Source organism: Agelaius phoeniceus, chromosome 10, assembly GCF_051311805.1.
Source record: "Agelaius phoeniceus isolate bAgePho1 chromosome 10, bAgePho1.hap1, whole genome shotgun sequence".
Classification (NCBI taxonomy): domain Eukaryota; kingdom Metazoa; phylum Chordata; class Aves; order Passeriformes; family Icteridae; genus Agelaius; species Agelaius phoeniceus.
In genome coordinates, this window is record NC_135274.1 from 10,395,937 (window position 1) to 10,534,256 (window position 138,320).

At 46.2% G+C, this 138,320-nt stretch overlaps 3 protein-coding genes and 2 long non-coding RNA genes across 7 annotated transcripts; 1 reads left to right on the top strand and 4 right to left on the bottom strand.

The window, feature by feature from the left end:
• Positions 1-8,503: 8,503 nt before the first annotated feature.
• On the bottom strand, positions 8,504-31,942 carry WDFY1 (WD repeat and FYVE domain containing 1). Its single transcript, XM_054639486.2, has 12 exons — positions 31,725-31,942; positions 25,712-25,779; positions 24,909-24,982; positions 23,660-23,714; positions 22,166-22,316; positions 19,438-19,550; positions 16,992-17,118; positions 15,361-15,466; positions 13,931-14,032; positions 13,131-13,261; positions 12,041-12,149; positions 8,504-11,346 (listed from the first exon to the last, which is right to left on the bottom strand). Exons 1-12 carry the CDS (start codon positions 31,859-31,861, stop codon positions 11,287-11,289), a joined length of 1,233 nt encoding a protein of 410 aa, XP_054495461.1. The 5' UTR covers positions 31,862-31,942; the 3' UTR covers positions 8,504-11,286.
• A 7,191-nt stretch (positions 31,943-39,133) lies between these two features.
• On the bottom strand, positions 39,134-62,785 carry SERPINE2 (serpin family E member 2). 2 transcript variants are annotated; one of them, XM_077183853.1, is made up of 10 exons: positions 62,660-62,785; positions 49,097-49,371; positions 47,793-47,912; positions 46,420-46,647; positions 45,152-45,349; positions 42,542-42,740; positions 42,301-42,401; positions 41,220-41,306; positions 40,565-40,648; positions 39,134-39,802 (listed from the first exon to the last, which is right to left on the bottom strand). In XM_077183853.1, the coding sequence occupies exons 2-10, from the start codon at positions 49,350-49,352 to the stop codon at positions 39,765-39,767; spliced, it is 1,311 nt and encodes a 436-aa protein (XP_077039968.1). In that variant the 5' UTR covers positions 49,353-49,371; positions 62,660-62,785; the 3' UTR covers positions 39,134-39,764. The 2 variants fall into 2 exon arrangements, with proteins under 2 accessions (XP_077039968.1, XP_054495226.1); XM_054639251.2 differs by lacking the exon at positions 47,793-47,912.
• On the top strand, positions 62,259-80,828 carry LOC143694876 (uncharacterized). Its single transcript, XR_013183611.1, has 2 exons — positions 62,259-62,495; positions 80,251-80,828. It is a non-coding gene; the product is annotated as an uncharacterized LOC143694876 (long non-coding RNA).
• LOC143694875 (uncharacterized) lies at positions 69,572-84,648 on the bottom strand. Its single transcript, XR_013183610.1, has 5 exons — positions 84,375-84,648; positions 80,447-80,535; positions 74,461-74,539; positions 71,098-71,246; positions 69,572-69,900 (listed from the first exon to the last, which is right to left on the bottom strand). It is a non-coding gene; the product is annotated as an uncharacterized LOC143694875 (long non-coding RNA).
• A 42,884-nt stretch (positions 84,649-127,532) lies between these two features.
• Positions 127,533-134,186, bottom strand: FAM124B (family with sequence similarity 124 member B). Of its 2 annotated transcripts, none has more exons than XM_077183856.1 (3): positions 134,082-134,186; positions 131,862-133,168; positions 127,533-130,484 (listed from the first exon to the last, which is right to left on the bottom strand). In XM_077183856.1, the coding sequence occupies exons 2-3, from the start codon at positions 132,579-132,581 to the stop codon at positions 129,651-129,653; spliced, it is 1,554 nt and encodes a 517-aa protein (XP_077039971.1). In that variant the 5' UTR covers positions 132,582-133,168; positions 134,082-134,186; the 3' UTR covers positions 127,533-129,650. The 2 variants fall into 2 exon arrangements, with proteins under 2 accessions (XP_077039971.1, XP_077039970.1); XM_077183855.1 differs by having other exon boundaries at positions 131,862-133,163; positions 134,082-134,168.
• Between the last annotated feature and the right edge of the window lie 4,134 nt (positions 134,187-138,320).

Genomic DNA, 138,320 nt, shown 5'->3' on the forward strand with positions numbered 1-138,320 from the left:
CCCGCATCAAGGAGGGTTCTGAGATCAGATTCCCTGAAATCAGCTCCCATATTTACTGACCTTCAAGGGCAAAATAGGAACTCCAGTTGTTTACATAAGCTTTACAAGAGGAAACTGGGTATGTAGGGCTGTCTCGGGGTGTAACCAGAAAAGTTACATCTCTACAGGGACTTAAGGTGTGGAGACTGCACTGCTATCTGTAAACTCATTACTGTGCATATTCTATTTGCAAATATAATGACAGGTACACCTTTCTAAATACAGGAGACTAACACATATTTAGCATTCTGGCTTAACCACTGAAGAGAAACAACACAGCTCTGCCTTTGAGGATAGAGACAAACAACAGCACTTGGCCTCCACTGAAGGAGTTGAGAGGCTTCTGATCAGCTGCACTGCCAGTAACTGGTATTACAGGTGCACACAATGGGCAAATTGTGCAAGACAGCAGCTCGGGGCATGCCCGCAGAACCTGCCTCAAGCCTGAATTATCAAGCAGTGAGATGGTTTCTCTATAAGAGGCATCACTGACCATCTCACTACTTGGGAGCAGGCAGTCCCCCCGTGGGGAACATCCAGCTATAGTTCTCTGGATGTTGGCCACCATTCTTTACAAAAGAGCATCCACAGCAACCTTTCTGATCTCAGCAAACCAACACCAAGGCAGCACTAGAGAGGCAAAAGGTCCCTTCCCGGATCCTCCTGCCCGTAGCCCTTTAACCCGGAGGGCTGCTGCCCCGTCCAAGCTCAAACTCGCCACTGCCAGCCCTGAGCCGGGTCCGACAGTGACACTGGTGACCGACAGAAGGTTCAGAACCAGATCCACACGCTCTCGCTGATTGTTACCTGATGGAAAGGTGCAGCCAAATCCCAACAAGCCCCATCAGACCCGGCAGTGGTGCAGAGGCACCCGGGCTGGAGGTAACGCTGCAGTGCAAGCCCTCCACTTACCTGACAACAGGGAATACACCTGGGGAAAAGCTCTTCCCAACGATCCCGCCACAGGAAAACCCACCGCCAACACTGACCCGCCTTACCCCCAGTCAGCTTAGAGACAGACACATCCACACGAAACCTCACTCGATCCTTCTGCAGGCACTGGAGCCGTCCTGCACCTCAGCTCCTCGAGTTACAGGAAGACTTTATAAATAAAGCCTCTCTGTAACAGCCTTGTCTGTCTGAGAAAGGCTCTCGGCGTGACCCGGGCTCATCCCGAGGGTCGGAAAACAAAGCGGAAAAGAAGAGAACTTTCATTTCCCCGAACAGGTGCAAACCTTGTTCGAGCCCGCCTGGGAATGGCTTTCAGCGTGCCGGTGCCGAGGGCAGCCCCGCTCCGCCCGGCCCCGCTCCGCGCCCTGACAACGCGACCGTCGAGGGGCTCGGCGGCTCCGGCAGGGCACGGGCGGCTGCTCCTGCCCGGCCCGGCCCCGCTCCGCTCGGCCCCGCTCACTCACCATGGTGCGGCGGCTGGCTGGGAGCCGGCCCAGCCCGGCCCGGCCCGGCCGCCTCCGTCCCGCCCGCCCCGCTCAGGTGAGGCCGGGCCGCATCGCCTTCCCACAATGCCCCGAAAGGGAACTGCCGGCGCTCCTCCCGCCGCTCCGGGCAGCGCCGCGGGGCACGGGCTGGGGCCGGGCAGGGCCCCACAGAGCCACAGCCCGGCTGTGAGGGGGCTGGCAGGCCGCGTGTGCCGGGCCCCGCGCACGGAGTGACCGCACCTGCTGCCCCTACGGGCACGAGCCGCTCGAAGGGCGCCTTTCCCACCTCGGCATTCCCGACACCAATAATACAGTTCATGTTTTCACTGGCTCCAGCTACTCCCCTGTCAAGCATTCATGCCCTAAAGACACGGGTAGATCTATAGGCATGATTGCTCTGCTGCCCATCTCCATCAAAATGGAACTCTGATAGTTTAAATACTTTCAGCGGCTGGGCTTGGCTCAGCGGTGCTTTGTGATGCAGCTGGGTGAGAGGGCAAGACATCAGCAAATCCCCGTAACCTGTGGCAGGGATTTGCTGATAAGCAGCTGGTGCCAAAAGAATGTGTAACATCCACAGACTCAGCACTTGAATCAAAAGATCTAAATCCAGGCCTAGGGCTTCTCAGATTTGTACAAGGAGTCTGATCCAGATGCAAACTACCACAGGGGCATAAAGTGAGAAGACTTAGCATGCTTAAATCCCATGTCTGTAATCTAAAGGAGAGGCATCCCCCAGAGCACAGCATGCTTCAGTTCAGGATAAGGATCCCAACTGCTCAGGCAGGGAAGAACTGTGCCCTGCTCCTGGGTGCAGTGGTGCATGTGAGCCATCAGTGAGAAAGGGAAAGAAATCCAAAGGGACTTGGGGACTTCAGGGATCCCTGTGGTGTCAGAGACAACCCCTCTGCAGCCTCTGGCTTCAGCGAAGGGAGACAGATCCCTGGCCAAAAGCAATTGTTGCATGTACAGATGAGAGGGCAGTAGGGCTGGAACCTGCTCCCAGTTGGAAATACAAATTTGCAAGAACAGAATGCAAATGCAGGTGTGTGCTCCTTAAGTTCATTTAACAGCGTGGAGGTAAATTCCACATTTCTCTAACTGTGCATGACCCTTCTCCCCTTAGCCCTGCCTCATTTTTGGGTTGGCCAGTACAGACATACTGCTGCTGCCTGCTGAGCTCTGGTTTCTGCATGTTCCAGCCCACCAGGCAGCACATGGCACACTGTGCCGTGATGCTGCTGGCTGCCCAGTGCTCTGCTTTCACTTCTGGAGTGCACCACACACAAGGTACAAGGCCCAGCTGCCCCACAGATCTCAGAGATACATCTGCTCACTTGTCCCTGCCCTTTCCAAGTTCACATCCAGGGCCCATAAAGCAGCACTATCTGCAGAGGGCAGGAACATCTCACCCTTCCTGCAGTGGGGTGCAGCACACAGCGTGTGCTGGCCTCACTGGTTTTACTGGGGCACCACCTTGCCTTCAGTGAGCCTGCCAAATACATACTTAGTACAATCAGAATCTGTTAAAGCAGACCAAAACCTTTTACCACATTCTCTGAAGGACTCACACAAAGTGCCACAGTACCCACACTGCCCTCCCAGGAGATAAAGGTCTGCCTTCCTCACAACCATGTTCATAACCCTGTCCCTTGCACCCCCAGCTCTACCTGCTGTGGCTTATGCAGAATAGAGGTCTGACTCTGTACTTAAAGCCCAAACACTGCCTTGGTGAACAGGGAGTGTTCACAGATAGCACTGCAGCTCTGGGAAAGCCAGAGAACACTCAGAACAGGATTTGCCTAACACACAAGAATGTGGACACCACAGTGCAGCTGTACTGCAGATGTGAGGCATCAATACTTGCATCTCCAAAAGGAATTTAAAATTAAGGGATGAACATACCCCTCACTGCCTACCTGTCTAATTTACTCAAGTGATGGACAATAATATTTTTTTTGCTTAACAACTGTTCCCCAATCATTTTACTTTTCTATGCAAAGATCTTACCTAATTAGGCCATAAACTCAAGAGAACCAGCCTGCTGCTTGTGTGTTTTTGCAAGTAATCAGAAAAAAAGTGGCAGCAGCAGCAAACACAGCATGCATAGAGTAAACATTAAGAGCAGTGGCCAAAGTCAGCCCATTATGGCCAATCTTGGAAGCTGGCAGAAAGAAGCCCTACAGAAACAAGCCTGCAGATATAGGATCATGCCTAAATTAGATGCTTTCCAGCTCAGAAAGCCAGGCTGCACTTAATAACTGCCTAACTAGCCATGGTAAGGACTTGGAATTCTCCCCTCTCTGCCTCTCTGCCACTAGCACTGTGTAGCTGCATAATTTCCTGATAAAGAAGATAACCATCAGTAGTTCCTAGCTGGGAAGTTTGAGCTGTTAGTGTCACTCAGCAGGGGGAGGCAGCTGGGGTGCACAGCTGTGCCAGGTGAACCAATGGGGTGGGTGAACTTATGTCAGTTAAATACCACAACATGAACTGCTTCCACTGCTTCCCTTAGGCTCAGTTAGTTAACTTGAACATGAATGTTTGCAAAGTAATGCATATTTATTTCTCTAACTCAAAACTGCTGCAAAAAGCAGATTTGAGACCCTTCTTTTTTGGCTTCCTTTTCTGCATGGAAGGAGTATAAACATTTTCTTTCTTAAGGGTTCTTTGAAACAGGCTTTTAAGAGAGGCAAGGAGCTTTTTACTGCTTTGGCATATTTTATCATCTTTGCTTATATTCCACTCTCTTAGCAGCCTGTCATATTCAGAAGTAGAAAACATTCACACCAAGAGTTACAGCAGATTCAGTGAGCCTTGAGTGCCTACACCTGATGAAAAAACTTCCCTAGCTCCTAAGTAGCAGTTTTGGTGGATTTGGGCATTATTTATGTTAAAAGAAGTCATTGCTAAAATGTCAGATGCCTAAATCTGCAACAGGCTTTTTCTTGGCTCCTCCTAATCTCTGCAAGCTTTGTGCACTTCAGAAGCTAATCCGGAACCATATAAGTAAAACTATATATTCAGCAGTGATTTACAATTCATTGGGAACTTATTTTCCTGTGCATTTCAAGAGGAACAAATCCTGTTAGCTTCAATTAAGAGACACAAACTACTGTCTAAAGAACAGTAGGGAATGAACAAAATCTAACATTCTCACTTCCTTCTAAACAAAACTGCACAAGCTTTCCTTCTGAAAAAAACCCAAACCACCCTTTTACTGCAGGAAGAAGCCTTTTCACTGACACTGAGTATCACAATAAATGAGACAGAAAATTGAACACTTATTCTGATTCTAGCCAGCAGATGCTTTGGTGTTGTTTTTCAGCACCTGAACTGAGCTCACAGACTCCTTTAGGTAAGCTGCCCTGTGCAAACCAAGGAGTTGAGGCTGATGAACACTCCACTTGGTGATTTTATAGGAGACCCGCTGTGCAGATTTTTAACCACTCGATACTAGTTCTGTGGGGGAAAGAAAAAAACTTTAAAAGCCCAATTTAAATTCAGCTGCAGGAGGTAGCTTTTAATTGCACTTTGGATCAATAGAGAAGCAACCTAACACTTGCACTTGGTTACTAGGCAGGGCTTGTACTTTTCCAGACTGCTTTTCCAATGTTCCTTTTTCCTTATTCACTCCCAAAGTCTGGATTCTCCACAATGTAAGTGCAGAACAAAGTATTCATATCACTAGAGCACATACCAAACCATGTACCTGTGCCATAGATGTTGGTATCTTATCAGCAGCAACATGTTCAGTAAGTAGTCCTAACATTTATAAAGTATTAGAAAAGTGTTAAAAATAGCAATCCAAATAATTATAGCCTGAAGTGACAGGTGTACACAAGCACTTAAAGGGTGTCAAGTAGCATTTTATTTCCCAGCTGTATAAAATTAAAAGCAGGCCAAAGGTAGACAGGCATTACCAAAGCTCCATCGAGAATTCTTTCAATCCAGAGAAAACTTGTTCCTGTAGCCCTCTTGTGTTCAGCTGGATTAACAGCTATTACAGCCAGAGCACCCTTCCTTACCTCCCCAAAATCACAGCTCTGCATGCCTTAACTACACTGCCAGTCAGTTCTTTGTCCTGTACACCTTCACTCCGTTTCTTTCATGGTTTTCCTCTTTCCATCCTGGTTTTAAAATCAAAACCCCTCCAGGCTCCCGTGCTCCTGAAACAGCAGAGTGCTCAGTTGGTGTATTCATACCATAAAACAGGGAACCACTGCTTTGGAGTAGGACTAAAGCACCTCTCATTGCCTGTGAGCATACTGATATTCCCAGCATTTCTTCTCCATAAAAGGACTGTAATGAGCACAATTTACAGCCTTGTTTGTCTCTTTTAGTTAATGCCTGTGAGTTCAAGTTTTAAATTGAGTATCCCACAAACACCATTTAGACACGTGCAATTCTCTACCCTTGCAGAAATCACCCTGACATTCTCCAAACTCTGACAGTTCTGTTTATTCCACATCTTCCCTGCCAATCACCAAGTCATGGCTGCACTGCAATGGGTGCCTAATGGGATGGAGTGTTGTAACTGAGGATAAGGAAGTGGGTTGTGTCCTGAACCACACTCACCTTCCATGTCTGCTGCCTCAGCCATCCTTCATTCAAGCACTGCAAGAGACATCAGGAGGCTCTGGTGAGCTGGGCAGGTGTGCTTCAAGAGCTGCTGTCACCTGTCTCAGGGAGCCAAACTCCAACATGGATGTGCTGCTGTGGAGGAAACCTGAAGAAGGAGCCATATACTAAGGAAGAAAGAGAAATGAATGAGAGCAGAGAAAAGACAAAGGACAGCACCAGAACTGACAGCACAAGCCAGCCATAGCTCAGCAGCAGTGCCATCAAGCAAGCAGGGCCCGCCCTTGATCAGCTGCACAGGTGCACTTGAGCTCCTGAAAACTCAAGAGTTTTGGCAGATATACACATGCAGATTTTGAGAGAAGCTGAAAACAGGCTTCAGAAAGAAGACTCAGTATAGATACTGCAAGGCATAGAATCTTTACTTGAAAGACAGCTAGAGTAGCAAAGCCAGGAGCAATTTAAACCCTAATGTGTATTTCTCTATAAACAAGGTAAAGAGGAGAAAAACATGTACCTCCACAACCCATAATATCTTTGTGATACAAACCAATTTAGGAATGAATGTGCCAAATTTTCTGCAGACAAACCAATCATCCCACCAAAATTAATATAATGCATCAGGAGTAAGTCAAAGAATATGCTTCTACTTCTTTGTGTGACCAGATTACACACTAAAACTTGTCAGAGACCCTGGGTATACAAATGTGAGTCAGACAGCAGGTAGCTACAGCAACTCAGAGCTGCTGATTTGTTGGGGGGAAAGAGGCATGCATAGGAGAAGAAAGCAAAACTTCTAATGACCCCATATATTTCACTTTATGATTTGATATTTAATTTTATGAAAAAAAAGTATAGATTACTAATATTATTTTGATACTTCCATTACCAGAGTAATAAAACAAGTAATGCTGTCTTTAAATCTGTTCAACAATTAGCTTTTGCATATTAAAAGTTGAGCAGACTACACAGCTGCCTAGAGCCCATGGCCTTCCATCTTCCAAAGGGACAAAAAGCTTTATAGGATCACTTGATAGAAGTCACTTAAGAGATCTTGATACTTGCCTTTTGTGAAGGACAGGCCACATTAAAACTCTCTGTAAGATGGTTAGTTGATGACAAAATCAGTTTATAAATGTTAGGCTGGGAAATTAATCATTTTCTGTAGCATTTGATCATGGCATTTCACAGTTAGTCAGGTTATTCATCACTGAGGACTTGGTCAACATAAAAAACCTTAGAGAGCTTTCCTTCTGAACTGTAGTAGTGAATCTGATCAACATTAAAATCTGTCCCTTTCCTGCATCTATTGTATTCTAAATCTCCTCAATGAGTAAAGTCACCATTACAGGTACTAAGATCTGGCACAGCTATCTGAAACTTAAATGAAGTTTTCAGTATCAGGAATTTGAGAAGTGATCAACTGTGCACTCTCAGTTAGAAAACCAATACATCTATTTTTGTGCTTTCACTACAAGTACACTATTTGCAGTTCTCCAGCATCTTCAACTTTAACTAGAGTTCATATGCCTTATTCAAAACATAAGATGGTCTACATAGACATCTAAACAGGCTTTTCTGACTGTAGATCAGCAACAGCATCATTTTTTCCAGTCAGTTTTCACTGGAATTTGCCTTGGGAAATGTGAGAAGTTTAAGCAGTTCAAAATGAGACGTATCATTTTGAAAAAAAAAACATATCATGTTAAAAAAAAACAAACCCTACAAAAATGATTATATACCACACATGCTCTTCAGCTCTCATTCAAAGGTGGCAAGTTTGTCCCACTCTTCCAGATTCCCTCTCTAGCTCCCAAATACCCCAAGGAAGCAGTGAGCCACACAACATACTGATCAACCAACATTCAGACATTCCAAGTGTTACACAGCCAGCCAGGGCTGAATTTGAGCCTGTGAAGGCTGTGAGGGATAAGGATGCTTTCCAGTTTATCTCCATCCTTTCCCTATGAGAAAGTATCCTGAAATAAGTGCAACCACCTTGTGTGGCTGCAGTTTGTGTCCTCTGTATACATATTTTAGGCTGTGCTCACCCCATCCAGCAAAATGAGCATTTCTTTGGCACCTCAGACAGTCCAAGGCATCTCAGGAAAGGATCCTGTGGTACCCTGCAGGTAAGAACCTTTGCAGAGCTCTGAAGGGCAGCCAGATGAAGCAGAGATGATGTCTGTATGAGCTGGCAAGCAGAACACAGGATAGGGTTACACATCCCCAACTGGGATCACACAGCAGTTGCTCATGTCTCAGCTCACTGGTCCATTGTGGGCCTTTGACCTGCTGCAGCTCATTCAGTTCCAACACAACACACCCAACAAGCTCTCCCAGAACCTACAATTTGTACATGGGGCACATAAAGAAAGCCACAGCACAAAATGCACATCATGCTTTCACAGGATGGAAAAAAAGATGGATCATCCAAATAGACTAAGTGAATATCAAGAAATATTTTATTGTACATGTAATCAAAATTTAAAAAACAGACAAGGAGGAGCAAAGGACAGATTTATCTAGATTCTCTTAACTATGTAGGGTACAGAAATACAACTAGGAAAGAATTAACACATATTAGTACCCTTTGCTCCCCTTCCCTGCCCCAATGGAAGAGGTTACACAAGCGAGATCTGTAATGCTTCAAATCAAGGCTTCTCAGTAACTGCACACTTGAGCTGACATAGCTAAGTATGTTCAGTTTGATGAGAGAATGAGTGCCTTCCAAATAGTTGTTTATAAACAAAACTACTCTCTCTTTAGTGGTTTGTGAGCATTACTCATTCAACACCAAGAGTATACTTAAAAGACTAATGATTTAGTGGCCATAACTGTCATTATATCTGAACTGACACAATCTTTAAGTATATCAATTATAGAAAATAGATTCCTTAGGCAGTAGAGAATATATTATCTAGTGGCAAAAACATAATGTAAAGAAAGAGAGGAAGTATTCACAGGGAAGGGAGTGTGTTAAGCAGGGGCACATTGAGTAATCAGAACTAAAAAAAGTTGAGTTCTGAAGTGCTAGCTGCAAAGGAGTCACACCTCAGCATTGTGGGTATGGGTTTCAGAATGTCTGGGTTGGAAAATATGGTACTCATTGCACATCTACATCAATCTCCCACCTTAACTCACACCCTAGATCCTCCTAACCTATTACAGTGGGATATTAAACAATTCTAGCACTGTAATTCATGTTCTGCCTTACATGCTGTGAGGAAGAAGGCATCTGTTCTCTTCCAGAACCAGACAGGACCAAGTCTGAAAGGGAATGCAGAGACTTCCCAGAGCTTATTCACCCCACAACACTTTCCTTCCTAGTTTAGAAGGGCGAAGGCCTTCAGAGCATAAAGCTGCAACTGTTCTTTCTCTCAACATCTTAGAAATAAGCCTTCCCAAAAAGCCTAAGCTATACAGCATGTAGGCAAAATTGAATCAAATGGGTGTGACAAGTGCTGAGTCCTGTATTGAAGGCAAGACAAGTTTTGGGATCCCCACAAAAGATGGTTTTGTTTATTCTCCAGTGGCCCAGTAAGGCCAGCAGATAAAAACTCCTCACGAAACTTCCAGAGAAGGCCCATGGAAAAGCAGACAAAGTAACAGTAACTATCATATTCTGGATTCTAATGCCCTGTGGAGACTATCAGATTTTTGGCTTAAAATGCAAGTGAATCACCATGTATTAAATGATCTTAATCTATTTCAGCCTACAGCATGGTCCAATGCAGATTATTAGTGTCAAGTTACACACCTAGGACTTGAATTCACTAACACTCATAGCACCACTTGATTGTTGCTGTAAGTAAAGACAGTCTAACCCTCAACTCTTCTGCCAGAAAGAGCATATTATCTTTGATAATTGTGTAACACCACCTATTCCAGGCCAGCTGACCTACCTTTTTTTGTCTCCACACATATTGCATTTGTTTTCAGATAAATCTTAACAGCTCCAAGCTTAAACTCTGTGACATATCACCTTAGCTTCCAAAGTTACAAAAGAAATTCTTCTTTACAGTATTCAAATGTAGGAGATTCACTCAACTGACAAACCAGTTTACTGACATTATCTCTCACTAGTTATTTCCTTTAGTGCCAACTGCACAGTCATAAAAGCCTCACAGCTCTTCTTCATATTTCTCAGCTTTGAAACAGGAAATGATCAATGTAGATATCTCAGGATTAACACTCCTAGGTGCAGGGAAAAAAGCAGCTGTTCTGTACCTCAGTAATTATTGCTCAGTTTTTATCTGTTTTAAGCAACATCAAGACAGTATTTGAATTTATGCTGTACTTTAGCAGAGACAGGCTCCCTAACATTAAAGAACATCAGCCTTTCCACAGGAAAAAACCTCTAAAATTTAGCTGGTCATTTTTTCTTAACTGTTCCTTGTAACAAGGCAGATTTGTTTAGGTTTCCATTCTAACAAGATTACAGTTGTCAGAGTACATGGCTCATACCTGTGGCCAGTCTTTAGAGTAGGTGGGCTGCACGTTTTCATAACTACAGAAGTTTATCAGCTATGCTAAAACACTACATAAAAAGCCCAGGATTGTTTGCAGACTCACCAGCTACCTACACAGAACAGCTGTTCCACAAAAGTGATTTCACTAACAATTGAACTTGAAGACAAACACTACAAGAAAGGCAATAAAAGATCTTGTGTGATCAAAGGTTCTCTTACTATCTCATCTGAAAGAAATTACCTTCCACTTGAAACTATCTCCTCCTTCCATAGGAATAACCAAGATATCTTTTGGAGGCAATTTAGACAGTGACTGCTCAAAAACATTTCAACAGAACTGCTTTTTGGACGAGAGAATAAGTTATTTTACTATTTGCACAAATTGAATTTACTACACTCATTTTACTCTGGTAATGTTTTAGCTACAAGGTATCTGTACAAGATATATCAGCAGAGATAGCACATTGTTAACACTACATATGTAAACTGAGAGACAACAGGTCCTTCCACCCAGGTGTCATATCGCAGATAAACCATTTATGTCAGTCCGAGAGGCTGCGGAACCGCGCTTCAGCACCACGGAGATTCCCGGGGAGCCCAACAGAAAAGCTGTGCTCTACAAGGGTGACTGTCCATCCTGGAACAGCAGCAAGAGGAGAATCAAGCAACCAGTGTTTGCAGTAATATTCTTGAGGAGGGTTCCATTCATTCGGTGCATATTGCTGTACATAAGGTGCATAAACCTGCCACCGAGGAGATCAGCGGGAAGAGAACCCAGTGGCAAGGCTGCAACCAACTACTGGTGTCATGTCCCAGATCTGGAGGAGAATTGTGGAGAATTACACAGCATTAGTGTCAGACTCACAGCTCCTTCTGCAAGAGGCATAGAAGCAAAGATATCCCTGGACACAAGGTAACAACTCCTTTTTAACCTATGCTTGAGGAAAAGCTCATCAAGGGTTACAGCAGCCTTACAAACCAAAAGCCAAATTTGGGGCTCAAGAGTCTTGAACTTCTGTGTAGGCCTGCTATAACAAGTGCTACACAGTTTGTCACAAACATGCCTAGAGCCAAACAAGAACAGGATGGCACAGGCTCAGTTCTGACATGCATGGTGAATGTAGAGCCCAGGCACAGCAAGATTCTGTATCAGTCTGAACTCTATGTCACTGTCTTATAACAAGGGCTTTTAGTGGCCATGCTCCAAGCCATGGAGTTCAGAGCAAAGGAACCTGCACATTTCCTCAGGTCTGTGTCTCTGGGGCTGCTGGCAGATTCTCCTGCTGCCCATGCCTGCTATGTTTGTTCAGAGACACAACAGCTGCACTCCATACAGTGGAGCTACAAGTCATTTCCTCATTCAGCTGCAGAAGAACAGGTTAACAAATACAATTCCTTCTTCACACAATAGATAACTTGTAGCAATACTTGTCAGGAAGAAAGGAAGAATATACAAAACTGAACTCTCTCTTAAATATCTGCTAGAAATGCAGGAAAGAGATGCAGCAATACCTTCACAATCCGGTCGCTCCCACAAGTCACCATTAGCCCTCTGGAGATGTCCATGGACATGTGTGAAATGTTGTGTTTGCCTTCATGAAAGGTTGCCAGGGAGGTACGGCTGCACAAGAGCAATTGAAATGAAAGCCAGCCATCAGATGAGGTTTCATGGCATCATCATAGCAGTGCAAAATAAACTTAAAAGAAAATTAGGTTGCTCAAGTACTAATAAATCTATTCCAAGAGCTGCAGTGACATATTAAAGGGGACAGAATTAAATTAGCAAGTCATGCTAAGGCACTGCTTGTGGTGTTGTACAGGTTTGACATTTTCTGCAGCATGACTGTTAGTAATACTAGAGCAGAAGTGGGACACAATTAATAAATACTCCTACACCCGGTTAACAAAGTCAAGTTCATTTTTCCCTTGCTGGCTACAGAAGTCAACTAGGGCACAGCATCCTACTTTTCAAAAAAAACCAACCCCAAGCAAACAAAAAGTCCCAATAATGAAAAATCCAATAACACAACAAAAAACCCCAAACACTCTCAAAAATTTCACATCTGATTACTCTGTTCATACCAAAAGAAAAGGGGTTCCTTCATTTCTAAGACAGGTTTAATAAGACAGCAAATGATGTTTAACCTGATTTGCTTGCATGGGGAAAATAATGTTGAGTTCTGAAGAACATTCCCAAAGTTTAAAAAAGTGTACATGAACTAATGCATATACGTCCTGGCAGCTGAAATGCATTGCCTGGCACCCACCTAGCAATGTTAAGTGCAATCAATAGCTTTTAACTAAACTGAAATGTTGAGACAAATATATCTCAAGTCTAGATCTGGGCTCCTGGAAAAGAAGAACTAAAAAAGGATATAAATGTTGTAATTCCATATCTGATCCAAACGCACTTGCAGAGGCAGATGGGGGATCTCTGCAGAGGCAGATGGGGGATCTCTGCCATCACAGTGCTTTCAGTCCCCAAGGCCTAACAGAGAGTCAGCTCAGTGTGTTCTGTAGCATTGTGTGTGGATGTGGAGCAAGGCCAAGGGTTTCTGCACACCAGCAGTGTTACTACAGTTTATTACTCCCTAATACTCACTCTTCATCCTTGATGGACTCAAAACAGGAATCACAGACACGGACCTGGAACTCAAATCCCATGATTGGGTAGCTCGACCGTTTGGTGCTGCACTTGCCACAAACTGCCTGCCCACATTTTCTGCAATGGTGCTTCATGGAGGAAGAAGAAAATCAACAAGTCACTATACAATGTCACTTGACCACCATACAAGTGTCCACTGCACAACAAAAACAACAAAGCTTCTGTTTTGCAACCTGCAGAAAGCAACCTGCTAGGAAACCCCTGCTTCTTCAACCAAAGACCAATGTCTCTGGAGTTCTGAACAGTCACTTGGATCATTTATGGATTTATCTCCATACTATGTGTCTATCCTCTTCTCTGGCAAGCTCCTTCTGGGAGAAGGGGAAAAAGAGGCTTGAACAAGCAACCCAGTTAAAAACATTCTGATGCACTAAGAACAGGGCCATTAGTACTTCACTGGAGTGGGCATCTACATTCTCAGTTATGGGGCACTGTTTGCCATTTTACACAACACTTGAGGATTAGCTGTCCATAGTTCCAAAGCATGGGAACATTCAGAGAAATCCAACAGAGCACGCCTAGCACAGCCTGCTTTGACCTGTGACACGTTTGTTGCAACACTTTCACAGAATTTGGAAATGTCCTAGCAGTGCTTAGAAGCCATAACTTCTCAATACACCTCACTTCAAAGGAGCAAAAATACAAGAGATGAAAAGATCTACCAGCCTTAGAGGTCTTCTGTTTACATTTTGTTCAAGTGCTGAAGTACAGCTAAGCACTGAAACCAGCCATCTCACCTGTCTCAACCCTATCGTTTTTGTGTCCCACATTTGTTTGATATTCCAGAAGAAAGGTTGCTCACACTTCTGACAGGAATCACTTTCTAGCCATTGAGGAGCCTAGAAAAGAGCAGGAAATGTAAGCAATCAGAATTGTTTTCCTCCACACAACAGTCAAGGAAGTTTAAGAACCCAAAGTAAAGTCTTACTTGGAAAGATGCCCTGGTTCAATTCTGGACATTACAACAATAAATTGCCTAGAGCATAGTACAAAGAAAGTTTAGCACAAAAACCTCAAACCCAAGAATACAGTTACTGGTTACCTACACACCTCCTACACTTTTTAAGCCTCCAGGAATATGCTATATTACTGCCTTAATAAGAAAACTCATTCAAACACCTACGTTACTAAACCCACTGCAGGCATTCAAAGACTGCTGCTCTGGTTGTGTGGATAGCTTTTAAGGACCAGTGTAGTCCAAACTGCAGAAGCTATGAGGCAGTAATCCCCTTTAAGAAAGGGGGTGTCCAGAAGTAAATTCTGTGACTAATTATCTTTTCTACTTTCATGGGATTGCAGTTTGAAATAATTAGGAATTCATCTGCATTTTCCATCCTGCCTCCATCTTTGTTAAGCATCCCTTTTCCCACCCACACACTTTTCCTGCCATAAATGGACTAGGCCAAATGAAAATAGAGCTTTTACACATTTCAGCTCTCTCAGATACTTTAACTGAACATCCCTGAAAGAGATAGAAAGAGAGGCACAATATTTTTACTACATGGACTTGAATTTGAACATGTATATTCTATACAACTTTATACATCTCATGAGGAAGTCTCCCTGAAACTGGAGGAGGAAAGCTGGAACAACAAAGCATTTTTTCTTTTCAGTTCATTTACACTGCTGACAGTAAGAAAACAAGAGCATTCTTACTTGCACCACCATGGATATGAACTGATGCAGAAAGAAAGTGTATGGCTGGGTCAATTGCTGTGTACTGAGATCTTTATAAAAAAAAAAGTTGCCTGGGGACTGAACCTCTACCTTCTGAACTGCATCTCAAAATCTACCTCTCACTTCTTTACCTGTTTTGACACAAGTTGAGAACTTATTTCAAGACTATTGAAGCACAGTCCTTTGGTTTCTTTACTGCAAGAGTTTGACTGCTTTAGATTGTTCCAGAAGCAAAGACCACAGCCATTCCAGTGAACCTGTTGCTCTCTTTGAGATAAAACTCTAAGCAGTCCAAAGCATCTCCTGCACTTTTCCATTTACTACAATGCAGCATGGACAGCCCTTAGAACAGAACAGGTTTCAATAATATCATTCAGCTTTAAAGTGTCAGACAATATGAGGAAAGCAGCCTGCAGAACTGACTAAGGAAAGTCACATTAGTCTCTGAAAAGGGGAAGGAAAATATCTTTGACATATGACATGAAGTTACCTCTTCTCGGCTGATATCCATGTTCCAAACAGCAATTCCCCCATCAGCTGAACAAGACACCAGCTGCCGTGTCAGCTGGAGGTAGCAGATAGCCTGCACCTTGTCACTGCCAACAAAGCACACACCAGTTACCCACAAGTCTTTAAACAAAGCTTGGTTTCTCAGCAAACCCTGATTCCTTCTCGTAAATCAAGCTACTGAGGAAGGCCAAAACTGATTTTCAGTTTGCTAAGTCCACTAAGTAGAGCTCTGAGGATGAGTGAACAAATGCTGTCACCTGAGCACTACCCTAGCATCAGGATGTTGAGGGAGTTCTTACAGGCCTGACCAGAACACCAGAGGTACAGTTCCATGTTAACATTTGCTGGCAGTAAGCCCTGATGGTGAACTGAGTGTCAACTGACTCAGAGTGCTTGTGCAAATACTCTTCTGTGTTGGCAAGGAGAGCCACTTGTCAAAACAGAAACAACTGAATAAATAAAGAGAAATATTTGTTTCAAGGTGCTACTAAGCAGCAGGTTCCACTTTTGCTAACAAATCACAGTAAGTCAGGCTGTAGGTGCAAAGCAAAGTATGCATTCACCAATAAGACTATTTAATCCTAAAGAAAGTCATGTCAAAACAAAAGTCTGCCCTAAGAATTTAAACAAAGAATCTGACTAGTATCAAACTGCTTTGCAACATCTAGATTGAATTAAAAAGTCATTCTGCTTCTCAGAAAGAACCTAACTGTTACAAGTCCTCACCAGGACACATGAGGCAGCAGTAAGAGCAGTATAAAGTCCTCCAGTTACTTTTTTGTAACCAAGGCTCTATTTTTAATTCTTTAGCCATAAGACTAAACCCTCAAGATTTAACAGGAGTTCTAGAGCTAAGGCTATCAGTCTTGGTCAAAGGTAGATGGAGATCTATGGAATTAGACAAGAGGAGAACACACTACAAATATCTTTAAATATAAACAAAATCTCTACTACCAGTGCATTTCTAAGTAGAATATATCTTCTGTGGTGAACTGCCTGTCAGACTGAATTAGAGCCCTACATTTAAAAATGGCAGATAGTGTTGGGTGTCTAAAAATTAAGAGTTGATTGTTACAGACAACTACCTCAACTTCAGAAGAGGGGAAACATGACACTTTCTGAAGTTGAGAGACAACCCCTGAAATTTAGCCAATCAGTTATGACCTATCAGTTATCACTGACAAAGACAGGGAGAACAGGAACATATTGAAGCTTATTTTATATGCATACATGAACATGATTATACATAAAGGTTCTACCCCTCCTCTCAAAGGTAACTCAGTTGCAGTATTTACAATACAGACACCTGCAATTTTTACTTAAAGGCCAAACCAGATGATTTAGGATTTTTACCCACCTTTTTCTATAAACTATTTCTGTGTTACTTCTAAACCACGGTAACATGAAGACATTAAACATGAAAAAGAAAAAAGCTTTATCAGTAAGGCCTTCCTAGTACTGATTATCCTTCTTCTCCTTCAAAGTACTCAGGGTTCTGCAAAGAGTAATTTTCTCCATTTTTCACAATGATTCAAATATCTTGCCATGCTATTTAGTCTTCCTGGGACTGTGTGTCCATTACAGGATGAAAAATAAGACTCCATTACATACTGGTGTCCCTGGAGCAGCAGCGTTCTCCCCTTCCTTCCACCAATATCCCACATGATAATGCTGTGGTCAGAGGCACCTGAGAAGAGCAGCCTTTGGACAGGATCCCACCACAGGGAAGTAATGCTCCCTAGGAGAGAACATTCTGCAGTTAGATGTAAGGGACTGGCTCCCCAACACAGTGATGCCCTCCTGGAGCATTCAAGTGAAACCTGAGGTCCTGCCTTACACCAGTAACATAATGGAAGCCTTAAGGCAAAGGAAACATCCAACAGCAAAGTGCAGTCCTGACAGAGTGGCAAGAAGTACTGGACAACTGAACAGATGTCCCTAAGAAGACAGATATAGCATAAGCCAGAAAGTCTGAGTTCTACCCTTTCTATTTAGGAAGGTGATTTTAAGAGTTGCCAGGCTGCCACATGAGCTTTGGAAGATAGAAGCACCAGCAGCTGCCAAGCAGAAATCACTATCCACAACACAGTGAGGTGCTTGGTCAGTGGCTGCAGCACAGCTTGCACTGTTCTCAGCTAAAGCTACTCCCTCACATAACCACACAACCTTAAAATAGCTGGACTAAAAAACAAAGTGAGAACTTCACTGCTGTTAGCAAATCTGCCACCACTCACTAAATTACAAAACTAGATTTCAGAAGGCCCAGTGCAACTGTGAATTAGGGATAGAAAGAAATGAGTCATCTGACAGTAGCAGCCTTATACTGAACCCATACCCATGGTAATGTTGCCAGTACACTACAGGAGTAATTTTGTTACTCATGCCACCTATAGTTGTGAAGTTGGGACATTTTATTTCCTTGCAGAAATCCTTCCATTGCTCAGTTGTCATCAAAAGCCTTGTTAGTCCAAAACCAAGATGATGAATGGTAATTAGAGCCCAGATCAGTTCTTTCCAATGCTCTGAAGCAAGAGATTTTTTTTTTTTTTTTTGCCTCCTTTAGGGCTATGCTGTTTTCAGACTGACCCATTTGGAAATAGCATGTGCACCAAAGAGGCATTAACTTTGGGTATTATCTCAGCATTACACAGAGCAGGCTGTTATGCATGGTGAATTCTGGAAGCTGAGAACAAACTCTGAAACCATTTAAATTGCAAAGCAACTGCTTGCTTATGAAGTCACATTTAGCAAGAGCTAGAAAGCAAACAAGACTTTTAAATCAGACTTTTAAAGTCTGTCAAACACAACTGCACTCAAAGGAGAATTAGATGCCATTTAAGTTTAGAGTTACTAGATCTCGAGAATATTACACAAATATGGTGGAGAAAAAAAAGTTACACATAATCTGATTTGCTTTAAAAAAAATAAATGAAGGAAAGAAGTTGAAATAAATAGTACAATACCTGTTTAAGAAAAATCTGTTTCTGCCCCTGAAATAATTTTTTATGGTAGCTCAATTCTTGTTTTAAGGATCACAGTCCCCATTTGGAAATATATGAGCCAAAGGTGGCTGCTGTGTGGACAGCACTGCTGAAGTTGGTGCTTGGAAGCCCATCACAACTCAAGAGACAGAACATAAGAAAGCACCACAAAGACATACTGCTTTAGAGTAACTGTAACATCTACCAAGAAGTTGCATTTGAACACAGACCAGTACAAAAGTATACAGAGGCAAAGGAGTCTCTAGGGCCAAGAGAATTATTTTGTTCTAAACTGAAACAATCTGAAGTTCTCCTTGAAAGCAGAAGAGACATTTATCACTTGAAAATCTCAACTTGCCTCCTGCATTCAAAACCAGCTGTATCACTTTACAGTCATCTGTAGATCAGGAGTCTACCCAGCTTTAACAAAGCCTACTCTATACTTCCAGCTGTTAGACAAGGCAGCCTTTTCCAGTGGGTCAGAGAATCATGACCCAGTAGTTCATCCCTACCCACGTGCAAACTGTCAGCTGATTTGAAAGTTGCAAATACCACATGGGAAAAGGCATTCTCTTGTTTATTTTTCTCAGCACATTATTAAGGTACACATTATTCTGTCATTCTTGCCTTACTCATTACAGCAGACAGTAGCTCTGTATTATGTTATGGACCACCTGATTCTTCATTTGATATAAGGACTTCAGCTGCTCTGTAGAGGAGGAGACATTTGCCTTAGACTAGGTAGTTTCTCTAATGCTGAGACTAAAGCTTTTAAAGGTGGCCATCTAGTGGATAACTTGTGTTTAACTGAATGCATATGTTTACTTTTGTTTTTCAGCTACAATAAAAATACCTGTAGGTATTTATAAGGCTAAGATTTGCCTTCAGCAAGAATGTTTGTTCTTTAACAGGAAGTCAAGTATAGCTTTCAACAGCTTATGATAACCACTGCCCTGGACTGGCTTTTCATCCAGTATCTACCCTAAGAGGCAGATATGCAACTGACCATCTCACCCCAAGTTACAAAGAGGTACTGTATCTGGGAGAGGTGGCTTTAAGACAAAGAGTTACTTTACCTTCATGCCCTTTAAGGGTTGTGATAACTGAACAGGTATTCTGCTCCAGCTTCAGAAGAGTGATCTGTCCAGAATAATCACCAACAAATGCATGCTGAGTTTCATGATCATATCTGAACACCAGTCAAGGAGAAGGTTCACATGTTCAAAGAGTATTTTACATGACTGAAACAATCAGCTACAGAGGTGAAAAAAATTGGAAAAGAACATTTTAATACACCAGATAAATATTTACATAATTACTTTTAAAGTGATTGGAGACTGTAATAAACCTTTTTGATTCCTTTCTTCTCATCACACTTCCCTACACATTCAAGTAAAACTGTACAGAAAATAAGACAAGAGTTTTAGAAAGCCACTGGAGAAAGCCATGAGATAATCCATGCCCTAGTTTAAGGCAAGCCAAGTAGCTTCAGGCCATTTCTAGCAGCTGTTTACAGAACACACTCATGGCTGTTTACAAGATGCCAAAACTCATCAGGCTACTTGCTGCAGTGCAGAGCTCTCTGCAACTATGAGGAACACCTCACTGGACACTGGGCTGCATTCAGTCTTACCTGGTATCTTCTCCAATAAACCCTTCATTTTCTAGCACGGTTGTAGTTGATATCTCCAGGAGAGGAAAACCAAGATACAAGGATGCTGACCCTCCACAACAAGTTCACCTTACAGTGGAAGTACACCCCCAGTGTTCCAGCTACTGCCAAGGTGAGGCTGTCTCATTTCTTGTCCTGTTCTCTGGACTTTCCAGTTTACCAATGCAGGTTCTTGAGTGTGGTATTGAAAACTGACCTAATTTCAGAAAGGATTCTGTCAGTTAACACTGAGATCAAAGCCACACTGATCCATTAACAAGGTGGCACATTGGGCAAAAGCGTTACACCTCATAAGAGTTCTGATACTTGGTTATTGCCACGATGCAACTATGAACTCCAGAAACCAAAGCATGGCAAGTCAATGGAACTAGATGATTTGCTGCTTTTACAAGACTTTTGTTATTCAGAATATAAGCAAGAGCTTTGAAAGACCCATGCAGCTGATAGCACATAATCCAAGAGCTGTGTATAAAGTTAGGTGTCCTCCTTGAACCACACAGAAACACAAGCTGCATCTAGAAAAGTAGCCCCTGGTATCCAACAGAGGCTAACTTCAGGACAGTCTACCAAAAAGCCCACCACCCTAAGTGAAAATGCAGAGGCTCTGCCATCTGATGACATTCCAAAGTCTCTTAAGCCTTCAGGATCATGAGATAAACAATTTGCTTTCAACAAATCCTCTAAGTCCCTGAACATGTGATCTTTTCTTCATCTTGAAGTTCAGGCTTGCCTTATCCCCACTAATCTAGTAGAGAATAGGCACTCTGCTGTGTTTTTCAGAAGCTTACACATAGGATCACTAACAAACAATGTTCTAAGGAACTTCCTGTTGGGAGGCCAAGCACCTGGTACACACACCAGCAAGCTGGTTCTTCCTAACACAAATCCAAAGGCAGATAAATTAAAATGGATTTTCAAATGTCAAGTTCTTCAGTGGAAATTTATTTTTATATTGATATAAAAGGTCATATTCTTTTCTCCATTTTAATAATAAACTGTGTCATTATTTGCCATAGCATTAGCTATAGAAGCCACTGAATTCAGTGAGACTCAGACTGTTCCCCAGACTGCTGTGAGCTGGTCTCCAATACACACACCAGCTTTAACCTATTCTGTGCTGCATTCAGCTGAGGTGAGCTGCACATGGAATGTTTTGTGGGACACAACTCCCCTGGACTCTAAAACAGAGCAGCAGTACAACAGTACAAACCTGGCAGTTTTTCACTCAGTAAGGCAGGGTCTGCACAGATGGGAGACCTCAGAAGGACAGACATGCAGCTGGCAACTGAGTTTTCCTCCCAGCTTCTTACCAGGACACAGGTTACAGCCACTCTAGAGAGGGCTTCATGTTTTCAAGTGATGATGTTGACCTGTTTCAGTTTTTTAATCTTGCTACTTCTAAAACATTACTGCCATTAAACCTCATACAGCAACCAATACCTTCAATTACTGTCTGGCCACATGTAAACTGCCACCATTAACAAGTGCTAAAAAACAGTTTTAGTTTAGTTTGCTTTCAAAAGCTTTGATATGTGAACTACCTTTGAAGCTATTGGGCTTGTAAGTCTTTTACATAGGGTAAAGAATGTCCTGAAGTACTTACGGCTGAATAGACAGAGTGCATAAGCTGCAAATGCTGCAGTTAAATATAGTTTACAGAAAGTAAATTGTACACAGACAAATTACTACTGGTGAATAAAGTTTCAATGTACCTGGTAGCTTAAAGATAGAAAAGATTAACTTGAGCAAAGACAGAAAAATTAAAGCAGTCCAAAGGGTTTCATGATGTTTTACGCTCTGGAAAGACTCAAAGACACACTGGCATCTGTTGAACAAAGGCACTTGCCCAGGAGGTCTGTGGGCCATGCTATAGATACTGCCACAAGATGCTACAGACAGACACCTCAAAATTATGAACTAGTACAGACTGGGATTTCTGCAGCTCAAGGTCTCTTCTGCTATCTAATAACCACTAACAGAAATAAAGGTAAATAATGAGAATAAGGGTTAGCAGACTTGCAAGAGATGCCATGGATATCTAGCTTTTATACATGGAAAGTTGGGAACAAATTGAGGTAAAGGAACAAAGTAGTCTTCCATTTTCAGGGTAGCAATCATTTTTTAAAGGATACTGTAGACATGAGGCCCAAGAGGTGAAATAATGTCTCCCCAGCATGCTCCCACTCCTGGTGCACATCCAGCTGATACACTTGTCATGACCTGTGCTGATAAGCCACTCTGATGCCAGACAGAAAGTAATAGCAGACACTCGATTCTGGTGAGCTGCAACAAGAAAGAGATTCTGGCTATTTTCCCCCAAAATCCAAGTGCTGTGTACTTCCATTCTCATTCAGACAGACAGAGGTTGAAGATGATATCCAGGCAATGCCCCAGGGAGATTTTTCATCATTATATTATACTTGCATCTTGGCTGAATGAAAAGGTTCCCATAGTTCTGTTTAGGATTTGCCTGCTGAATAGCTCAAATGAACCAAACCCATCACTCAGCTGATGTAAGCCTTTCCCCAGAGAGAGAGAAGCTGAGTTCAGCCCAGATACCCAAGGTTAAGGAACAAGCAAACCCTCAGCTTCCTCTAGCTAACTCAAGACTTCTGGGGAGTAATGCAACACATCTAAAACCTTGAATTGCTTTACTAAACCCATCTTTTCCTAAGCCCAGAGAGCTATGCTCACATTCATATTTCTAAGCACCTGAAAGGATATCTAGTCCATGGCATTCAAACTGTGACAGAAACCAAATCCCACCCAGCTTGGTTGAGAATGCTGCCACTAAGCAAGAAGTTACACATGCTTCAGAAAGAAGCTTCCCCTGCCCCACAAGATGCAAGTACTTCCCTTGACTGAACTGTCAAATCATCTCCCTTAGGATAAAGGGAGGTTTTGTTGCTTTTAGAACAAGGTCTTTTTCTCCCAAGCAAGACCATTGCTTCTGTTGGTGTCAGGGAGTCACAAGACAAACTGCACTTTGTTTTGCTACATAATCTGCAGTCTTTGACAGCTTCCTTCAGGCCTTTCACATTAATATGCCAATTTTAACCAACAATTGAGTTTTGTATTTCTATAAAGGATGTGTATAGACAAATGCTGAAATTAGTATCTCTATAAATATTAGAACAATCCAACAAACCCTGTCTCCCACATATTGGAAAAATTAGCTCTTTTTCATCCCTAAGGTTGCTCTCCTAAGGTGACAGAGAAGGTACAGACTCTTACCTTGAGCTAGGAGTAACCAAGCACATTGTTAAAAGAAGTAAGGAGAGAAACTGCAAATACCCAAATCACCTTTATAAAGCTCTTGCACCAACACTCATGTAGTACAACTTCTCCAGCTGAAGAGCAAAATCCAAGCTTACTAGTTCTGGCTCATAACACTGCAGGCTACTGATGCAGTGAACTTAATGATCATGACTACAGCTTGGACTCAGCTGTCTGACAGAACACTCTTCTTGTGGCAGTTATCCCCCAACTAAGTGACCAACTGTAAGGTCAGTCAGAATTAAAGCAATTCTGGATTTGATTAATCTGTGACTGTGTCCAGTCTCCCAAGCATTGTAGGTACTTTCCCTTTACACAAATGTTAGTGTAGATAGTGGTTAACTCTTTACCTGGATAGGTCTTCACAAAGTTCATCTTATTAAAGTCCTCAGAAATATGAAACTCCTAAAAGCAAAGGGAAATTGTTAGAAGATACCACAGTGGCATAAAGCAACACTGATACCCAAAAAGGAGCAGTAACCTCACAGACCAAAATTTGCATAGCAGCAGTATATCCCACAAAAAACAGGCAGCTTCTCAGGCTGGAGCAAAGCACACTGCAATACCAACTGTAAATTAAGGTTTTAAGTGAACTGAATTTTCAACAGGGAACATCCTTTCAGAACTGAGTTTACTGAAGGGAGGTTATAGAAAGAGATAAGATCTCATTTGTCCTCAGCAGAAGCAAACAAAACTATCTTGTAGTACTTAAGATTTGCATGCTTGTGACTTCACAATGGACAGGTTTAAGTGACAGTGTTCTTTATTTGATCCATTAGACTTAATGAAATTTTAGAAGTCTCAACTTGAAATTTCCAATAGTTATCACTAGAATTCTCTGGAGTTCTTTGTATGCTATTCATAGCAGTTATCTGTAGAATCACTCTTTATGACACTCATGCAGTACCCTGGCTCCTTATGGGGCAGTTATTATTTTGACCTTACTTTCATAAAGAAAGGAAACCATTAAAGCATCTGAGAGTCACAAGATTTCCCTCCTTTACCAAGGGGGGGAAGAATAAAACCCAGTTTCTGTTCTTCCAAGTGTATACTCTCCAAGACAGGGACAGCAACTACAGTAAGAGTATACAAAGAGAGAAGAAAGAATTCCCAGCAAGAAAGGAGATGAACCCAGCCTCTTATAATTTTAGAGTTAGTGTTGAAATTTCTACATCATAAGAAGATGTGCAGCAAGCAAATCCAGAGATGTGAGCATGGCAGGATACAGACAGATCCATACTCCTGGCCAGGGGCAAACCAACTGCAGTTCACAACCCCTGTCAGAGCACCACCATGGCACTCTGCCCAGCTTACTGTACTGCCCTCAAAACATTTCCTTGGCCAAGTGAAATTGTTTGGGCCCACTGCTGCACTAATGGCTCAAGGCCTTGAAGCTACCTGGCTCACAAGTAGCCAGAAGAACCTTTGCTTTGCAGTCCTCCCACACACATCTCAGCTGAGCTGCCAAGAAGCTCAGCCATTTAACAGTAGCTGCATTCCAAAATGAATGGAAAGAAAACAGACTATCAGCTGCCAGCAACACATGGACAATCTGAGCAATTCTAACCTACATTCAGAAGAAAAGTCACAACAACTTACCATGATAGCTCCATTATCCTGGCCAACAAAAATCCGTCTGCTGTCATGATGATAAGCCATGGCAGAACATGGGGCTGTCAAAAAAAGCAAGTACATCACAATATTTAAATAGAGGTATTAGGATATACATGACTTTAATAAAAGTCAATTCTTTCACTCGGGACAAAAGCTGTTTAAGCAGTTTGACAGAAACTAGTCTGCCTAGCTACCATCCCTTGGAATGACAGTTCAATTCCCACATGTGAAGCTGAGGACAGAAACACGACTACTGTAACTCAGATATACCAACAGGAACCATATGCAAACCTGATGTCCTGCCACAAGGTGCAACTCAGCAAGAGGAATTTTACACATGCTGAAAGCTGAGCTAACAGCAACAGCTGGTTACACCTAAGAACTTGAGCTCACTAAAATTATGTCAAATGCAGCCCTGAAAGAAAAAAATGCACACCTTGGGAAGCTGAGAGTATTCTTACATCTCAACTGTCAGCTAGTGGTTAGAAAAGCTCACTTAACTGGCAGACAAGTTATCTGCCATCATTCAGGCACCTCCAGCTGCACATCCACAATGATTTACCTGGTGAAGGATGTGGTTCTGACAGAACACTGCCACAGATCTCATCCACCATGCAGCTAGTTTTAAATCAAAGTCTGAGCTAGATTTGCTGCAAAGCTCCCAAAATCAAGATCATTGAAGGAACCCAGCTCTTGGGGAAATGAGAAGGAGGTATTCCTACACACAGCACAGCTCCAAACCCCATACTATGCCTGGCCACCACTTCCAACACCCATGTTGTACTTACATGCCATGGTGTGATAGATGCTGGGCCAGTACTGCCCACTGTCCCTCTTCAGCCATACTCGGATTGTCCTGTGCCATGGAAGAGCAGGGAGAAGCCAGCTGTAAGTGCATCATGCCCTACATCTGAACCTCTGCATTACTTATGGGTCAGCTCCACTGCCCTCAGCTTTTGTGCTACTCAAATATAATAGAGGAACAACATAACAGAAATAACAGCACTCAAATACTGCTCTAACATAACAAGAACACTGGCACTAAGAATAGGCACCCTTGGATTTGGAAAAGTTTTCTTTAAAACTATTTATACATGGAGTTTCAATAGCATGAAATGGAAATATTATTTCAGCTCACCTCAGAAATTGCTACAAATTGCATCCCTTTACCTCCTTCTTGGCTCTGGCTGATATAAGTCAAATTCAAACTACAGAAACTTTCTATCTTCAGCAGAGCAAACCACAGTTTGTTTATAGCAGATTGAGTGTCTGATACATTTTTAAAAAATTGCAAATAATTTCTTATGGAAGTCCAAACTTTTAAATTTTTACAGCATCTCTGTGTAACTCACCCTTCAGCAAGCCAGATAGTGAATATTAAGAACAGAAGCATCTTATCTTCTAGAACACCACATTAGTGACACCTCCATCCCCAAATATGAAGAATCCATAGAAGACAGTATATCTAACTCAGTATTATTTCCTCTAAGCCATGCCTCTAATCCCTCATGCAGGAATGCAAAGGACAAGCAACATTAGTGGTTGTTGGTTTGCACTGCTTCCCTGCCCTGGATATGATCAGGATTGATGAGCCAGTCAAACATTAACTGAAAAGCTGACAAGATGGCTTGGACAGCATGCCAAGATTCTTTATAGAATTGGATTTAGTCTGCAACCTTCCAGAATCATCTCCTAGAAGGAAAGGATAAGTGGTCTTGTGAACATTTAGCATTATACTACTCTGATGGCTGTCAAATCCTGGGAGGAGGGATGTAAGGGCATCAGCAAGGAAGTGGAAAGTTATTGTCAATCACAAGCATTCCTACAACAGACACATTGAAGGGACTCCACATCACAACGTCAAGAGCACACATGTAGACAGTGTTAAGGTTAAGTCCTCTTGAAATTTCATCTCCAAACCATTGTTTGCCTTTTTGTTACTGTTTAAATCCAACCTCCTCATTCTTAAATGTTCTGTAAATATATGTACTTGGAAACACTGTCAAGAGGCTTCACTGAGATGTGTTGTTCTATTTACTGTTAGCTAATAAAAGTTCTGGTACTCAGAATTCTCTGGAAAAGTACTAGGGGACTGATTAGTTAGACATCATGGAGGATCAACAGTAAAAAGTTTAACAAAAAGAGCACAGGAGGGGACCAGTGTCATGCACCACAATCACAAGAACTTTTGAAAAGTTTTACTGCTCAAAATACAACAGTAGCATTCTAATTTTGCAATCCATTTTAAGGATTTTCTTTAAAAGACCACTCAAAAATAAAGCAGACAATGCCCACCCTTAATGAACTACTTTTTGAAAACTTGAAAGCAATACAGGTGAGCATACACTCCCCAAAACAATTTTCAGCTTTTAAATCAAGTTACTTTTTGATCAGTTTAGGGGCATGTGTACATTGGTCTAGTAATTATTAGTCACTAAATATTTTGCATGAAGACTGTCTCTTAAAAGCTATCATTTCCTCTTTACAATAATCAACAGCCTACCTTATATCAGTGAGTCACCACTTCAGAAGAGCAGTTGCTATTTCTTGGTAGCACAGAATATGGGAAAAACAATGTTTTCAAATCATTCTAATGATGCCAACCTAATAGCACAGGTTAGCACCTATGCACCTTCATCAGCTTTTTAACTTGCTTTTTAAAGCAGCTCCATCATACTCAAACTGTTCTGAACATCTCAGATGGTGGCTTCCATCCTTACTAATTCAATTCTTCACTTCTAGGCAAAGCCATGTAATCATCTTTTATTTTTAAAAATTACATGATAAGTTATCATGGTGATCAAAACCATGCATTGGTGATTTTTCAAAAGCAGACTTAGCTTCCTCTCAGTATTGTGGTTAACTGTACTGAACTAGAATAAAGGAGGCAAAGATTTGTTTTTTCTAAGAAATTATTTAATGGGAGTATAACTTCTGTGTTGATCATCAATGGTACAGCCCCTCAGTGAAGTTGAGAGCCTAAGCAAATAGCTACAAGAGTTAGCAAAATTAACTTCTGAAAGCTTCTTATTTTGGTTTAAGTAAGATTTAGACTCTGCTCGCCTCATGCTTGCAAGATAAGCTGTCAGACAGCTTTATATCTAATTATATAAAGCTCTGACTGAGCAAAATTTGAAGAGATCATTTCACAGTAGTCAGCAAGTGACCTCGGCCAAAATGCCACTTCTCCCTGATTCTCCCTCCTACAGACCTGGTTTTGTGATGCATCTCCTTATGTTGGCACAAATTAATTTGTGAAATACCAATTCTTAAAGGACTAGAGAAGTCCTCCAGTAATGCTGCTCCCACAATCTCTTTCAACCACTCAATTGTTATGTCTTTGTTATGACAACTGCCTTAGAGTTTTCAGCACTTTCCTCAAAACTTGGTCTTTGTTTAATGAAGACTCCTGGGCTCAGTACCTGAGAAGAGCTGGCTACCACTCACTTCTCCTTAAGCTCCCTACTAAGGGCCTAGAAAGACACAGGGTTGTTTGGCAGCAGTCTCAGTAAGGATGTAAAAATGCTGAAACTCATAAAGAAGCACCCAGAGATAGATGCAGACTTTCAAAATTCTAGACTCATGTCTCTGAGAGTGGCAGGAGGAAGCAAAACATTTTTTAAAAATATTAGAAATTACCCCCAAACTTCCCTATCATTCAGTACTGAACCAGAAGCTGCTTTCAGCTGGCAGCATGCACATTTATAGAAGCACAATTCAAAGGGGTTTTGGCATAGGATTTTTTAATGTAATATAAAGAAAGACACTCAAAAGTCATCTTCAAATAATACTGACTGTGGCATGACCAATTTCTGAGAGTTTTTATTGTTGCAATCACCCTTTCATTCAGAGAGTGATTGAGAGCAGTGACAATGCTGTGCTCCAACAGTGTTTGTGCTCCTGCTGCACCAGCTGCCCTGCAAGCCAACAGCACAGGCACTAGGGAGGGAGAATGATGGAAGAGCAAGAGCCAAATCCAGCCCTGTTACAACACCAGCACTGCTGCAGGCTACTACACACCTACACCAGCCCTGTTCCCAGCACTGCATCTTCCTAACTCCTTCAAACCACCATCAACCACTGGCAGCTGTTTTCCTAGCACGAGCAGAACACTGCCTCTTTCTGGTAGCTTAAATCAAAAATCTTTTTATTGTTATCAACCTTGTTCCCAAAACACCATTAGGAATCTGGTTTAATCACAGTGCAATGGAAGCTCAAAGACACAGCTGATAGTTTTTATCAAATTTCTGTTAAAACTAAACCATGTTTTGACCCAATATTTAAGTTTCATAAGCAAAAAAACAGCTAAAGCCAATACTGTACTTAAAGCAGCTACTGATGGTCACCAAACAGCAGCATTGAAATGTGCCAGTGACTCCAGAGCTCCTGTGAGCCTGTAGTCAATACACGACTTTTGTCTTGCATTTAGGGTCTTGTACACAGCTGATCATCCCTCAGCATTCCAGCTGCAGCTGGGAAACACTCCTCCTGCCTTAGCTGTTTGTCTGCTGAGGGACACACTGCAACAATTCCCAGCATTGTCTTGCAGCCAGGGTCAGACAAGATGCCAACAGGGACACAGAGTTAATCATCCTTTTTAGATAAGTTCTGAGAAAGCTTCCCAGATGGCAAGTGTCCTGCTGAAAAATCCGATTGGGAAAATTAACTCCTTGTCTCCTGCAGGTATTCTTGTTTCTTTTTTCCTCTTTAAAACTTTCTAAAAAAATCATCAAATTTTGTTGGCATTCACAGATCTACTACGAAATATTTTGTATCCTCTGAAAAAATAAAACAATTACTTTTCATTCTAGGAAATATAATTTAAAATAGGAAGAACTACAATGAGTAGCTCTAATGAGAGAATAATCTACAACATTCCCAGGGAATGTTTGTGCACCAATGTTTTCCTCACTACCCAACTTGTAAACACATTCCTCTGACTGGTTATTATGAAATACTTGACAGCCTTAGCTGCATTAAGATGCAATAAAAAAATACTTTATCCCTGCTCTCAGTACACACAGCAGCTCTTGTGCTCCTTGTACTCTGCACTTTGCTGCCAGGAGCATAAGCAGTTAGGCAGCATTAACACCTACACCCCCCTTGTAGCAAGCAAACAGGGGAGCACTGTTTGACAACATGCTGAACTGTAGGTGAAAGCTCTGATGTACTGTAGGAGGTATCCCAGATTAGAGGAAATACAGGTTTCTGAAAGTTTAAAGATTTAATTTCTCACAGTAAGGTGGATTCAGCCAAGTCCACAGACTCACTTGGAAATTACACCCATCAAAGGGGGGTGGTGGCTTCTCTCTCCTTGCACAGGTCTGCATCTGACATCAAAACTTGCCCAGATAAAGATGCAGCTCCATCCTTGGCTCTTATCAGCAGTCTAAGCATGCAGACTGCTCAACCTTCGGCATTAGACCTTGAGTTTGAACGCTGGCACTGGCTGCCACAGGCAAGCCTCAACCATGAAACTCTGTGAATGCTGAACCCTGATATGGAGTCTTAAAAATCATTATTTCCTCTTGTCTCCTTCAGGAAGCTCATCAAAGCAAACTAAACACAAACACAAACATTCACACCTAAGTGACTGGAATGAAAGAAAGCTGCCTATTCCCATCCAAAAGCTGTTATCCAACATGTACTGCACAAAGCCATCTCCATAGGAAGGGATGACACAAACCAACTAGACACCTGATTTGTTTGCACTTTTTGACCTAAAAATAAATGCCAGAAAACCCAGTTCAGATAACACTGTTCCTCTGCTGATTTTCAGTACTCATACCCTCCTACTTCTCACAAGGTCATGCTTTACAAACAAAAAGTCATGCAAATATTAATGCAAATTTAGTTTTATAAGTTTTATGGTATAACAGTAAGATTATACCCACACCAAGCTACATCTCAAAGAATGCACTTTTGTACTTTTAAAAGTTCACCGTTGCTTCAAATGGAGCCACAGTTTCTTAAGGAGCATCTCCCATCCCTCTTTACATTTAAGCATCACTTTCCACATGGCAAAGGTGAAATTCCATCTCTCATTATACACTGCAGATCCCTCACCACTTTCCTGACCACAACCCTCTGTACTACCTACTTCCTCATTTCCACTTTCCTTTCATCTAAGTAACTGTTTACCGACATTACAGCTTCTGTGGCAGACGAGCCAGTGCCGAGAACCAGTGTTAGACTGTGAAGACACCTTCCCTTCCAAGCAGAAAGCGCCGTGCACAGCAGCTCATCACCTCCTCTCCCCTCGGATCTGCCAACTCACTCCCTGCGGGGCTTCAGCCAGAGGGAAGCAGGTTTAGGACCCGCACACCGAGCCACCGGAACAGGCTCGTTCCTCTGGAGCAGCTCGGGAAGCTCCAACTCTCCCGACGGGCAAGGGAAGCAGCGACACACTGCAAGCGGTTCAGGCAGTAGAGCGGAAGGCCGAGGGAAACACACTCCCTGACTCCTGGTTCTGCCCGTGAGCTCTGCAGGATCCACTCACACACAGGGGCAGAGGCTCCGCAGGGCCAGGACAGCGCGCACGGAGCACGGCAGCTTCTCCCCGCCGGTGGGAAAGTGTCAGCCCCGCGTCCCGCACCGGGCCGAGCCGATCCTCCCTCACAGCTGAGGGCATCTTCCTCCCTGGAACGCGGCTCTCCTTACGGCGGCAGGCACGGAGTCCCCGCGCCTCCCGGCAAAGGCACAGCGCACACCCGCATTCCCGTGAGCAGCTCCCGCTGCCCCGGCTCCCACCCCCAGCCCCGCGGCCCAGCCCTGCCCGGCGGGGAGCGGGCCCCGGGTCACCTGTCCTCGCCGGCCGTGATGACGCCGTCCTCCTTGGGGATGAGGAGCGCGGCGCTCACGGCGTCCTGGTGGCCCTCGACCTTGCTGAGCAGCACGGGCCGGCGGCTCTGCGGCCGCGAGTGGATCTCGGCGGCCATGGCCCGCACGGCTGCGCGCAGCGGCGCCGCCCCGCCGCGCCGAGCAGTCCCGAGTAGCGGCGCGGCCCACGCGCGCCGCTGCCGTCACGGGCGGGGCGGGCCGCCAGCCGTATTCACTGGAATAGAAGGGCTCGGGCCGTATTTCATGGAAGAGCGGAGAAATCAATGTGGCGGTGGGGGCTCCGGCCGCCCGCCCAGGGCGGAACGTGTGCCCTCCGCTGTCCCCGGGCTCAAACACGCCTTGCTGTGGCTCTCCCGTGGGCTCTGTCCAGGAAAAGTCGTCGCCGTGCCCCCGGCTGAAGGAGCCCAGTCGCTGCCCGTCCCCGCTGGCATGGGGCCACCGTAAGGCAGCAGAGGAAAGGCTGCTCCCCCTCGGGTAATTAACGGAGGATGTGGGCTCAGGCAGGACGTGTAGTCACAGGAAATACATTAGCTCCTTTCTGTCTGTTAAAGCAGCTGTAATCCTTCATCCTATAAGTTCTTAAGCAGCTGGGTTGTGCTGTTATTTTCTCTGTGTTCACTGCATGGGAATGTTGGCCACGTAGCTGGGTAACCAACAGCAGAATTCCTCCCATCGGTGCTTGGTTTTTGGTCTTATATCTAAATACTAGCTTTTGGATGTAGCCAACACACACTGGGTTTAACTGAAAATGCCCAGACAGAGATGGGCTCCAAGATGAGGTGCAGACAAACCTCCTGGAGCAGGGTGCTGGGGATTGTGTCGTTTGATAAGCTGCAGTCCGGGTGGGTGAATGAGGCTTGCCCAGCATCCTGAGGGAGGGCAGCAGACAGCAATTATCTTTTCCCTGACCTGTCCTAAGAGAGGAATTTTGTAGCTGAGAAAGACAGTGAGGGAGATTGGCTATACAGCAAAGGAAACAGACACAGGAAGAACGGGTCCAGCTTGAAGCTTTAAAGATACATGTGGTTAAATAGACTTTGTTTTGCCTTAGTTTTTTTTCCCTGCTTCATTATTTTTCCTCTGTATTTCCAGAGTGACTTGGTCACTGAGGACAAGGGTATTACTCCAGGTCTGGCCTAACAAATCATCCCAGTCAAGACAACAGGCAATGACCACTGAAGCAAAATACCTGGCATAGCTGGGTCTAAAATCCTTCAAACACAGTACTACAGGTCTTGATCACATTTGCTGTGCAAGATTTCCCTGTGCTTGTGAATAGCAATGCAGTGCTTGGCCCAGTGAACATATCTGTAGTCAGAATGATAATTTGTGATCCAAGCAGACACCAAAAGGCACCTTGTTGCCCAATGCTCTGGTTATTATTCAGTCTTGTACACACTTATTCCTCTGCCTTTTGGCCTGACCTGCTTAGCTGCTGCCAGTTGTCAGAGGTGAGTCTGGCTCTCCGCCCAAAGAGGGGAAGATGGTGTTCTCCACATACAGAGGCTTCACAGCAGGGATTCTGAACGAATGTGCAGCTCTAGGATGGCATATCCATAGAGAAATGTTTTCAAGAACTTCTATCCAAACACTTTTTTTGATGACTAGTGGTTATGAGCTGTTTTTAACCTTCCTTTCTTATCACATGAGACATTCCCTCTGGCCTCATCATCTGCTACTCATCATCCTGCTGACCTTGGCTAGGGACGCCTGCTGGTGTTTCGGCTTGGAGGTACATCCTCCTACCGGCTCCTCCGGCTCCTGGCTGGGGACCCCAGGAGCGGGGATTGTGCTGAGCCCCGGTGTTTTCCTGCTCCCACACCGCGGCTCCGCCTGAAGGACCGGCAACGGGTGAGGGACCGGGACCGCCTGAGGGACTGGCTGAAGGACCGGGACCGCCTGAGGGACTGGCTGAGGGACCGGGACCGCCTGAGGGACTGGCTGAAGGACCGGCTGAAGGACTGGCTGAAGGACTGGCTGAAGGACTGGCTGAAGGGCCGGGACGCGCCGTGCGCGCAGGGCCGCCAGGGGGCGCTGCGGCCTCGCCGGGCCCGCGCCTGAGGGACGGATCCGCTGGAACCCGGGATAGGGGGATACGGGGGTATGGGGTTATAGGGACAGCGGAATATAGGGATAGGGGGGCCGGGGATATGGGGGATAAAGGGACAGGAGGATGTGGGGGGAAGGGGTACAGGGGGTGTGGACAGGAAGATGTGGGGAAGGGGGAGAGGGGGACAAGTAGATACAGGGAGATGGGGACAGGGACAGCAGGATATGGACATATGGGAAGATGGGGACAGGGAGATGGGAAGAGGGTGATGAGGACAGTGGGATGTGGGGAGAGGGGGATATGAGGACAGGGGGACAGCAGTATGTGGGGACAAGGACAGGAAGATATGGGGCAGGGAGAGAGGGACAAGAAGATAAGGGGTGATAGGGACAGGGGTACAGGGACAGCACGATATGGTGACAGGGGATATGGGGAGAGGAGGATAGGGGGAGAAGGGAACATGGGGAAGTTGGATATGGAACAGGGGGATATGGGGACAGGAGGACATGAGGAACCTCCTGCTGAATCACTGCCTTGTGCAGAGGCAGCCAGACAGGAAAATCAGCCCCTCTGCTTGGCCCTGCTGCTTGCAGGACACTGTTAAGAACTAGCAACAGGGAAGAAAAAAAAACCCCAAACAAACAAACAAAAAACCCCAAAAAACAAAAAGAAACCAAAAGAAAAAACAACAACCACAACAAAACAAAACCAGAACAAAACTGTTCAAATGCCACCATTTTGCATCAGAATGGATTTAGAGGGGTTTGGAGGCTTTTCTTTGGGTGATGGTTTCGTTGTTGTTGTTTTGGCTTGGGGGCTTTTTTAAGCCCAAAGTGAAGCATTAAGGGTGGCACTGTTTCTCAGAGGGACTGACAGTGCCCCGTCCCCCCCAAAGCCCCATTGCCTCTGGGGACAGCCAGCTGGGTCCAGGGGCAAGAGGGACAAAGGTGACACAGGGCTGTGCTTCCCGTGGGCACACAGCTGCCAGCAGAGCCTTGAACAGGCCAACTGCAGTGTCCTCACCTCAACCCTTTCAGGAAGGGAGAAAAGCCCAGGTTGGTCAGGTACAGCAGAAAATACATCCCTGCCTTCCCCCTTCTCCACCACCTGTTCTGATCCCAAACCAGCCGGCACACATTAGTCTGGACATGGAACAAATGCTGCCTGTGATCCAAGGAGACAAACCCAGCCCTTCTGTCTAGGACAGGGTGGCTCACAGCCAGTGTAATTAACTGATGGCCACAGGCTCCAGGTGCTCAGTGCCCCAAAGAAAAACCATCTGATTCACTCCCTCTATTGCACAAACGCTCTTCAGGAGCTTATACACTTAATTACAGGGAATGTGGTGCATTAGGAGCCCAGATGCAATATTCAGGGGAGATGCCATGGACTTACCAAAAAGGCTTGGGGAAGATAATCCTCAGATCAGGGTTGGATTGTGCATTGGCAGCACATTGGAATGGAAATGGCACTGTGTTAATGCACAATGCATCCCAGACAGGGCCCAATATTTCTTCCAGTCTGTACAAATTATACTCACCATGGCCTTGAAAGCAAAAATTAGCATTGGGAACTTGAGCACGATCTGAAGAAAAGAGAGGACAGCACAGCACTGAGCTGCCATCCTGCTGTGAGCTGGCAATACAACCCATCACTACTGCAGCAGCAGCATAGCAAAGTGTCATCTGGTGAGTGAACAGTGCCCACCTGGCCACAGCAGCAAGCCCAGAAACAAGAGCAGGGAGAATGCACTCTGGCACCAGCACCACCCCCTCAGGGAGGAGGGCAACTGCAGCTTCCACCTTTAGGCTCCCCTACAGCCTTTGATAGGAACTGGTCTCCTCCTGGGTGTCCCATCCAATACAAGAACATCACAGCTTCCTGGCACCACATAATAATGGAAATTATTAATGTTAAACAAGTTTCAACCACTGCAGGTATTGCTATTATTACTACTAATAAATGCACACAGTTTAACCTGGTGGAGCTAAGCTCTTTGGGTTTTAGTTTCTTTGAAGTATGAGGGAGAGTTTTTAAAATGTTGCTTACAAAAGAGATATTTCAACTTCTTGCTCTTTTTCATCTTCATTGTGCCACGTTGCTGCTGGGAGGCAATGCAGCCATGCTTTTAAGGGAGAGGTTGCTGTCACAAGAAGGCTGCCAGCAGGGAATGTGCTGTGATGCCAAAGGGTGAACTGCAGTTGTCCCTTTACACGTGCTGAGGAACTGGGCCTTCCCTGCACTCTCCACTCTGTCCAGCAAACAGGATTTGAAATCAACAATGTTCATGAAATGTGGAAGTAGTAAAAGAAAACCAGCCTTTTTAGAGCTTTCTGAAGCTAGAAAAACAAAGTTAAGACATGGTTTGGCAGATTAATAGCCTGCTATTTTACCTGTTAATTACTTCATGACTAACTACTTTCTTCATTACGTACCTGGCTCAGAGAACGCATGGCAAGGTTTACCGAACTCTCTCTACTTATTCTCTAGGCTAAAGCAACTGTAATCACAAGCATTTTCCACAGTCATTTCCTGCCAGGGTTTCAGTCTCAGGCTGAAGAGCAATCAGTCTCTCAGGGCTTTCCACCTCAGAAAGGTTTACAAAGGATGTGTTATCTGTGCTTTTAAAGACTGAGAAACTGAGGTGTCTGTAGAGAGCAGCCAGGAACAGCAGACAATGAGACCATCTGGGCAGCAATTCTGCAACTCCTGCTTGAAGTTACCCATCCATGACTATGATAAGTTAAGCTTCTCACATTCATGTCTCTGTTCTTCCTTGAGGATGGTCCCTTCCGAGCCCTCCTACCCTGAAACATCAAAGGGCTCAGGGGCCCAAAACCATCTCAGCTTTGCCAGGATGACTAAGTTCAACTGTGAAGCAGTTGGGAGTAAAGGAGGAATAGGCTGAACCAAGCAGTGTGAGCATTCACCTTAGACCTGACAGTCCTAGAGACAAAGATGACTTTGAAAAAATTAACATGCCACCTCTACTGACTGCAATCAGATTCCTCAAAGCAGCTAACAGACTGCTTCACTAAGGGTTAATAGACTACACTAAACATTGCCTTAATGCAAAAATATCACACTGAACTCATTACTTTTCCAAGCAGGACTGGAAATTTGATATTAATCAGCTCCCAGGATGGAAGAGCAGTGTTTTTACAGCACTACTGAAGAGGAAGTTTTTAGCAGCTAACCTGACCCCCACCTTCCAAGGCTTTTAACTCATTTCCTTTCACCCCAAGCTCCTCTACCCAGTTTATAGGCAAATACCACCAGCATCTTTGTTCAAACCTGCATTTAAACTTTTCTTTTCCAGCATTGAAAAAAGGAAAAAAGTGCTGCCTAGGAGTGGCAGAGCTGAACTCCCCTTTTTCTGAGTGGTGACATAATTCACCCTTGTACAGCAGAAGATTGAAGCTCACCAGGAGTAGCTGTGGTGTGTAGCATTCCCCCTCAGTTTGCTCAGAGCTCAGCTTGGGCAGGTAGTCCTGGCTCCAGCAGGCTAAATAATCCTGTTCACCTTTGCCAAGCCACCCTCTTCACTGTCCACTTTTGGAGGGAAAAAAAATACCAGTTACCCACTGTTCATGCTCTAAAGCAGTCATCTTATTTTACAAGTTATTTCAGAACTAACAGAAGGGACTGAAAAATTGTTTACACAGAAACTGTGCTAAGGCAAACCTGAAAGCTTATGTCACTGCATTTTTTTCTTGCCCAAACCTAATCCCAAACCTGCTTGCTGCCCAAAGCAGACACTGCTGCTGTGTGTAAGTCCTGTGGGAGTTCAGTTTCAATGCCAACCCTGAAATATTTGAATTCTTAACACAGACATTAAATAGAAGTAACTGGAAAATTAATTCTCATATTGCAATTTTATTTTGATATTAAAACAGCACAGCAGCTGTTACTCTGAAATACAATCCTGCACCACTGCAGAGCCCAAAGATGACGTCTTGCACCCCAGTAGTCAAAAAAATACAATGTCTGTGTGAATTAAGTCCACCTCAGGTCCTGGCTCTGTAGTTTCTGTGAGGCAACGTTTCTCTATTCTTACAGGACAAACCATATTCAAAACAGATGCAACACAAACCAATGCAAATGTCACTGAAATTGTTTACAGCCCAGTAACTATTCTGTTGTTACTTGTGCTCCTTACCTCCATGAGATGCCAGGCACTGAAGGCAGGTGTGGTTGGGTTAGCCAGGAGAGGTCTCCTGCTCTGCAGGAATCTTTAGTTACATGATCTCCATACTAGTTATTTTCTGGTTGTTGCTTTTGAGTGCATCTTTTTTTCATTCCCCACTGCAGGGTTCACTTTCTCTTCAACAAGACAGGTAGACAGCAAGGCCATGCATGCTAAGTTTCTCCATTCACCTATTGCAGACCTAGCCCTCAGCATGCAGTAGGAGCATCCCTTCCCCAGCTTACATGGATTGGGTGGTAGGCAGCCAATACATCCCACAGATCACCTACAGATTTATTCTTGATGATTGCAGTGTTCAACTCAAGCAGGAAAAGAAAGGCTAGCAGATTGGCTCAGTACCTGGCAGCATGTTAAGAGCTCTCAGCCTGGGGTTTGGACTGGGTTAGGACTGACCATGCACAACACATTCAGGTATTCTCAGCTGGAAGCATTTTCTCTTCATCTTGTTTTCTTACCTGACCAAGAGGCTCAACACTCTTTGTAGACACATGCTACAGTCACCTAGCTCCACCAGGGCTGAATCTGCAGGCATTTCTCCCCTGAGACCAGCAGCCTCTTCTCCCTGAGTGTGCCCTTCAGAGCTGCCAAAGATGTCCCTCACCCACCCCAATCCCTCAGTTGCCACAGAAGCAGCACAACAAAGAACCATCTGTGACAAACCAAAGGGATTTACTGCTTATCTTTTGGAAAGAGTTTTGCACTCAGGAGAGTCCTGCAAGGGGCATGAAGAGATGCCATGTGCATATGAACTGCACCACAGGAGGGAAGGGCCCAAAGGTGCACTGAGACCTCCTCATGGGGCAGTTTTCAGCAGTAATTTGGGCATACCAAAATAGAATTCTCTTCAGATACCAAACCTATGGATAATTCATCCACAGCAGAACGACTTCAAAAAAGGTCATCAGAGGGAGGGCTAAAACAAACAAGCAAAAATCCAAACAAGCAAAAAATCCAAACAACCAAACAAACCCCATCACAAAAAACCAACACCCCCCTACGCACAACAAAAAGGTCTCACAAAAGATCTCCCTCCTTTCACTCTTCTTAAATCTCAAACAATTACACAGGGCTCTGGACCCCAATATCCTTCAGCACATCCACAATCCACAACACTGACTGTTCATAATGCAGTTTTATTTTTTTCCTTTGTACAAAAACAAATATAAAATTTAAATCCAATAGAAAGTGTATACTAGCAATGACAAGTTTACATTACAATGAGACAGGACAATGCGATGTGTATTGAACACCACATTAGTTTTAAAACTCTCAGTGATACATGCACTATATAAAAACTGCTAGAACTTTTATTCTATTTCTACCAAGAATATCCAGGTACCAAGATACTCAAGAACCAAAAGTAATCTTGATAGGTGGTATCTACAAAATTAGACCTTTTCCACACACAAGAAGAAACCAACATTAATAGAAACATTTATCATTCTTTGTTAAAATCCTCTCACAAAAAGCCATACATAAAATTCTTAGTAGATACAGAAAAAGCTCAGAAGCTGCTAGCATAGGTAACCATTCAGTAGTTTAGAGAATCTTTTAGACATTTTGAAGAGATACTGTAGTTTTCAATCTGTATTTTCCCCACAAAGCCAGAACTATGTTGACTCCTGTTTCAAAACCTAGTCAGTGGTTAAAACTAGTTCTTGAGTGAAGTCAAAGAGTAGTGTACAAAATATTTAACAGAACAGGGGTGTGCCTGTTTACTTCTTGAAGAAAGTCTTTTCCACATTCAAGGTTTGTTTATTTGTCCCATAAACAAGATTGTACCTGAGGGATGAAACAAAAACAGGGGTTACCGTCATCTGTAAATAGAGTTAAACTTTTCCATGAAAACTTTAAGTCCACAGAGCACAGCCAAGCCACCTCTCCAGTCTTGTCCAGCCTCCCTAAGGTCTGTGAGCCAGGGAAGTGCATGTTTGGATAGGTGGCCAGCTCCTATTTCTAGAGACACACAGCCCTGTTGATGCTCTGTGGAGCCTGGGGATGGGGCTGGCTGCCAGCAGCCTGCTCTTCTCCCAGTGCTGGCAGCAGCACCTTGTTCCCAACTAACTGACATATTGATCATACAGGTCACTGCAAGAAGGGCAGTTCTGCTCTGGGAGACTCAGCCCATGCTGCAAAGGAGCTGTGAGCATTATATTGGAACACTCACTTATGTCCAGGGCAGGCTGGGGCAGCACCCCAGATCCCCAGCCCTCTATTCTGCCTTGGCCTTCGCTGTCTGACTGTCCAGAAAGCTGGGTCCTGTTCAGCAGTTCACTACCAGTAAAGAGCTGTTTCCTCTGCACTCAGGGGAGTTATGACTATTAAAGACTCTTCTTTTATACCCACAAACCTGCCATGCTTGCTTCTGTTACCTTGACAGCCAAAATGGATTTTTTTCCCTGCTCCAAGTTGTATTCCCAATAAAATAATATAAAATTAAGGGCAAAAAAACCCCTGCAAGTGCATTTTTATAATAGTTATTGCCACTATTACATAGCTGATACTCAACTTCTAAGCCAAAAAGTACTTACAGATGCTGCTTACCTGTAGGATTGTGCCGGATGAAAAATACAAATGGTCTGTCTACTATGAACCAAGGAGGGGATGACCTGGCTATTAAAATTGCAGCTTGCAAAAAAAAAAAAAGTTTAGAGTGAGACAAATCAAACACCACAATGCATTACATACTCTATCAAAGTAAAATTTCCTTGTAGATAGATATATACATGCATGTGTGTATGTATATCTATATATATATATAAATATCTGCACCTTGAATAGGTGCAGACAAATGCCTAAAACCAACTAACTTGGACATTTAAAGCCACACAGGTCACATGATATTCTTACAGGGAGCATTTAAAAAGACAAGACCCACACAGAGCTGGAAGCCTTGGGCTGTCATGCAAAGGCAATATAGCTTACTCCTCTTTGTAACCTGGATAGCCAGAACGTGCTATCAGTGGCCTGATATAAAGTCTAAGCTATGGGAAGACACTTCTCTAGAAGTAAGCCTGTCAATATTTCTTACAGTGATCAACACTGGCAAGTTGAGATTTGACTGAGAAATCACATAAAACCCATTAACTGAGTCTGAGCATACTGCTGCAGTGATCTCCAAGTGGGCTATCTCTGCCTAGTGCCAAAGCCTTCTAATGGAGTTTGCCCAAGTCTGACAGTCATCAGTACAACTGCTTACTTGTTGCTGCAGAAGCTTTGGTTCCATCTTCACTAACTTCAATTTTTGTCTTTTGCAGAACGTTAGATACATGAAGACCTTCTGTTCCTGCAAGACCCAAGGAGAACAGCACCTTCAGTAAAACTCACCAGAGTCCTGCAGTACTGTGTAGCTAAGCAGCTCTGTCAGCATGGCCCAGAATACTAAAACCTGCTACAATCCTGCTGGAATCCCAAAGCTGCTGTGTAGAACAATACCTTCGAATGCAGTCATTAAGTGAGTAATTACAAAAATATGGAATAACCTATCTTACTCCTTGTTCCTCCTCATTTCCTAAGTTTCCTTATTGATGGTTTAAGTTAGAAGTGCTCACATGCATTTTTAGTTTTAATTTTAAAAATCCTGAAAAAATTTGCTATCTGAATTTAAGTTACACTCCCATGTGTCTCAACGTCAGGGGAAAAAAAAGCACTTAGCAACATACCTTGCTTTCAATGAAAGACAGGCATTTGTTTTCAAATTAAGCCACCACAAGGTAAGCTTTTCTGTTAAACAATTCTACAGAAGCTAATCAGGATTTTAATGAAAGTAGAGAGGAGAAATAAAATGACATTTTACAGCTATGAGTTCAAAAGTGTTTACACCCCATTTTCAGATACTAATATTTACAGCTCTGAGTTGGTTCAGTCCCCTAAAGTGTGAATGTTTTTCATGCATGCTTTCTTACAGCTCAAGTCACTAAACACATGCTTCAGGGAAGGTTACACGCTGTAGTTGCAGTATTTGCTACAGAATAAAGGTATTTTTTAAACCCTGCCAAAGATTTCAGACAATGCCTGAGACCCTTAGGCTGCAATATCAAATCTTAAGAACTGACCAGCATGATTTACTGCTGTAATGTAAGATGAGGGAGGAAAAAAGCCACTGCAATGTTGAACAGAAGCAAGCAGTCATGCCTGGCTGGCTACAACATAAAACCAGCTCCAATGTCATGGCAACACTTAGCCAAGAGAAAGCAGACAACTGCATTGGTAAAGCAGCACTTTATTCAGAGCTAGGAACTATGAAGGACCACCATGAATTAAAACAAAAAAACCCTTACTTGTTATTTTTGCAAAGTTTGCCTTTGACTGGTCAAACATATCTGTAATACCAAGTGCTTTCAGAGGTTCCTTTAAGTCTGTTTCTGCTTCTGCTGTAAATCTGGTTGGAACAAAAACAGAATGCATCATTATTATGCAGGAAAGTCACCTGAAGTATTCCTTCTCCTGTATCTGATTAAATACTTATAAATAACCCCCCAAACACTCCCTGAAGAAGCAGTGGATTGTATAAGTACTTACTTTGGTAAAATAACCTGCACTCTTTTTGCTACCATGGTTGTCATCCAGCTTCCTATTGTTTTAGTGCTGATGTGGGGGATGATAGCAGAGAGTGGCGTTGTGCTTTCGGTGGGCAGTGCAACCAACATGCTGATCATCTCCCCGTGGTATGGCAGCTCAATGATGTTGTACCACAGCTCATTTGGGGTACTTGTAGTGCCTAAAATAATAGATACAAACAAACCCAAACAAACTAGTGAGCCATGGCCATTATAGCCTTATAACCTTAACACAGCTACTGTTAGATGAGTCTGTCAGGAAAGCTTTGCCCACACTTCAAAACCAACTCTAAAGTCTCCAGGCTTCCTGGTGGGCAGCCCTTCAAAAGGCATAGGCTCTGTACAGCTGCTAGTGTGACATAAAACACAGACAGGCACCATGGAGCATGCACTCATTTAACATACACACTGTTTCCCAGACAAATCTCACCAGCCCAGAGCAGCAAGCCTGCTATGCTAGAAGTGGCCAGGTCAGTGAATTAACTGGATCTCTGCTCCAGATCTCAGCTGTACCACAACTAGCTGTGAACTGAGAATAAAAATAAAGCAAGGAATAGCAGTAGACTGACTTTCCAAACTGAAGAGATTTTGCAGACAAGCTCCTTCCTCCAAGAGTTATTTCAAGACCTCCTGGTTCCTGTCTGAATTAGTCTGTTGCATTTGTTTAATTTTCTTGCTTCATAAGGATCTGATTAGGAAGCAATCTGAAGTCTTGCAAGATAGTGGAAAGCAGCCACTTTGAGGCAGTGCAAGAGGCCAATTAGATGAGATGGAGGGAGATAGCAGCACATCTAAGTTACAGCAAGACTGCCTTTGAGCAGCCCTCTCCTCCTCCAAGCTCCCTTTGCTTACTGTGGGATTTCTGGCATGTGGCTGGGAAGCAAATGCTTTTTATAGTAGTTTCAAGTTAAAATTTGTCAGTTTAACTACAGACAGTATTTCAGGCAAGGTTTTAGGATAGCAACAAGATCTTATTGTCTTTCCCCTTTCTTCATCTAAATCTGTACTTGACAGTCCAAGCTGAAAATCTACAGCTTCATTACAAATTTAATCTTGTTGCCAGCACCATGAAAGCTGCTCTGAACTCATATTGCTACAAAACTGGCAGTATTGCACCTCTGTTTTCCAAGAATCATGTCAAAGTTGGCAGTTTCACTATTCCTTTTATTATGGCAGTGGTTCTGAGGGTGGATCCTACAGATATAACACTGGCTGCAGAAGTCAGCTCCAGGACAGTCACATAAGGCAAACTGTCCAACAGGTAAATGCTGCTTTCCTGATTTGCTGCTTCCATTACTGAGGCAAACTGAACAGGAGGGGAGCTCAGCTTCAGTCAGCAGATGGGACTGAAGATACTTAAGATATTTAAACTTTAGAGATTCCATTCCAAGCATGGATAAAATAGAAGCCCTCTGTTAGGAAATCTAGAGATAAAAAACCTCATTTGAGTCCTCAGGAAATGAGTAACTCAGCAGTATTTCTTTTGTTCCTTTTTAGCCTTAATAGTTTCTCTACCTTAAACACAGGCCAACATAATGGATATTATAACCAGCATCAGAAGTCAAAGCCTTCAAGATAATAGTCTTGCTAAACCCCACTTGAAGTTATAGAACTCATTTGAAACTCCAAAATTAGTATGTACTGCAGTATAAACTCACACTTTCAGCAGTTAAAGTATTACATTACATCTGCTCTAGTATACAGGTCTGGGACAGAGTCACAGCTGTTTAACATAAAGTCTACTAATACTAATTGAGCACTACTGACAGTACAAGCAGGCATTTAAAAGCACAGTGTGTCTTGCTTTTAGATTTATAGCAAGCTGTATTTTCAGGCCTATTTCTCAGAGTGTATTTAGCACACATGGAATTAAGTTCCAGGAAGCACTTCTTAGAAGGATGCAACACAAGTTTTTAATCAGAGCATCCATCTTACTTTGACCACTAAAATCCCCATAAGGCTGCAAACTGGAGCTCTGAAGTACATTGTCAGTCACATCAAGCTGCTGGTGTCAGCTCTGAGAGTCTCTGATGGAAGGCTGGCAGAACCTGCTGAACTTCTTTTCACTTGTGACTCAATCTGAAGAGCAGTTTCACACCTCAGGAGATACAGCCAACATTCTAACCCAGCTCCTCTGGCTCCCACAGGACTGGAGACTGTGCAAGTCTCATTTCTCTATCTGCAGTAAAATATAAACTGAAACTCCAATCTTTCTCTCATATACAGCTCACCACCAGGTAAGCCTCCTACCATTCTGCCTGTTGGCAGCTTTCCTTTATTCTCAGCTCTTATAAACACATACTTTTTCTTTCTTACAGCAAAATGCAAATTTCTCAATTTTGGGTACTTCAGACTTTCCCTTTTGAAGGCAAAGGATAAGGCAATACTTGACAGAGTATCCAACCTCAAGGCAACTGTTAAGTACCTTGCCCATGCCTCAGCAGCAGGAGACACTTCTGTAACAATCCATCTATATCAGCTACAGGAACAGCTCCATTAAATGTACAGCAAGCTCCTGGAAAGAGCCAATTCTACACCCTTTGCTGGTGGCAGTGGGAGTCACTGGGCTTACCACAGCGGAAGATGGACAGCTGGGACAGCATAGGAACTTGGTAGGTCTTCCCATCAGCTCCATAAAATGGGCGTTTCTTGGTATTTTCAGGTCGAAATCGTGATTTCCATAAGCCCTTGAAATACACAGCATTCACTAAAACCAGTCTGGTCAAACTGCCTTCAATATCATCTGGAGCTACAACCTGATCAATCATACCTAGAAGAAAGAAAGGAATTCTTGAGCATTTGCTGTTGTAATACTGGCCAACTGTTTCTGAAGAACCCAATACACATTACTTTAACCCCTTGACCTGTGAGTGTGCCAGCTCCTCATGGGACAATGTATTTAAAATTCATAAAGTCAGTGCTATTTTTTGTCAAAAAGTAAACTTTCAGGATAACCAGAAATAAACATATCCTTTTAACTGATAGCCTGATGTTTTAACAACTAAGAAGGCTCTACCTTTTCCAGCATGCAAGCAGATCTAAGACTGCATGGAATAGTTTCAGCTGAAACACCTCCCCATTCACACACTGCTTGCAACATTGCTATGCAAAACTGGTGATGTGGTCGGGAAAGAATTTGACAGCCTCATTTGACAAATACCGCATCCAACATCATTAACACACTCCTCACATCCAGGAGAGACTTGTTTTAGCTCCAGAAGGTACCAAACACATAATTCCCCCTAGACTGGGAACATGCTGCAAAATGTGATGTCTGGCTTCAGTGTCTATAAGCTTTACAATTGGTTCAAGAGGCTTGAAGCATGAGGAGCTCTGTCAAGGCAGGGTTAGTTAAGAACCCTCCACTAAATGTGAGTCCTGAGAACAGGGTCATATCTTAGGACAGTTTAGGGCAGTCAGAACAAAAGCTGAACTGCCCTACAGCTTCCCATAAGTCTGATTTACTGAGAAAAACATCTGAGCTGCCTGAAAGCATCATGTTTGAGAGAAAGCATGGACCCCAGACAACTGTGCTTGGATTTCTCACCAGGTACATGAATACAAAGAGTAAAAGCTGCTCTGATCCCATGGATGGATAGGATGGACACACACCCCAGACATCCCTCAAGGCCAGCACACAGGCACATCTGCTGGGGCAACAAGACTGCTGGTTCCTGAGCCACCAGCTCTAAAGCATCTCACTAATGTCTGCTAAAAGACAGCTTTGAGCTGCAGAACAGAGCTTCCTCCACCTCCCTTTATCTTTCTCCAATATTTCCATCTAAATTGGACGTCTCAGACACCACCCTGCCACGGACAAAGGCACTCCCCAGTACTCACCCCTTGTTTCATTTTTCACCCATTGGTTGATGGAATCACATGCTGCATTTGGGTCCTCGAAGTCCACACTCTTGACACTGCACTGAAACACCTCTTTGTTCCTTGTAACAAAAGGCACTTCCATTTTAAAGCCACTCTTTGCAAACACTGCATTAGCAATTGTTACAATGTCTTTATTCTTTTTTGAGACTATCAGCCTGTTTATCTTCTTTAAGGCTTTACCAACTCCTGGTTGGAAAAAACAGCAAGTTTAATTTAGAATAACATGATAAACCAACAGTTACTTTATATGCAACTATTAATGACATGAAAAGTCAGACATTAAGTGTTGGACTAGAAAAGGAAGACCAAAGCAAGCATTCTGAAGGGACTTCCAAAACACCCACTTCTGATGTCTCATCTGCATAATTCCCAGCAAAAACATTAACTCCACTATGATGCCTGCTGCACCTCTAACTGTCTGCTCAGAATGTTACAGACAGTGCTTGGGATTACACTGAGGTTCAAATATTAGTGTAGAGCTACAAATCATGCTCTTCCACAGAACAGTTTCAAAAATATTTCATATCATATAAGCCAGGTCAATTGTCAGTTCTGTGATGACAAAGAAAGTCAAAGGGTCAGCCTACTCTCTCAGAGTTCTGCAGGATTTGCATAACAAATGGTCTTGAGCCTCAGAATGTAAAACAAAAATTCAAGTATTTTCTTTACTTCCTTTCCATTTACTGGAGAATAAAGGAAGCTGTCAAGAGTTTATTATAAAACTTCCAAATTGAGTCTCAGTTTCCTTAAAGACTAAGTCCTGGCCTAAATCAGCTACAAGCAGGAGTTAAAGAGATTAACACATGAGCTTGCCTCTAAAAAAAGGAAAAGGGAAAGTAGTAGGTTCCAGTGCTTAGTCAAGATCCTCAGGACCTGAAAGCAGATTGTACAGAGTGCTTGCTAGCTCCTTCACTGTGTGTGAGGGAAAGCAGATGGCAGCACAGAAGAACTGCTATGCTCACCATACCCAGTTCTCCTGTGTTACACCCATCAATGAGTGCCTGTCTACACAGGGAAGCTACTGCCAGGCAGGCACCTTCATGTTCAACCACTGTATCAAACAGCATCCTTGGGTGGCTGTTACTGAAGGGTTCCCTCTGTTTCCCAATACAATTTAGGCAGAAACATTTCCTGACTACTTTCTTATGTAGACAGAGAAGAGATATGAAAGGAATAAATTAGTTCAGAATTATTCTCTTAGCTGCATGTAAGAAAAAACCTCAGATGGCTTTGCTGTTTCATGTATCATGAATGCTTTAACAGCACCACTGGTATGAACTTCTACATGTTCACTCTCCAATATTATGGGCAAATTCTTTTGGAGAACATACCATAACAGAGGTTCTCAAACTGTATTCTGTGGACCACTGGTGGCCCACGGAGCACTTGCTGGTGGTCCGGGGAGAGCTGGCTGGTCTCATGATGCTGGCTCTCCTCTTTGCTTCCAGCTGCTAAATTGCATTAAAAGACAGCTAAAGACAAATTAAATACTTTTCAACTAATACCTTTCCAAAGAAGCAGTTGCCAAAGGACTTTAAGGTAGTCATGAACAAGAGCAGGGGATACCTGTGCAAGGACAGAGGCAGCATCCCATACCAAGCCTCTAACCAGGCAGTGGCTACCTTCTAAGGTGTTTGAGAACCTCTGTGTCTCACAGTTAGGATTAGGAATACTGAAGGCCAAATAAAACCAGTTGATATAGTACTTCAACATTTTTGCAAGTACTTGGATTTTAAGCATTCAAATATTCCTAGAGCTGATTATCCCATGAAGGACTTTCAATCTACATCATTTAGATGTTAAGGTGTCAAATAATTTCGTTGTACTTCAAATCCAGGACCAAAACAGCAAAGCAAATGAAGACAGGACAACATGTTATATGGCAACATGTTATATGACAATACTGCTCAAGATTTAAATGTGCACTTACCTCCTGGAGGATTTTCTATTCTTGGAAGTAAGGCAGAATGCTGGCACTAAGATGTTAAGTCTTGCTGGCAAACACGCACAAAAATAGCATGCAAATTAAAGCAGTAAGAATCTTCAGCCTACTCCCTCTGGAAGGGGCAGACATTGGCAGAGGAATATGAACACAGATGCATGCAGTGTCAGGCACAGGCAAGCAGAAATGGCTGTTTCAAGAAGAGGGCACTACAAGAACTACACATACAGGGATTCTGACAGCAGAAACACATGAACAAAACTGAAGAGCAAAGTGAAAGTATCAATTGTATGGTTAGTTTGCACTGCTTTCAGTGAGGTGCCAAGAAATATCCTCTTGCCCTGGTATCTAAGGAGTGGCACATTAAAGGTTGTTCAGCCCTGAAATGGAGTACAGCCACCTTCCTGCTCAGAGCTAGCACTGGCCCACCATCCACCCTGTTCTGGAATACCAATTTGGCATGGACAAAGGCAGTTCTAGCCAGGGCCCTGAAGTCATTAACCAAGCTGCTTATAAGCCAGTTTGGGTATATGTACATACCCATGCTCAAATTGCCAATTAACTTCAAGCATTCTGTGCTTTTGTAAACAGAGTTAATTGGTGCATGATGCAATCTACCACACTTTGAAAGCCATCTCATACATCATGAAGAGTCTGACAAAACACACCCAAAACCACCTTAGGATCACTGACCATTTACACTGTATCTCATCATAGTTGTCAGCTGCTTCTTTGTCTTGCCATCAGCTCCCAGCTGCAACACCCCCAGGACAGATGCAATCCCGTGAGGAGAAACAACAACATTGTCCTGAGGCTTAGCTTTCACTATTTGATTGAAGACCTGGATTCCAACATCAGAGCTAAGCTCCTCCAGAGGATAAAAACTGAACTGGGAACATACAGACATTAAAGTCCCAAGAACAAAGAGGAGTGAAAAATGCCAGTTCATGATTCCTGGTTGGAGATACCTGCAAGAAAACAAGAGGGAGAAGTTAAGTCAGCTTTCACAAGTACAGCATTTTTAACATAAATTCTTATTCACCTAAAGAGGAGGCAAGTCTTGCACATGTGCCACACACCATTCACAAAGCTCTGGCAATGGCACTCACACAGCTCACTGTGTTTTACTTAGCACTGCCAGGATTTTAGGCCTAGGGGCTTCCAAACACAACGATAATCATGACATAGCTAGATACCAGTGCCTAAATAAAGGACAAAAGCCACCAAGTTAGGAGACTATCTCCCACAACACCCTAGTTGAGGTATTTTTTTGTCTCAGTTAAACGAGCCTTGACATTCTATTTAGATTGCCCTTTATGGTAACTGAGTGCTGAGAAGTGTGGTATGGTCCTCACCCACTAGTATGTGATGCACACTACCCCTCATAGATCATTTTCTGCAGTGAACAGAAGCATATATACATATGCAAACAGACCTTCTGCTGTGGGAATTTACACCTGCCTAGAACAATAAGAGTTAGCTGCATAATTGGCATTCTCAATAACAGGAACATAGAGGAACATTTTAAAATGCAAATGTTGAACTTGGATTTCAACCTGTACTTCTCCATTTAAGAAAGCAGAGCACCTAATGTATACAGAATGGAGTTAATATTCAAAACAGGTGTATCTTCATCTGCAGGTCTAACACCTGACAGAACTCAGTATTATTATCCATGAGCTCCAAAGAGCTGAAGCACAAGCAGCATCAACATTTTGTTCAGGACCTATCAGCAACTGATTATAGACAGCCAAACCCAAATGTCAAACACTGAGCACTGTAACTACTGTGCTGTATTTCCTCCTCATGAAACTGCATTCAACCCTTTTTGTTAGGGCAAAGAGATACTTAGAGAAACATGCAATAATCTCCTATTTCCTTAAATTATGTTCCCTGTTCACAACATTTTTAAGACATTTCATTTACACAGTTCACAGCCCTGACTTCCATTTCCAGACCAGCCAGGAGCCTGTTCCCTCACTGCCTTCAGAAGCAAGGCTGCAGAAGGTGTCCAAATGAATGAAGTGTTATTTGCATAACAACTGCAGAACCAGGTCTGTGGTGCTGCCCTGGAGCCCCCAGTGCAGCAAGCTGGCACCCTTGCTGTTCTGGGTGCAGCACCCCAGGGTGCTGGGGCCCAGCAGAGGCACAGCCTTGTCACTGCCAGCCTCCTCCCACACAGCCCAAGGAGCTGTGCCATCGCCAGCCTACCTACGCTGCGAGTTCAAACCATGCTGGAGCGCTTGACTACCAGAAAACCAGCTGGTGTTTGTACAGATTTGTTTAATCATCTTTTAATAGCATGTACTTTAACTGTGCTAAAACACTTGAAAGCGACAAATACAGCACTTCCACTTTCTTCTACGCCATTTGAGGGGACGAGGTTGGCTTTGTCGCAGTTTGTTGTTGCAGAATTAACCAAATGCTGAAAATGCAATAATGCAGGAGTTTAGACATCTTTCTCCCACAAACCCAACTTTAGTATACTTCTAACCAGAGGAACCTGCTGATTTAAGTTATGCAAGAAAAAATGAAAACACTGTCCTACGAAGCAGGGTAATAGCCCACCCAATAATTAAGTCTTCTCCATAAACCTACTAATCCCCCAAGCAGTTCTGAGGTCACTAAAGCACAATTCCTTCCAAAGGAGCTTCATATCAGCCACCTGCTGCAACTACTCAAGCCTAGTCCAAAATTTAGGCTGGACTGGGCTAGCTGCAGCTGAGACCAGCAGGAACAAACCCCAAGCACCATGGACTGGGTTTGCATCCCCCTGAGGCAGGTTACATGAGTCACTCCTACATTTGTCTTGCACCCCTCGTCACCAGCTACAGCAAGAAAATGTCATGGGGGAGAGCCAACAGCCTGACAGGGAAAGTAAACTTGCACTTTTAAAAATAAATTAAAATTGTTAAGGAACATTCTTCAGTGTTCTTTGATACTAACACAAACCACCTGAAACCTCTGGTTTAGTTCTTAAGGGTAAGAATTCCTTCTCTCACAGGCAGCAGCTCCACACTGATGGCACTGGTGCCTTGCAGGAGGAACTCCATGAAAAGCTTCATTTAGGGCTAGCTTTTAGGATTTTCTTTGGTGGTTTGGTGGCCATCTCTTCTCCCAAACCTGGAAACCCAAGGCGTAGTTTAAACAAATTCTTAATCCAGATATTAAGCAGACTTATAACTTGACCTAGTATCTTGGTAAAAAGAAACTTCAAGGCCCTGAAACTATTCCAAAGTCTTACTGGAGGCACTTTGAAGCAAGAAGCAGTGCATGTTGGAGCAATACAGCCTGTCCCACATAGTGATGGACAGGGACACTACCAGGTAATCACAGAGCACAGTTTGAGCAGCCATCTGAAAACCAGGCTTTTGACCAAGGCAGCTCCACCTGACCCTGACAGCAAACCACAGGAAACTGGCCTATTTTGAGGGCAATCTACCCTTGATACATTATATGGCAAGAAGCATACTGTGAGGGCAGAGACAGGAGTGACACTTTGAAATCAAACAAAACAATGTTTCATTGTCATTTAGGTACTTCATCTGCACAAACCTAACTGAAGTCAGGCACTTCTCTCTTTGACTTTCCCAGAATATATTGCAAGTCTCCAAGTTTTCTACTTCACTGATGACAGCCCCTGACAGACTCAGGGTGACAGCCTTGTATTTTCTCCATAACATGTGAAGCCTTGTCAAAACAACCCAACTCTGCTCCCAAGGCCACTGCTGCAGAATTTTGGGCTTTTTTCTGTTTCAACTGATTACCTCCTGCATCTGGCTTACCCAGAATTCTCCATATTTGCCTAACCTCTCCCTCCTGACACACCATTAAGATGGGTTGGTCTCTGTTTTGGAGCAAAATCTCTAGCAAATACCTATTCAATAAGTGAAATAAAGTCATGCAGTGCTCTGAGCATGGAAAAAGAGTAAAACCACTTTTGATCACAAGTTATGGAGCAGTCACTTCTTGGCCTGGCCCTGCTATGGCCACTGTGTAACTTAACCAGGTAACTGGGGAGACAATTGGATCTTTGAGAAGTGGCATCCCTGCAATTGAAGTTTCCATAATGGATTTCAGTAAAATTAACTTCTATGCAGTCCAGTATCAAGAAGTGCATTTGCATATCCTGAAAGAAACAGCTTAAGCACAGTGCTTGGAGAAGGAATCCAAAAGGATGTATGATGTGTAGGATGGAAAACAGCTGACCTGCTATACAGAATATCAACAAGCTTTCAACAAGCTTTCATAACACTGAAGCTAAAAAACTTAGTGATAGTTAAATCTGAATCTAATGCTTCAGAAAACTAAACAAAAATACAGGCTAGGCATTTCTTTGCCTGTGACCTTTATATTTTTTACAAAGTTAAACTGAGGAGGAGGAAAGTGTATAGGCGAATTCATTTACATAAATGTGGGCTTTTGAAAGATGCTGGATCAAAAAAAAGTCCCTCTGTAGGGTAGGCTGCCCACTTCTTAGATTGAGCACTTACAGGAAGGACAACATCCACAATTTCAACTTCTCAACATGCAATGGGAATGCTGTCACCAACCCAAAGAAATGTAGCTAGTGTTATCATACATTGCCATTTGTTATGCAAATCCAGTTCTTAACCCTAATGCTAGAGTTTCTGAGCAGGACAGATCAGTGTCACACATTCATCTATGAGAGATGCCATCTCCTCAGCAAGCACACCCAGAACTCAGCTGCCCCTGCCTCACAGAGCAGCACCACCCCAGGTCCTGTACATCACACTGAAGTACCAGTTATAACTCTAACTGCAGAGCCTGGCCTAAGCCACAAAGGAATTTTTAGACAACTATTCCAGTCAGGCACAGAGCTCTGGGCAAGGCAGAGGAGGAACACAGCAGCATGTCCTATGTACACTGATAGCTCTGTGTTGTTTCATGACAGATGATGGAAAGTCTTCAGGCTCCCAACCCTGGGATGAGCTCAGCTTCATGCTGGTGTTGCAAACACTGACTCTCAGATGTATTGGGCAGGATACTCAATTCTCACCAGGCTCAACTATTCAGATCACCATCATAGTACCTAGTTTAAATTTTTTGGATAAAATTATTATGGAAGCAATTACATCAACAAAGAGGAAGTGGTGCTTTCAGCCTACATTTATAGAATGCTTGTTACAAAAGCGAAATTATATTAATACAGGCTGTTTAATCTGTGCCTAGAAAAGCATTTGGTGGAGCAGGGAAAAGTAACATCTTCAGCCCCAGGCAAAAAATACTGCTAACAATGAAGATACTCCTACAGCAGAAAACTAGCTTAGGAAGGACTTCATTTTCAGTGAGCCTAAGCTGCTGCAATCTTCCCAAGACGGAGAACAGAAATTAGTTTGGTTCAAGATCAGAGGCAAAAACATGATCTGAAAAAATGCCCATATTTAATATCCAAGTTGGAGAAAAGGCCTATCCCAGAGAGACTGAAGAACACTTTGCAGTTGATTGAGGATGAAATAATCAACTGTACATAGATTTTCAGATATCTGTAATGACTGCACTATGAGACACCTCCAAGTGTTTATTCTGAAGCCTGACTTCAACAGCAATAATGTATAATCCAAAAGGCTCTTCTTGCAGTTGCAAGATTGATTCTGTAGTTTCTTTAAAGACATATCAAGCACAAGGAAGTTTAGACACCAGACTGCACTTCTGTGAATAGCTGTAACCAAAGAGCAGCAAGCACAGCTAAAGGGACTGAAACTAAAGAGCAGTCTCACAGCATTGCTGGTCTCACTGCATTAAGCCCAAAAGCCTCAGAGCCCCTGAGCCCACGTGGCATGCACTGGGCAGCCTCTGTGACCAGAGAAAGCCAGCCTGGAACAAACATTCAGGGACCTCTCCAAGTCTGAGATGTTGATGTTTCCATGCCACTGTCATCTGGGCTGCTAATTTAAAAGTCTTATTTCAATTGACATATGAGCTGAAAGAAAGCAGCTTCACTTCAGGCATTTAACCAATTCTCTCCAGCAGGACTGAATAAATACTCAACCAAACCTGTTAACAGTCATTAAAAGGAGCTGGCTGAACACACAGCAATTGTTTCTCCAAGCAAGGAGACCACTCTGGTTGCAGAGGGAAGGTCATGTGCTGGGTCTTGTTTTCCAGCTGATGGTAAAACACTCCAGCCTCTTGGTAGGCTTCCCTGCACCTCACAGGTGTTCCTGACTCCCCTTCTGCCTAAGCCTCCTACAAACCAAAGCCTTCAGCTTCAATATCCTCTCCTCATCCTGAACCTGAGTTCAGCTGCTGAAGTTCTGGCTTCTTCCACATGACAGATCTGGGAAATGCTTCATCTTCCTGAACGTTGGCGCTTCCTTTTCATCTAACAACTCCTTCCATTATTACTCAACACCTGGAAAGTTTAGTATATGCAGAGCATTTCCAAGACAGGATGATTGCTAGATTTTAAACAGCTCAGTACTCACATTGCTCTGAAGAGGAGTAAGTTACTGTCAACAAGACACAAACATAACTTGTACACAGAGATAAGCTGGAAGTGATGGGTTTTTTAAAAAAATAATTTTATATCTTAAGACATTGGTCTGACTTCAGGCACAACAGCCAGCATTGCACATGAATGCAAAAAGCATGGTACTGGTTCTGAAGATTTCCTCTCCCAACCTTAATCCTATCTCTTCTATTCCTATCCCTCTCAGGTTTTTAGAGCATTCTGGAAAGCCTGTTCAGCTGTGTCCAACCAGCCTCCCCTGCCAAGTGGGAATTTCCCTGCAGAGCACCAGCTTGTCAAACCAGCTGGTCCCAAACAGGAACCATCTCTTTGTCCAAGCACTGCTCCCCATGAGCAGGAGGCTGGAGTTCAGTGCTGCTTTATCAAGAGTCCTGACTGGCACCATTTTTTCTGGGAGTTCCTGTTAAACATGAAGTGCAGAGAGACCAGCTCCATTTCAAACTGTCTGTAGCCTCAAGACCAGGGTCTCCAGTTCACAAGCCAGACTAATCTTTCTCACCAGTATCTATCTATCTATCTTCTACAGCATTTGGTGGTGGTTCATGGTAGTTAATGACAAAGATCAATTTCACATCATGCAAAGCTGACCAGAGTTTTTTACTTCACCACTGAGTTGTGACTGTACAACAACTACAGAGGCACTATTCAAAGTTTCAAGAACTCTCATAGGCTTTTATGTATCATTTGCTTTTACTTCCATCCCTCATTTATACATGATTTAAAGAGCCAAATTTAGCTCTTCTTCATGAAGCAAATACAGTTGACAGGGCAGGGGGCTTATAGAGACTATTGTGGTACTGCACAATTCTACCACCATTCTCAAATTTTATGTGTTCTCTTGTTACTATAGGCTCAACTACAATTGCTAAAGTTTCTAGGTATTATTTATTCCTGTATTTAAAGTAGTTTCCACAGAATTTTCCCAGACCTAGTATCAAGTCTTACAGTATCAGAAAGATTAAAGAGAATTATGTTTTTAATTTACTGGTGTCCCTTTATTAAAGAAGTGGTTTGGTTGATCTTAAGTTCTTTATGCAATGAGGGTATTTTAACATAATGAAGAAACCAGCATGGGACAGTCAGCTCATCCAGACTAAGGCTGCAGAACCAGTTTCCCCAAAAGAGGGAGCACAGCAGTGCTCCACAGCACCGTGGGGAGGCTGGACCCTCTTCTCTGGGCTCACCCCAGTAGAGGAATAGGGTTTGACAATCAGAGCATCTGCCCTAACTCAAGCCCCCACTTTTAGTTTTTTAGTGCAAGAAAGGCCTCATGGAACCACAGTTCCCACATTTATTGTTCATTAGCAATGCTCACTGTGCAACCACAGGCTCATTAAGAGCCAAAGGCAAGCCTGCAGCACTGCAAGCTCCATTAATGAGGTACAGGGTATTAATTCCTTGGCAATGGGCTGTGTAAGTACAGATCTATGAAGTAAATAGTCCACAAGGACTAACAATGGCGGGTGTCTTATCAGGTACCTCACCACCACCTCCACCCTAAGTCCCACCTCTGCTTTAGGATTTTACCATCTTTTATTCCTTAAAAAAATATTAAAGGAAAACCCAGTACCCTTATGCATTTTCACTTGGTGCAGGTATCTTGGTGTCATCTGAAAGCAAGACTCTCACACCACTACACCCCTGCAGCACAAACAAATCTGGTTCTCCTTTTCTCAGGTGAATTTTCATCTGCTGGCCAGTGACACATGCCCTCCCTGCCTCTTGCACCTACCAGGCTGGGAGAGCAGAAACAGCCTTGTGGAGATGGCTCCATGGCCACTTGGGAACTGTGCTTGGGGAAGATTGAGTGCCAAGGCCTTTCAGGATACATCCTCCTTCAGAAGGGTTAAGGCACCAATATCTCTAACACTTAGGCTTCAAGAACTGTCAAGCAAAGGAAAAAAAAAAACAACTGTGTAAGAAATAAAGAAAACTAAAGGCATAGAATTGAGTCCTCAAGCCAATAGTTAATACTTCAGAGCTTTGAAAAGGCATGTGAGTCACTGCAGAGTAGAAGAGATGACTCTTGGCCTTCAGATTCAACAACTTTTAGGTTTAGGTTACTCTAAAAAAGAGGTACTTCTATTCCCTACTAAACAATGCTACAAAGCCCAATTCCCATCATTCCACACTCTGTGGTTCAGTCAGGGTTTACAGCATAACTGAAAATTAGGCTATGGAGCCATACTATTTTTCATTATTTACATTTTTATTATCCTGGGAAGCTAAGAGAGGTGGCAGGATCTATCAGCAATACAACATCTAACTAAAGCCAACTGGGTTTAGAGATGCCCAAATGGTATCAGAAGATGGGGAGACATTCTCTCAAGAGGACTTTAAGAAGCCTCACTTAAAATAATGCAAGTAATATTGAATTAATTGCATTATTTTAAGTTTTTACTTACCCCCCCTCCTTCAAGAGGAAAGGCTACAGCAGTACAGTGTTGGGAGTTACTCTAAAAGTACATACAGTCAATACAGTCATTTCACTATAAAAATGAATTGGAACTCCAGTATTCTCTGTTCATAACAATGACATTCATAAAAACTTGCACTTGCACAAGCTCATTGATAACCAAAATCTGATACTTTAAGCATTTGTACATGGGAATGCTACCAAATGACAAATTACTAGGAGAGATCAGGAATGCTGTTCTAACCATTTACTGCACTTGTGGTTGGAGATCTGCAGAGTAATGGGTGACTAGCCTTTTATTTATTTATTAATCACACTGCATAACATTAGCAATCAACCACTTCCTATTTGCAAGCTAATTTAGAAACCTTATCTGAAAAACTAGCTGACAACTATAACCCTTAAAGTGTAACGTAGCCAAGTTATTAACATTTAAGATGAAAAATGTATACTGGTTTTCTGTATCCAGGCCAGCATCACTGAAACAGACCTAAGCTCACAGGAGATACTAGTTTTTAGTGGCCTCTTCTCAGCCATTCCAGCCCTAGCTTGAAGGTTACTCAAAAAGGATAAGGAGATTCACATTTCTATTCACAGCACAGACATTTACTTATATCCATCTTTTCTCCCCAGAAAGCTCCAGAAGCAGAACTGGCCAACCACAAGAGCATCAGAAGTCCCAGGTGCTGTAAGGATGCAAGAAGGAAACTTTGTGCTGGGAACCTCATCCATATGCTCAGGTAGACACCTCCTCAGTCATCTGCAAGAAGACTTACATGAACCAGTTAGTAAGAGAATTACCAGCTATTTAAAGACCTGTATTTAAGAAAACACTCTTTTTGTTAAACTGTCCTCACTTCTGACTGATCCCACTGGCTTTACTACAGATTTCTGGGAAGGGAAGACTTAAATTTCCATAGTAAAAAAAGGGACAACTGAGTATGAACTAAGCACAAGAATTCTCCAAGAGCAGGTCATGACCTGTATATTAAACTGTCTGATTCAGTTCAGCCTAAGAGTTTGTGGGCTGAGTTGTGAGCTGTGCTGGCTGAGGCTCCACAGAGTCCATCACTATTTCTGTAAGGCAGATGACAAACCTCTGCAGAGGAAGTAGGCAATTAGCTGGGAAAGCAACCTCTCCAACCGAGCTGCCAGAGCAGCTGGAGGCCTCAGCTTGTTTCCCTGCTGAGAAAGACACATGAACTCCTCTTTCTGGGAGAGAAGGGTGTATAGCAAAATGAAGACATACAGACAATGCACCAACTTCTACATGGCATTTCTTAGATTGCTTAGGGGTGTAAAGTTATAGGATAACAGAATGGAAGAGGAAAAGCTAGTCATGTTCAGTTCTCCTCTTGGTTTTGTACCTGTAACCTGTCAGCCAATGGGAAACTGTCCCTCTCCTATTCAAACAGAAAACCTGAAACCTCATTCAGCTTTGGGCAAGCAGAAGCTTACAGTTCACAGCAAATGACAGAACCATCTCAGAAGCAGTGAGAAACATCACTAAATACCTCAACATGTCCCACTGCAAGAACAGAAGCTTAAAGAGCGAGCTGTTAAATAGTACAGAAAGCATTTAATATAAAAACAGGCTTGGTGAAAGCTAGAGAGCTGATGAACATAAATTCATATCCCCTGTACATCAGCCAAACTAAGGGAGGTAGAATGTACCAGCACCTCTCACTAGTGCTTCTGGAGACTCCAGGGGTGTTTACTCCTGTAGCTTACAGTCTCTTGGTAACTCCTGTTTCTCACAAACCAACCTACCTGCATGCCAAGGTACATGCTTTGAACAGGCTTCTTCAGCTCAGCACTCACTGGCCATCAGTCTTGAGCCCTTCCACAGTCCCACAACACTGAGGAGAATTTCAGGCTGCTGTTTCCAGAGCCCAGGATGCCAACAGCAGACTGCCTGAAGCCCACACTTTGCACCTCATGGCTGAGCATGGTCAGCAAAACTGACATTTTCTCCAAGGGGAGATAATTCCAGAAGATTAATATGCTTTCATACTTAAAATGCTTTGTGGCATAATAATTGGACCCCAGCATAAGGCACCTTCTGATTTCAGCATGAAAATAAGGGGAAAAAAACCACCTTTCTGGCCATTACAGGTAAACACCAGACCACAGAAAAGACACAGCAGCTGCCAAAATGCATGTTTTTCCACAGACACTGGTCAAGCAGAGGTGCTAATGGATTTAGAAAGCATTTCAGTTAGCATTTAAGTGTATTTCAAGGCCATGATAAACAGCTTAAGAACCTACAGCTTACACTAGCATTGCCACTAAAATTGCCCCATACTTTTCCAGTCCCTGATTACTGGCTCTCACTTCAGCAGAGACCTCAGCTCTGCTTACATTAGTCAAGTATGAACCAGAGTCTCTCCCTAAAGAGACAGGAACAAGCAGAACACAGGACAGCTTTTTTTCCCTACAGCATGCCAGCCTAAACCTTTGTGTAGCTCCAGCTGCAGAATGCTACCACCTCTTATTGCTCTCCTCCCACCACTTTAACCATCACAGAGGAGACACCTGAACACACACATGGTTGCACATATTCAGCTTTCCAGTTTTTACACAAAGAAGCTATATTAATAATAATAAAAACCTTATTATATTTTCATACTTCCCTAACTTACACTGAATCTTTACATTTACACTAAATCTTTAAAATCATATGTAGGTGATTGTCTACTCCACGCTACCACTACCAAGAAGAGGCAATTCCTTATATCACTACACTTATTCAGAAGATGTTTATGGCTAGTATAGATGCACAGAAAGACATGGTTCTTACAGGCCAGCACTTTGCTGTAAAACTTGCTTCATTAGCTATGTCACAGGTGACTGGGAAGATGCTCAGAGGCAGGTAAAGATGACTATCAGCAACACTTTACAGATTAGTGATGGCTATCCATCTTTTCCCTGTCTTCTCACATATAAAACCTTGGACCCCAGAGAATCGCAGAATTCAGTTAACAAACCAAGTCGACTGGAAATGTTTTGATGATTAGAATTAATTTCCCCATAATTAGTATTACAAAAGCATGCTTTTTCATGCATGCTTGTGATTAAGCAATTCAAGCAGCCCAGACAACCCTAACCCCAGCTTCCAAGAAAAACCTTCCACCGAGCCTCAGCTTTTTCAAGAATGAGCACAGTAGTTCCTATCAAGAATCAAAAGCCACAACCAGCTGCATGAGCCAGGTAGATGCTGCGCCCACCACCACAAATCTCTACCCAGAGCTCCCTCTGAGCTGATCCCTTGCTGTGGATACATGAAATGTACGTGCATCTCCACTGTAATTCCTCGCAGTAAGGTGAGGTGGTTATTTTTCAGTATTTATACAGACACATTCATTTCAATCTATTCTAAAAATACCTGGTGCAACTTGCTGGGCTCCCTGCTTGACATTTTTCTGCCTAGCAGATGCTGGTAAGAAACTCCAGGTTGGGAACACGTTTCTGGCTGTGTGATTTAGACACTCAGGCTAAAAGTCTCCACATGCCACTAAGACACGCTATTCTCCTGGTTGTCAATGACAACACCAAACAGAAGCTCCAACACTTCTGTATACACCTTGAGACAAAATCCACTGCGGGTTTCTGTTTTCTTTTTTGTTCTGACATGAGTTTCTATTGCCTCCCACATGAGATCCATAGAGCTATATATAGATATAAATGTATGTGTGACTATAGTGATGGCCATATCACCAATCAGAGCAAAGAGGAGTTCTTCCACCATCCTCATACCTGGGGAGGGCATAAAATAGCAGTGCCCAGAGAAGCTGCCTTCCAGCATCTCAAGAGCACTTGACACAATTTGCTTATAGGTTGCCTGACATACAACTTGCCTGTAATTGTAAAAATCTGTGGACTAGCATTCATCATTTAAAGTTTGCTCCTATGCCAAACAGCTGCTATTCTCATGAGTTTAATCACACCCCACAAAATGCTAGATCTCCAACCTAGTCTATCTTACATGCAGCTGAATTAATCTACTTAATAATTCTACCTTTTTATTTGCATTGGTCTTTCCCCTCACACTCCAAAGGCTCATCTGAGCACTCAGCAGGCATGCAGCTGCTTTTCACTTTCCTCAAGGATGTCTGCAGTTTCTCTGAAGCTACACAGCACCACAGCTGCTTACACCTACGTACATTTTGTGAATAGTCCCTACAAAATCAGGTTTCTAATGAATTCCTGTGGCAAGCTGGGGACAAGACATTACTAAATGCTCACACCAGAGAAAGTGAAGGAACAAGAGGTCATTTTTCAGTGCAGTGAAAAAAAAAGTCATTCTACCAGGTTTCTCTTTCAGGAAGTTGCCCAAGAATGCGATTACAACCACAAAAGCCAAACCACGTTCAGAATCATATGCAGGCATGAGAAAGCGGGAGAGAAATAAATCAAAGGCCTCTAACTCATAAACAGATATTCCCTAGTTTTATGGGAAATTTGACATTTTAACATCTATTTGTTACTACAATGATTTCTCCAAAGGTATTTTTCTGTTAAGATCCTCCAACATTGCACAGTACTGAGCCAAACTATCAAGCACCATTTTCAGCAAGAGACAAAGGACTCTGCATTTCCAAACGTTCCCAGAACGCGATACACGAAGCAGCTCCCACATCGCCCCAAGTGAGCCGAGGTCAGAGTTTTGGTGAACCAGCTCTCCGCTCCAGCACACAGCGGGATGCCATCAGCCCTATCCAAATCCTGTTACAGTATCACAATATCACTCGTTCCTCCCCAAAGGGCAATGGCCGTAAATGTTCCTCCCCCGTTACTCTGCCATTCGAAAAGCCAAGCAAATTTCAGTTAGTTACTAAATTATGATTTATTACTTTTATTTAGCACAACAGCAGCAAGCTCTCTCTCACGGCAGACAAGGGACACGAATGCAAGCGAGCAACTTGCAGTTCCCCAGCGCTCCCAGCGCAGCCGGTGCCCGGGAAGTGCCGCCTCTCCCGCACCCGGGAGCGCAGCGTCTCCCGCGCCGCGCCGGCGGGGCCGCTACCCGCGGGCTGCCAGCCTAAAACCCGCTTCTTTTGGGGCAAAAACCCTCCGTGCTCGCACAAAGCCAGCGCCTTATCTTGGAAGAAACTCGGCGCGCCAGAAGCCCCGCTCCCGGCACAGCGCCCACGCACCCGGTGCTGGGAAACTTCTGCCAGCAGGTAACAGGAGCGCACCGAGGAGCCGCCGGAGCGACCCCCGCGGCCTCCGCGCTGTCAGCAGCCAAACTTTGGGTCCCCCGTTCCTCCGCCCGGTGCCCGCCCTCCCGCCCGCTCCTCCGGCCCGGCCCGGCCGTGCCCGCACGGTGCTGGGCGGCCCCGCTCACCTCGCCCGCCGCTCTCCGCCGCTGCCCGGCCGCCGCTGCCCCTCGCCCCGCGCCGCTCGGCCGGAGCGCGGTGGCGCCGCCCGCCATTTATAGGGCCCGGGCCGCCCCGCCCGCCCGCCCGCCCCTCGCCCCGCGCCGCGGGCCCGCCCAGGGCAGCGCCGGAGCGGCGCGGGGGGCGAGCCCGGCACCGGCTCGGCCTGAGCTCCGTGTCACACGGCCCCGCTGGATCAGCCCCGCCGGCGACAAGGGGAAGCCGAGGCAGCGGTGGAGGTGCCCACGGGGCGAGGCTCGGCCCGGCAGGACGCCCCGGGGGTGGTGAGGGGACAGGGACCACCGAGGGCAGCTCCGTGCGGCCCCTTCCCGGCAGTGCCGTGCTGGGAGCTTGGAGGGTTTTGGCCAAGGGGCTCCTCCCCGTGTGCTCCCACGTCCTCACCAAGGGATGAGGAAATGGCTCAGCCTGGGACCTCCATCCCTTGTGTGGCCCTGGGGTTTAATCTGCACGAACGGAGGGAGGGATCGGAGGGAGGGAAGTTGTTGCTGCTTCAGTGTAACTGCACAGGCACAGAGCAATGCGGCAGGACAGAAGTGTAAACCTGGGAAAACACATGCTAACCGTAACACTCACTGACAGCCCTGGACTCCTTGACTGACAAAGTACAAGAAGGAATTTCCACTCTTTGTACAAAAGCAGTAGTGCTGACAACTTCAGGAAAACCGGCAGTGTGTTGTGCGGCAGTGGACAGCACTGCCTTGTTACACAGCACTGCCTTGTTAAGTCATCCTTTCTGATCCCGGTTTCCAAAAAATTTTCATGCATGGCACAGTTCAGCTTTGAAGAAACAGGATGAGTATGCAATAAACCACATTTCTTCCCTCGGGAGTTTGGACTTCTCTGGATAAAAAATGAAAACAACCCATCTCCTGGCACGGGCTGGAGCAGAAGTGGTGGCAGCTGCTGCTGGTCTTTACGGTGGAGATCTTTGTGTCCATCCAGGTGGCTCTCAGTGCAGGGCCCTGTGCCTGGGCAAAACAGAAATGATGGAAACACGGATGAGAGAGGTGGCACAGCAAGGCAGTGCTCAGAAGCAAGGAGCTCAGCCTCAGCCAGGGCACGGGGAATCAGGCCAAGATAAGGTGCTGGTGCTAGAAGGCTGGGCTGTCCAGGAATGGTTTCTCCACCAGCTGAGGTGGACATTTGTTAGGCTATTTACTAACCAGCTCAATTTTTAAATTTTAATTAAAATGTTCTTTTCCCAAAATGTTTCATACCATCATTTCTACTCAGATCCATTTCTGAATTGAGAATGGAGATTAATTAAAAACCAAAAAAAACACAAAAATACCCAACAGCCACCTTTTGCATATTTTTTCATATTAGCAGAGACAACCCTTGGGTATCCATTTTCTCTCAGGCATGAAGGCAGAAAGCTGGGTAGATCATGTCAGATGCCTTGCCCAACCACTCAGCATCATGAAAACCACATGGGAAAATACCACTGAATGATTTTAGGAGCATTTTGGTACAATCTGGCATATGGAAAGGTAGCTGAAGAGCTAGACCCTGACTAGCTAGCTGAACTCAGGACTTGGAGCAGGAATCCTGGTTCTAGTCTGACAGCCTGAGGACCTAATCCAACAGCTAAGCCCCCAAATGCCCTTCTCTTGGATCTGGGCTCATCCTCCTCACGTGCAGACTTTGTAGTCTGCCTTCAGTAGAAATGGGACAGGGAAAAGCGAGTCATGTTCCAAGTAAATGAAAATGACATGAAATTGTCCAAGTTTTGATTCCACCCAGGTTTGGACAGCACAGTTCCAGTCCAGTGAAGCTGGAGCTGAAGAGTAAAAGCCAGAAGCGCAGTTCCTCCCCTTGGTCGTTGCCACATTGCCCACAGCTCATTCCGTTCCTGGCTGTGGACAACCACCTCCCAGCAGGCAAGAAGGCACTGCTCCTTCTGCTTAGCAAGTGGTTTAGGTGATCAAATTCGTGCCCACTAAACAGTTAACAAGTCAGGCTTTTTGCAAAGAGTGAGGCACCACACCTACTAAGTACTTTGCATCAACAAAGACCTAATTTGTGGAAATCAGGCAAAAATAGCTGAAGTCAAGAGGAGTTTGAGGTGAAGCTGCCTGAGACTTGCCCACCCAACCAAACAGCTGCCAAAAGGGGAGCACTGCCATCCCCTCCTTTTCCCCCTACCCCACTCAGGGTCTCAGAGCCCCACCAGCTCTGCTGCCTGCCCAGTCCTTATGTGAGGTATCCCGTCCTGGTAGGGGAAAAAGCCAACAATGAGCCTTTTTTCTGAATTTATCCTCTGATTCCTTTAGCTGGGACACACTTGGTTGCTACTAGAATTAATTTCATAGATAAGTACCTATGCACAGAGATGAAAGATGCGTAGATGAAAGCAAAATTCACTGACAAGCTGTATGTACTGTGAGGCTATACTTAAAAGCAGAGAGGTTCTTCAGATGGTATCTCACCTTAGAAAGGGCAGATTTCAAACTGTACACCACATTGCTAATGAGGATACAGGAAATCTCATCCATTTTTTCCTCTTGATGCAAAACAACTCTTCCCACAAAAGGAAATGTTGATGTTTCCCGGTGTGATTTAGGCTGAAAGAGGAAACTGACAGGCAGAAAGTCACAGTGAAATAGAAAAACTGGCTCCAACACAAACAAGCCTAAGCTTGACAAAATAGGCTGTAGTTTTAACAAGCAGGTTAGGAGCAGACCAAGGCGGAGGCCCTTAAAGAAATTTACTGCCTTTTGAGGCCAAAAATTTGAAAGCAACATTTCTCAAGCAGTTCAGATAGGAAATCCTGCATAAAAGGGGGAAAAAAAGAAACTTCCCAGTTCTCATCCATGTTTTATAAAGCTAAAGAAAAAAAAATGGTAAAAGTGATAAGCCTAAAGAATTTATTGTTTCATGTATGGTTTTGACAGGTTGCCAAGAGAATGGTGCTGCTCTATGGAGAGTAGAAGAAATGACATTTTCTTTGCTTTAGATTGCTATAAAATTTTCAGTTTTTTACAAGCCCCCAGATGGTTTTTATAACCCCTTCAGGGGTTGCAACATATTGACTGAGAAATACCAATTTATATAGCAAACTCCACTCTCTTCTTGCTGGCAAAAATTACTGCTTTGTATCTGTGTATACACACAGTGGCTGAATATAAATAAAAACCCAAAAATAATGAGATCTGAGGCAAAATCCACCACCTGGCAGTACATTAAATTGGATGAAATTTCCCTAAATTTACACTGGTGTAAATAAGAGGAATATTTGGCCTTAAATCATTTAGGTGAATTTGGGATTGACGATTAAAAAGTTTGTACTCTGTTTCACCCTGCAAACAAGTAGGCTGCCTTCATTGGTGTCAGAAATAAGGAAACATTTCCACCAACAATTCTTTGGAATTGGAGGATTTTTTTATTGGCTTTCATTGTGTTCATCTGCAGTGTTTTAACTGGGAAGTATTGGTGCCTTGGGACACAGCAGGCTTACAACACAATCACCAAAGCAGGTGAGCTTAGCACCTCAGAAGGAGCAACTCTGAAATGCTTTGCCTGTAATGAGCAAATAATTACTGAAGTAAACAGTGTGTCCAGTTTTGGGGGTCTATAGACCACTATAATTATCTGTATTTTGTACATTCATGAGGGTATAAGAGAATTCTTACTGAATGGTGACTTCACAAAGAATGTCTAAATCCACAGTGGACCATGAAGAGCTCATATCCCTTGGGGGACTGAGCCTGAGCTTCTGCACTTGCCCACACTCCTGTACAATCAGGCTGGTGGTTTGGCTCACTGGGTGACTCTGGTCACTGCTGAGACTGCCTAGGTAAAAAATACCACAGTACCTGGTGCTGTGCTCCAGCTCACAGCTAGGGAGGAGGCAGCATCCCATTCTTCCTGTGCCTCAGGGTTAGGTGGTCACTTAGAACACAGGAGTGTGATTTTAATTCCTATGAAGGCAGGAGGAGAGTTGCTGGTATTCCCAAGAGAAGCCTCTGTCTACCTTGTCTGAGGCTTTTCTGGAGAAAGAGAGATTTTGGTGCCTTCCTACTTTGCATTAAAGAATTAAAAATGCATTTGAGCGGGCAGAAGGAAAGGAAGACCACGGCATTGTAGCTTCATATTTAAATCATCCTTTGGGAGGGTGGAGACAGCAGTTCTGCTCCTGGCTTGCCAGGCAGAATGCTTTTGTATTTTACATTAGTCAGCCAGTGGATAAAATACATGAAGAACCCTTAGGCTGGTCAGAAAGTTTAACTGATATCCTCGTACTCAGCATCTCCTCTGCTCCTTTGCATTGCAATACCTCACTCTTCTTGGAGCTGAGCCTTAACCTGTGCCCTGTAGCTCTGCACAGGGAAAAGCAGAACTGCTGCACTAAACTTTCTGGCAGCTTTCATTATGCAGATTTTGAAACCTTTAGATCACAAACTTTCTCTGTCAAGGCACGCACACAGCTCCAAGCTCCTTCAGCCCCCGTCTCAGGCTGATATTAAAGCAGCAGCAAGCTGCTTCCAGATTACCTTGGATTTGTGTGGATTTAGGGCTAAGCCCCATCAGCGAGGCTGCTCCTTAAACTTTTGTGCACTGTGTTTAGGTTGTAGGACCCAAGTGAGCAGAGCTGGCCAGGTTTTAGTGTTGGTTTGACTCTTCCTGTGCACTTGGACAGCTGTTAAAAGAGCAGGCAGCAGAACAGCTCCAGACCTGAAAGAAGGCAGCAAAGCAGACTTGGCAGAGGGAAAAAAGCACAGGCAAGTCAGCTGGCTCAGGGGAGGCAAGTCAGGGGAACGAGCCCAATGCACAAACAAAGCAAATGGCAGCCTCAGGCTGGCCCGGGCCCTGTGGGGCTGAGCCCAGCCTCGGCCAAGGCAGGGCTGCTTCCCAAGGCTGGGACAGACACACGGCCAGGGGGATGATGTGAGTGAATGGCACCAGGTTTTGGCTGAAATTTGCCTGTTCCTTCAGGCTAGAAATGGTGCCATTTGCCATTGTAAGTACCCTATTCAAAACCACGGTCTCTATGGCACTCAGCTGAAGGACTAAAGAGCTCATCTGCAAGTGCTCAGTGCTAGGAAAAGCCAGCACTGCTGCGTCAAGCCTAAATTAACTTCCCCGTGTGGGCAGGATGTAGCGCTTAAACTCCTTTGACATGTATTTCCTAGAGACAAATGGCAATTCCCTCTGTGGCCCATCATTTACTATCTACATAAAAGCAGAAGGAGATGATTAGAGTGGGGAACTGCCCTGCTTTTGCTATATTTAGTGCCCTGTCAGCTCAGCCTATAACATTCTGCTCTTCAGTTGTAAATAATACTCTAAGGAAGGGAATAAAATGAATATCAAACATGGAGAAGCTGGTATAGAAAAGCAGACAAAAGGCTGTAGGTCCAGAGCACATGGGAATAAACCTTTTACTTGGGTTTAAAAGCTGAAGGAGGCATTAATGGAGCTCATCCCACCTCCTGCCCCACAGCTGAGAGCAGTAGAGGGTTGCAGTCTTTGGGGTCTTCCAGCAGAAAGCTGCATAAATCAGTGAGTCTGGCTGGCTCCTTCTGCCTGGCACCTGACAATATGGTCTGACGTGAAGGCTTCCAGCACTATACCTAAAGGAATTCTCACATTTATATTTCAAAGAGTTCTGGGAGGCTGCACATATTTCTTTTACGTGTATGTATTTAAATCTATTCAAATTTGTTCCTCTTAAGAGTGAATTCCTCATCATAAATCATCATCGGGACTTATTAGCTTAAACTCTACACAGCACACACTTGTAAGGAAAAATACAAACTATATATTTGCCTTAAATGATCCTGTGGTATTATTTAATACCAGCTGGACATCTTACAGAAAAAAATAGATTTTCTAGCAACAGCCTCCTGAGGTAAAGTGGAATATTCCCATTTTACAGCACAGTAATGGAGGTGGTCCATCCATGGCTGTTGTGGACATCTATAGAAAAGACCCCAGATCTCTAGTACTTCAAAATCTTTGCTAACCCACAGGACCAGCTTCTTCCAAAACCAGATGGAAAGGCAATGCATAAAGGAAAAGAACAAAGAAAAGGGTTTGGTTTGGTTTGTTGCCAATGAAGAGTAAAGGAAGAAAGCCATTAACAAAGCATTTTCCCATGTGATTCAAATTAGGGCAGCCCATAATGGCTGAAGACAATTGTGCTTTTATTCTTTTTCAGTGATATTTTCAAATTTGGGAAAGTTTTTGTTGTTCTTTTGCCATTCAACATAAGTAAGCTGAGTTTGGTTCCACCACTAGAATGATTCACTGCACTGAAGAAATTCAGAACACCCCCAGTAGAGGAAGTTCATTGCTAAATTTTAAATCTTGACCACATCAATACAGATTTTTCTGTGCCAGGAAACAATTTGTCTACAGTCTAGAGGAAATGCTCTCTAACAAATGAAAAATGAATCCTGTATTGTAAACCCTACTTAAGTTCACTGGGTTGTTCGTTTTGGTTTTTTTTTTTCATGAGTAAGAAATGAGTAAAAACAAACAAACATCCTTTTGGAAATGCATCAAAAAGACACATAAAACATTAGTCAGGCTTTTAGCCATAGCCTACTTGGAGATCCACGGTCTCAGTGAGTTTTTGGTCATGCTCTTCAGGAAATACACAACACATAGTTTATTCAAGATAACTTAATGCAAACAGCTTGAGGCATTTGGGTTACAAGCTGTAGGTTTCTCTATTACTGACTCATTCTTCTGGATACCTGGTGCTGGCTCTGCACTCTGCCTGAGACTGGTTTTTGTAGATTTTAGTTTCTTCAGTTCTTTCAAAATCAAAAAGAAGAAAAGAAATTATAAGAAATATAAAGCAAAAAAAAAAAAAAAAAAAAAATTACACACACAAGAATTTCAATCTTGAAGTTTCTCTTCACTGTTTTATGGCTTCTTTTGTCTGAAAACTCCCAAAATTCAATTCTTAAAATAAATATTTATGAAACAAGCATTTGCAAAATGTGCTTGCCTGCCAACTCCAGTGAATACTTACTGATTAACCATTTTTCCAAGACTACCTGGGTGTTTTCATGCTCTCAGTTCATAATACAGTTCAGTGCATTGCCTTCTCTGGGAGCTCACACTCTGAAGCAGCAGCACATGAAGGCACTTTGCATTTGATTGAACAGAGTTTGGATCTGTTCTGCTCCATATACTGAACATGTCTGCATAATCTATCTGCAGGAGTAAACCAAAAAGCCTGGAAGAAAGGACATTTGATATGATAAATAATGGGAAGTTGTAGAGGTGAGGCATTTAGACTACTTCCTGCATTTTATTGATAGGGAAACAATAAAAAGCTAATATTCTCTCCAGAGATTTACAGATTAGGCATTCAGGTTTTTGGTTTGGGGTGGTGGTGTTGTGTTTTATCCACCCATTCAAGTGACTTTTGGGGCTAACAAGTACATTGTATCCTCTGAGGATAAGTTCTGATATTCAGGCCAAGAACATGAAATCAGTTTTGATTGCTGTTCTCTTTCAGAGGCCTGTAGAGACAAACAAGGGTCAGGGGTTTGATTCCAACCTGCTTGGGTGAAACAGGCTGCTGCTGAAAGCTGGAGCCAGCAAGCCATGGCCTGCTCAGCCAGCAGTGAGCACCTGAAGGCCAGAGAGATGCCGTGGCTGTGATTCCCCATGGTGTGAACCACCCTCTGAGGTAATTAGCAGCTGCAGCCTGGAATCACTGGCCCCTGGGGCAGGAAGGAAGCCCAGCAGCACCAGGGCACATCCAAACATCCCCTGCTCCTGCCTGAGCCAACCTGGCTGCATTTGTGCACCAGGGCTTGCCCCAGGCATGGCACTTCCAGCTCTCTGTTGGCACAATCTGCCCCCATCACAGGGCTGCCAGAGCTGGCACCTGAGCCAAACCTCAGCATCTCACCCTAGCCTGCCTCTTCCCAAAACAAAGTCAGCTTCTGAGTTTGCAAGCTGAGGTGACACACAGGGAATCTTGCTTTGGTAGTGTTTAAAATAATGTGTAAGATGGCAGATCAGGCAGTGTCTGGCTAAAAAAGGTTTCTTGCCTTTCCACTAACAAACATACTTCAAGGCTTGCTTTGAAAACCCTTTCATTTCTTAGCAAGATATTTCTGGTCTCTTTATTTTCCTGCCTGCACTTGAACTCTAATCATGCTAATGATCTTCATCTTCTGTGCCTTCTGTCAGGTTTTTTTGTGACCGCTCTAGGTCTCTAGGGCTTGGCAATTAAAAAATCAACTCTGGGTAAGGTGAGTTTTTTTATATTTATATATGTAGATAGATAGATAGATAGATAGATAGATAGATAGATAGATAGATAGATAGATAGATATAAAAGTTTCATATGTATAAAGCACCTACCATCATATTGATAAACATTCTTTTTCTATTTTCACCTATTTATTTCTCCACTCACCACTTCTGGTGTGTTTGATGCCTCAGTGTCTTGGGTTTGCCCACTCCCTTCTGCATTCCAGCATCAGCTTCTCCCAGGAATCCTCTCTGCTTGGGAGGAGAGGTTCTTGCCTATGGCTCACTCCAGATATCCCATTGAGTCAGTTTGTGCTACAACAACAATAAAGACAGGATTAACTGGTTCAAAGCTTAAAGAAATAATTTAAGACTTGATGGGAAAGGTCCTTTCCCATGTCCCCTTCTTAGAGATGGAGTTCAAGCTAACAATTTCTTAAGTTTCTGAAGTTTGTGACACTGCATTTTCTGCAGGCAGAAGTAGACTGAATGGTTCACAATTCAAACTCCTTCTTTCAGAAGAGGGTGGAGTTTGTTTTAGTAATGCCACACTAATTTGTGAAATGATGTCTCCATTTTCTGAGGTACAAGGGCAGTCTGCTTCAGAGGAGTGGTATGTATGTAACAAAAAAAAAAAGATGAGGTCAAATCTAATTCTTTAAGTTTAGTTTCTACTGTGTTTTAAGACTATAAGACCAACTACCCACTATCAGTCAGTCTGTAAGAAAGGTTTAATATATTACAATACAAGGTCAATATATAAAAACATATGACATAAATATTGTTTGGGGATTGGTTTGTTTGGTTTTTTGTAATTAAAAGGTAAAACCCAGCAGCACTGTGGGAGACAGTCTTAAAAAAACAGAGTAAATAACAGTAAGGTTCAGAAAAATAGAGTAAATAATAGTAAGGTTCAGAAAATTTGTTTACAACTACCAATAACAGAATGAGCACCTTTAATCACAAAAGATATTTCTTTAGTACAAACAGCTGGACTGAAGCTTAAATGCATTACATCTGCTCAGGTCAGTGCTCACAGGGAATGATACCACAAGGGAAAAACAAAGGAAGCAGGGAACACACAGGATGCTGCAGTGTTCCCAGGCCTCAGCCCTGCCATTCCCATGGTGTGTGGGTGTTGTGGACAGATGCAGCCCATGCTCTTGCCCTGTGGTTATCCTCCACAACTTCCCACCCACCTCATTTATTTCTGTCCCTTTGGGTGGCAGTGCCAGCGCAAACTCTGTCCAGATGGCCAAGGCCAGGCCCTGCCACACAGAGATTGTCTCTGCCTGTCCCTTCCCTGCTGCACCAGCACAAACTCCTCTTTCTGAGGCTGCAGCAGATGCACCCATCATGGATCCACCACCAGGAAAGGGAGGGAGGATGCTCAGCCTGTCCCAGGCTGGTCACCTTTCATCATGCCAGAAGCTGGGAGGCTGGACAGTGGCCCCAGCCAGTGGTTCCCCCAGCAATTAGGAATTAATTAGGCACACTGATGTCATGGAGTGAGGCTGAGCAGCTCTGGGGGGTTACATTTCCCTCCCAAGTCTGAACCTCTGGCTGGGGCCCGAGCACCAGGAGTATCCCTTCCTGAACAGAGGATGTTACTGCAGTGATCCATCTTGCTGTGGCTCCACAGAGAGTGACTGCCATTTCCACAGCTATCATAACAGTTCTGGGGTGTGTTCCAGTCTCCAGGCTGTGTGTGCTGTCTGCACTCTGAAACCACATATAAGCTGGTGGGCTCATGGACCAGTCTCAGAAAACCTCAGCTCTGCACCAAAGTCTCTCTCAGGGTCTTCCCTGGGTCAGCACCTTTTCACCCCAAATACACACAGCCCAGCAGACCAGAGATTAAAGCTACCCCTTAACCAAGACGGGACACAGTGAACCAGAGGCTGTTCCACATCCCCTCCTTCTAAAACAAAAACATTACTTTTTCTATTTTTGTTGTGCTGGATTGATAGTTCTGCCTTCCCTACTGTGTTCCAGTGTCATAAGAGGGGACATAAATCAAGGTCCAAACTCCCAAGCCTTCTCTGTGCCCATCACTGCATGGACTACCCTGGCCACACAAGAATCCTTTTTTTTTTTTTTAAACTGAGATGATCTATATTTTATTTGCAGCTTTTGTTTTGCTCTAGTCCTGGCTTGCCTCCATCCATTTTTGTCAGCTAGGATTTTGCTGCTTTGTTTTCCAGTTGCACCATTTGGGCCCAGTGGATAAGCTGTTCAGTCAGAAAGCTCCCACACAGGCAGCAGCATCCTTGGCTCAGCCTTGCTCTTGCCCCATCAGCCTTGAGAACCCTTCAGGAATGATTGATGTGGTAGCCCCAGTGCCCTCCCTTGGGATGGCATCACTCAGGAAAGCTGTCAGTGCTCGAGGAGAGAGGATCACCCCAGAAATGATGGCTCATTTCAGCTTGTCTCCAGAGCCACTTACCCAAGGATCATAAATACATGGATTGGGATTTCTACCTTCATGAGTTCCCAGATAATTGACACTGAGAGCTTCATTTCTGCAGCAGGACGTGGATGTGCGTCCCCCAGGTAACAATGCCATGAAGCAGCCAATATCTGCAGCTCATTTGGTGCACTCTGTGGTTCAGAGGTCAGGGAGGGCCATGTAGAACATCTGCCCAGGTTCAAATAACTGCAGCTGAGTCCCCTCACAGAGGGTTGGTTCTTCTAACTGTGCCTGGAGGGGGAGGAGGCACATGGTGTGTGAAGCAACAGGAGTCAGACACCTTATGTTGCCCTGGCCTTGTGTTATCATTCTCATGTCCTGTGGCATCAGAGGAAGCTATTTTTGGCAATCATATATCATCAGGAAGGTCCAGGAAGGTAATCCAGATGGCAATGAGCTGCATAAAGCAAATGCAGCTTTTCTGAGGAATTTCCCACTTGTTTCATACACTAGACCAAAGGTTCCTACCTGGTGCCTTTATGCTCGGCCCTTGTGACCGGTGTTTGTTCAGGCTGAACAATCATTTGTGTTAAATAAATGTTACATATCAAAGCAAGGGTTTAGTAACTTGTAGGAGAAAGGCCTAAAGTAGTTTTGAGAGAGCTCAGAGCACCAGCATGTCTCATCCATCCAATTCTTCCAAGAGCACTTCAGATTCCCTGTGCTTCTAGAGAAACCATTTCTCACAATCTCACTGTCATGACAGCCCTGGCCCCAGAGGTGCTCTGGACTTTGCTTTCTTAGGGTGGCTATTTCTGTCACAGAGGAGTTCCTGGTAGCTTGCCATGGTTTCTCTCAGTAAATCTTCACACATCCAATTTTTATAAGCTTTTTCTCCATGTTAAGTGTTGAGCAATATAATATTACATCATTTGTACTGAGTGTTCACTGTCATCAAGAACAGAGAACTGCCTACTGGATATTATTTCCTTTCTGAGGCAAAACAAAGACATTTTTATTAAGCCTGTTTCAGTCAAATACAGCAAGTCTGACCCCAGCTTTTCACACATGTGTAGAACCAAAGTCAAGCAGCCACCAAACACCACAGCTCTCCCTTACCTTTCAGGAGTGGTCTGTTCACACTTACAGAGCAACACAGGACAACTGAATTCCAGTTCAGCAGCATTTAGAGTCCAGTCTGCATAGAAATAAATAATTACCCAACATCAAAGACAGAGAGTCAGAGCCCAGTATCCAGATACTGTATTCAAGATGCACAGAACCTTGCTGGTCTGTTTTTGTGATCATCTTGTTCTAAGACACTGCTATTAAACAGATTCAAGGTACATCACATGTCTGGTAATGACCCCCATACCTTCAAGACTCGATTTTCAGGTTTCCTGTTCACACACACCACATCTCTGGCACTGGCATGGCAACTGTGTGCCCAGAAGTGGCACCTGTGCCCACACATGGCCAGCACCTTACCAGATGGACCTGGACTGTGCTCCCAGGTGGGACACACAGGTCCCTCAGAGCAGCTGACCCCTACTTTTATTAAGTTGTTGTCAAAACAGTGCAGTACTAGAGCAGCAGAAGCTAAAAGCCAATTCCAAACAACGAGGACAAAACTGAGCTTACAGCTCACTCAAGCAGTGCCAGCAGCTCCTTTGATCCTGCATCCATCTTTCCTAAACGTGCTGCATTCAGCAATTCACACCTCACACCTAGGGCTAAAACACTTCTTCTCTTGTACAACCCTCTTGCCAAGCATCCCTTATATTTTATTACCAATTCCTATTGTTTGGATTGTTATTCCCTTGGCATGACTGGCTGCCTCCCAGCTGCCTCTGACACCAACAGAGGTGAAGTGGGGGAAACAAAAGCAGCAGACACTATTCCTTCAGTCCCCACCACACTCACTGCTCCATCCCTCAGACCTGGGGATCCATCCTTTCTGGATCTAGAGAGTGGAGAATTGCCACTATTAGCAAGTGGGATGGTGCTAAATTCCATTTTCTTTTTAATTCTTTATAACAATTTCTGTTGGAATGTTTAAAAAAAATCAAAACTAAAGGAGAACCCAAACAAAAAACCCAACACCAACCAAAAAATTTCACAAACCAAACCAAATCAGCCAAATTCCATTGTCCTCAACAAACCTCCTTGTCCTCAGGCTCTTCACATTTTGCCTTTTGGTGACCATTTAACAGAGACTCCCTTAACACTGACAATTATCATGGATTTTGCCATGTCTTACTGGAAATCTCTAAGCAGTCATTTGAATATCAGGCACTTTAAGATACATCATGACAGCACCATCTCTATTCACACTTCTCCAATATGCCCTTGATAAATCATCTACTGTATTTTCAACTCCTTTTCTGGATTGGCATCCAAACCTTCACTTGGTATTTCTGGAGTGTTAACAGCTGTCTCCCTATTCCTGGTGGATGCTTAGTGAAGGTTCTTGAAAATAATCTCAAACACCCAGCAGGGCTGCTCAAGCTTTCCATAGATGCACTGTGGACACCGTGAGGGGCACCGCTGCTGCAGCCACCCCTTGTGACACTGATATCTGGGTTTGCTGAGCACTGGTTGAGATTAGAGATACACTTATAAGAGACAATGCAGAGGTGGGAAGGGAGATAAGTTGCAACATAAAAAGAGCAGATGGGGAACTGAGGCACACTTGGCTTTCTACCAAATATGCAGAGCATGCTCTATATAAAATAGGACAGAACGAGGAGGTGGCACTGAAAACCCTTAAATCTGTCAAAGGAGAAAAGAACAACAATTCTGGATCATTAACAATGGCCCATTTCACAACTCAGGAAAAACCCCAAACCTCCAGTGGCCAAAGATTTAGCTAGTTCTTTGGGGACTTGGGTTCAGTCCCTGACCTGTGAACAAGCTCTCAGTGCAACCTTTAGGAAATCATCCATTTGCTTTCATCTACCTCCCTGTCTGTAAAATGGGAATAGTGACATTTCTCTACTGTGGTGCTAGACAGCAAGAATTTGGAGCATGGAGATGCTCAGATGTCACAGAGTCTACTACTGCTCCTAAAAAGTTGAATATTCCTTATCTTTATGAGTGGTTTTTGATATGCATGCAACAGAGGGTAGCTAGCAAAATGAAACAATTAGTTCTGTGACATTTTCAGCTGCCTAATGAGTTTCTCTTCTGCTTGTCACACAAATATTTCAGAATTGGAGCTTGTGTTACCAGTTCTCAATATTTTATGCTTTTTCAGCCTGAAATTCAACAGCTGTTTCAATATTGCAGTTGGAGCCAACATATTCCATATAGACTTTCTTCAGAATGTTGCCAGGTTTTTGAAACCTTTGCCATGCCTCTTTGCTTTTTGTGGCTTGATCATGGCTACCTCTTCACTAGAAATCTGGCAGTGGAGTTTTTCTCCTACAAATGTGTGAACTGAGTTTGTTTTAATGTCAGTCAGAATAATTTCTCAGGAAACTCAGGTTTCTGTCCCAGCACTTTCCCCCCACTCTACCAAGCTGCACATCATGTGCTTGTTAGTCAGTTTTCCACAAAAATACCACAAAAGTCATGCACAATAGTGCTCTTTCCAGCCTTTCTACTTCTCTTTCTAGGTTCAAGAAGGTATTGTATTTATCACACATGTTATTGGAGAGATTTTTGGTTTTTTTTGGTCTAGACCTCGTTTCTTGGACCTGGTCCTGAAAAAAATTTCCTTATGACAGCTGTATAAGCTATTGTTAGTATTATTCTCTCAAAAGTACTGTACTGCATTGAGGATAAGCCTCCTTTTTACTCCTCCTGACACATTAAAAATCCATCTGGTGGGATCTATATTCTGAAACTGGCCTTTCTCTCCTGTCCCGAACTAATCTCCCACTTATGTTCCCTGTCCTGACTTCACCAGCCCTAATGACAAGGGACATAAGAGTCTTACTTCCTGCTATTAGAAATAATTACAATGCCTGTATTGATTTTAAAATTAAACTGACACTATCTTTGTCACCTGTACATAGATAAATATTCTTTCAAGCTTTTCATTCCTGCAGTGTTGCACATCCCACAAGAAGGGGTTCCTTTCTTTGTTGGAAGGACTCCCTGCAGCAGATCCATCACTGTCTAGGGCTGGAACACACCTGCAGATTATTATCATCTCTGAAAAGCTTTCAGCCATATACTTTGGGCCACTTGAAACAGATTTTTTTTTTTTTAATACAGTATTTAGGACAAAGGAAAATATACCTTTGTATTTGATAGTACTTGAAAGTACTATGAGAAAAATGGAAAAAAGTACCTCTTGTGTGAGGCTTCCTTCACTGCTGGATGCCCTTTTCCTCCCTTCTGCTCCTGGGGACCCAGCTCTGCCATGAGCCCAGCCTGCTGAGCCTTCTCCTGCCACCCTGGGGCTGGGGGGCACAGCATCAACAAAGCCAGCCATGGGCACCCACAGCTTCCCAGGGCTCAGCCAGGCAGAGCAAAGGGTTAACAAATGGTGAGGGATTTCTCTGTGAGCCATGGAAAGGGCTCAGAAAACGGAAACCAGGCTGAATTTAAACTGAGGACCTCATTCTTCCGCCAAGCCAGTCGGTTTCTTAATCAACTGGGGCCTTGTTTCACAGTCAGTCATCAGAGGCTTTAGAAAGTCCTTCTGACAAATCTGTAAGGGGAGATCCACAAAGGATGTCTTTTCTGTGCCACTCTCTACCTAGAATATGCAATGCTGGGGACAGGGCTGCCCTCAGTGGCGCTTCTGTACCGTGGAGCACAATGCACAATGATGCTATAGGATACTTGCACTGCTGAGCTCCTGCTTATTTAAATATGCATTTCATTAAGGAAAGTACCCTAGGAAATCAAGCAATGAGCTTTCCCAATGGTACTTCTCCTCCTTCCTAGGAGAAAAATCTTTCTCAGGTTTCGGAAGTGCTGCAGTCTGCTCCCAGTCAGACCTTCCTTTCCCTCATTAGCTGTGCAGTCCTGTCACTTACTAGATTTCTAGCTCCTAAGGAAACAATTCCTCTTTATTTTTCTTCTCAGTCTAGTAATGCTTTAAATGATTTCTGAGAACTACACTTCTATTACTCATTATTATTGAGTCAGGAGAAAAAAAAAAACCTCACATAATAGCAGAAATCTAATTATTCTGGGAAACTTTGAAATTCCCTTCTCTCGTGGTATTCTTTGATGTGCCTATTAAATAAATAATGATTTTTACATCTAAGGTTTATCTTACAGTGCAAATACACCATTATCCTCAGCATAAAAACACTTTTCATTGTTAGCCACGGTAAACATGGGCTGAAGCTGTGATTCAGGAGTGCTTGAAGCTGACCTGCCCAGGTATGGGGCAGTGTAATTTTTCCACATTAACAACTTGTGAAGGAGAAATGGGCCATGGAGACAGAGGTACTGCAACAGGGGGAGGGAAAGAAGAGGTTAGATCAAAATAGAAATGTCATGCAGGCAAAAAGAAACTAGCAGGTACTCTAAAGACAGAAACATATCTGATTAGAAACAGAATATGTGTCTTTTCATAAGATTTTTCAATCACAGCCTCAGGCACTTTGTATGACAGCAGGAAATAGGATGACATTTCTGGAATAGTACATAATTAAAAATAATAAAAAAAAGATCAGAGTTTACCCAAGAAGGAACACCCTAAAGACTTCACCAATGGTACAGGCAGGACATTACTATATAAAGTCATCGGAAATAATGTATTTTTATGTATTTACTCGGTGTGATAATGGTTTTCATTGTTAAGTGTGCAGTCTGGAGTCCAGCACTGCTCAGTACCTGTTCAGCACTCTCCAGGTCTGCCAGGACTTGTGCTCTGTGCCAGTGACTCGTTCCCCTCCCTGTCCCCCTGGGAACTGCCTCGTGTGCAGCCTGGGACGGAGCTGTGCCACTCACTGTGGGCAGGGCAGGGCCACCTGCACATCCTGAGCTGCAAAGAGGAGCTCTTGGAGACCCTACAGACGTTTGTGGGGAGGTGTGTTATGTGAGCACTGAGAGAGCCCCAAACCTCTCTGCACCATCTGACTTTCACCCACAACATCCTGGCTTGGGGCAGCCCCTCTGATGCTACACACAGTCCCCTGGTCCCCTTGGCTGGGTGCCTGGTGCTGGGCTGGCAGGCAGGGCACTGGTGGGAATGCCCAGCTGCCTGAGTGGGCATCTCCCAGCTGGGCAGCCTCAGGCTGTGTGTGCCACAGACACACAGACATCCCCTGTCTGAGTGGGCATTTCCCAGCTGGGCAGCCTCAGGCTGTGTGCCACAGACACACAGACATCCCTGCCTGAGTGGGCATTTCCCAGCTGGGCAGCCTCAGGCTGTGTGTGCCACAGACACACAGACATCCCTGCCTGAGTGGGCATCTCCCAGCTGGGCAGCCTCAGGCTGTGTGTGCCACAGACACACAGACATCCCTGCCTGAGTGGGCATTTCCCAGCTGGGCAGCCTCAGGCTGTGTGTGCCACAGACACACAGACATCCCTGCCTGAGTGGGCATTTCCCAGCTGGGCAGCCTCAGGCTGTGTGTGCCACAGACACACAGACATCCCTGCCTGAGTGGGCATCTCCCAGCTGGGCAGCCTCAGGCTGTGTGTGCCACAGACACACAGACATCCCTGCAGCACCAGGCCAGGAGGAGCATGTGGGACTCACTGCAGGGGAGATGCAGAGCTGCAACCCACCCACACCGAGCACAGGGGAACAGGGAGCAGGATAGGGAAGGGAAGCTGGAAGAAGAACTCCCATGTTTTTTTTTGGCTTTTGTCCTTAGTTTTATGTCCTGAGTTCTCTGAGGCTTTTCAGGGTTTTTTTGTTGGTTTGGGGTTTTTTGGTTTTGTTTTGGTTTTTGCATCACAGATTAAACTCATAAATCTTCTGTCTCTCACTTTCAGTTTCCACCTATGTCTTCTCAAAATTTCTCTGATCTGCCTTTCCTCCCAGAAGTTTTGTAGCACCTTTTGTGTGCAAGCACACTCATCAGACAAGACTGGAAGAAGCAATCACCACAGGCTTCTCACTGCAGAGAAACAATCTTGTGCTCTGGCAGCAAGGCCCCATGCAACAGATTGCTGGAAACTGGGAACTTACCCTGGCAGAATGCTGCTCTTCCACTTGCTTCCCAAAATGAATGTCCGTTTCCAGAAACCAGGGGTGATAAACCTGGGATGTGTTTACACCTGGAATGGAAAAGCTGTGTTTAAAATGAAGGCATAAGAAGAGCAATGATGAAAGAGTGTTTATTTTGGGTTGTGCTCCCTCACAGCGCTGTGCGAGCACTGAGCCCCAGCCCCTCTCCAACCCTTCTCATCCCTGTCCTGAAACAGGAGCAAAGAACAGGAAAGGAAATGGACGTGAGCTGTGCTCAGGAGTAAAGTGAATGTAGGAGAGGGCATTTATCTGGAAACCAGAGCTCCTTCCTGGCCTACAGACTGTTCACTTGTATAAATATAAATAAACCCATCAAACCATCCTTGGCTGGCTGGTTTCTTCCAAAAGAAGGCTCCTTGTTTTGCAGTCATGCTTACTGGAGCTTGGTGCAAGGCTCCAGGTTTTGTGTCTTCCTACATGAAGTAGCTAAGAGGAGCTTTCAGTGGTTTTCTGATTTTTAGTCTCCTGAGCTGCTGGATGGGGTTCAGCCCTGAGCATTATTCATTCTGCGCAGTCCGGTTTCCTTTACGCAATCCAGTCAAAGAGAAGGCTACCAAACAGAGCAGAATTTCTCCTTCAGCCCTAGCAGATGGAGCCTCCTAGGTCAGATTCTTGTATGCATAGTTATGGCCTGACACAAACTGAGCCTCCAGTGAACGTCATCTGCTTTGTACTGGGTGAACTGAGTCAACCTCACAGCTCAGGGACACCCAGGGGCAAGAGAAGGGAGAGGGTGGGAGTGCACATGTGGGATGTGAGGAGGCCACCTCTGTTGGAAGCAGCTTGCATTTAAATGGGATTAAGCAGTTTCCTGAATTGACACCCTTGGTTAGATGGGATTTAGCTTCCAGGCCACTCTGAGTCATCACAGTTTGCAGCGTCCCTCCCAGAGGCTGCTCCACAAAGCGTGTGCCAGAGCACACCTTCATTTCCAGCCCTTCTGCTCCCTTGTCTGGCCTGGGAGCTGATGGAGGGGTTTCTGCACGTCAGCCCCACTAGTTCCTGACCAGTCAGGGCAGCCAAAGTGTGAAGACCCCTCCAGAGCACTTCTCAGGGTCAGAAACCAAGGGAAGCCTTGGCCCTGGGCTCTGTCCATGTCACAGCCCAGCAGCTGAGACAGCCCAGGGGACATTGCTGCTGCCCATCAGTCAGCATCAGCCCAGCTCCAGACAAACATGCTTAGCATCTCCAGAGCAAGCTGATTATATCCTGGGCATCACTAAAAGCCACAGGCAGGTGAATTAACAGAGAACAAAAACTAGCTCTAGCCTGTATGGCTTGGCAAACTGCAATTGGTTTCATGTCCTCAGCTGGGTTCAAACATGATAGCAGTTCCCAGTACAACACAAGACTTAGAAAAAGCCCTAAACCTGGCACGGTGGGGATGGCAGCTCCTGCTGTCTCAGAGGATGAGCTAATCAAATTACACAAGAGGGAGAGGGTGGCAATGCTCAACTTTCACCTTTTCTTGAACTGTTGCAGTTTTTCCAGGAAGGGTGTTGGTTCTTTCAAGAAATCCACTCATCTCCTGTAGATTCACATAGTAAAAGTGCTTGCAGGTACTTTTAAGAAGCAGCCATGGGCCACATGTGTGGCTCTCAGCTCCACAGTCTGCTGAACAGCCTTGCTTCCCCTTCTCTCTACATCTGTGGCCAGGCATGGCAGCACTGTCCCAGTTCAGTAGAACTTGTGAGCATGCCCAGAGCTTTACCCAGCTGCTTTGGCTGCAATTCTGTCACTGGGCAAGTGAACCTAAAATCAACATCACTCTGATCCTCTCCTTGCCCCAGCACTGGCTGCATGCTCCTGCCTCTCTTCCTGACATCAGTGGTGATATTTTTCTGACTTCTGGAGCTGAGTGGAGCTCCAGCTGCCAATTGGACAGAAAACTAACCCCACAAGGAAAAAGGAATATGTTTTTGCTGGTTTAAACCATATCCATAAACCCAGAATGGATCTGAACCCTCTATAAGACAGTTTTGAATGGTAAGTTACTGTAAACTTAGGCTCCTCTTATCATTCTGCAATATGTCAGATTTGTTTCACAACCACAGCTAAATTTTTGAAAACATGAGTGTATCTGAAGACCTTATTCTTCAGGAAGTCTTTCTTTCTTAACTCAGGGAAAAAAAACCCAAACCAACAATCTCTTCTTTCTTTCTTTCTTAAGGAAGTCTTTCTTTCTTAACTCAGGGGAAAAACCCAAATCTGCTCCTAGGAATTTCTTTTTTGAAGCATTTTCAGGAAACAAAAACTTGCAAGATTATTACCCACCTTCCCAACAATGAAAAACAAACAAAAAGAAAAAGGAAAAAAAAAAAAAAACAAACAAAAAAAGAGAGAGAAGAAAGAAAATTTCAGTTGAAAAAGCAAAAATCTTGGATTATTTCTCATAGTCTTTTACTGGAATCCAATAAACACATTACCAAATTACACTGTATATTTTACCAGGCCAACTTATCTCTGTGTGTATTAGAGGCATAGCAAGAAGAAAAACAAAAAAAAAATATTAACCTCCTTTGTATAACTCAGTAGTTATAAAAGATCTAATTGAATAAACTACATTTGACAAGAACAAATGGTGACATTTCCATTTAATGTTGTCTTTTTGGCTTCCTGACAAAGAAAAGCTTAAGGAACCATGAGTTTTGTTTCCTAAGGGCAAGTTCTTCTTCTTGTATCAACTCAGCAATCAATAATAAAGCATAAGCATAAGCACTTTTAATTTATGAACTGTATTCTTTGAGTGAGTTTAATGGTTTCATCTTACACACGTTGCTGTGTGTTTATTTTTGTTGTACTGCACAGAACTGCTTAATGGAAAATACTGCATTAAAGCTGTAAAGCAGCCATATATGTAGAAAAACAGAAAAGGAATAATTAAGGCACAGTGAAATTAACACTCTGCTGATTTCTTGTAAGCAGAAGAGCACCATTGCATTGAGGGGGAGCAAAACCCCAAACAGGGAGCTTGCACTGGTACCATCTCTCAGCAAAAGAGCACCAGATGACCAGGCTTCCTCTTCCCTGACAATCATCTGTCACTCTTCTTTTTCCCTCAGAGAGTAGAGCTCAGCCCTCCTGAATTTTGGCCCTGGCTTAGGTGCAGTTTTGCAGGCAGTTCCCAGTTCTGCCATGTGGCTTGTCCAGCAGGTCCCCTCCAAACCAGCACCCAGTGGAGCTGCCAGCTTGCATGGAGCTGGGAGCCAGCCAGGAGGGGCTGCGTGTGTTGGTTTACACTGACCTAGAAAGGGCTTACCAACAATAACACTTGCCCATAAAAATATCACTCCCATTTGTCTCTGGGAATAAGGAGTGGGCTTTATGAGCCTAGCTGTGCAGTGAATCACTGCTGTCCATTACTCACAGCTGAAACTGGACGTGACCTGCACCTGGTGCTAGGGAGAGGGTGGCTCTTCCCACCCAGCTTTTCCCATTCAGACCTGACAAGGGTTCCCACAGTGTGTATTTCTCCTGTCAAAAGCACACTCTTTCACTTGGGGCTATTGATGTTAGCACACATGGGCTTCTGGTTGCCATGCAGGTGATAATGTTCCAGTGAGTTTCAGTTAATATTAAATGGAAAGTGGCTCAATCTGCAGGTCTCTCTAGAAACAACAAAGCAACCATCTTGAGGATCAATACTGATGGTACTCTGAATTTGAAGCAAAAAAATAAACACAGCAACAAGGAGCACATATGATGTGGTGACTCCAATAGCTGTTAAGAAACTGCAGTATCATGCAACAGGAAAAGCAGGACATTTAAAAGAGAGACAATTTTTCAGAACTGTATTCTAATTAAGATCATGCATTAATTATCATAATTATATAGATTGCATATCATCTATACACAGCAAAAGCTTTACCTGCCAAATCCATATGCTGGTGTAGGTGAGCACCACAGGCAGGAGCAACACACAGGAAGAAGAGGCAGACCCAGGCCAGGTGCAGTGTAGGTCATGGATGTCCTAGGAGCATTCAGGGGCTGGAAAGAGCCCTCTCACCCCTCTTTGGCAAGGGAACACAGGGCTGAGGCAAGCCCACATTTGCATTTTTGGATGTGGGATTTTTGTTCTTCTTGGCCTATGAAAATGAGATGAGACAAAGCAGCAGGCAAGGAGGATTAGTTTAGTAATTCTGTCTCAACCCACATCACACACAACAAAGAAAAGAGATACTTGCTCACTGAGCTGCTTCTAGCAAGGATACAGTGCTCATGACCATGTGTGGGCTCAAGTAGCTCACATGGACCTTACCTTTCTCAGAGAAGTTTAACTTCTCAACATGGTTATGCAGTCAGTAATTCATGGAAAACTGCATTATCTGGCATTTCTACACCAGCCAAACTGATAGCCTGCTCTGTTTTATGAGTGCAGCTTTCTTACTTCTAATTTGTGGGGGAAAGTTTTTCAGGAAAGTCTAGAATTATGGGCCCTTCCAACCCAGAGTGGTCTGGGTTGGAAGGGACCCTAAAGACCATCCAAGTTCCAACCTCCCTGGGTTTTTACACTTTTTACTAGAGCAGGTTGCTCAAAGAATATGGGGAGTATATTTCTTAGCTCACTTTATATTACCAGTAGCCTGACTTCTGCTAAGCATTTAGATAAAATAGATTTAATCAACTCATCAAAACAGAGAATTGTTTGAATCAAGACAGTTGGTGTGTCTCATCATACAAGCAGCATTCTCTTTTATTTAAACATGAGTGTATGTGTACATGCAAGAAAATTAAAAAAAATAAAAATGCTGTGTTCCAAACAAATTTAAAGCAAGTAAAACCTATGGGAGACAGAACTAGCAAAGACACCCTGTGGCTGGTTTGGATCAGAACCAAGAGAAATGCATTTTGGCCTTAGTTTGTCAATGTGCTTATCCCAGGAAAGTCCATGTTTCATCCTAAACTCCTGAGTGGAGGACAGCACTGAGATTGTGGACACGGGTGAAAGACAAAACATGCAAAACACTGAACAAGGGGCAGTGCTGGGGCAAACCCTGGTTCAGGGCTGGTGCTGAGCCATAGCTATTCCAGCAGCCTGGATGCAGCTCCTGAGGCTGGAGGCAGGCATCCCTCTCATTTCCTGATGAGCAGGGCAGCATCTTCATCATCCCCATGCAAACACAAAAGAGGGATGTCACAAACTAACCTGGAATGCAGAAACAATTTGTGCATCACTCAGCAGAGGGAAGGAAAGCAGTGCATGAGTGATTGCAGTCCTCGAGGAAGGGAAAACAGAGAGCAACGTTGTGAAAGCTTAAGTAAAACACAACTGAGTGTGTTTGTGTGTTCCCTGCTCTGCAGTCTCCGCTCTCCAGCCGGCTTACGCAGGCTCACCCCTCACCACGGCACAGAGACAGGAAAAGTCATCTGCTCAGCTCAATATGCCATGATTTAATGCCCTAGAAATCAACTTAATTGTTGATTTTGTAGTATTTTTTATAGCTTGCAGTTTCAGTTGGACCCAGCTCACTTTTTCAAAAAGATCATCACATTTACCTTTTCTAGTAACAGCGAAGTTATGATGGATGCAAATGATCACATTAGAGTTGTTGCCACGGAAATAAACTGCAGTGTTATAAGCACAAAAATAAAGAGCCTGCTGCAAAAGAAGATGTGGCAGCCACAGCTTCAGGGAAGTGCTTTTTTGGTAGCAAATGATGAACCAATTGCTCCAAACCTCTTGAGCTACAGGAAGTAACACAGCAGCCCCATTTTGCAACTTTATAGGACTGTGCATAATGCCTCAAGTCATTTTAGAAACAGAGTGCCACCTACCTCATGGCTTGAGGTTAAAGGGTAGTTTTGTCATACCAGGAACTCATGTGGGACCTTCTGAAGGGTTCTTGCACTACAGCCTGTTCTTCCCATGCTGAAACACAATCCCAGCAGCACAAGTGCCAAAAAAAACCAAGTCTCTTTTGCAGTGATAATGAGCATTGGTGAGCATGACTAAGGCACCTTAGGGCAGAGCCATCCTTTTAGGATTTCCCCTTAGGCAGGAAGATTTCTCCACTGGCATATCCTTTGAGCCTGTAGCCATGTGACATCACAGAAATGTATAAGGGGGCCAGAGTCTGATGGGATTTAGGGACCCATTATAAAGGAGGAAAAAACTCATTAAGATCAGCTCTGCTTAGTTACTCTTGCACGGTGAAGGCAAAAAACACATGGACAGAAGAACCTCACCATCAACTAAACAAGGATTTTGAGAAGAGCCATCTCCTCATGCTGCTCAGAGGATCCAACAGAGCACTGGGAACACCAAGCCCCCAGACAGGCTGCATGCAGAGGCAGCTGCTGTGGGGGCACACACCAGGTACTGGGGTGGGAAGCACAGGAGTGGGTGGGTGAGGAGAGCAACTCTCACTGCACAGAGTTCCTGGTTTGCACCTGTGGAGTCTGACTCCAGGGCACAGGGGGGAAGGAGCTGCTCCCAGCTGCTCTCTGCTACCTGCTCACAGGGAGCAGTGGGTGCCTGGCTTTTCCAAGGGTGTGTCTGTGCCAGGGAGGGGACAGGGGACAGCAGAGCTAGAGAGGACACAAGCCCACTGCTCTCACCACAAGCATCTTCCTTCAGTTAACACAAAGGCTTCTACAGAGATCCTCAATGTTTTATTTTCTAATCTGCTTTTCTAGCCCCAGCAGAGGAATCAGAGGATCAGGCTTGCAGTAGCTCCATCCACATCCCTGCCTCACCTGATGCTGACCCACCCTCTCCAGCTGGGATTCTGCCTTGCCTGCTGCAATCCACCAGCCCTGGCAGCTGTCTGTGCCCAACCTGCACGGTGCTGGGCTGCTGGCCAGCCCCACCAGGCTGTTCCCCTCCAGCCTCCCTGGGAGGCAGCGGGGCAGGCAGAGCGGGACAGAGCCAGACCTGGCTCCTGGAACGCCCCGAGGCTGCGGTGGCACTGCCAGAGCCCACCCGCTGCCCACGCTGTGTGCACACAAACGCTGCTGGGCCAGGCTCTGGCAGACTCGTGTCACAAACAGCCAATTAGCTTTGTGAAGTTAAATTAACAAACAGAGAGGAGATTAAAACTGATTTAACTGAAGGGCAGGAAACATGAGAAGCTGGTTTGCTAGAAAGAAAAGCTCTTGTGCTGAGATCTCCAGTAATTAGCAGCAACAAGACCTACAGAAATTTATGAGGTAAAAAAAAATCCATGAACCCTTCCTGTTTAAATGTTCTCCTTTCACATGTTTTGCTTGGAAGGCTAACTTAAAACACAAACACAGACTGGGTCTCAAATATGGGATAGAGTCATGTTCTGCAGCAGTCGTATACTCGGATTGCAAAACAAATGAATGTGTATCAATGCAAGTCCTTTTTTTTCCCCTCCAAATTATGTATTTTGTTAACACCTATCACATTGACAGCTCTCTCCCTCCCTCCCAGCACCTGGAAGGCAATTTGGTTACTGCTGGCAAATGCTGGAAGTGCTCCTTGGAGCACAGTTGAGGACTGAAGCCACTGGAGAGCCAAAGGCCTTTGCCAGGACTGGTCAGTGAGATTCAGTAACAATTCAGCAGCTCCAGTTCAGCAATGGCCCAGGTGAGCTGTTTGCAGTCTGCAGTGGAGCTGCTGTTGCTTATGCAGAAGCCTACCTGCTTTCCTGAGGCTCAGCAGTGTCCTCCTCCTGCTCCTGGAGCAGCACACAGTCAGGTAATGAAATCCCCAGGCAGAGCTGGAACCTTGACCTGGATTTCAAGGGCACTCCAAGCTGTATTTATGCATCTTCAGCATGGCTGTGTTTACTCCCTTAAATTGCAGATAAACTGAAAATTAAAGAGAGCCCTGCAGATCCATGCCTGCTTTGCTGTCCTGGCTTTGCCTTGCTTTGTTGGATAACTCAGAAGACAACTTCAATCAAAACTGAGACTTGCTCCAGTTGGTTTCAAACCTTAGCATACACTGAGAAGAGCAGCATGAGCAGGCCAGCAGTAATTTCATTGGGAAGGGAGATGGCAGGTCTGATCCTGGCTGAGTGCATGGAGCTCATTAGCATGGAGTTATTATCCTGCATTATGGTGTGTCCCCAGTGCAGTTACAGCTCCAGGATGCAGCTCTCTGCACATGACTAAAGATGGTGATTACACTCCAATACAAAGGTGGAGGAAAGAAGTTTTGTTCTATTTCCCTGACAGCAAATTGAAAAAAACTTCAAGGTAAATCTGTGCATCAATGTGAACTAACATAAAGAAGCAGAGCTCTGTGGCCTGGTAGCTCTGGGGAGCCCATCAGCCACATTGCTGGGGTGTCCTGCCCCCTTTCCAATGCAGGCTAGCCCTTGGGTACTTGGACTTGGCTTCCAGAAATCACCAGCATCAGTCAGACACTTCCCAGTCAGGATAAGGCCACTGCAGAGGATTCTGAAAAACCTTCAAACACAGGGCAGCCCTTCTTCCCCTTCCAAAAACAACCAACCACAGATGTGGGGAAGAACCCACAGCCTGACCATGTTCCATTACAGCATGTGGTGGCTGTTGCTGTGCTGGGGAGGCTTTTACCACCCAGTAATATCTTGTGGGAAATGAGCAGAGCAGGGGGCTCCTATATTTCCTTTGCTAATTTGCCACTTTTGCAAGTGTGGAGCCCTTTTTCCAGGCTACAGCCACAAACACAGGAAGAGCTGTTTGACTCCTTGAGCAGTGATCTTGTAGCTGCTTAAAAACCTGCCTGTGGACAAGCTGAAGGTCCCTGGCTGGGGCTGCTCCAGGCAGAGTGAATGTGGGTATCAATGCTCTTTGGAGCCTGCTGAAGCCTTTTTCACATTAAAAAGCAAATGAGTGGGTGTATATTAAATATACACAATTAAAGTGGTGTATATTTATATTTCTGTCTAAAAAGAGCTCTCCCACAATCCCACTCCACTTATTTCAGCAGAGTGCTGAACTGCCATTAATTTACAGCCACCAGAAGAGAGAAGAAATTAGAACATTTGACTTCTTTAAATAAATATTTTCTATTTTAGTGCCCAACACTGTACACTTCCTCCACAACCCAGGCAAAAGGTAACAGAGAAGGTTGACAGTACTTGCAACAGTAAAAATACATTCTGAGAAATCCCTATCAATGGAGCTTCCCAGTATCCACCCTCATGGTGACACGAGTGGGGGGCTCAGGTCCCACAGGTGCAGAGCTGGGCAAGAGCTCTGCCCTTCTCAGCCCATCAGTTTGCACTCACAATAATCTTGGCTGAGGAGAAAACCAACAGGGCTGAGAGGTGGAGTGGCAAAATCAAGGCTCTTCCTGCACTTGGAGTCAGGCAGGGCTGGAGGAGGTTTTAAGATGGAGAAGGGAATCCAAGTCAGGTTTGAATGCATGGGAAGCTGGAGGCAAAGTCTGGAGCTCCTTTTCACCTCTGGCTCTGTGTTTGTCAGGTACAGCTCCTGCCCAGCCTGCTCTTTGTGCACACCAGGGGAGACCCCACTGAGCTCAGCTCAGCTCTGTGCTGCTCCCAGGGTCTCAAGGAGCCATGGCTGTGCCCATCCTAATCCTGGAATAACGCCCTGCTCTGCTTTATGCAAAGTGAGAGAATGAGCAGGAGGTGCTGATCCCACCCTGCTGAGGGCTGCACCCTCACCAGCAGCCCCTCTGGTAACCCCTTGGCCACTCAGTGGGTCAGGGTCTGCTCTCATTGGGCCAAAAGCCACCCCACAAAATGCTTTGGGGTGACACAGGGAGAGTGAGGGGAGCCAGCCCACCCCCTCTACATAACAGCTCTGCCAGCCCGTGCAAACCCCAAAGCTCCTCCTGCTGTGGGAAATGCTGTGAGCCTTTGGTGGAGCAGGCTCCTCCTGGGTGTGCAGCTCTATGCCCAGGATCCACAGCTGGCCAGGAGGAGCAGGCTCTGTGCAACTGCTCCCAGAGGAGATGTTTGGGCAGTGGTCCCCACAAGGAGGGGTATGACCTTTCTGCTGTCCTGCAGAGCTTGTGGAAGCCAGGCACTGCCTGGCACTGCACTGCTGCAGCAGCTGGGCCCATTTCTGCTCTGGCCCTTCTCCCCACAGACAATTCATGAAATTACCTCTGCTCCAAGCCCATTGCTGGCCCTGCTCGTGCAGCCCAAACACTGTCCTGCTGCTGACAGTCAGGGCTGCCAATGGCCCTTCTGCAGGATGGAGTCCCTGTCTCTGAAGCACTTGCATCAGTAGCCTCTTCTGTCCATTGTTAATCTCCAAAGCATGACTGCACAATGATACAGTTGGTTAAATGAGGAAATCCATTTTTCCAGCCACCCTGATGGCACTCTCATGCTCTGTTGTGCTGGCCATGACCATGTGCACTACAGTGCCCAGAGAATCTCCCCATTTGGCCTTACCTCACTGCTGTGACTTGCTGGTGAGGCTGTTTGCTGTGTCACCCACCCTGTCCCCCTGCCTCAGCTCCAGTTTGTTCCTCTGCTCCTCCATATGGCTCAAATAAGGGCTCTGATGCTGATTAAAAAGAACTTTAAAATATATCTGGTTGAATTCACATCTTCAAAGGTCTCTGAGAAATGTTAATCTGTGTTTTGGAAAAAAAAAAGTACATTTTTGAAACAGCTCCTGTTTCACCATATGATAAAAGGTGAGGAAGCAGAGGGCTGGAGAGAGGAGTGAGGTGGGGGAACCCATTTCCCCTCCTCTGGCACCTGGCTGGGGCAGGCACTGGGGGTCACAGGCACCTGCCCAGGCTTGGCCCTGCCTGGGGACCACAGGCAAGTCCAGGTGTGGGGGAAGGCACAGGATAAAATTGAGTTACAGGATGTGGGATGTGCCTGCACAGCACCATGGCAGCACAGAGCAGCACACGGTGGCACAGAGAGGGACACGGTGGCACAGAGCAGCACGTGGTGGCACAGAGAGGGACATGGTGGCACAGAGAGGGACGTGGTGGCACAGAGAGGGACATGGTGGCACAGAGAGGGACATGGTGGCACAGAGCAGCACATGGTGGCACAGAGAGGGACATGGTGGCACAGAGCAGCACGTGGTGGCACAGAGAGGGACATGGTGGCACAGAGAGGGACACGGTGGCACAGAGAGGGACATGGTGGCACAGAGAGGGACATGGTGGCACAGAACAGCACACGGTGGCACAGAGCAGCACATGGTGGCACAGAGAGGGACACGGTGGCACAGAGAGGGACACGGTGGCACAGAGAGGGACACGGTGGCACAGAGAGGGACATGGTGGCACAGAACAGCACACGGTGGCACAGAGCAGCACATGGTGGCACAGAGAGGGACACGGTGGCACAGAGAGGGACACGGTGGCACAGAGTGGCACATGGTGGCACAGAGAGGGACACGGTGGCACAGAGAGGGACACGGTGGCACAGAGTGGCACATGGTGGCACAGAGAGGGACACGGTGGCACAGAGAGGGACACGGTGGCACAGAGCAGCACATGGTGGCACAGAGAGGGACACGGTGGCACAGAGCAGCTTGTCCTAGCAAGTCCACGGGTGGGGGACTCAGCCTGCCAGTTAGAAAAGCAATATGAATGACCACCAAAGTACCAACCAGCAGCACTTTGCAGGTGCCCTAAAGGTGATACAGGTTCTTTTATGCTCTCCTAAATTAGATTCATGGGAATTCATGTGGCAGTGCCAATACTGCAGGCTCAGGAGCACTACATCATCCTTTATGGGCACATTAATGTGGGTTTCAGTCTCTGTCACATTTAGTATCAGCAATTATTTCACACACAGCTGTAGATCAGCTCCCTTTTGATCACAATCTGCCACCCTTTCCCACCATTCAAATTTACAGCAACATTAATAGTTCAAAAGTAATAGTGTTTACTGCGTACTGGGTTTCAATAAACGAGGGGGGAGCAACACTTCCTGAACAAAGACTCCAGAAAGCACCAAAGATGAACTGAATGTAAGCTTTTCACCCTCATTTACACATCCTTGTCTATTGGCAGAAAGTTTCCATTGCAGCTGTGAGAAAATAATTCCATGGATTATGTCACATCAATTCAAAGTGGAATTCAAAGCCAAAGAGAAAGCAGAAAAGTATTCCCTGTGTTCTTACTGAAAATATCACTGCTTCAATTAGGTGCTACAGATGCTTGGGGTAAACATATTTTCCAGTGGTTTTCTTAGAACCATACCCACTTAAATCTCCAATATTCTTCTGCATGTTCATTTCTCATCCCAGTTTCATACCACGCCTCTGGGTGTTAGTGGTTAAGGGGATGCTGCCAAGCAATGAAAGCCAAGGAAAGCTGGGATAAGAAGGGAAAATATGGCCTTTATATAGTAAATAAACTTTTCAGCCTTAATGTAATGGCTGCTGTCAGCATAACTCAGAGAAAAAAAAATAACCCAGTGCCACTTGTACTTTTCAGTTCTTGGACCATGTGAATGTCCAGTTCTCCAGTTTTGAATCTGCTCCCAATCCAATGGAAATAATGCACACAACTGAGCATTCAAGCCTCTAATAAATCTCATCTTTGTGCAGAATCCCTGGGATTCAGAACAAAACCAAAGCTAGATAAGACTTCTCAATATGTCAGTAAACACCATCCCTTCAGTAAAATCTCAAATTCTAGTAAATCTATACATCCTTTTGATGTAACAATAAGGTTGGAATCGAAACACTGAGTAATTAGTACACATGAACTGCACATGAATACATGTCACACATCTGTGGGTCTCTTCAAAACAACAGCCACAGTTTGCAGCCTTGTTGCATCCAAAATATGAATGCTCTGAAGATACAAACCTCCTCTCTTACCAAAATCCTTACCAGAAAATTTTCACCCCAAGTTACTGCTGTGTGTATCCTTCCCTTGCAAAAGCAGAGGAGAAGAGGGGAAGCAATCACTGTGTTTATAGGTGTTAAACTGCAGCTTACTTTAGAGCTAAAACATCCTGGCAGATGGTACCCAGCATCTGGGAGAATGCAAATGCCCAGATATAAAATTTGTTTTCTTTATTCCTCTTTATTGGGACTCCATTTGGTTACAGTGTATTGTGCTAAGATCTATTTCCTATGCTTGTCTCTTAAATTTCAATCTCAAAGCAACGTTTATAAACATTACAACCTCTCAGTTATTGCTGTAGTGCAGAATCACTAATCTGAATTCAGATCAGCCACAGTGTGCATAAATATGTCACATAAAAATACATCTAACAACACTTTCCCAAACAAACATCTAAGATTTTTTTTTTAAAAGAGATGGCTGAGAAAGAAGAAAAAATAGATTACATTAGCATACCTCATGAAAACAAATGGTTTGACCTTGTAGGAATAAAGGTAGGAACAGCTCCATTACTCAAGTAAAACCCCCTAAAATTATAAATGTTGGCTGTTTGGGGGGCAAGAACCATCTCTGCCCTTCCCTGTAATTAGCTGTGGGTAAGTGGGAAAAGCTGGGTTTACCTGCTCTGAGTGCTGCTGCAGCTCCCCCAGCCCCCTAGGGATGCCATGCAGATTTTGCTTTTCATCAGTGGTGCTGGAAAACCACAGGACCTCTTTGTGCATGATAGCAAGTCAAGGCTGCTCCCAGCTGAATACTGCAGGAGAAAACAACACCCAAAATAAAATAGCTTCTTCCCAGCCCCAGCACCATGCTAAGAACCTTCTGGGCCAACTTTCCCGGGGCTGAGGGGAGTGAGCATCTCTATTTTGCTTCTACATTAGCTGCTAAGGGTATCAAGGGCTATCTGCAACAGCTGTACCTCTGAAAAACCCAGAAAATATTCCCACCAGAGGCCTGGGAGTAAGAGACCTGGAGACATGTCTTTTAAAGGTTGGATCTCTCCTTGGCATTGCTCTCTTCTCCTGCCATAAACACAAGTGAGAGCAGGCAGGCGACAGGAGGATGCTGCTAAACACAGCCTGCTGCAAAACCTGCAGACAATCCAGCTGCTACCAGAAACACAGAGGGAATGGGAATACTTTCTTCAAAATAAAGTAAAATCTAATCCCAACAGTATGTTTCCACAGCCCAGTCCCCTCTGTGGTGCATCAGCTCCAGCCCCTTCCCTCCCTCAGTGCCACATCCCTGTCCCGAGGTCTCTGTGAGGAGCAGCATCACTGCTGTGCACAGGCTGCTCCCCATGCACAGGCTGCTCCCCATGCACAGGCTGCTTGCTCCCCATGCACAGGCTGTCCCATGCACAGGCTGCTTGCTCCCCATGCACAGGCTGCTCCCCATGCACAGGCTGCTCCCCACGCACAGGCTGCTCCCCATGCACAGGCTGTCCCATGCACAGGCTGTCCCATGCACAGGCTGCTCCCCATGCACAGGCTGTCCCATGCACAGGCTGCTCCCCATGCACAGGCTGCTCCCCACGCACAGGCTGCTCCCCATGCACAGGCTGCTCCCCACGCACAGGCTGCTCCCCATGCACAGGGTGTCCCATGCACAGGCTGTCCCATGCACAGGCTGTTCCCCATGCACAGGCTGTCCCATGCACAGGCTGCTCCCCATGCACAGGCTGTCCCATGCACAGGCTGCTCCCCATGCACAGGCTGCTCCCCACGCACAGGCTGCTCCCCATGCACAGGCTGTCCCATGCACAGGCTGTCCCATGCACAGGCTGCTCCCCATGCACAGGCTGCTCCCCATGCACAGGCTGTCCCATGCACAGGCTGTCCCATGCACAGGCTGCTCCCCATGCACAGGCTGCTCCCCATGCACAGGCCGTCCCATGCACAGGCTGCTCCCCATGCACAGGCTGTCCCATGCACAGGCTGCTCCCCATGCACAGGCTGCTCCCCATGCACAGGCTGCTCCCCATGCACAGGCTGTCCCATGCACAGGCTGTTCCCCACGCACAGGCTGTCCCATGCACAGGCTGTCCCATGCACAGGCTGCTCCCCATGCACAGGCTGCTCCCCATGCACAGGCTGCTCCCCATGCACAGGCTGTCCCATGCACAGGCTGTCCCATGCACAGGCTGCTCCCCATGCACAGGCTGTCCCATGCACAGGCTGTCCCATGCACAGGCTGTCCCATGCACAGGCTGCTCCCCATGCACAGGCTGTCCCATGCACAGGCTGTCCCATGCACAGGCTGCTCCCCATGCACAGGCTGCTCCCCATGCACAGGCTGTCCCATGCACAGGCTGCTCCCCATGCACAGGCTGCTCCCCATGCACAGGCTGCTCCCCATGCACAGGCTGTCCCATGCACAGGCTGTCCCATGCACAGGCTGCTCCCCATGCACAGGCTGCTCCCCATGCACAGGCTGCTCCCCATGCACAGGCTGTCCCATGCACAGGCTGCTCCCCATGCACAGGCTGTCCCATGCACAGGCTGTCCCATGCACAGGCTGCTCCCCATGCACAGGCTGCTCCCCATGCACAGGCTGTCCCATGCACAGGCTGCTTGCTCCCCATGCACAGGCTGTCCCATGCTGAGGTTACAGGTCTCTCTCATGCACCTGAGGCCCTTCCTCCCCTCCTCCTGCCTGGCTGGCTCAGCTGCCTGCCCCTGCTCTGGCCAGCCCCCAGCTGCAGCTTTCAGATCTGGCTGGCAAGTGCCAGTCCCACACAGCCAGACTCATGAGAACTCTTACCCATTCCAAAGCATTTGGAAATCAAGCTGCTGCACTGTTTATCCAATTCTGAGCACCTCAGTTATTGACTCAGTTATTTCCTTATTGCTACCCTTGTGTTATTGGTAGTAGCTGTAGATTTCCTTCCTGCCCCCTGATAATGGGGTGCTTCATTGGTCCCCACAGTGGCATCTCTCTTGCCCATTGTCAGCTCCAACACTTTGCTGGGGATGCCCAGCACCAGGCACAGAAGACCCTGGCCAGTGTGGAGGAGGAATCTGCAGCTCCCCAGGTGCTCCCTTGGGGCTGTCTCTTGCTGTGCCCAAGGGTGTCACAACCTGCAATAAGCTAAAAGAGGTTTTTTACACTCCATACCCACAATGGGACGTTACTCTGCACTGAGGTCAGGTGTTGTCCAAAAATTTTCCCTTATCTCTGGCCAAGTAAATAGCTGCATGCATGGAAAAGAGAGAAGAGAGAAACTGCCTTTTGCAAATGTTAGCGTGGTCTGCAAGAAATTCATAGGCTGACAAGATAAAATGAGAGTGTGCTTTTAATAGCAAAAATATGTTTTCTTTGGCCTGAATGCAATCTAGGGTTTTCCAGTGCTTCAGTGATATTAATTATTTAACAGGCACAAAAAGAGACCTGAGGAAATTATTTCTTCTTCCTCCTATTCAGTGTAAGGGTACAGCCAACCCTGGGTCTGGGATCACAGAGGGATTTTTCATCTGTTCTGCAAACATGATTCTTAATTTTCCCTTCATTTCCTTCCTGCTAATGACCTGCTTGTGCACAAAGCCTTGGAGTTTATCCATGCTCTCCTACCAGGAGCACAGCTCTGGGTGAGCCCAGTCTGAAGCCCATTGCCTGAAGACCAGCACTGACCCTCAGAGGTGCAGCTGGAGCCCACCAAAACCTGAGCCAGAAGTTTCAGTTCTTTATCTGGTGTCAGGAGGGAGGTGTGGGGTAGAATTGCTCCCTTCCCAGTACCAGATAAATGCAGCTTTGCAGGAAGGTGCCACAAGGACCAATGTCCATTGGGAATGATCTCCATCCCTGCTGTCTGCCCACACCCCAAGCCCTGGTGCCCATGGCTGCTCGTCCTGGTCTCACCTCTGGCCCTGCTGAGTAGAAAATACAGGCAATAAATATCCTGCCTAAACTAACAGCAAACTCTTCCTGTCATGGCACAGGAACTGCTCTGAGGGATTGTCCTGGGAAATTAGCAGCTGTAACAATTTCCAGAAGCCAGTGAGTGTACAGGCAGTTCCCAGGGCAGATGATTCAGTGGATTCATCTTGTGTTTTGTTCTCAGCCTCTCAGCCCCTGACACCAGAGCCCCCAGAAGAACCCTTTGCCTCAGCTTTTGCCCCACAGTTTCCTGGCTTTACACATGGCATGAGACAGACACCACTGGGAAGCCACAGGGGAGTCACTGCACAGGGCAGGGAGCAGCGCCCCTGAACAAACACCACCAGCAAACTGATGTAAACAGGATTTTACCATCACCACCATCAGCCTTGTGGATATTTGCTGACTGTGAAATTTAATGTTGGCTGCATTTTTTTCACAAGAGTTTGCACAAGCTGGGACTACTTTAACTCAATTCAAGAAACCCAAACCAAAACCCAAATGGTCAGAAATCATTCAGATGAGTCTTTTCTTATTCTCATTTTTCAGGCTGTGTTGAATAAGATTTTCTCCACACTTAACTAGGATGGAAAAAATGTAGATTTGGGGAGGAACCCTTAGATAAAGCTAAGATGTACTGCAAAAGACAGACTTTGCAAGGGAAAGGAGCTGAAGTAGGGCTGAATAATACAGGCAAAAGGGACAGGTTCCTCATCTATCCCATGATTTTATAAGATGCTGTAAGTGAAGTTAGTTTTAAGAGCTGTCTGCAGCTGGTCTTCCTGAGGAATTTTCAAGAGAAATCAGTAGGGCTTCAACTTGATGTTAACCCTCTATATGGGAGCTTGCTTCATTTCTATTCATGGAATAGAATGGAATGTGGAATGTGAGTGGGGTGATGCTGGGGTCTTCTTCCCAGCCACTGGATCAAGTTTGTTATCTTTTATGACCCAGGTGTAGGATTACTATTGAGGCAAAATAATCCAAATGTACCTTGTGACCCAGCTCCTCTGAGCTGCAGCAAACACCTCTGAGGTTGTTTTGGAATAGATCAGTGCTGCAAAGCCCCCAGTGAAACCTCACAACACTCACAGCCAACACAACAGCAGCCCAGAAGAGCTACAGGGAAACAATGAGGAGTCATTTCCTGCTTTTAGCCCTGGGCAGAGCAGCTCAGTCTTTTCCTGCACCCAGCAGCAGCCCTGTCACACAGGCAGCAAGGTGGGGTGCCACTGCCTGATCCCACACCTTTCCAAGCAAGTCAGTGGTGTTCTGGTTCCTACACTCTTCCAGCCCAAGGGTTAGCACCTGCTTCTCCCCTGCCCCATCCCTGCTGCCCAGCCATGCAGCCCCAGCATGCAGGAGAGCAGCACTGCAGCCAGCTGGAGCCCCAGGAAGGCCATGCTCCTGTTAAATACAGCTTTGTATTGCTCTGCAAGGGGGGAATACTCTGCAGAGGAGAGCCCAGAGCTGTGCTGCTGTCCTTAGCCAACACATTGAACTGCTCTGTCTTCCAAACTCTGTATTTTCTCTTCATTTAAAATCACAGAGCTTCCTTTGAGGCAGGGCTGATGACAGAAGGAGAACAATCTGCCCTGGCCATTTCTGTTGCAACCCTTGGAAAATATTTTGGCTGTCTCTAGGGCCACTGTGTATCTGTGTAATTAAGGCTGACTTACAACACCTTAAGGTGGGCCATGGGTGATGGCTCAAGAATCCCTGGGTTTTCCCATCTGTGAAAACTCCATTTGGCTTTGTCCCAGATCAGAACATGAAAGGTCATGGTTTTGCAACCTCTCTTGAAGCGTGGGACCTCAGAACATTCTTGGCTTAAACCTTCCTTGTGGGGAATCAGCCCCATGGAGCTGCTGAGGTGGGCAGCTGTAGCATTGGCTCAGGGCAGGGCAGAGCACCTGCCCAGGGCAGGGAATCACTCCCAGGACACTGCTCAGGGCTGGCCAGAGCCACAGCCCTGGCCCAGAGCCACTGCTGGGAAAGCAGACAAGGATCAGCGTTCCATCAACATCTCCCAGAGGAAACGTCTCCTCCTGCTTTTCTTGAGAGAGAATTGAATTCCCCTGCTCCTCTAAATCAAGTGCTGGAATTTTATTTCTTAAAAAAAACCCCACCAAAAAACCAAAAAAAACTCACTATGTTTTACTAAAACCACCCATTTTTCTCAGGAAATAGTGAGGGCAACCTCCCAGCCAGCCCAATGCTCTGTACAGCCCCTGCCAACAAGAGACACAAGCTTTCCAGTCAGGGGGTGCCTTTCCAGCCTGGTACACCACACCACAGCACAGGACACCACACTGCCTGACTGTCAGCAGAGCCTCAGCTGGGAAAAACCATGGGGAACCTGCTACACAAGCATGGGGGAATTTTGCCATACCAAGGAAGGTCCATGACCACATTCAGAACATGAAAGGTACAGAAGTTTCTCAGAATTTGTATGAAAACTTGTAAACAAAAAACCCCAATGAAACACCAAAAAAAACCCCAAGAAACCAACTAAAAAAAACCCAAAAAACAAAATACACCCTGAGTTTTGGTTCCTACTCAGTTTGGTCACAAGAGACCAGATGTTTTCAGGCTGGCAGACAGAGAACTCAATAGCAGGTTCAGGTCAGTGTCAGCTGAGTCTGTAGGATGTCAGTGCTATGGACAAGATCATGTCATATTTCTAGATTAGATGATGACTTGAACTCAAATACCTGTCATGGTTAAAAGCAGATCTTTTGGAAGAATGGAGGGCTAAAGTAAAGGGATATGGTGCTTATTCAGTCAGTAGAGACTGTCCTTTTAATAAATTAACAGACTTAGATGAAAGATCTAATTAAAAGGCTCTGTACACAACAGCAGTTTAGGAAAAAAAACTTGACTGGAAAAAAACTTTGGGAAAGAACTTTTACTTGTGAGTTGGCAAACCCTTGACTGTTTGACAGGTATCATGAGGACTTCCAGAGATCAGTGATGGATGCTGAATCATGGACATTTTGGCCAAAAGATGTTCTTACCAACAACTCTTCTGGGAAGCCAGGGCCTTTATAGATCTACAAACCTGTTGTGTTCTGCTACAGATATTGTCCTGCCAAGTGCATAGACAGGTAATTGCCAAACCTCAACCACTCAGAACACAATATGCCCTTTGAAAAAAGGTGATTTGAGAAGTAACAAAGGAGAACATAGCAAGTATCTCCTTTGGAGCACATGGCAGCAATGCCATAAAGCCTGGAAGCTGATCTTTGCACTGAGAACAGGAGTTTTCATTTATAAAGGCATAACAGGGCAGAAAGACAGAGCCTCACAGACATGCACTCCTAGGAGTGATGTGTGTGAAACCTGTGCCTGCCCAAGCACAGCACATGGAGCCTGCTGAGCCAGACTCTCTAGGACATTTCCTTGACCTGTGCCTAAGAGCTGAACATGCAGAACATCAGTTTTGCAATATGTTAGCTGTGCTTATTAAATAACTTTCTGTAACATGTACAGATATTATCTTCTGTCATGGCCTAAAAAACACTTTAAACAACAGTTTCCTCAAAAATCAAACAGAAATTTATATCAAGCTGAGAGATGATGACAGACTTCTGTGGAATTAAGCAATTTCTCTCAGCATTTTTGTGGGCTTAACTAAACTGAGAGATTACAAGCAGAAAGGAAAGAACCACCCCCAGATTTTCCATTAAAAAAATAGTGAGGAAACATTCTGAAAAAACTATAGAAGATAAACAACTGTTAGACATGACGTACCATAGCCTTGACCTCCCATCAATAACTGTTATTCCCACTCAAATCAATTGCTGATATGGTTTTCTTCTCACCCAGCAGCTCCAGATGTTTCTTCCTGAACATTCCTGCTTGCCAAAGGAGAGCATTCACAGGGAGCAAAGGAGAGCACAGTAAAAAAAAACCAAAAACAGTAAAACCTTTGGCTCTCTGAGCACCAAGAGACCAACCACAAGTGCAGCATCCCTTCCAAGAGCTGCTCAGTGCCAAGGCTGGCCCAGGCCAATCTCCTGGGAGGGCTCAGCAGCTCCACAGCCCTGCCTGTCCCTACAGCCAGGCTTAGGCCAAGCTAGGCAGGTACTGGCCCATCACTCACCCTCTGAGAGGAGCAGAAGCAGGACCAGCATCACAGATAGGCAGGCTGCTTCTCCAGAGCAATTCAGGGAAGTTGCAGTGACTCATTCTTAGTCACAGAGGGGGAAAAAAACCCCACAGAGGTTAATACCCCACAGAGGTATTAAGAAGTCAGATGGATTGATTGCACCATCCTCATAGTGGGAATCTCAGATTAAAGCCCCTCACCTGCTGCTTCAGGAGCACTGTACAGCACTGCAGACAGCAGAGTTGGTTATTTTGATTGCACAGATGTATGATTGATAGGAGAATAAACCTGAATCATGCTGGCTGCTGCTGTTAAAACAGTTAGGATAAAGTGTAGTCATCTGACAGAGAAAACCACATTGTAAAATTAGAGATGAAGTCTGCCAGGATGGATTTAGTTGTATTTATGAAGTGCCCATAAATGATGTGGGTACTGTCCAAAAAAATTAAACAATGTACTTGATTTCTAGAGGAGGGACCAAAGATCAGCTGAAGTTCACAGAGGAGCTTGTGCCTTTTCACAAAGGCCACAGCCAAGGTGTTCATGGAATGCACACCCTGTACATAGGCTGGAACTTCTAAAGGGCTTCTCTAACAGGTTATTTTATCTTTTGGGGCACAAAAATGACATACCAGATTTGACATTGCTGACTGGACCTGGGAACCCTCACCAGGTTTGTAGCTCTGGCACAACCCCCAGGCTCCAGGTGCCCCCAATCCTCTGCCCAGGGATGCTCAGGGGAGAAATGCTGCCTCAAGCCTGGACAGCCCAATCCCCCCTGCCATCCCCCAGCTTGGTGCCAGACATGGCAGAAGAGAGATGAGGGCACTTTTTAGCTTTTCTGTCACCTTTACTTGGTGACACAAGCCTGTGGATGTCTTTCATATTGCAGCAGCAGATCCTGTCAGCTGAGATAAATCTCACTGCAAATGCTGCTTACACACAACTCGTGATTCTGCAGGTTAATGCAGCAATTCTCCCTGCAAGTGTGTCCATGGCACAGTGTCTACACACATCAATCCTTGCTAGGACCTGAAAACTGGTAACTCTCTAATGCAGCAAACTGTAAATCTATAAATTCCAGGATACTTAACCTGAAATAGAGCAAAAAGAGGGAAGTACATGGCAGTACCTTATGCAGACAAGAAAAGGTGTCTATACAGATTTTCTGAATGAGCTGGGAAGGCTGATTTGACTTCTCTCTTTTAAGTCAGCAATAAAAGGGAAACATTGATGTTTTCACAGCTATTAGCTGCTTGTTCCATGATCACCAAAGAGTTAAGTACCCAAGGCCTGCAGTTTTTCCAGGGTGTTTTACATTTTTCAGGCCTTAGACTGAGAGCCATTGAGCAGCTACCACAGGCAAGCCTCTCTCCAAGCAGAGCCTGGGAGGCTGGGGCACTGCTGAGCCTGCTCTGGAGAGCTGGGACAGCAGCCAAGCCACACAGAAAAGGACAAGTCAGGTAACTCCTTACAGCAGCACTTTTCTGCTCACTCCTCTGGTGCCCGCACGAACCAAAAGGCAGCAGTGAAGCACGGCTGGGTGTGTGGGAGGCAGGCAGGGAGGGGGAACGGGGCAGAAGGGCTGAGTCACCTGCATTGGGGTCGGGGGAAAGAATGCAGCACGGGGTCGGGAAAGGTTTGGAACACGACTGCCCAGCCCTAGTGCAGCCCAAGGACCCCGGGCAGGGAGCTCCAGGGGAGAGCAGTGCCCAAAGAGCACAGGGTCCCATCCACCTGGGCAGGTCTGGCCCTGCAGCAGCAGCGCTCTGAGTTTCATCTGCAGAACTTTTGGTTTGTTATTTTCAATTAAAAACAAGGGAGCTGTACTCACTCTGTGCAGGACACTGCCCCTCAGACTGCCCTTCTGCCCAGCACACTGAGCTGATTTAGAGGGTGAGAGAAACTGGTTTGGAAACTCCAGTGTTCTGGGGGTTTGGCAGTGTGACAGTTTCCTGAGGACAGGGATGCATGTAATGCCCTCTCCCTTGCTGTTCTCCTCAGCTCAGGCATCTGTAAGCACTTCTCCTGGGATCAGCTGGCAGTGACATATGGAAGAAGTTAGATTTTAAATAGAGATTAGATTTTAAGTTAGATTTTAAGTAGGGCTGACTCTGCTCAGGCACAAGGTTGTTGGTAACCTGGTCAGAAGGGCCAGTTCTCTCTCTGTCCTCTGTGGAGGAATATTCAACAGATAAACTTTAATAGGTAACAAAAACACATGGGATTCACCAGCTTGGACAGTCACTCACCCATCATCAACACCCTAATGCTACTCTGCTACTTCATCCTCTGCTACTGCAGTTGTGCTGAGTAACTGAAGAGAGTAAATTGCTGTTGAAATACCTGTGCAAAAAAAGAACACATACCCAAATACTGGTTGTATTTTGCTACTAATAATGTATTTATCAACCTGATTTTGCACGGATCTGTTTTCTGATTATGCACAACGCAAGTGCCTAAACATATAATAGCAATTAGCAACTTGCACAAAACACAAAGGAAAGGTGCTCCCAAGGGCTTCATGCCTGTCTCTGCTCTCTCTTTGAAGTGGTGGTTGCTAAGAAAATAGGCAAACAGAGACTAGAACTTATCCAAACTGTGATCAGCATTGCACCACCCTGCCTTCTCCCTGTTGAGAGGAAAGGTTCATTATTTCCCAAGGGAGCTATCCAGGCCAGCCCATGCTGCCCAGAGCAGGGCCAGGCAGTGAGGCAGGGGACAGGCTCTGAAATGCTAAAATCAAGCTTCAACCAGAGACTGCAGTCCTGTACTGGACAGTTGGTGGGACACAGGCCTGACCCTGCTGATTGCAGCAGAATCTCTTCTCTCTCCAGACAGGTGCCCTGCTGTCCTCAAGCAGAGATGCTTTTCCATTCCCCATCATCTCACTTTCCCAGGACAATCCTCCTCTGTCACACAGGCAGGACCCCCATGCCAAAGCAGGGAGCACAAAAAGCATCACTCTGCAGCCCCACCACAGCAGTGATTCTCAGAGATGCCCTGACTGCACAGACTCAGCCATCTGCTGTGATATCTGCATGCAGTGAAGGCTCTCTCTGCTCTGCCAAGGAGCTCCAGACCTGCCAAGGATTCCTGTGGCAAAGCCTTGGCAAGCCAGAGAATATTCCCATTCATTTTCCTCTCTCCATAAATTGGCCAAAGCCTGCAGCTCAGGCTCAGCAGAGCTCCTGGGCACAGGGATTATTTCTTCCCAGGATCCTACACACCCATAACCCTCAGTGCTCTTTCCACTAACAAGGTTTAAAACCCCAAAAGCAAGCAAGGATGAAAACCCAGCAGCAGCACATGATTTGGAATGCAGCCCTAGGCTCATGCCCATCTTTGTGTGTCTCTGTGCCAGTCCCACTGGAAATTTGTGGAGTTTGCTCAGAAATGGAGTGCCAGTCAGGCCTTGGCTCCTGCTTGAGTTGGTGAGGATGCAGAGGTACTTCTGCCTCACAGTCTTACCTCTCCTTCTTTCCCCTCAGTAATTTATGCAATTATGCCCCAAAATACATGTTTTGGCATGAGAGCAAGAGCAGATATCAAAATACTATCTAATAAAAGATTTTAAATGAAACGGCTGGCTGTCTACAACTCTAATTCCCTGCCTGCATTTAAAATTTAACCTGAAGCAGAATAATTATAGCTTTCTTTTTAATGGTTTTGTGGAGAATTAAAGATATAGGTCAGCACCATGCAATTGTGCAGGATGCCCCCTCAATCAGAAAGAGGAATTTAGACTCCATATCACCCCTGTGCTAGAAATTGCTGCAGCAAGGAAGAGGATGGCAAACTCACCACAGAGCAGCTGGGGAAGGGAGGGGGACATGCAGACACCTGAGGAGCTTCTCAGCATTTCAAAGCAGGGCTCTGCTGTAGCAGAGGATGTAATAAAGCAAGGTGGGTGTTTCACATTCCCTGCTGGGGTACCAGGGTGAATTTTCTCACCATGAAAGCGTGAAGAAGCTCCAGCAGCAGCAGTGTTAAATACAAGTTTTCCTCAAACACAAGTGGTGTTCTGGGCTCACATTCCATTACCTCTGGTGAAATACACCATGGATTGGGCAGCAACTGAAACCTCCCTGCCCAAGTGCCTTGGCATCCTCAGGGCCTCCCAGAGACTGTGCTGGGTGGCATTTGCACAGCACAGACAAGCCCTGACACGCTGAGCTCTAAGCTTGCTTATCTCTCTGCTTATCTCCAGCAGCACAAGCTGCAGGACCCTCCCTGCTGGGCACCTGGGAGTGAACACTGCCAGGAAAAGAAGCACCTGGGAAGGAGCTCAGAGACACTTTTTAAAGGCATTTTCCAGACTATTTTTTAAAGAAATTGAAGAGCTTCTTGCCCTCCAGAGGAACCCGAGTAGGGGATGTGCATGGGTGCCAGGGCATAATGAGCATTTATTTTTAAATACATTGCAGGTTTTGTCTGTGTTTGGAGGAGGAGGCATGCCTGGCAGACAGCAGAACAAGAACCACACTGGGGAAAGGGAATAATGTTCAAATTAGGTGGGAGGAGAGGGAGAGGAGGAAAAATAATTGACTTTTCTGAAGTCTGAAGGTGCTTGGCCCAGAAACTACAAGCCTGAGAACAAGAAAACATTAATTATATTTTTAAATGCATATTTCAAAGTATTTGTCATTTCAACTCACCCAACATATTTATATTAAACTCCTTTTCTTTTCTTGGAGACTTGGTCTTTAAAATGTTAATTGGTGACTAAAGAATACCCTTAAGGAAACAGATTTGCTGGCATTTCTGGCTGGGTATGTTCAGATTATAGCTTTGAAAGGCTGGGGTCTTGGGGTGTTCTGTCTTTTTTCCTGTAAAAAGAAAGTAAAAAATAGCTCACAGTTTCATTGCTGAAACTGTATTTCCTCTGAATACCTTCCCACACCCATTATAAAGAAAAAGAGCAAGATTTGAAAGTTTGAGAGTTGGGCTTTTCAGTGACCAAGGCTGGAAGGATTTCAAAGGCTTCCAGCTTCAAAACTGCAGTGGTGCCCAAATACCACTCTGACATAAGCTGCAGGCTCTGGCTTTCAGAAGAGTGGCTGCACTCCTGGTCCCTCTGCTGCAGGGAGCCACATGAATCCTTCTTATAAGGAGTGCCCCAAGAAATGAGGTTTCATGGAATGATCTCACCTGAAAAGCAGAAAGGGCAGGAGCTCTGACACACAAGCTCTGTTGTGAGCTGCTCTTGGAGCTGCCCAGGTGAGGTGGAGGAGCAACAGGGCAGGCAAAGATCCTGCAGCAGAGGCTGCTTCAGCAGCCACAGCCTGGGAAACTTTTCTATCTTCAACTTTCATTTCTAGTTTCTTATGAGCTCTGCTAAATGGCAGTTAGATTTATGTACACTGCAGCTCCTAATGCATTTTTGCAAGTGTAATTTACTCATTTTTCAGTTGACCTACTTCAAGTCAGGCCTGGTATTAAAGGAATCATTCAGAAGGCACTGCAAGCCCTGTGCTATAGGCTAAATGTTGTGATAATGGGCGATGCAGGGGGCCCAGGCAGGTGCAGAGGAGAGCCCTTTACTGCCAAAAACCTTTTGGAGCTTTGACTTGGCTGGCCATCAGTTCACACAGTTGTAAGCAAGCACACACACCACAATGTGGACATGCAGCACCTCTCTCACATCTCTCCATCCCTAGTCCAGCTCTCCCATAGCTCCCTTCACCTTAGCCTAAGCAACAGGCCAGGCCCAGGTTACAGGTTCCCTTCCCTTTTACAGCCCTGCCTGCTGGTAACAGCTGAGCACTTACCTGTGAGTGCCCCTTAAAAGCAGGAAAGGGAAGCTTAGAATGACAGCATTGTGCTCTAATTCCTGATGCAGCTGCAGCCAAGCTGGCATGCAGGCTCTGGCTGGTGGCCCTGTGCCTGGCCAGCTGCTCCCTCCCTGCTCTCCCAGGCAGCTTCAGCCACAGCTGCCTCCAAACCTGCCCTTTCCAGGTGCCTCTACAAGCTCCACAACTGAAATCAATCTCCTTGGGATTTATTTTTTCCCCCAAGCTAGATATTTCCCTGAGGCTGAGTTTTTCAAGATGTTTATAGAAACGTTTGTGTCAGGAATAGGAAGGAAAAGGAAACATTGTCATTTTGACTCAGTGAAAACCTGGCAGAAATTTATCCAGATGTGGAGCAATGCTTTGACATGATGGAAGGGTGATGTCAGCAGCCTTCAGTGTCCCTGTATCTGCTGCAGTTGGAGCATGTCCTGTGCCACTGCAGAGAGAACAAGTACCCTGTGAGACAGGGGTGAGAAGTCAGGGATACAGAGAAGAGCAGAAAAGCAGCACATCACAGGGATAACAGCTGGGATGAGGGATTTGAGAGGAGCCATCAGCACTGCAAATCTCCCCAAAGCCAGAGGCAGAGCCAGTTTTGGACGTGGCTGTCTCACAGCTGCCCGTGGCACCTGGGCAGGAGCACACAGCCCACCCTGCAGGAGAGCACTGGGACCTTCTGCTGCTGCTGATTGCAGTCCTTGCAAGGATGGTGGGAAGAAACAAGATACACAGAGCATAGGAACTGCATTTCTGGCTGTGGGGTTGAGCTGTGCCTGAGCAACACCCTGGGAAGGGAAGGAAGGGAAGGGAAGTGCGAGCTGGGAGGCTCAGTGGAGCCTGGAGCTGGAGCAGAGCCTGCTGGACCCTGCCGTGGAAACTCAGCTCAGGCTCCTCAGAGCCACAGGCTCCCTCTGGCTCCTGTCCGGCCTGGCAGCTGCAGCTGAGCTGGGATGGGTGGGAGAGCAGCCCAGAGCACGTGCTCAGTCCCTGCTGCAGTTTCCATCTCCCTGCCCAGCTCTGCCTGGCATTGGCAGCAGCAGGGACCAGCCAGCAGCTCTGGAGCAGGGAGGGCAGCTCTGTCCAGCTTGAAGGATGCTCCACATCTGCAGGCAGGCAGCCCAGCAGTGAGCAGAGGGAGGGGGCAGCCCTCTGTCATGGCTGTGCTCTCCTGCAAGCACAGCAAGGCCCTGCTGCCTGTGCCAGGCTTCACCATGAAGGTGATGGCAGCTCATGTTGGTGCCCTCCTGCACTTTGTCCATGCCCCTCAACCTTTATGGCATTTGCAGGAGAACAAAACTGCCAGTGGCACCTGAGGTCACAGCCTGCACGAGGGCCTAGGGCTGCCTCTGATGCCCAAGTGTGCCCACAGCCCTTCAGTGCTTTTATGCTGAGTGTGGAAATAATTTCAGTAACAGACAGCCCCACACAGACTTACTGTGGGCACAGCTGCCTGCAAAAGCACCTCCCTGAGCAGGACTGAATTTGAGGGATACTCCAGTCTAAATCTGGGAATCACTGGCCCCGAAGCATCAGGACAATTAGGGTCACATCAGCATCACAGCCCTGCTGGATGGCAGCTTGCCAGTCTCTCATTTCCTGGCTGCTGCTCAGGACTGGAGGGGGCTGTGGTGCTGGACTGTGTCCCACAGGGAGAAGGAAGGGGAAGGCATGGCACAGCACAGCCCCCAGAACAAACACTGCAGCAGGAGAGAACTGCAGCTCCTGCCAGCTGGGAGCCCTGGGACACAGCAAGGGACACTGCAAAGAGCTGTGCTCAGCTGGAAGGGCACAGGGACATCCCCTCCCTGCCGAGCTCTCCCAGCCAAAGCCACCAGCTGTCACCACCTGTGCTTGCCAGCAAATGCCCCTGCAGCATCAGCTGCTGGGGTGTGCAGGAACCTTTGCTGAGCCAGCTCCCTGTGCCATGTGCCCAGAGCAGGGACCCCAGGCAGAGCCAGCACACCCCTCCCTGGCCACCACGGCCACCCTGCTGCTGTGCCAGCTCCTGCCAGGCTGGTCTCTGCCCAGCCCAGCTCGTGCATGCTTATTCAGCCACAGAGAGTAAAAACTGCCAGACAATACAGCTCATCTGAGGCAAGCAAGGCTGCTGTGCACCACCCTGTGCATGGTTCTGGACACAGGATATGTTGTTGGGGGGGTTTTAGGAGGTATTAACATGGGAAAGCAGCTTAACACTGATGTAACTACTCCAAAAATATTTTGTTTAGTTCTCCAATCAAACTTAATATTTGTATCAAAATTGACTTACTTCAAAGCCCATGGCATAATCATAATTCTCAAAGGATAGAAGCTGCCAAAGTCTTTCCAGGGAGCTGTGTGTGCTTGCCACGAGCTCCATCCCTAGCACAGGGCAGTGAGCTGCGGATGGCAAGGGTGCACAGCTGCAAGGGTGCACGCTCCCAGCTGCCTGGGAGATGCCAGCTGGTCCCCTGGCTGATTAACAGGACACAGGGACCTGAGGAGCTTCAGGCACAGTGTGCACAGTGCCAAAGGACCCCACAAATCCCAGCACAAAGCAGTGAAGCCCTGCTTGGTAACCTGGGGCACGCAGGGCACCGGAGTGGGTGAATGCCAGAGACCTGGATCTGTCCATGGGATCTGCTCAGGCAGAGGAGAAGCTCTGCAGATGGCAACTGAACAGAGCCTGGGGACAAACAGCACCTCTGAGACCAGAGAGACCAAAGGAGGCAGAGCAGCTGTTTCTAGTTCAAGTGGCTCAACAGGCTTCACAGCATCCCAGCCCACTCAGCACTGCATTGGGAGAGCACATGCCTAAAGGGGCAAAAGGTGGGCAGGGTCCTAAAACAGCACAGGGAAAGAGTGGGGTGGTGGGGCTTTGTCAAGAGGAGGGCTACAGGGAACTCCTGCCCACCAGAGTGCTGGTGGAGAGGTTGGAAATATTTTCAACTCCTATTAAAAGTATTTAAAAACTACAATATTCAGACTCACCTTTAGGAAAAAAAAAGTCTAAAAGGATTTTTGCAGCCCAGCATAAGGAAGGGCTATGTGTGCACTGCAACTTTACAGGCATGTGTCAGCACTGTATTTCCAATAACTATTGTCCCAAAACCCTTTTAAAATGATAGGAGGTTTGCAATAAGACTGTGACCCTGCTAACTGCAGGAGGGTTCCTCCCAGCTTCCCTTCAGAGAGATGAGAAAGAAATTATCCTCACAGAAATATCATTACTGTGAGCTCACATAATCCCACTTTTAATCAAATGATAATTTAAGTGTAAGTTCCACTTCATGCATTTAGAAAAACATTGGTGTAATAAACACTCCTATTAAATCCTCATCCTCAAAAAAGATCATTCCCACAGTTGCCATTTAACAAGGCAGGAAAAAGAAACCAGTTCAGAATTTACGCAGCTATTTCATCTCTTTCTCCAAAAAAGATGAGTTTTATATAATATTAGACTCTCATTTAGTAGTTACAGAGCCCAAAAGGGAAACTATAGCAGATAAAGCACACAGATATTTAAGCCTGGCTTTTTTCCTTCTGCAAGATAAACCTACACCTATTCTGTTAATAGCCTTCCTCGAGTAATGCACTAACAAACAACTGCTTTGAAACCATAACTCCTGTGAAGTTTTAGGGACCTGATTTGCTCCTTACTGAAAAAAGTGTGAAAATTGGAATATTGACAGGAACATCAAGAGAGTTGAGATTCATTAGCATGAAGCTCACATCAAAAGCAAGGAGCACACTGGGATAAATGCCCTCGGAGCCAAGCCACAGAAGGTGCAGCTCACGCAGGATGTGCTGGTGGCTGCAGAGGCCACTCCATCAGCTGGTGTGCCACAGCAGAGGTGATGAGCTGGCTCATTGCTCCTGCTAAATTATGCATGCTGGATTGGGGAGGGAGGGGGGAGGGCTGGGGTCAGCAGTGAAATCAGAAATCATTCCAGTTCCTCGTGTGCCAGATCACTGGAAACGGCTCCATAGCTGCTGCTGGCAGCAAGGCAGGGCGCACACAGGCCGTGCAGGCAGGCACTCCCCACCACAGGAATTCACCTGTGACTGCCCTGCTGATCAACAGTAGGGATGGGTCAGAATGATGCATCAGTGTCCTCTGCAGTGAGCTGGAGAAAGTCCTCTGTGTTAATCCCACATTATCACAGGGATCCAGAATTGTCTGGCTTAATCAGGAACGAGCAAACGCTTTGGGGCCCAGCAGAGCAGAGCTCCCTCTGAGCAGCAGGGGTCTGCCTGCACCCAGCTGGGCACCAGGGGGAGGAGGGCTGAGTTCTCCTCTCATTTAGCATCTTCACATCCAAGTGTGTGAGGAAAAGGCACACAGGAAGGCTGGGCTGGCTCCTCCTCTGCACAGCCATAGTGAAGTGTTGGGAAAGCTTCAAAGATGTGTGCTGGAGGGAAAAACACAAACAACCCATATACTTTATACATGTATATGATGTTGCTCTGACTTATAAAAATGCATGAGTGTTCAACCCCTTGAAACAGCCTGACAGACAGGCTCTCACTTCCCAGCCATCCCTAGCTCTGTGCTGAGGGATGCAGGGATTGCCATACTGAACTGGATATTCCAGTTCCTCTCAACAACAGCCCAATATAGATTTCAAGGCATTTGCTTATTTTAATTCATATGCAAGTCCATCCCACAATGGAAATTCTTCCTTTTGGAGATGCTTATCTGGTGACTGGGTGTTTAGTCTTAAAAGGACAGAGTCCCAGAGGAGCTGTTCCCAAATGCCTGGGATGCAGCGGCTCCCAGCAGCCCAGGTGCTGTGAGCAGGCTGGGTGGCAGGCCACAGGAGCTGTGGAAAGCCATTTGGTGACTTCCCACCCCTTTTCCCAGCCCCACACGGTGCTGGCACTCTGTTTGCTGGCAGGCCTGGGCAGCACAGCTGCAGAAGGGGCTGGCAGAGGTGGAGCACCAGCCCTGGCAAAGCAGCCCTGCACCCCGGGCTGCTGGCACAGCAGGGATGCCCATGGATCACCCACAGCAGGAGCTCACTCGGGCCCTGGGAATCCTGCCAGCAGCCCCAGGAGCTCTGCTCACCCCTGGGCATCTGTGACAGCAGCTGAGTGCTCCTTATCAGTGCTGGGAGATAGGGCAGGATGAGAGCAGAATAACAAAAGCCCTGAGACGTGATTTATGGAGAAAAAAATAGACTTAGTATTAGTTTCCAATGGCATTTAAGTTTGAGAGGCCAGCCAAAACTTCATTTTTTTTACAAAAAAAAAAATCTACTTGACTGAAATACTCTTTCCTACAGGGATTTCTCTGTGTTGTGCTTAGGCAGTGCTATAACAATAAACAGGCATCCTTGCCTTAAGGGACTGCAGATACTGCCAAAGCAGGCAACATTTTAAACCTACAATAACCTTTCTCTAATTGCAGAAGTCAAGCCAGACAGCCCAAACAGGCACAGAGCTGGGAGAGCACTTCAAGGAAGAGTGACACAGCATGGGCTTTCACCCAGGCACTGCTGCCAACTGGCTTAGAGAGAAACTTTACATCACCCTAAAGCCCAGAGACTGCCTTCAAAAAACTAACTGGCTCCTCAAATGCACATACAGCTAATGGTCTGTGAACTGAAGCCAATGTGTCATTTCCCAGCCTCCCCAACAAATGGTGGGGACCAAGGGGAACATGGAGATGCAGCCCCTGACATAGAGACAAATGTTCCTGCACTGAGCCCCAGGGAATGCTTGGGGGAACCAGAGGAAGGGGTTCCTCTGGCCCACAGCACACAGGATGAGAGCTGCTACCATTAAGCCAGGAAGGAAGGAGGTAAATGACTCTTTCTAATCAGTCCTCCCCTGAGAACTGAGGTTAGCAGGAACTGGGCATGCTGGGGAAGCTGCTCAGCTTTGCTCTTTAGTTGCTTTTCACTGATAAAGATCCATGGTAGCTCACTGAGCATCAGCCTGTTATGGGGTCACTAATGGTTCCAGTAGAGCCTCTGGAATATTTTAACTGGGTTGGAGAGGGATCAAAAGTCTCTAAGTAGGCTGATCCAAACAGTGGCATTGAATGCATTGAATGCATTGACAGAGCCCAGGAGCAAGGCCCTGTGGCTGGGAGGAGACCTGGGCTCCCTTCAGCTGCCCAGCAGCACTGGGGTGAGACCAGGCACAAAATCCAGCCCAATCCAAGCCTTCCTTCCCAAAGCCTTCATGGGGCTGTGAACCAAGGCCCTTTCCCCTGGCTCACACACTAGAGGGGCTCAGACACTTCATTGTAAACCTAGTCAATTTTTACAGTTATTGTTTATGAGCTAAGAAAATTTAATGTGAAATCCTACATTGTTGGGGTTTTTAAAATAAACTAAATTGAGAGCAGCCTCCCCCCAGCCTGGTCCACAGCACTTTCCTCAGTGATGCTCAGTTGGAAGGATCTGGAACTCATCACCACACCATCTGCTCTCTCTGCCAGGTGATCAATCATCCTGAAAGTTTAAACACCCACATTGCCTACTCTATTATAGTGCTCAAATCCACCTATTTTAAACAGTGGAAGGGAGGACATGCTGTCCCCTCATGGCACAGCAGTCAAGCCCCACATTCCATGCCTGCCAAGCTATAAAACCCCAATGTTTCCTACTTTTCACACTCAGCACTGAGACAGGGAATGTCCTTAGGATGGACAGACAGAGCTCTGTGTGACACCACCCTGTAACAGGGCTGCAGGAGCATCCCAACACATCCCTGAGGAGGGATGAGCGCTCCCCAAACCCACCTTCCCTCTGCCCACAGGCACAAACATTGCTGGGAGTGAAGAGCAAAACCAATGCCTCATCCTGCTCTGGTGATCAGCTCTGGAGGTGCACAGAAGGCTCCTTCTCCATAGGACACAGGAAAATTCAGAAACCAGTGAAACCAGTGAAATCCATCCCCCCTCTGCTAGGAGCAGGTACAAGGCTGGCCCAGAGCTACCACCTTCATCCATCCCTAAGGGACAGTGATGAGTCTACAGGAAAAGTGTGTGGAAACTCATTTTCCTCGTGCTGTCTGCAGGAATTGCACAATGTGGGTGTTTTGGGCCACAGGAAATCACTGCCTGAGAAGAGGAGTGGCCCCCAGTGTCACTGAGGTTGGCTTTGCCCTTCCCTGCCTGGCTCAGGGCACAGGCTGGGTGCTGCCAAGGGGGGTGGCAGAGACCCCAGCTCTGCTCCCCCTTGGGTCCCCCTGCCCTGTCCAGCACTTTGTGCCTCAGAGGCATCCCTGTCCTGTTGGGGTGGGGCTGTGCAGAGCAGAGCCTGCCAGGAGAGCAGCAGGCAGCCCTGCAGTACTGCTGGCTCCTCTGGCAACTGCAGCACAAGGCTCCTGTGCTCTGGACTTGGGACACAGTGTGCAAGGCACCAGGGCAGGCACTGCTGTGTGGAACTCCAGGGAAATGCCACAAGGAGCCTTTACTGCCAGGTCTGCTCCTAGCAGATCATTACACCCAGACTATTGACAGAGATCAATGGAATGCAGAGCTTCTTACAATGACCCCAGATGACACATGCTGTCACCCCTGGCTTAGAACAAATCCTGGTCAAAAAGTCTCTGTTTGTCCAGATTGGCAACAAACTGTTTGTTTTCTTAAGCAAGAACACCAGGTAGTGCACAAATTCATGATTCATTCTTCACCACAAAGATCTCCACCCCAGGTTTGTGTAACACACAAACCTGACTTACTGACCCTCTAAAACCTTTTCCTCAGCTTACCTGGAGACACCAGCCAGCTTCACTGGGCTGATCTTCATCTACCAAGAGAAACAGCTGGAGCAGCTGAGGGCTCTGCTCATCACTTCACAGTTCCAGCTCCTGAATGTGGCTCTCCCATGTTGGAAATGGGAGCTGCAGCTGTGCAGGCTGCAATTCCAGAAAACAGGTGGAGGTTCAAAAAAGCAACTCTAAATTGTCTCTATTGGCACTTGATGGGAAAGGAAGCGATTTATGCACTGTTATGGAGGGCATGTGCAGTACCTAAGAGTTTCCAGGCACACTTACAGACAAGCCTTCCCTAACTCCCACGAGCCTTGTTGTGATAGGGACAAAATAAGAAAATGGAGTGGCCAGGGGAGGAAGTAGAATAAAGTTGAAATATATGAGGATTTTCTAGAGGACTATGGGATTTAGGGAATTTAGGGGAAAATTAGGGATTGAAGTTTTGTACTAAAACATCCTGGCTTTTCAGTGAAGATATCCAAGGGGCACCTGCACATTGAACAATTGCCAAAGGGACACTGAGCCCTACTGTCACTTCAGAGAGGCCACTGTAGGCACCACAGGATCCATGATAACAGAATAAATCTGACAGATGCAGCCCAGACCTTTGAGCCTCCATCCAGCTGAGGTTCTCTCAGTCCCAGCCATTAAACAGGACAGAACAGAACAGAAGAGAACAGAGATGAATCCAAGCCTGGGTGTGAACCCCCCTTCAGAGCCACTTCACCTGCCAGAGCATTGCTAGGCAGAAAAGGATTTCCAGAAACACTCACCTGAGTAATAACTCACTGTCACCGGGAGCCAAAGGTGGCAATTGTCCCAGTGCCACTGACCAGCCAGCCCTGCTATTCTCAGTTAGAAATGACAAGGACAGCCCACAAGACCTGCTGCCTCAGGACTTCACCCACAAGTTCCCCATGGAAATTGTCTTGAAGAGAGGTTTCATGAAGAAAAAGGCTTTTTTGAGCTAACAAAGCCACATGAGGATAGGCCAAGACTGATAATTAAAAACTTTGGCAAATGATCCCAAAATTAAAAATACAGTTAATGTGTGTGCTTTGGGAAAGAACACGAAGGGCCAGGATTTAATTTTCCTTAAGTCAGCACACAAAATAATTGGCTAATGACAGAGACACAGTGGTGCCCACTGAGATTTCTCTGGAAAGGAGAGGAAGATAAATGTATTCAAGACATAAGTAGTGTGAGCTAAGGTGTTTTAATTCTCTCCTTCCCCATCCCCAGGTTTCACTCAGTGTCACTCACAGTGCTGGGTTTTTACCAACATCTACATCTGACACATTTTCAAAGCCCAGAAGTGAACAGCATTTAAAACACAGAGCAAGCTGCTTGAAAGAGCTTCCCAACATTTATACAAACAACCTGGGGCCTTTGAAAACATCTCAAAGCCCCCGTGTCCCACAGAGACCCTCCCTCCGAGGGGGGAGCTCTGCCTTTGGCCCTGAGCACAGGAAAAGGCTGAGCTGCTGCAGCAGAGGTTGGTCACATCTGCCTGAACATCTGGTGGCCATCAGCGCTCCAGGCGGGCGGTGTGATCCCGGCCCTGGGCTGCTGCCATCTCTTACTAATGGACAGCGTACAGGCTCGTCATTGCTGGGCTGTTTGTTGGATTCTCCTCCTGTTTCCATGGGTTTCCTTTCCCAACAGCCATGTTGCAGGAGGAGCAGTAATCACATCCAGCAGACAGCTCCCCAGACACCCCGTGTGTACACGGCTCTGTCAGCAGCGGTGGCACTGCCACCCACCCTGCAGGGACAGCTCCCCCTCGGCCTGGGAACGCTCTGCTGCTCAGCCCGGGCCAGTCCAGGCTGTTTGCAGCGCTCTAAATCAGCTCCAAGTGCCAATCACAGCCAAATGCTTATAGAGTTTGCAATTATAAAGAAAATGTAGGCTGGCAATTGCATGTCCATCCCTGGCAGCAGGGACTCCCTCTCACCCCTTGAAACCCAGGCATTTTTGTCAGAAGTGCCTTCTCTGAGGCAGCCACGCTGGAAAATCCTTGGCCAGAAATGTGTGAATTAGTCAGGAGCTCTGTGAGTAACAGGAAGGGAGGTCTCAGAGCAGATGAGTGCTGCCTCGTCACTCGGGCTCCATGGAAAATGAGAATGGCTTTATTCATCCTGCCACTCACTGCAGGAGCACGTTTCCCCTGCAAGGCTGGGGTGGTGTGGCCTCAGGGATGTGTCTGAGCAGTGCCCAGCCTGGGGACACCATGGATACTGCCATGGGCCAAATGGGGAACAGGAGCTGTCCTCATGCTGTGTGTGTCACCACACACTCACAACACGCGGAGGAACAGGAGATTTCTGCTCCTGGGAGACAGAGAGGAGCTGATTTAGTGCAGCTGCATGGGTGACAGCCCCAGCTGTTGTCAATAAGAGAGCAGCCCTGCCAGTGGGCACTGTGTACCTCATGGGCTGCCATGGCTCCAGCAGCTCAGCCTGTGCCAGCACTGCTCCAGAGCAGAGAGCAGCACAGGGCACTGGGCTCCTCAGCTGTGAGAGCCTGCAGAGCCCAGCAGAGCCCCCATCACACCTCTGGGGAGCTGCATGGGGCAGGCCCCACCACCACACACAGAGCAGAAGAGCCAACCATTCCCAAAGCCCTCAGAGAGGCACCTGAGGCTGACCTGGGTCTCTGAGGAGCCTTGCTGTGCACCACAGGCTCCTTCAGAGCCTTTGCACTGAGCCTGAAGGGATTCAGAGCAGAAATACTTGAGCACACACTTTCCTGAATCAAGGTCCCAGCTCCAGATTGTTTCTCTGTGTTCAAACAACCAGGTTAATAAATCAAAATAAGGTCTCAGAAGAGTCATGTTCAAAAAGGATTAAAAACATCAGTGTTTTTGCCAGAAATAGTAGGCTCAGACACAGGGTTTGACCCCTCTTCTGCTGAACACACAGAAAACATCTGCTTTGTCAAGCAAAACTATGGAGTAAACTGGATCAAGGTGATTCTGACCATGTTTGTGGTTTCTGAAATCCTTTCTTCAGATGGATAACAAGCTAATTCATATCCAAGTGTTATAAAGTCATGATATGCATCAATTTATGGGGGAGCTTTTATGCTTCTAGGTAACAAAGCAATCTACAAAATGTTTAAAAGAGCACAAGACAGAGAATAGAAGCATTTCCACGGCACAGTGTGAGGCCCTCCATTGTTTGTTAGATTTAATGCACAAATAGAATAAAAAAAGGAAGTCATGCTGACAAACGAGCAAGTTTATGCCTGTTCAGCACTAGACACTAAAATTCCAGTATTCACCCACCCCAGAGCAATATCACCAGCAAGTCACTGCCCCACTAAATGCAGAAACATAGCAGAATTGTGGGGCATAGCACTGCCCCACTAAATTCACAAACATAGCAGAAGACCCAGCTCTTTCCAAGAGAACTCACACTGACAAAAGCACATTGGGTTTGATTTAGGCACAAAGGTCACCAAATCCCACTGAAACCAGGTACCTCCACCCAAGGTTCTCTTCACCACTGCCTTTGCCCTAAGTTGTCAAATATCCCATAAAATCTGATTTGGAGGTACTGACCTCAGTGGGCTAAGAGAAGCAGTATTTGTTTAGCTTCTCCCTGACCCAGGTGAGGCTTTGGAAGGGTGTCTGATGGCACATTTCCCTGGCTCCTGTGAGGTGCCTGCCTGCATGGCCCATTTGGGGCAGAGACTAGGGCAGCTCCCCTGCCCCACTGGGAGAGCACAGCCTTCTGCAAGGTGGGGGGCTACACTCAGAGATCAGCACCACTGAGATCTTAGCGCCCTGGGGAACACTCTTGGGAGAGACTGAAACAATATCACGGGCACACCAAGCAGAGCAGAACATTGGAGCTAAAACTGGATTGTTAGAGCAGCCCCAGCAATGCCCTATGTCCCTGAGCCTGCAGGATGAGCCCTGCTCCTGAGCCCTGCAGAGCCCCAGCAATGCCCTGTGTGTCCCTGAGCCTGCAGAGCCCCAGCAATGCCCTGTGTGTCCCTGAGCCCTGCAGAGCCCCAGCAATGCCCTGTGTGTCCCTGAGCCTGCAGAGCCCCAGCAATGCCCTGTGTGTCCCTGTGCCCGCAGAGCCCCAGCAATGCCCTGTGTGTCCCTGAGCCCTGCAGAGCCCCAGCAATGCCCTGTGTGTCCCTGCAGGATGAGCCCTGCTCCTGAGCCCTGCCCAGCACGGCTGGCCTGGCTACACCAGCCAAGGGCGTGGGCAGAGGGAAAGGGTGGCTTCAGGCTATCACTGACAGCTCCTAATTTCAGTGATTATTTACACAGCCAGCCATCTCCTGGACTCACCTGGCCTTTGGTACCGTGATGACACAGCTAAGCCACTTTGAAATGGTATGAGGTACTCCCATGTTTTAACTGGAACACTCTCATAACTGTTTAGCTCTTGGCTTCCCTCACTCAGTCAGGAGCACTTCTTACAGCACTGGGCCACCTTCCAGGCATAACATCTACCAAAGGTACTGAGTATGTCCCAGTTTTTCTCAGAAAACAGCCCAGAGCAAAGTGACTGCAATACAGCAAGTGCAGGAGAGAACCAGCAGTGAGGAGTCAAATACTAATTAAAACCAAACTGGGAAAAGAGCAAACCAAAACTGCCTAATCTCTGACCCCAGGAGAAAATTATTGCGAGCAACAAACAAAATCAGTTCCAGTCATGCTTTGCAGAACCAGCAGTACACAACTCTGCAGGGCAGCAACATGTGAGCAGGGCCAGCCTCAATGTTTCCAGCACCCAGGGCTGCTGGACCTGCTTTCTGTCCCTGGCACAGCCTGGCAATGAGCACTGCCCACCTGCACACTGAGAAGGGTTAGGGTTAGGGTTAGGGTTAGGGTTAGGGTTAGGGTGTGGGGCTCACCTGGAGCACGAGGCAAACCTCTGCAGATGTGTGACCTCTGAGAGGCAGCACCAGCCACACCTTGGCTGACTGACCCAAGCCACAGCAAAGAGCCCTCAGGACCTGGAATCCAAGGCATGCACAGCGCACAAGTGTGGAACAGCCACTTCTTGTTTAGGGGAAGGGTGGGAATTGCATGCTGTGAAGGACTTCATTTCCAAGCACAATCAATGCTCCTGCAAAGTAGAACCATCCTCTCCCCAAGATTTTCCAGCAGCCTGTAGTAGTGAGCATGTCCAAAGACAGGGGGGGAAAAAAGACAAGAGTGGTTCAATTAATATAAACATGTATGGAAAATGGAAATAAAACCAGTCATTAATTATTTCTGTTCCCACTACGCACATCCCTCCAAGATACCCTGCTGTCTGTGAGTGCCCAGATTCCCCAAGAAGGGCATTAACTTTAGCCTAGCTGGCCTCTCAACTCCTACTTCAGGTGGAAGAAAGACACACTGAATATCTCACCACTGCTCCAAGCAAGAGCCACGTCTTCACTGCCACCCAAAGGCCCCTTCTCCTCCTGCAGATATGCAAAGGCTTCCCTCCCTTCCACCCACCACTGACCAGCCTCCACAGAGCCATTCTCAGCCCCCAGCATCTCCAAATAAAGGCATCACCATTGTTTCAACACATCCCTGACAAAGAGGAGTGCTAAAAACTGAAACAGGGAGTGATGGTCCAGCACAAGAAAACAGAGAATCCAGCCTGAGTACCCGAGATCACTGCAGTTTTTACATAGGCCATAACTCTGAATTCATCCTCTTCCTACTTGTCCTCATCTTTCTTTCTAAACAATAATGGGTTGTGTTTGTTTTTTTCCAAATAATAGACAGGGTTCCAACCTCTGGATGCCTGTTCAGGTGTAGAGTCTTGGTGTGCTGTTGAATTTATGTTAAGCCAGCTCATTACCACTGAACAATGGCCTGTGAATTGGCTATTGCTCAAAGAAATCACCTATCAAGGCCATGTCTACAAAAACAAACTGTCAGTGCAAAGTTTTGAAGTGTATGAAAGAAGGATAAAGGAAGAAGGATGTCGCTTTTAATCTGTAAGATTAGGAGATGAGAGATCTGTTCTTTGTTAAAGGGAGTCTCCCTGTGATGTTAGGCAAGCTATACAAAATCCCTGTATTTTCATTTCCTTCTGAATAAAATGAGAATAATACTATTTTCCTATCCAGTGGAGAGGTTTGGATAACTTCAGCCCTAATGCTCTCAATGCCAACCATCAAAATGTCTGTGAAGCGTGAGGTGAAAGAAAAAACAACTCAGCCAACCACATCTGATTGACTGAATTTTTAAACTCAAATGAATTGACTTTCATCCAACTTCCAAAACCCAAACCAACTCCACACGATTAGGCTAAGAATAAGCATGAGGAGTGGCACTCTGCAGGGTAATTTTCTGCAGAGGCTGGGAGCCCTGGGAGAGGGGCAGGGATGGGAGCAGCTCCTCAGCCGTGACTGGGCTGTGACAATCTCATTAATTTGGTGCGGCGGCTCCGCGTCCCAGGGGCGTCTGGAGCTCGCTGCTCACCCTGCCAGCCCCAGCTCTGCCCTCACCACAGCCCGGTGGCTTCTGTGGCATCAAATGTAGCTCTGCACCCGGCAGCAGCCCCACTGATGGCTGTCCTGCCCTCCAGAGCAGGCTGGGGCCTGCATCGCTCCAGCAGGAATGGCTGTGAGTGTCCCTGATGGAAGAACCAGGAACGGCTGTGAGTGTCCCTGATGGAGGAACCAGGGGTCCTCAGAGCGGCTGTGCTGTGTCCCTGATGGAGGAACCAGGTGTTCTCAGGAGGGGCTGTGGAGTGTCCCTGCTGGATGAGCCAGGTTCTCAGGAGGGGCTGTGCAATGTCCCTGCTGGACAAGCCAGGGGTTCTCAGAGTGGCTGTGCAGTGTCCCCCTGGATGAGCCAGGGGTTCTGAGGAGAAGCCACGCTCGGAGCTGGGCCCCATGAGCTGCAGACGTGCATTGGTAACACCCTGGGCACACCTGGCTGGGGAGGGGATGTGGTCACTCCTCTGACACCTTGCTGGACCCAAGGCCAAGTGCATCCTCAGATTTCTGGGGAAATAACTGCAGTGCTTCCTGCGTGTTTTGCCAAAGGACACAGCCCAGACCCCGCTGCCTCCGGAGCCAGATCCCGCTTCTCCATGACATGGCGCAGCTGGAGCTGCCAGCCACTGCTGGGAGAAAGGGCTTTCAATCACTAAAAGGGAGAAAAAGAACAGAAAAAAAATCACTTCAAGCTTGGCAAAGCTTTGTGGTAAATTTTCAGTGTTTCTCCCACACAACCTCTGCATCAGCAAGGTTATTGTTATTATTGTTATCACAATTCAAGATTACAGACAAATAGCTTTTAGAACATACAACGGGTGACTGCTTTCAAAACCCATCCAAAATGTCAATGTTTAAAAGGGGCTGCTGCATGCCCAAAACATCTCCTTTCCCATTACCAGCAGCAACCCTGTGCAATCCTCCATAAAGTAAAACCACATGCTGGAGCATTAATGATAATGGATGGACAGGCTGAGGCTGCCAGTGTGCATTGCTGGGTGTAGGTCAAGCAAGACAGAGCACAAAACAGACACAGAAAGAACAAATGCTTTCAAATAATCACCCTCTGAGCAGTAACCATGTGTTGAATCAAAACCATGATAGATCCTCTTGCAGACAAATCCTACCTAGAGAAACAACTGGGAAACACAGACAAGTTTCTCGGTGGCCACCAAGTGTGGGCAGCCAGCACTGCCATCCTCATCCACCTCTCAGAGGCCCAGGGTGTCCATGGTGGGTGTGGAGGAAGGAGATCTCCATTCAACCTTTGCCATACTTGCAAAGTATTTTCATTGTCAGCACAGCTTCCCTCACAAACTGCTCAAACCCAGGCTCTGAGGCTTGTCATTGCTCCTGCCATAAAAGCACAGCAGAACACAGGAAATACAGGAGTCCATCAGATCTCACAGCTACACCAGAGTCAAGGAAAGCTCAAATTAAACCTGGACAAAAATCCCATCCTGCTCTGGTTTTGGTGAATTGTGTGCAATCCAGGTGCAGCAAGCCCCAGGGGCACCTTGCCAGGCAGCCCCCACCCTCCCTGGGGAGCACAGCCCATGGCAGCACCACCTTGCAGGCTCACCAGGGATGCTCTGAATCACCAAGGGGTTGGAAGTGGTCTCCACACTTCAAAAGGCCCCAGAACATGCTCTCATTAATCAAACAGCTGAAAATAAAACCCAGCAGCCAGATGAGTGGGGCAAGGGCTGTGAATCTGCAAGACATTAGAATAAAGTGTTTTATGGGTTTTCCTTCCTTCCTCTCCTCCCTGTTGTTTTTCTGGCTGGAGGCTCCAGGTTTTCTCTGAGCACAGCTCTCCACATGCCCATGAGTGGAAGTGACCCAGCTGGTGCCAGCAGCCTGGCTGGTGCTCTGGGGGCTGCTGGCCTGGCCTGGCCTGGCCTCTCCCACTCTGGAACCTGAATGCCAGGAGCTCTCTGCTCCCAGCACCTGAGTGCTGCCTCTGGGTCACACAGGCTGCTGCCTTGGTGTGCTGCACTCCCCAGCAGGATCACAGGAGACAGGAGTGCCAGCAGCAGCACAGGGAGCAGCAGGAGCCCTTCCTCCTGCCCTGCTGCATGGCAAGGGACCAGCTCCAGCCCCTGGCATGTCCTCCCACAGCACCCTGCTCCTGGCAGCCCCTCCACCTGAGCCTGCTCTGCACCTCTGGCCCCCACACACCTCCTGATGCCACCTCTGCCCTGGCAGCAATTCCCTCTGTCCAGAACAAACATCACACAGGGCACAGATGGAGCAGGAGGGTCCTTCAGGATGCCCATGGCACAGAACCTGCCCTACCAATGCCAGCAAATTACAAACCAAATGCAAGTCAGAGCAAGAGATGCCTGGGAGCAGGGGCTGAGGGATGCCTTGAGTGGGGAGGCACAGGGACAGCCCAGGGCTGGGCTTGTTCACAGCTCAGCTCCATGGCAAGCAGAGGCAGGGACACAGAGCCCTGGGTGCTGATGAAGGCAGGCAAAGCCAGCACACTGCCACAGGAAGAATTAAATGCTGGGGAGGCTTCTGGCCTGTCATCACTTAGAACTTGTAAATACAACAGTGGTTATGACCAGAGCTGAACAATGAGACTGGAAAGCAGAAGTCTCCACTGAGGCAATTGCTGAATCCAAGCAGCTGAGAGAAGTAAAAGATTTGCTCTTCCCTACCAGAACGTGCTTGGCCTCCCATGGCACCTGCCTGGTCTGCTTTGACACTCTGTGCCAGGGGCTGCAGGGAGAGGTGGCTGAGCTGCTCCAGAGGGTGTCAGGGAGCTGCACCTCAGGGTGGCCACACTTCCAAGCTTGTGAGAAATCTAAACCTCCTGAAATCTGGTTTCACTCCAGCTTGCAAAAAAAGCTAACACTTGTGAAATTTCTCATGACACAGAATGACTTTCCCATCTAGAAAGAATATCTGGTAAACATCAGCGTGAGGCATTTCTGCAATCAGCTGTTCTCTCCACAAAGCCCAGTAGCTCCAAATTAAAACAAGATGAGAAAACCACAGTCAAATTCTCAGGGAAACTCTGCTCTCATCCTACCCCTTCCTCTGGTGTCCCAGCTCACACAGGCTGCCTGGAAACCCCCACAGCTTGTCTTAGTTGTAGATTTTGGTTGTAGATTTTGGAAAGCTGGGAGCCCAGTGCCCTCCTCAGTGTGAAACCACTGAACCTGCCAGTGAAAGCAGCTGGTGGCCAAAGCACCCACCCAGGGCAGTGGGGAGCCAGTGGGACCCTCAGTGGAGCCCAGACAGTGTCACTGCTCCAGCAAGGCCCTCCTGGTGGTGGCAGGAGCAGCCTTGTCAGTCACCTTCCAACCACTCACCTTTGGAGAGTGCAGCAACAGCTTGAAGAGCTGGCTGGAGGCCACACAGCATCCACCATGCCCAGTGGGCAAGGGAGCCCCCAGGGAAGTGGAGTATCAGTGCCATGAAGTGCTGCATTTCATCTAAGGTTTCACAACACCCATTGATTCATGCCAGTTTTGTGCAGCCACCCCAGTGACCATTTCCAGCTCCCAGAGCACTGCATCCAGAGGAAGCTGCTGCTGGTGCTGCTCCCAGCACATCTGGGCATCCTGAGAGGACACTCCTGTCTCACACAGCCAACAAATAAGGGAGGGACAGGAACACAACCAAGGTCTACTTGCTTAGTTCTGCTGCCAGACTGGAAATAAAACTTCCAGCCACTGGAATGGCCAAAATACATTCCCTTTGTGCTCACTGCACACTCAGAATCCTTTGTGTTATCCTGGGAGGTTCCTTTAGTATAATCTCATTTTTTAAAAATTGTTTTAATTGAGAATCCCTGGGGCATTTTAAGCCAACTCTGGTAAAGCAAAAGCAAAACCACAAACCACACTTCCACTTCAACCATGCACTGGTGAAGCTTCAGGTTCAAAAAGCAGCAAGGGGCCAGGGTGGCTCAGGTGCCTGCCCAGCACCTGTGAGAGAACTGCTCACACAGTCTCTCCTTGCCAGGAGCTGAGCAAGGATCAGGATGGGCTCTGATGGCCTGGGCTCCCAGTCCAGGCACTCCTGGGAGGGCCATGAGCACGGCAGCGGCTGATCCAGCCCTCCTGTGTCTGCAGCCCCTGACCAGGCAGCAGCAGCACAGCCAGCAAGGCCATGCCAGCCCCCAGCCTGGTGGCACAAGGGCACAAGGGCCAGTGTTGGAAGGGCAGGGAGGCTGGCAATGCCTCACCACGCCTCCATCTCTCACACCACTCCCAGGAGAGCAGCAGCGAGCCAAACCTAAGGCAGGAGCACAAGGAGGGACTTTCTCCTCTTTCTCCCCACCAAGGTGCTGAAACCCAGCGAGGCCAACAGGCAGGAGGCTACTTCAGAGCAAGCATCTTTCACCTCCAGTCAGCTGTCAGGGTATCTCACATCCTCTCTTGCAGTTTTGGGAAGGGAGGCTCAATCTCCACCAGTAACAGCCCCAGCAGCTCCTGCCTGCTCCTGCCTTCCGGGCTGCACCCTGTGAGGCTTCCTCTGAGGCTGAGATGCTGCTGGAGATGATCCCAATTAAAGAAGTGAGGCTGTCACAACTTCAGTTGCACGAGGGAGATGAGAAAATGAACAGTGTCACTGAGTGTCTGCAGGAACAAATTTACAAACCTAATCACCTCCCAGCATAGCCAGGCTGCCAGTGCCTGAAGAGGGGTGATAGGGGAGAAGAAAGCTTTTGGGACTCTTAAAGAATATAAATTCGCCCTAATAGGAATTGGATCTGCCCTGCCTGTAATCAGCAGCAAAACTGGGATCCTGAACTGGAATATTAATACAAGTGCTCAATGGGAGATGAAAACCTCTCAAAACCTCTCTCAAATAAAAAGAATTAAACATCAGAAACACAGCACAGCAAACTGCAATGCAGTTGTGTTGTCGGGAGGAGCCTGCTGAAAGGGGAGGCTGAGAAATGCAATGGAAGATGAAACTGCCCCCTGGCAGTGCCTGGGACACCAGATCCATTCTGAATGCACACTGACTTCACACTCCAGATACCCTCTCAAACTTGGGTGTGATCCCTGTTGCTCTTTTAAAAATAGGATAATTGAATTTTTAGCACAGATTGATCCTCTGCATCCTCTGCACCTAAAGAAGACAAATACCTGGGAACAGGAAAGAAGCTCCTACTGTAACATTTGCTGTGTTTTGTATTCTGCATTTCTGCTGTTAGGGTTTGGGGGTGGGGAACATCTCTGACACTTCAGTGGGGTACCAAGTATTTGGGGTGCTCAATTTAGGATATTGCATTGCAAATGAGCAACTTTTCCTGGAAATAAACTTGATGGGGAGCAGCTCAGACACACTGGAGCACAGCTGGGCTGGGAGAGCTGCTGCTGCAGATAGCAGTGTAGAGAAATGCCTTTCTGACACTTAATATTCCTTCATCTGGTCGTTTTAAAGAAATCTTCTTTGATAACCAAATACTCTGATCTTTAATGTGATTAATCTGATTATATCCATGTGTGTGGGTGATAAATGATGACCAAAGCTCTTTCAAATAAAAAGGTTAACTGAATTTTAGTAGGTAATTGTTATAGAGTTAAAAAGGCTAAATTATTCTGATTATGCCAGCCTGTAAAATAATCCAAGGAAAAGACTAAAAAAATATGACTTATGCCAAAAACTTATAGAGGCTAAAAGCTACTGCTTGTCCCTTTTGAATGTTTGCTTAGACACATTATGTTGAGGCATATATAGATGGAAGCATGGAAAAAACAGTGCATTGTTTATCAAGAATAGGATCAGTTCTATAATGACATCTTCTGTTTGAGCCATTAGTACTTGTAAGAAGGATAAAAAATGAGTTTTGTTTAACCTCACGTTTTGTCATAGAAATTTTAGCGAAATCTTTCATGTTCGCTGTCTCTTTCCAAGAGCAATTCTCTGGCAGATTTTAAGCAGCGGATGATGAATGATGAATGATGAATGATCTCATCACGAGTGAGGGACACAGGGGGGAAGGATGCCGTGTGCGGGCAGCAGGCGGAGCTGCTGTGGCAGGGACAGCCCGACCTGCCCAGCGCAGCCGCCACTCACGGGGACAACAGGAACCCAACAAACCTGACTGCCATTACAGCAATGATAACACCAATGGCACGGACTGTGACAATAACAGCAATCATCTGGAAAGGAGTGGCAGTAGAGGAGGCGACCATCACTGCCCCAGCCCTGCACAGGTGGGCACCGATTACACACAGCCCAGGCACGGGCTGGGGCTGGCACACTCATCTTCAGCAAAAGAGACAATTTCTGGTTTGTGTTCCCGTCACAAACATGAGATTTCTGAAACATCTGCTCACCCCACCAAGTGGCTGCAAGGCTTTGTTTGTACTGGGTGCAGAGCAGGGCAGCAACACGGGTGAAGAGAAGGGAAGTCCCAGCCCAGCCCCACAGTGTAAATCTGGCAGCTCGGCTGTGCCCACAGAACCGCCTCAGGATCTACCGAGGCCTTCATGAAAGCTGAATTTGGGCCAGAATTGAGGAAAAAGTGCTTTCAGCATTTGCTTCCCCGAAAGAATCAAGGCTGCCAGGTTCTTTTTAGCATGAGGCCGAGCCTGTGCTCTCACTGACCATGGCAGGGGTTTCCTGGCTGCCTGCCTGTGGGGAGCCGTGCCAGAGTGGGCAGCAAGGGAGCCCCCCTGGCTGGGTGCTCGTATCCAGGCATCAGGGGGTGCTCCCGCTGCTCCCGGGCAACTCATCCCTCAGAAACACCACTGTGCTCGCTTCAGGGGAGACAAAACACACAGCTGCTGTTTCCAGGGGCTAAACAAAAAAAGCAACAGCACTCACCCCTTCAGGTTGTGTTAAAGTGACCCCAGAACAAGTTCTCCTGCTTCTTGTGAGCCCGGTGTCACGGCTTGCTCTCTCAGCACACACCTGGCTCCTGCAAGGACAGATTTCCTCCCTCCATCACCCAGACTGTGCCAGGGACCCAGGAGAAAAGCCTTTCAGTTCAGATGGGACTGCTCATCACCTTCCCCCGTGGGTACATGGCAGCATCTGTGCCCCCTCTGGCACAGGAGTCTCAGGGCCATGTCCCCACTGCTGGCATGGCACTGCCTGGCACAAAGCAGAATCCCACCATCCCCAAACAAACACACAGCTCAAAATTAGAACCTCGGTTAGAGGGTGTTAATCACTGCTGCCCACCTTGGCTGCTGTCCATCAAAGGAACCAGCAGCTCAGCACCCACAGCACCACGGCCCCAGTGGTCACAGCCATTCCCACCAGAGTGAGTCCTTTATACCAAGCTCAACACACACCAAAGGTAAAAATCCAGTGAATGAAGTGTCCTGTTCTGTAGGTTTTGGCCCCCAAATTGAAGGGTTTGTGAGAATTACTTGGCAGGGCAGAACCAGCTGGAAGGGCCCAGAGCAGGGACTTCCCTATATCCCCCCTCCAGAATTCAGATATATTTAAGGGAGAAAATACCTCTTTGTTGTACTGTTTGGAAGGTAAGTATCCCCAGATATGGCTCTTCTTTGAATAATTTCACTCCTCCTTCATATTCTTCACATCTATTTCCCGATGAGATTTATTTAATCCTACTTGAGTAAGAAAACTGATCAAGATGGGAGTTATTTCAGCATCTGTTGATGCTGAATCATGACTTCATTTCTCCTGTCCTTTTTACTCTTGAGGATTTAGCAATTCCCTCCAAGATTCTCAACTTCTCTTGTCTTCTGTTAATTAAAAACCAGCTAGGATTGCCAGCTAATTGCACACTGGTTTTTAACAAAGCCTGGCCTGTTGCTGTGTTTATTTTAAGTGTCAAAAGAATAGGCAGCAGCAGGTTTTACTGGCACTTCTCTTCAAGTGTGTGGTTTTTGCATGTACTGTGCTGAGCTGGGAAAAAGGTCTCACTAGAAATATTTATCGAGAAATATTTAAAAGATTATTCTTATGTTTAAAATCTTGCATAAAACTGACAACACTGATAGATTTTAAATACCAAAAAAGGAAAACCAGCATGACCACAGTGACCATGCCACGAGCTTGTTCCAGTATGTCCTAGCAAGGGATAGGGAGTCCCCATGGTTGGGGGCACCCAGCTGCTTGGGCAGCTCAGCCGAGCTGCACCTTCAAAACCCATCTGAAGTTGTCACTGCCTATTTTTTAGCATCTTAGAACAGCTGTAGGAGTCACATGGCTTATTCCTATTCATTACACAACATACCCCTCACCTATTGTGCATTAAAAAACAAAACCAAAGCAACAGCTTTCTGTAAATACAGTGTTATTTTTTTTTCCTTCAGCCTTTTTAGCATCTCTCCATGGAAATTCAGTGTCTGCCTCAGTGACCCCTAGTGGGATGTCACAGGACAGAGGTACACCCTGAGCAACAGCAGCAGTCACAGCACATCCCAAAGCGCTCCGCTGTCCTTTGCCAAGCATGAGTCCCTCAGGCATGTTTGGTTTCGGTCATATATAGAATTCCTGCTCCTCGTCCGCTGCTGGCGGGGCCGGGCTGGCCCGCGGTGCTGGCGGGGGGCAGCCCGGGGCTCCGTGCGGGGCTCTGTCCGTCCGGGCCGGGGCTCCGTGCGGGGCTCTGTCCCTGCAGCCCGGGGCTCCGTGCGGGGCTCTGTCCGTCCGGGCCGGGGCTCCGTGCGGGGCTCTGTCCGTCGAGGCCGGGGCTCCGTGCGCGGCTCCGTCCCTGCAGCCCGGGGCTCCGTGCGCGGCTCCGTCGCTCCGGGCTGGGGCTCCGTGCGCGGCTCCGTCGCTCCGGGCCGGGGCTCCGTGCGCGGCTCCGTCGCTCCGGGCCGGGGCTCGCAGCGCCGAGCCGGGCAGGGCAGCCCCGGCTCCGGGGTCCGTCAGCGGGCGGAGGCTGCTCCGCAGGGCCCCGGGGAACAGGCTCAGCGGGCGGCGGCCGCTCCGCACGGCCAGCCCGGTGTCCACGTCGGTCTCGGTTCCCCGCTGCCCGCGGCTGTCGGCCGGAGCAGCCCGCAGGGCCCTGCCCGCCCGCCCGCGCAGCGACAGCGCTGCCCAGCCCTGCTGCGGTGCTGCCGCCCCGGGAGCGGAGCGCAGGGGCCTCTGGAGGTCACTGCCCGCCCGCTCACAGCCGGGGGCGGCTTCACTTGGGGCACATTTGGTTTTACCCTTCGCAGCTCTGACCTCCTGGCTCCTCCGCCCAGGATCACCCTGTTTGACAGCGAGAGGGGCTGGCACACAGTCCTGCGGGATTCTTCCACTGCCTGTACTGTCATGCTGCTGGGAAAGCCCGATGTTTGTCTCGAGGGTCCTGGAGCTGCTTTGAACCTGTTGAAAATTAGAGAGAAGCCGGTTATCACACATTTCTAGCTTGAGTAACGATGATGCTCTCTGTGCTGGGGTCACCTGCAGCCTGACTCAGCACACATGGGGAAGTCCCTGCCGAAGGAGACTGTGGATACAAAAAATCCATATGCATTCCAGGGGAAACTCGATAGTAAAGGAGAGTCACTGCCAGTTACCACAAGGGGCTTCAGGGAGGAATGACAATTCCATGTGGAGTCTGTGAGCAGAGCCTGGGATTTAGTTTGCAATATGGCAGGAGGTCAGGCCAGGGGGTAAATTGCAGGTACTCAAAAGAAAGGTATACAGTAGGGGCTGAAGAGTTGCAGAATAAAGCACTAGGCTGCCAGCCTGCTCTCTGGAGCTTGGACACAAGATACATCCTCGAGTTCAAGTGGCTTACACCTTCCTTTGCAAGGAGCACAGTGCATCATGGTCACATCCCCAAAAAAGCTTCCAATTTTCCTGCCAGTGAATTCATGTACATCTGTCAGCTCAAAGACCTTGTATCTACAGCAGGAAGAGCCACAGAGTAATTTAGGAAGGGAGCTCTGGAGGTCACCTGGCCCAGTCCCCTGCACCAGGTAGGACCAACTTCAAAGCTATGTGAAGACACCCAGGGCCTTGACCGCTCCAAAAGGGTGGAAACCAGTTTATAAATTGATATTGATTGAGGCGGCAAGGGCTGCCCTAAGATTAGTGTTCAGAGCAGCACAAAAATAGGCGGAACCAAGTAATTAACTTTACCTCTAACAGAGAACTTCTGGGAGGAAAAAGCCAGGTCAAATAATTTAAAATCCAAATTACAAGAAAAATAACCAGAGGTGGGAGGGGTTACATTCATATAACCTTTGGACTGCACACTTCAACAGAAAAGGCAGAGATTTCCTAGAACACAGCTCTTTGTCACTTTTGTCACCTTCAACTCACTTGTGATCTCACAACCTCAATTGCAGGCAGTGCTGTATCAATATTACACTTACAAAACTTCTGGTTTTGGATGCCAAAAATCTGCTTTGAAAAACATTTATACAGCAATGACTTATCAGAAAAAGATTAGGCTGCTACAATCATTTTTTTGAGGCAGAGGAGGGAAGATGTTAAACTAGTGAACTAGTGTGCCCTAGAAAACATCAATAATCTGCATTTCAGGCAAGCAGTAATGATGTTAATTTAACTGTATAAAAACATTCCAAGGATCAGTGCTTATATTTATCAACAGCATCACAGCACCGGCAGACACCGATTACTGCATTCACAAATTCGAAAGAAAACATGAACAAACAAAATCATAATTTCCATTTTGAACCAGTCCTGCTTTCCTTGGAAACAAGTAGATGAAAGAGTCCCACAGACACATACCTTGAGCAGAATCGTATTTCCTTCATAGTCCTGTGTTTGCCACCTGGTGCTGCTGATGGGCACGCAGGGGTTGGGCAGGAGGGGCACCAGCTGCCCGATCTCCTGCACCCTGAACTGCAGGGCCGCCGAGTCGGGGGGCTCGGCCGTCACCCCGATGGGCAGCTGCTTCAGGCACAGCTGCACGGCCACGTGCGGGCTGGAGTGCAGCACAAACACACACAGGGTGCCCTTCTGCACGGTGCCCTCCTTCTGCAGGATCAGCTCGTAGAGCCTCACCGCATCCTCGTAGTTGTCGAAGCTGCAGTGGAGGGTGACGCGCAGGATCTCGGGGCCGTGGCGCACCCGCCTGATGCCCCACACGGGCAGCTGCTCCTCCAGCCCGTAGAATTCCTGCTGGGATGGGGCACAGCGGGAATTGGCAAACTGGGCACGCTGGTACCGCCAGGGAGGGCGCTGGAACTGCTCGTGCACCTGGATGATGCGTTCTTCTCCCAAGTCCTCGTGCAGGAAAAGGAGGATGGATATTCCAGGAAAGCTGCAGCTCCTCCTGTGGTATCTCTCGTAGTATCTCAGCGGAGGAACTCGCTCTGACACCAGGAAAAGGCGAATGTCCAGGCAGAGCCACTCCAGAAGCCGATCCAGAGTTTGCTGCAGAGGGAGTGAGCGTCCCAAATGGGTGAGGAGATGCACAGTCATCAGAGACTCTGCTCCATCATCCATCGCAAACACTCCAGGCAAAAAATTAAACCAGACAAATTGGTGCCTTCCTTTTACTCTGCCTGGGGAACACAAGGGTGGACTCTGAGCCTTGCAGATAATGAGTCTGGACTCCTACAGGCTTTGCAGTGACCAGATGAAACACGTGGGTGAGCACGGTGTGCCCCAGAGGGGCCAGGTGCAGAGTGACAAGGCTTTAAGCGAGCGGTCCCAGGTCACATCCCAGCGGAGCTCGGCTCAAGGCTCACTCCCAGCTCTGGAGCTCTGGGCAATGAGTACCTGCGACCCAAGTGTCCAGGAGCAGCACTGCATCCTCCTGCTCCTGCCGTTCACAACAGGGACAGCAGAGTCACAAGCAGCGATTTCCCAGGGTGAGGCGATGCCCACTTGTCTCCCGGCAGTGCAAGTGGCTGCTCTGGACCCAGCCCAGTCCCACCGGTGCAATCACTGCCTTTTGCAAAGCCCATGTGGCACTCGTGGCTGAAACCCTCAGCAAATTTCCTTGTAGTCAGCAGGCTGGCTTTGGCTCATTGTAAAAAGCCTGTGATCTCTGTGAGTCCCACCCTTCTGGGGCACACAGATAAGCTGTTCTTTGAAAACAAGGAAGGAAAACAAAATAACAAAAGAAAAAAACCAACCGTGTGAATATGACAGATAACAATAAGGGCAGATATAAATCAGGAAAGAGGAGCTTTGGGAAAAAGCCTAGACTCCCAGTTACACCCTTCTCAACACAGGTAACTTCCTGCCTAACTGGAAACCAGGTCCTGGGTTATTGTACATAGCCCACTAAAGCTGGGTACCAGGCTTTCATTCTCAGTGCCCCCTTTGCTTCTTTTTCTTCCTTTACTTTTTTTTTCCTGAGATACCCATGTACTCAGCAGCCTTAGTCAAAGTCCAAGGGATTTTTTCTTGCTCCTTGGGTTTACATATTGGTACTTAACTTAGTTTACTGCATAAGCTGCAATAGGAATGCTGAAAATACACTGCTTTCCAGCTCTCTTCTAGGGTGAATAATAAATCACACTGTCCCTTCATCCCCCTATTTGCCAGCCCAGCAGCAGCACAATACAGGTCAAGTCAAGCCCACTTCCTGTACAGAGCTGCCCCCACTGTAGCCAGTATTTAAATCAAAACTGGGGCCTCTGGTGATCTGTCCAGCTCCATCTAATTAAGAGCAGCACCTCTCTCTCTGCTGACATGCCAGCTTCCCTCCAAACAGCCAAGCACACAAAGCAGTGGTTCACTGTTAAGAAATCCCAGCATCAATAAGTCAATTAATTGTTCAAAATTCAGAACATTTTTTTTTTTTATAATATGACGCTAACTTTATATTCTACTAAGTAAAATCTCCAAGGTCTAAAGGAATAAGCAGCAGTGCCTTGGTTTCCTTTAGGGAGATCTCTCTCACACACATTCATGCTTTAAAAGGTACACTGACACCTATGTACAATAAAAATTAGACTGTCTAGAAAATGAGGAAAAAGATTATTTTGCACCCACCTGCAACACTTTGAGCAAGTAACTGCTGTTGGGAGGGAGACAAAAAACAAAATCCAGCCTTCAGACAATTGCAGGAAGAGAGTGAAGAGTGCAAGTGCTGAAAACATCAAAATGCTCTAGATGAGCTCTGAACAACACAATTTCACTAAAATATGGAAAAGGAAATGATTCATCAACTCCTTGCTACAGGGCAGGGGCAGGCAGTCATCTGCCTTCCTGCCTGTGAAGAACAGGGGAATTTGCCTGTGCAGGAAAACACTGAAACACAAAAAAACCCTGAAGAAAGTCAATTCATCAGGCTTGGGTTGTGGCTGGAAGCTGCTCCCATGAGCAGGGTCCCCTATTCCCACCCCAGGTGAAGATCCTTGGGCTGCACAGCACCCCAGCCCCACTGCCCCCTCCCTGGGAGCAGGACCCCCACTCCTGCCCTGCAAACTGCTCCTCCCTCTCAGGGCCCTGAGCAGGAGCCAGGGCAGGCTCTCCTCATGCAGAGCCATCACTGCTGCCTTGGCAGCTCTCAGCCCCAGCCCTGCTCCAGTCTGCTGGGTAAAATCTGGTGGGCAGCTGCAGCTCTGGGGTGAAGGTGACAGAGGATAGGGGGTGAGAATTCTTGCAGAGCAAGTGGAGAGCAAGGGCTGGTTAGGGAATGATGCAGAAACCTCGGCCCTCTCCAGCTCCTGCTGTGGCCAGGAGGAGCCAAATTGTTTTCCAGATGGGTAGGTGCCTCCCACAGAGGCTGCTGAAGGTATGCAGCATCTCTCCTGTTTTTACAACAGCCAAAAACCTGAGCCTTACTCACAAAAAGGGCTAAATCTTCAATCCCCCACTGTATTTCTTCTGTGCTTGCTGGGGTGAAACAGGGAAACAGTCACAGCTCTGAAACTCTACCTGATGAAGCTGTCTGGAGAACAGCTTTAGGTCTGGTTCTCAGCTCCCCAGCAGCTCTGGGTCACGAGCACCCACCAATCCTCCTGCAAGGAGCACGAGAGGAGCTGAAGCTCAGCCTTTGCCTGACCCTCTCCCTCAGAGGAGGGCAGCCCCACCACCCAGCCAAACCCTCCTGTTCCTCTTCCCCTTGCTCTGACAACTCAATATCCTTGGGGAAAGGCTCAAACCAGGCTCCTCAGCCTCGGACAAGGGTGTTCTCATGCCCTCCCTTTGTGTCCAATCCCCAAGCCTTGGGATAAAGCCTGGGTGCATTGGCCCTCACTGCTGCAGCTGCTGAGCTAAGAGCCTCCATCCACTGCTGGGCTCAGGGGAACAGGGATGGCTGCCACCAGAACAGTGCTGGCTTTTGCTGGGTCATCTGAGAAAAGCAAAGTGCTGATTTCACTCTGATCCCTGAATGGAATGAGTCCTTGCCTTCCTCTCTGCCTCCCCTTCCCCCAGCTTCCCAGTCTGTCTGCCAAACAGAAAAGCACATTTTTCACAGTGACCTACTGACTGCCCCAAGAAAGATCTCTTCAAGAGATTAGAAAAATATAGCAAGTCAATGGTACATGAAAAGTGGCTGTGCTGAGGGGAGAAGGGGTGAACAATTCTGATATGGGACTCAAAAAAATCAGGGCCCCATTCCCAGCTGGCAGTGACTGGTAACACAGCAGAACATAGAGGGAGCTGCTGGGGCACTCCAGCTGTGTGCAAGAGCAGGACAAATAGGAGCTGGCACTAATGCAGACACTGGTAAGCCCTGCTAAATTAAAGTCCAAACATAAACAAGTAATAAACACTTTATGGTATGAAACCTTAGAGAATACTGTCTGCTCTAAATCTAAAATTCTACAGTGGAAAGGCTTTTAATTAATTTAATTAAAAATTCCTTTTCATAATCAATTCCTGAGTTGTGCCTAGTTGTCTGCACGGTTCCAAAGGGCAAAGAGCCCTTAGCTCCAGCTGACACCAACAAAACTGATGATGCATCACAGGATTTAATAAGTTCAGAGCAACATCTGTAAGGAAGGTACTTTACAAAGATTATTAGAATGTAATTAACTGGAGAGAGACTGAGTATGTATTACCTAAGCACCTTGGGAGAAGGCCTCATTAAATACATGACTCAGGCTTCCTAATTTCTTTTAAAAACTTTTTTTTTTTTTACACCAATCTCAAGCTCTGCCTATAACAAGGACAAAACTACTAAATTAACCTGCTAGATGACAGTTATATACAGCATACACAGTACTGAGATAAAAATCAAGATTAAGACCTTACTTGAATACAAAAGTCTTTTCAGAGGTTGTCTCTGTCTTCAAACCCTGTGACTCCAATCCATCACCACTTTGGAGGAACTAAAGACCCAATAACCAAAAGACCAAAACCCCATCTAGCCTACTGCATTTATTTAAGTAGACTTCTTTCCCAAGGTATTCTTATTTCTTATTTTTAGCAAGCTATCAGAAAGTAGTGATCCAGCAAGAGTCTGTCAGCAGGTGATGCAGGCTTTGGGGCAAGGGCAAGGCTGAAAGCAGCACTGAGACACAGAGATGAGCTTCCCAGTAGTAACAAACATGCTGCAGAAAGGCACTGCATGGCCTTGGCTGGTTGTCATACTCAACTCTCACCAGGTGATGTGTCCTCAGCCAGTTACAGGGCTCTTGCAGACAGTTCCATTTTTCCTCAGTTTTCAGTTTGTCTAAAATATTTTTTAAAAAAGCCAAGACACTCCATGCACCCAACCCAAGACCCACTGAACGTAATGAGCCAACTGGAGGTTATAGCAGGAACAAGCATTTGTAACAAAGATCAGAGGAGGGGTCAGGTTGGAAGGGATCTCCATGGGACATGGGGTCCAGCCTCCCTGCTCAGGCAGGGCCAGCCCAGAGCACATGGCATAGGATTGGGTCCAGACTGTTCTGGAGTATCTCCAGTGAGGGGAGACTCCACACCCTCTCTGGGCAACCTGATCCAGTGAAGCTCTTCCTCACATTCAGGTGCAACTTCCTGGGCATCAGTTTCTGCCATTGCCTCGTGTCCTATTGCTTCACACCACAGAGCACAGCCTGCTCCATTCTCTGGACACCCTCCAGTCTCTTATAGACACTGATTTGATCCCCTCTCAGCCTTCCTGAGACTGAACAAGCCCAACTCTCTCAGCTTTTCCTGTGGTGTCCTGACTTTGAAGAGGCAGCATTTAGCACTGACCCAAGATGGCATCTCCAGGATCCCTCTGCCACGTCCCCAGTGTCACCCTTCCACAGGTCAGAGTGGGACAAGGGGGAGGTCAGCCTGCTACGTGTGAATTTAAGTGCCCAGCTCCAGAGACTCATTTCTGAAAGATCTAACCCAGCAATGTTTATATACATTACACCTCAATTAAAAATCATCCAGAAAAAGAAAACAGGCAGATCTGAGCAAACGCAAGCCTTGCAGGGCCCAGTGAAGTGTTTAATCAGCTCTCATTTGGCATTGTTGAAGGGCACTCAGAGCAGCATTCTTGGAAGGCCAGCAGCAGCCCGGCTGTGACTGCTCCCTGCCGAGTGCTAATAAGGGCGAGTCCCCAGGAGGCGCTGACCCCGCCGGCCAGGCCAGCTCCAGCTCAAGGAACAAGTCAGACCCACGCACTGTGAAAGCTTCTAATTACTCCCTTTCCTGAAGACAGCCTTCCTGAGATACAGAATAATACACCCAAACTTCTAATTACAAGAGCCTTGGCCTGGATCCCACATTATTCTGGAATTGCAGATTTGCATAATTAAGTTGATACCAAATGCTGTGACAGACAAGCTGCAGGAGATTATTAGCCTCATCTTTAACAGAATTTCAAAAGAAGCAAGATCCAAACAGCCAACAAATATTAGCAGAAGTGGCTCTCAAGGTCTAGGAAACTCAGACTTTACTGGGATTTGGGGCATGTTCTGGTAACTTTGCAAAGGAAAATGTGCACATGAACTCAAAAGCCATTGTAAGGCACCACCAGGCTCTAATGTAGCATCACTCTGAGGGCTCCAGGACTTCTTATTGTGAATTTTTCCTCCCAAAACCAGGACTGCTAAAATGACTGCTATTCATAAACAGAGGCTGGAAGTTGCATCTTCTGGTGGATGCCCCTTTTCTCCCTCCAGTTTTACTCAGGCAAACAGGAGCACAGGGCTCTCCAGACACCTTCCTTGTCCTGCCTACAGCTAGTCCAGGTCAGCAGTTCCAGGACTGGGGAGGTGAAACAGGCCTTTCCCTCCTGGGCAGCAATTTGGTTCTTGCTTTAGGACAAACTGCTGAGAGCAGGCAGACTGTCAGGCTGGC

Excerpts from the sequence above, each read along its gene's own strand:
- WDFY1 (XM_054639486.2), bottom strand. The coding sequence starts at position 31,861 with ATGGCCGCCGAGATCCACTCGCGGCCGCAGAGCCGCCGGCCCGTGCTG. Across the intron at positions 19,551-22,165 it reads TCTTGGGCCTCATGTCTACA|ATATGATCATGAAACTCAGC; the intron begins GTATCCTTTAAA and ends ACTGGTGTTCAG. Across the intron at positions 12,150-13,130 it reads GAGTCCATCAAGGATGAAGA|CCGTACCTCCCTGGCAACCT; the intron begins GTGAGTATTAGG and ends GCTCTTGTGCAG.
- SERPINE2 (XM_077183853.1), bottom strand. The coding sequence starts at position 49,352 with ATGAACTGGCATTTTTCACTCCTCTTTGTTCTTGGGACTTTAATGTCT. Across the intron at positions 47,913-49,096 it reads GATGAGATACAGTGTAAATG|CAGCTGGAAGCAAAGAGGAG; the intron begins GTCAGTGATCCT and ends AATGCAATTTAG. Across the intron at positions 42,741-45,151 it reads GCTGTCCATCTTCCGCTGTG|GCACTACAAGTACCCCAAAT; the intron begins GTAAGCCCAGTG and ends CTATTATTTTAG.
- FAM124B (XM_077183856.1), bottom strand. The coding sequence starts at position 132,581 with ATGGATGATGGAGCAGAGTCTCTGATGACTGTGCATCTCCTCACCCAT. Across the intron at positions 130,485-131,861 it reads GAAATACGATTCTGCTCAAG|GTTCAAAGCAGCTCCAGGAC; the intron begins GTATGTGTCTGT and ends AATTTTCAACAG.